The sequence below is a fragment of the Dromiciops gliroides genome, chromosome 1 (assembly GCF_019393635.1).
Source record: "Dromiciops gliroides isolate mDroGli1 chromosome 1, mDroGli1.pri, whole genome shotgun sequence".
Taxonomy (NCBI): Eukaryota; Metazoa; Chordata; class Mammalia; order Microbiotheria; family Microbiotheriidae; genus Dromiciops; species Dromiciops gliroides.
Genome location: NC_057861.1, coordinates 640,106,508 through 640,228,403, shown reverse-complemented (window position 1 = coordinate 640,228,403; position 121,896 = coordinate 640,106,508). Strand labels below are relative to the sequence as shown.

General features: G+C 39.9%; 1 protein-coding gene across 2 annotated transcripts; it reads right to left on the bottom strand.

The window, feature by feature from the left end:
* Positions 1 to 1,694: 1,694 nt before the first annotated feature.
* SLC1A1 (solute carrier family 1 member 1) lies at positions 1,695 to 117,996 on the bottom strand. Of its 2 annotated transcripts, XM_043978063.1 has the most exons (12): positions 117,633 to 117,996; positions 59,225 to 59,365; positions 33,707 to 33,799; positions 31,214 to 31,328; positions 30,349 to 30,391; positions 27,996 to 28,094; positions 27,295 to 27,479; positions 23,258 to 23,365; positions 17,710 to 17,832; positions 17,090 to 17,284; positions 9,699 to 9,833; positions 1,695 to 3,646 (listed from the first exon to the last, which is right to left on the bottom strand). In XM_043978063.1, the coding sequence occupies exons 1-12, from the start codon at positions 117,721 to 117,723 to the stop codon at positions 3,400 to 3,402; spliced, it is 1,575 nt and encodes a 524-aa protein (XP_043833998.1). In that variant the 5' UTR covers positions 117,724 to 117,996; the 3' UTR covers positions 1,695 to 3,399. The 2 variants fall into 2 exon arrangements, with proteins under 2 accessions (XP_043833998.1, XP_043833999.1); XM_043978064.1 differs by lacking the exon at positions 23,258 to 23,365.
* Between the last annotated feature and the right edge of the window lie 3,900 nt (positions 117,997 to 121,896).

Below are 121,896 nucleotides of genomic sequence, written 5' to 3'. Positions count from 1 at the left end.
GGTTAAGTGACTTGCCTAGGGTCACACAGCTAGTAAGTGTCAAGTGTCTGAGGGCGGATTTGAACTCAGGTCCTCCTGACTCCAGGGCCGGTGCTCTATCTACTGCGCCACCTAGCTGCCCCTCTGCTTTATTACTGACAACTTGAAGGGCCATAGAATGACCACTAATGATTTTGTGCCTCAATAGGGAGCTCCTCCCTCATTAGGAATGTATTTTGAATAAAAAGTCAGCAGCCCACCAACACCCAACTGTCATAACAACTGGAGGGCCAAGATGGGCCCTTGGAACATCTGCTTAAGGCCTAGTTGATTCACTAGAAGCAATGGAAAGCCATGTAAGATTCTGGGACACTATGGTAGGCTAGCATCCAGGCATACTTCATGAAGTAGCCATTGTATAGCAGGTTGTCTGAGTTAGGGAACAGAAGCTGTGGGGCATCTAATCTAGCCCCTTAGGAGGGAAAACTGAGGCCTAGAGAAGTTAGTGACTTGCCCAAGTCATGTAGGTTGTGAAAGAGCTGGAATGTGAATGTGGGTCCTCTGTCAACACTCTTGAATAGATGTCTCATAATTGCCTGCACAGACCACAGGATTGAAAGCTAAAATAGACCTTAGAATGACCAACCCAAGAAGCACACTGTGGTTCAGAGGGACGAAATGACTTTTCCAAAGGTCATGTACATAGAGCTAGTAAGTAAAAGGGTTGTCATTCAAACCCAGGTCCTCTTACCCCAAGATATACAAAGCTAGCTGATTAGAAGAGACAGTTTGTTTCAAATTCTTGGCACTCTACATAACTTCCAGAGAATATAAACTTGTGTTCGATTTGGTAGCATGTAGTGGAAGACAGCTTGACTTAGGAGTCAGAAGACTTGGATTCAAATCCCAGCTCCTCTATTTCCTAGCTCTGCCCTATAGATACACCTGCTTTGAGCCCATCATCTCATCTGTAGCAGAGCTATAATAATACCTACATTACTTACTTGACAAGGCCATTGTGAGATTAAGTGAGATATCATAAGTTAAAAAGCTTTGCAAAACAAAGCGCTATGTATTTTGTATTGCTATGTGTTAGCTGCTATGTATATGTCGACACATAGCTAGGTGCTATGTATCAGTCATCAAGTTTTTCATCTACAACTTCGTTCTTGTTAAAATAAATCTTGTTCTGTTTTGAGGGAGGCTGCCAGTCTCCTTCCTTGCCCCAATATTGCAGCGAGCCGCTTAGCTAGCACTCCCCACTTAAAAATTGGTCCCCACACTTTGGAGTAAGAGGTCATGGGTTCAGACCCCAACTTCCTACTTGTGACTTGGGGCAAATTACTTACTCTCCCTAGGCCTCAGTTTCTTCTACTGTAAAATGAGCGTGTTGGACTAGATGATCTCTGAGGTCCCCTCTGGATTGAGATCTATGATCCTATATAAAATAGAAATGATTTACCCTTATCTCTCTCCATAAATAGATGGAGAAGGGAAGGAAGGAGTGCGGGGGGAAAGGTTGAAGGAGATAATTTATTTAGATTGGAATGGTAACATTCTCATTTATGACTTAATAGCAGCAAAGTGCAGCTAGGAAGCAGATTGCAAACTGAGGAAAACAAAGAAGATCCCCAGTTAATAAACAACTTTAGAAACCTTGGTGTTACTAATCAGAGAGTTCATGGACAAGATGGGGAAGTCATTATAAGGTCAACTTTTCTTTGTTTAGAGCGAGAGAGCTTTATTTCATATAAACAACACAGATACTGGGATTCTAAAATTCACAGAGCATCACACTGGACATTTTCTGGGGCTGGGATTACATACAGTGCTGGTTTTTTTTTTGTCATTTTTTTTAATCTCACAAACTTAATTTAAGGTGCAGTCAGTCTATATCCACATTTCTTTTCTTTTCATTGTTTCTTTGGCACATTTCCTGATTTTCTTAAATACAAAAGCATAGGTTGAAATGGGCTAATACTGCAGAAACTTGATTATTTTGGACAACAGAGTTAAGTGCAGTTTTATGCTAAGCATTATTTACAAAATGATGGACAGTCAAAGCATGAGCTTCCTTATAGTTCAGGGGAATGATGATCAGTAGAGCTGGACAGTTCCCCAGGAGAGAATAATGAGGATCAAGGAATGGAAGAGCCTCTCCTGGGGTATTGCATACACACATCAGACACTATGGAGTTTCTTGTCTGTGGAAATCCATCATAGGCACAGTCCTCTTCTGGTCCTGGTGGTCTGGTCAATCCAGGACATTTAGTGCTTGTCTGCTGCAGCCTGGCCCTTTCATTTGGGCCTGGATGGAGGCAATAAGACAAAGATAAGAGGGCCCTGCGATCTAAGAAACAAGTATAAAAACTTAACTAGCCTGTGAGTGGCTCTGTGGTATACCGTCTTATTGTCCTCTACAGAGCAGAGATGAGGGGATTTTCTTCTCTAGCAGCTACATTCTGGAAGTCCTAAAGTATTGGCCAGGCCACCTCTGGTCATCTTCATTCCTTCCATCTCTTGTGGGGCTCGTACATAGAGATGCTACTGTAGGAGCCATATTGACTTCTTCCTTCTGTGCCCCTGATAGAGACTCAGGCTTATTAACAGTGGCTTTGTAGTTGCTTTTGAAGAACAAGGAAAATATTTATTTCACATCGACGGTTCAATATGGCAACTCTATGAAAAAAATAAATATTTGTATATAATAGACCTCTTGATAATGAACGTGGTGGTGGTGGTGGGGTTAATAGTTCCTAGGCTTCCAATACAGTATTTTAAAAACACAAAATGAGACCACCCCACCCCACCCCCATCTTAAAATGTTTATTGCAAGACTCTGCTGGTCTGCTTTCTTTTCCAAAGTAGTTTGCTTCACACAAGTGCAAAATGGAAAGTTTGGCACATTATCCAGTGGACTATTTGGATGCAGAATAATCTGCCAAAAAAAAAAAAAAGGAAAAAAAGGATGTGTTAAGCAAAAGAAAACACATCAAAGGAGAGTTCAAATAAAGTCCTGGGCTCAGAATGGCAGAAGAGTAAAAAAAAGAAAAAGGGAAACATTGAACTATGCCCAGGAAAACTGAACAATCTTTGCTCCATTTTATAGCTGTGATTCCAACAGCCACTGGTTTACACACTTCCAAATTCAATCAGTGATAATTAAAAAAAATACAGATAATTAAACTTCTTTCTTACTCAATCCCTCTATCCTCCTCTCCCCCTCTCCTTCTTCCTCTACTTTCTGGAGCAAGGGCTGAGCATCCAATATAGAAAATAATCTGGAAGTCTGGGTATCAAATCAAAAGTGTTCAGGTTGGCTAATTGCTTTCCCCCCCTTAATTATGTTTTGATTTGCTGAGAGATCCCTCTTGTGGTGATGTCCTGAAATGTTCCCAGCTCTGGGTATGAAAAGGGGCTCTAGAACTGTGATGTCTGAGTAAATGAGATAGTGTCAGATTTGTCTATGGCAAAGCCTCCATTGACATAAGATTTCTTGGTCTCTGCATCTTCATTATCAAGTATTGTGGATTCCAAGGCAAAGGGGTTCACGATGTTGACTTCAGATGTGACGTCCATCTGCTCTAGTTCTTTTTTAGAAAGCTTCTCTACAATTCCCGTTCCGTATGCATCGCCAAGGACATTCACCATGGTCCTGAAACGGTCCCTAGAAGAGAGAGCATTTGGATTAGACAGAATCTGATTTTTTTGTTTATATCAGGTTGAAGAATGTGAAAGGACCTATACTATTCAGTTTCCAGTCAAGCTAGCAAATCAGAGTTTCAGAGTTGGAACAGATACCAGTGGCCATTTTGTTCAACACATACCTGAAAAAGGATTCCCTCTACAACGTACTCAATAAGGAGTAATCCAACCTTTTTTTTTTTTTTTTTGCAGGGCAATGAGGGTTAAGTGATTTGCCCAGGGTCACACAGCTAGTAAGTGTCAAGTGTCTGAGGCTGGATTTAAACTCAGATCCTCCTGAATCCAAGGCCAGTGCTTTATCCACTGCACCACCTAGCTGCCCCCTCCAACCTTTTCTTGAAGCCCATTAATGATAGGGAGCAACTTATCTCCTGAAGCAAGCCAATTCACTTTGGGGTAATCTCTCATTGTCCAACTGAAACTATTCTCTTCAAAGTTACTAATGATCTCTTAATGGCCAAATCTAATGGCCTTTTCTCTGTCTTCATTTGCTTAGATCTCTCTGAAGTATTTGAAACTGCTTATCACCTCATCTCTCCAGGTTCCGTGACACTATTCTTTGGGTTCTCCTACCTTTCTGAGAATTTCTTGGTTTTCTTTGCTGAATCATCATTCATATCATGCTCCCTAACTCTAGTTATACTCCCAAGACACTGTTATGGGACCCTACTTCTCCTCTCTCTATACCCTCACTGGGGGACCTTATTAGGTCCCATGGATTTAATTATCATCTCTAAGCTGACTCCTAGATTTATATATCCAGTTCTAGTCTCCTGAGATCTTAGTCCCACATCACCAAGTGCTTATTGGATTTTTTGAACTTGATGTCCCATAAACATCTCAAACACAGCATGACCCAAAACAGAACTCATTGTCTTTTTCTCTAAACATAATCTTCTTCCAAATTTTTCTATTTTTGTTAACAGCACCACTTATAGGGGGTAGTGGATAGATAGAGTGCTGGACTTGCAGTCCAACATTTACTAGATGTGTGTAATCTTCTTTTTTCTTTTTTTTTTTTAGTGAGGCAATTGGGGTTAAGTGACTTGCCCAGGGTCACACAGCTAGTAAGTGTTAAGTGTCCGAGGCTGGATCTGAACTCCAGGGCCGGTGCTCTATCCACTGCGCCACCCAGCCTCCCCGATGTGTGTGATCTTGGACGAGCCTCTCTGGGCTTCAGACTCCTTATCTAAAAAATGAGGGGATTAGAGGAACCCTCATGTCCCTTCCAGCTCTAACCTCTGGCACTATGATCCTTTCAAAGATCTTTTGCAACCTCTGCAACTTTGACCTCTCCTTATCCCTCATTCCACATATCTAATCAAATGCCAAATCTTGTCAATCTGACATCCCCTTCTCTCCACTTATCTGGCCACCATTTTCATTCGGGTTCTCTCACAAATATCACCTTGATTGTTGCTATAATTGTTTAATTGGTCTCCTTGCCACAAAGCTCTCTTTACTCAGGTCCATACCGCACTTGTTGTTCAGTTGTTCAATTGTGTCTGACTCTTTATGACCCTATTTGGGTTTTGTTTTTGGCAAAGATACTGGAGTGGTTTGCCATTTACTTCTTCAGCTCATTTTATAGATGGGGAAACTGAGGCAAACATGATTAAGTGACTTGCCCAGGGTCACACAGCTAGTAGGTGTCTGAGGCCAGATTTGAACTCAGGAAGATGAACCTTCCTGACTTCAGGCCACTTTGCTGCCTAGCAGACCCTACTTTGCATGTGTCTATACATATATACATGTTGTTCCTCCCTCCTACCCCCAACAAGTTAGATTGTAAGCACCATGAGGTCAGGTCCTGTTTTTTGCTTTCTTTTTTTCCTTTTATCACAAATCTCTGGGACTGTGCACATAATAGATATTTAGCAAATATTTGTTGATTAATTGACTGGTGCTGAAGTATAAGAGTATGTGTAGAAGTTCAGGATGAGACAGCTACTGAAACATTCTGAAGCCATGGTTTCTCAACAAAGTTGTGACTATAGGTAGGTAACTGCTTACTCTACAACATTCAGGAAGGATACTTTTTAATACTTAAAAAAGTAAACACACAATCTTAATGCTGGAAAGCTATACTCTATGATATTCACACTAATACAGGGTTACCGTTTAACAGATGAGAAAACTGAGGCTCCAAGAGATCAATTGCCTTGCCTATGCTCATATTTAATTCACATGTGTTCTAATGTTGGCTTAAAGCACACTTCCCTAACCTTGTCTTGGCCAATACCAACTTGCCCCCACTCAAACACAGGTATCCAAAAATGCTAACTAATTCCAGTGATCTTTCTACTGTATCATAGTGGTGATAAGATAAAATGAAGATTATGTACGAAATGTAGTTAGTTTAGTGTGAGAATTCAAAGGACCAATCAGATTTTAGCTTTGAACACTGACTCCATCTTGTGCTAGGACAGTTATTCTCTTCCACTTTGTTGTTTTTCTGGTGGATTGTATGTTTAGATTATATGTTTCATACATGCAGGTGGATGTAATTAATCAATATCTTTTCATTTTATGAACAGAGCACCACGAAACCTACTCATCCATCTCTCGACTGGACCCAAATTTACTTTCCTCCCTCCCGACTTGGATAGCCTCTAAACATTCCTCTAATTAGAAATTAGATGACCTTATTTTGTATCCTGGTTAATTATTTTTGTTATAATTAATTGGACTTTTGGGGCTTATTTAATTATATTTTTGGTATAAAATCTGCTTCACTCTGTATTTGGGGTTTTGGGACTAACTGGGGAGTCAACTGACGCATTTTTTGGAAGTTTGGTTAATAAATCATCTATGCTTGGATTGTTTCATTAGTTATTATTAATTGCCCATTACAGTGGCCAATATCAAAACAGGCATCCGTAGGCTGGAATGTGATCCATTGATCGATAAACATGTATTATGAGCTTCTTATTATGCGGTAAGATTTGGAGATACAAATGCAAATATGAAATACCTCAAGGAGTTATACATTCTACTAAAGTTACATATAAACATGTATGTAATTACAACATGCAGTCAAAGTAAATACAAGGGGGACAGCTAGGTGGCACAGTGGATAAAGCACTGGCCCTGGATTCAGGAGGACCTGGGTTCAAATCCAGCCTCAGACATGTCTCTTACTAGCTGTGTGACCCTGGGCAAGTCACTTAACCCTCATTGCCCTGCAAAAACCAAAAACAAAGTAAATACAAGGAGTTTTTTCTTGGAGGGGGGCACCAGAAGTTGGAAGGATGAAAGGCTTCTTGTCAGAATGCCTCCTGGGTTGAGCTTTGAAGGAAGCTAGGAATTCTACAAAGTGTGGGTAAGGAAGGAGTGCATTCCAGGAATATAGCTTGTGCAAAGGTGTGAATGTGGGAGATGAAAAAACATGCTTGAGATAATAGCAAATAGGCCAGTTTGGCTGGAGGACAGAGTATATAAAGGGGAGTGATACCTAATAAGTCTAAAAGGGTAGGTTGGAACTGGATTATGAAGGTCTTTAAATGCCAAAAAGAAGTGTTTGTATTTAATTGGAGAGGCTAGAGAAAGCCACTGGAGCTTTTCAAGTAGGAGAGTGACAAGGTCAGAGCTATGCGGTAGGAACATCACTTTGGCAGCTGTGTGTAGAATGGATGAGAGTGTGGAGAGACTTGACAAAGGGAGACCAATTAGGTGCCTATTGGCACAGTCCAAGGAGAGGTGATAAGGGCTGAACCCCATGTGAATGGAGAGAAGGGGATGGATGTGAGAAATGTCATCAAAGTAGAATAGACAAAGTGTGGCATTTGTTTCTTAGAGGAAACAGGAGGTGCTAGGGCTTTCATGGAATAATAGTCTTCAGTAGGAAAGAGCTCAGACGCCATCTGGGACAATCCATACCTGGGCAAGAGTTATCAGGACAACACACCTGACAAGTGGGAAACCTTCGGTGAAGGGAAAGCCATCACCTCATGGGGAAAGCCTTTCTATTTGTACACAATTCTGACTGTTGGGACATTTTTCCTGACATCAAGCCTAGATCCACCTCTTTGCCACTTCCAGCCCTCATTCCTAGCTCTGCTCTTGGAGGGGAGGGGCAGCAGGAGGAGAGAGACATACCAGACCTTTAAATACTTGAAGACAGCTATCACACCCTGTCTAAATTTTCTCTTTTCCAAGTTAATCACACTCAGTTCATTCAAGGAATTTGAATCCTCAGAGAGTGACAAGTCTGGAAGGCTTCAGAGAAAAGTAAATGACTTTGACGGCCAAGAGTTGAACAAAGACCCATTCTTGTGAAAACTGCAGGTAGACCGAATTAGCTTATGCTGGCAAATGATGTATTTATGCCCAGTCTAGGCTGTGCCAACCTTGGACATAGAACATATTGTCAATGACGGATTGACCCTCCTTTGGGTCAATTGGCAGCTTTCTCTTTTTAGCTGTCTCAGAAATGCATTCCATGGGGAATGAGTGGGACAAGCAAGAGAGAGAGATTGAATAGGTTCTGCAATCAGAATATCTGGGTTCAAATCCTGTTTCTGACCTTTACTATTCATATGGCTTTGGCTAAGTCACTGTGACTCACCAGGCTCAAGTTTTCTTATCTGTAAAATGATTCATCTGCAATTAATGACAAGTCAAGTAAAAAAGCATTTATTAAACCCTTGCTATGTGCCAGGCACTGTGATAAAGACTGAGAATGCAAATATGATCAGAAAGAAAACCAGTCCTTACCCTTAGAGAGGTTACATTCTGATGAGAGGAGACAACACATAAAAACTGATGACTTGAGGCATCTCATTCAGTTCTGGATTTCTGATCCGATATTCCTTATGCTGTTATTCAGTTGTTTTTCAGTCCTGTCTGACTCTTTGTGAACCCATTTGGGGGTTTCTTGGCAAAGATGCTGGAGTGGTTTGCTATTTCCTTCTCTAGCTCATTTTACAGATGAGGAAACTGAGGCAAATAGGTTTAAGTGACTTGCCCAGGGTCACAGAGCTAATCAGTATCTGAGGCTGGATTTGAACTCAGGAAGATGACTCCATGCCTAGCATTCTATCCACTGTGCAACCTGGCTGCCTATATTCCTTGTGGAATACTGCAAAGCACATCCCTTCCCTTTGGTGGCCTGGCTCGTTCTAGTTCAATCCCTGAAGTCCCCAAAGAGGTAGAAATAGGACTGGTACAGAGCTTTGTATTGTAGTATTCCTATAAGAGAGTCCAGCCTCTTACTGAATTATTCAGGGTCCTGGGGACTCTTGGAGCAATGTGCTTGTAGAAGAGGCCGTTGCTGGGTCATGGAATGTATCAGATTTAGAGGCAGAAGCTCTCAGTTTGAGTCCTGCCTTTGCTGTATGATATGTGGTCATGTACAAGGCTCTTCCCTTTTCAAGGACTCAGTTTCCTATAAAATGAAGGAATTGAACTAGAATCCAGTATCTTGAAGCAGGTAGAACACTGAGCTTGTAACCAGAAGACCAGGGTTTGGATCCCCTTTCTGCTACATGTCACTTGAGTGACTTCTTGGGAAGTCATTTGTCCTTTCTGCACCTCACTTTCCTCATCAATAAACTGAAGGAGTTAGACTAGATGATCTCTAAGGCCCCTTTTATGCTGTAAATCCAATGACTCTCCAATATTTAACACGTTATGATCAATAGGTTTGTTAAAATATGGGGCTGGGTAGGAGGCACCTTGGGGATACACTTGGTGATAGTCATTAATCTCACTACTATCTGTCTTTTTGTCCCCTGCCCAACATCTAACCTTGAGCATAACCATATAAGATGAGATGATGGTGATACTATTTATTGGTATTTTAAATTCAGCACTCATCTTTATTATGATGAGTTAATTTTTAAGCACCTTATCAAGCACTTTGGTTGGGAAGAAATTATGATAGCAGCACACGGCTCATTGGGCCATCTTGAAAGAGGATGATGATAGGTGTGTTTGGAAAAACTTGTCCTCCCACCCTATTAAGGAGAATGAGATCATTAGAGTTGATTTCAAGTCAGAAAAGTGTAACTCACAAAAGCCAGTCAACAGCGATGATGATGGTGACATCTTCGGCTGGCAGGCCAACAGCACTCAGTACGATGACCATGGTGACTAGCCCTGCCTGGGGCACTCCCGCAGCTCCGATGCTGGCGGCTGTCGCTGTGACACTATGGCCAAAACATATACACAAGAAAAGGAGTTAGAAAAGTAATCTTTTTAAGGCCCCATCTTATACCTGACTGTTATTGCAGCCTCTTTCCCAAATCAAACCTAGTTCATGACTACTATGTGCGTGACTCTGTGGGGGCAAAGGAAGGAGAATAAGACCCTGTCTCTGCTCTCAAGCAGCTTATGGTCTATTAGAAGAAATAAGGCAAGTGGCATGAATGCCTACAGTGCAAGCAGAATATAGGTTATCAAATGGAGAAGACTTTTAGAGGAGAGGGAAATAACATCTTGCTGATGTGGTCAGAGAAAGTTTCATATTGTTGTTCAGTCATTTTTCAGTCATGTCCAAATCTTCAGTGACCCCATTTGGGGTGTTCTTGGCAAAGATATCAGAGCGATTTGCCATTTACTTCTCCATCTCATTGTATACATGAGGAACTGAGGCAAACAGGGTTAGGTGAGTTGCCCAGGGTCACACAGCTAGGAAGTGTGGCCAGATTTGTAATCGGGAAGATGAGTCTTTCTGACTTCAGGCCCAGCAGTCTATCCACTGTACCACCTAGATGCCCTGAAAGCTTCATAGCTTGGCCTTAAAGGAATTTGGCAATTAGTATCTCCCCTCTTGCCCCCTCCTCCCCTGAAAAAAAAGAATTTGTATCCCCAGAGCTTAGCACATAAGAAATGTTTAATAAATACGTTTCCTTTCATTCATTTGTTCATTTGGTAAAATTCACAAAATACTTTCCTAACAGTTCCATTGGATAATAAATGACAAGTATTATCCCTATTTTATAGATAAACAAACTGAGGCTCAGAGATGTGAATTGTTTATCTTGTCATGCAGCTAGTAGACAGGAAGAATTGTATGGGAACATCACAAGAAAGAGCACACAAATTTTTATACTTGAAACCACTGATGTCTTGATTTACTTATAAGGTGACCTTTGGGTGCCTGCATTGCTGTGAATTCTACCCAGTATACAGAAGTGTTTACTTAATGGCAAGTAATAAAAGTGAGTACAAGAGATAGTATAGAGTGAATAAAAGAAGGTCAAAGACAGATCTTTGGGCAACAGTCACATTAGGAGGAAAGGAAAAAAAAATGCAAAACAGAGATAGAGAAAGGATGGCAAGAAAAATAGGAGAGGCACACCTAAATCACAATGTCTCAGAAGTCATGAATGAGAAAGTGTCCAGAGAGAGGGAGGAACTTCATGTAAAATGCTACAAGAGAATGAGGTTGGGAAAAAGTAAATTGGATTTAGTTATGAGAAAGTCATTAGAATCTTGGAGACTGAACCTGGAGAGCAAATTAGAAAATAGAATGCAGTGTTGAAAAGTAGACACAGTTATAATAACAAAAATTAATAAGAACACTATTTATGAAGCACTTAAAAGTTTGCAAAGAGCTTTATGATTATTATCTCATTTACTCCTTATCACAACCCTGGGAGGTAGATTCTATTATTATCTCCATTTTAAAGATAAGGAAACTGAGGCAGATGGGCTAAGTTACTTGCCCAGGATGACACAGCTAGTAACTGTCTGAATCTGGATTTGAACTCAGGTCTTCCTGACTCCAAGTCTAGTGCTCTATCTGTGGAGAATTTCAGAGATCAAAGGCAGGTCTGGAGACTATTTAAATGAACCCTCACTTAATGGAGGATGGAGACTCTTTTTTATGACATATACAAGTAATCACAGCCACACTTTACTTAAAGGCTTCTAGTGAGGGGACCACATTGCCTTTCAAGATATTCCATCCTACTTTTGCCTACTTTTTCTAATGTTTTTTCCCTCTCATCTAGCCAGAATAGGCCTCTGTACAATTTCCTTGCATTTATTTGAGTTCTGCTCTCTGGGACAGGACAGGACAAGGTAGATTCTTCTTCCATCTGACTTGAACACATCTAGCTGATTTCCCCTAACTCCTCTCTTCTATAGGCTCAATATAACCATTTTTTCTCCAATGGATCCTATTACAGCATGTTTCAGAGGCCCCTCGACATTCTTGTCAGTTGGTCAACTAGGATTGATTAAGCACTTAGCATGTGCCAGGCAATGCTATTTAAGCACTGGGGATGATCTCCAGAAAGGCAAAAGTCCCTGCTCACAGTCTTAATTGGGGAATCCTTTGCCTTATCAATTCATTGCCTAAAATGAGGCCCCAGGGACTGCAGATGACACTCCAGATGTGGTTTGATAAGGGCAAAGTGCAGCAGTAATCTTCCATTTGGATACTCAGGGTAACCTTAGGTCTCACTAACTTTTTGGGGCTTCTAACTAGCACTATTGACCTATATTGAGCTACTCTGCGGTCTCCTAACCCACTGCTCTCCACCCCCAAGCTCCCTTCCAGAGGAAAGCCATACCTCTCCCATTTCATGTCTGTAAAGTTGATGTTTTTGAACCCAAGTGTAAGATTTTACATTTCTCCTTAGCAAGGAGGGCAGAAAGATGGGGAAGTGGATAGAGCACTGGAACTGGAGTCACCGAGACCTGAGTTCAAATCTGACCTTAGATATTCACTAGCTGTTTGAACCTGGGTTAAGTCACTTAACCTCTGTCAGCCTCTGCTTCCTCATTTGTAAAATAGAGATACTAATAGCACCTATCTCCTAGTGCTGCTGTGAAGATACTCGTAAAGTACTTTGCAAACCTTAAAACACTACCTACATACTATCAATTATTATTAATATATATGTATATAATTATTACATCTTACTAGATCCAGCTCATTTTTGTAGCCTGAAGAGATCTTTTTGGATTCTTACTCTGTTTTTCTTTTTCTTTTTTTTTTTTTTTTTTTAGTGAGGCAATTGGGGTTAAGTGACTTGCCCAGGGTCACACAGCTAGTAAGTATTAAGTGTCTGAGGCCAGATTTGAACTCAGGTACTCCTGACTCCAGGGCTGGTGCTCTATCCACTGCGCCACCTAGCCGCCCCTTTACTCTGTTTTTCAATGGATAAATTACCTCTCCATTTGTTACCAGCAAATATGATAAGAACACCTTTGATAAAAGGGTTAAATAGCACAAGAATAAAGGTAGATGTCTGGGTGTATCAATCCATTAATGGTTCCCTGCTTTCTTAATTAGTGAGTACCTTATATAGCAAATTGCATTCTAGGTGCATTCATGTTTCACTTCCCTCCTGAGCCATACTCTCCAGCCATCTGGCCAACCTCTCCATGCCCTCCTCTTACCATAATCAAATTAATACTGCCATTACTATGGGAAAGAACATGTCCATCTGTTCCACTATATTTATACTAACCATCCCTGTACCTTTTCAAACCACTCCCCTATATATGCTGCCACTACTGTTAGAATGTAAGCTTCTTGAGGGCAGGAAGCTTTGTATATGTATCCTGTAACGATTGGAATGACGCCACCTGCTGGAGACTTACTGTAGAAGAGTTCCGCCCATGAAGCGAAGGTCTTTGAGGGCAAGACCAGGAGTCTTTTCTTTGGAAAAGGAAGTGATGCGGGCTAGTGGGAGGAAGAAGGAAGAGACTAGCAAACTGTCTGGCTCTTTTTCCTGAGGACGCTGGTGGAGAGCGGGGCTAGAAATGTGCTCTCCCTTTAATAGATAGATGAATGTAGGCCTTTCTCTCTCTTTACCAAATTCTTATTCTCCTTAATAAATGCTTAAAAGTCTAACTCTTGCTTATAATTTATTGGCAACCACTCATTAAATAGTTTAGACAGTTTAGCTAGAATTTTAGCCCTTAACAATCCCTAATGCTTAACTCAAGACTTGATACATAGCAAGTGCTTAATGCCTTTTCATTTGTTCACTAGATCACACCTGTTCAGAATCCACCCATATCTTTCCATTTTGTTCATAAAATGAGAGACTATCAAATGCTTGGCTAAGATCTCAGAAAACTGTATCTAAGGAATTTCCCAACCTACTATATAGATTAATCTGTCTAGATATTTGTCTAGAAAGAGAAGATGAGAGCCTGAGTGGGTAATAAGGTCATGAGGTGGCTTTTTGGGCAGGGCAATGGGGGTTAAATGACTTGCCCAGGGTCACACAGCTAGTAAGTGTCAAGTGTCTGAGGCTGGATTTGAACTCAGGTCCTCCTGAATCTAGGGCTGGTGCTTTATCCACTGTGCCACCTAGCTGCCCCTGAGGTGGCTTTTTTTAAAGCATGAAAAAGACCTGGGCACGTATTTTGTCTAGTAGCAAAGGAGCCAGTCAAATGAGAAAGAATAAATATTAATGTGGGAACTTGTTTTTGGTTGGGTCCAGGGATTCCTAAGTCTGAGTCAGAGAACTGCATCCCCCGAATTGCCTCCCTCTTCGAACCACAGACTTCATATACACCAAATGATCAGGTATTTGACACTTCACTTCTACAAATCCTCAGATGAAATCCTCTCTACTTCTGAGCTTTCAGGAGCATGGTGTGGTAGAAAGAAAACACAGCTAGGAGCCAGGGATTTGAACTTTGGTTCTTTGTGCTAAGCTATGTAACCATGGACTCATCATTTGACCTCTTGACTTCCTCTTCTTTTTTTTTTTTTTAGTGAGGCAATTGGAGTTAAGTGACTTGCCCAGGGTCACACAGCTAGTAAGCGCACTTCATTTCTAAAATGGGTAAGATGAATAATTCTTAAACTACCTACCTCCATATGGCTCTTGTGGGGAAAGTATGAATCTTAAAGAGCTTTATATAGATATATTTTTATTATTGTATCACCAAGGTACTTTCCACACACAAATCTACACCACAAAGTTACACAATTTCAAGAGTCCTGCCAACACTGCTCAACTTGGTTACTTTCTGAGGCATGGCCAAACTCTGGGCTCTGGTTTGCCGCAATTTCAACAGAGCTTCCCTATTCCTGGTAGAGGGAGGTGACTTAGACTGAGCCCATAACAATACTGCTTTGCCAAAGGGGGTGGGTTTTGAGGCCACAACTGCATTTTAGACAGCTTTGGCTTACCAAGAAGGAAGCCGTGGTGTGTCAAGAATTAACCAGAAATTTGCTGTAGACTTAGGTTGAGGAGGGAACAGAGAGAGTACGTGAAGTCAAGGATTCCAATTTTGACCTCAGTCCTTCCCCCACAAAGTCCAGACATGTCACTTCCTTTGTCCTGAAACTCAACACTTTTAAGTGGTTTTTGCAGCTTCAGAGCAATTTACCTTTGACTCAGAGGTGTTATTTTTTAAAAGTTGAAGAAAACTAAACTTTTCAGAAGGCCCTTTTCATATCACCAGGTCCCATTTTAAAGAACAGGGACACTTAGGGATCTGGAATTTAATTCTAATTAATACGCATTTATGGAGAAGGAACCCTTGGACAAATGAAGGGTTCTGTGCATTGGAAGAGATAGAAAGATCATGGATCTTGTCACTAGTTTAGGATCAATCCTATGTAAAATTGTACTTGGGTAGAATTTATAGTTATTTCACAATACTATGGCACACAGAGTGAGTGACTTTCAGGAGGACCAAGTCCTGTGATGTCAAGAATGTTTTTTTGTTTTGTTTAGTTTTTTGTTTGTTTTTTTTTTGTGGGGCAATGAGGGTTAAGTGACTTGCCCAGTGTCTTACAGCTAGTAAGTGTTAAGTGTCAGAATTTGAACTCAGGTCCTCCTGAATCCAGGGCCGGTTCTTTATCCACTGCGCCACCTAGCTGCCCCTCAAGCATGTTTTTATTTGTTCTTCTATGAGGGCCTTAAATGTTTAATGGTTTTATAGTAATCTTAGGATTGTAGAGTTAGAGCTACAAGGGAGGGAGGAAGGAAGTGAGAGAAGGAAAGAAGAGAAGAAAATAAAGAAAGAAAGAAGAAGAGAAGGAAGGAAGGAAATTAGCATTAAATATCTACTATGAGGCTAGGCACTGTGCTAAACACTTTACAAATATTTTCTCATTAGATCCTAATAACTTTGGGAAGTGGGAGCTATTATGGTCCACATTTACAGTTGAAGAAACTGAGGCAGGCAGAGGTTTAGTGACTTGCCTAGGGTTACACTGTAAATAAATCTCTCAGGTCAGATTTGAACTTACCTCTTCCTGACTCTAGGCCCAGTGCATTATCCACTGAATGTCATGACCTTAGAGGTCATCTAGTCAAACCCCTTCACTTTATAGAAGAGAAAACTAAGGCCTAGAGGAATCAAATGACTCCCCCAAAGTGATACAGTTGAACTCAAGGCTTCTTGACTCCAAGTCTAGCATTGTCTCTACCATACTACCTACCTGCCTTAAGGAAGGGATGACAGAATCTAGAAGAGGAGGTGAACAAATTAGATTCGGGAAACAGTAAGCACTTACTACATGCAATATACACAAAATTTAGATTCTGAAGAGAAGTCAAGGAGCTTCCAAGTAGAACCAGCAATGAATTTTTAAACAATTACTATGGATCTCACACATTATTATTGGGCTAGCAACAGTGGCAACAGGGTATATCTTGGCTGTTTTGAATCTAAGCATGAGGCCTACTCTACAGTACTTAGGGTAAAAAATTAGAGGCACCTAGAACCAAAGTAACAGAGTAAGAGTGTCAAATGCTCAGAAGACACCTAGGTTTAAGGCCTGCCACAGAAGTAATATCATGTAAAAGGCCCCAATTTTCTCATCTAGAAAGCCATCTTTGAAGCCAGTTCAAAGAGTGCCAGACCTGAAGTTAGGAAGACTCACCTTCATGAGTTCAAATCTGGCTCAGCCACTTACTAGTTCTGTGACCCTGGGCAAGTCACTTAACTCTTTTTGCCTCAGTTTCCTTATCTGTAAAATGAATTGGAGAGGGGAGTAGAAAACCACTCCAGTATCTTTGCCAAGAAAACCCCAAATGGGGTCACAAAAAGTCTGATACAACTGAAAAACGACTGAACAATAAGAAACCAAGATGTCTGGGAAGGGGAAGGAGATGTTTGACTTAGTTTTAGACCCAGGAATTCAAGTCTATTACAGAAAAGGCTTGAGGGATTGTTTGGTCTAATATGGGTAGAACATGGGATACACCCTAGATTGTAATGAAGATTCTACTCTGAAATTAGTTATATTCTGAACCCATTCTTTCAAGTTTCGAGCAGAGGATGCCTTTGGATCAAACTGCAATGGCAGAGGTCTCAAGTTTAAAGGTTCCATTATATGTAGCTTTGGTTATTCTTGGGTATGAAGCTATGTAGATGGAGTAGAAGCCAAAGGAACTAATGTTTAATTGGAGAATACCCAACACCTTTGAGCTATCTTCACAAGTGCTTTCTGAGGGAAGCCATCTGACACCCTCACCTAATGGTGATTATCTGTCCAATGTCCAGATCCAAGTCATTGAGTTGTGCAATAAACACAGCAGCGACTGCTTCATAGAGGGCAGTTCCATCCATGTTGATTGTTGCACCAACTGGTAGAACAAATCTGGTGATTCTCTTGTCCACTTGGTTCTTTTCTTCTGCACAGCGAAAGGTAACAGGTAGGGTTGCTGAGCTGAACAAGAAAAAGAGAAACCAACTCATAGTTATGGAATGTCGGCCCTGTACTTCTTGAATATTGAGACCTTTTGCTTTTAGAAGTCTAACCTTTAAGAGTATAAAACATTAAACCTACCCTTCAATAATTTTAGGAAACAAAATTCAGAGTGCTAACTATACCTCCTACAAATACAATAAAACCCTTTAAAATTGTTTCATACCAGGAAAAGGGGAAAAAAAAAACATTTGGTAGGAGAGAAAATACATTCTCAGGTAGAGACACTAAGACTACTAATCATTTCTCAACCTAAAGGTTACCTCTAAAACAATAGCGTTTTGGCATCTACCATTACAAAATAGAGGAAGGGACAGATAGACAGAGATAAGATCCAGAGACTTTGGCTGCATTTGTTACCAAGAAAACAAAATATCATCATTTACCTGGAAGAGATCATGAGGGCTGTGAGCAGAGCCTGGGCCATCCCCATGGCAAACCGGAAAGGATTCTTTCGAACGACTAGGAAGTATATGAGTGGGAGGATTATAATGGAATGTATGGCAAGCCTGCAAACAAAGAGAGACAATTTTATAGATAATAACACTGGTGGGAGGATTATCTATTTTTACTGGGATAATAGATCCATCAAAGCATTAAAGTGTTTTGAATATGTGTATGTATGTGTGTATATGTGTATGTATATATCTTTGTGCATATAGAACCAGAACAATGATTTTATTGATGTGGGAAAAGTCTTAGTGTATGAAACTCCTTCCACTAATGCAGCTCAACAATTTATTAACTTATATTCTTAAAGATTTTCCTGGGGACACTTAAAAGTTAATTGATTTTCCCAAGGTTACACACCTAGTATGCATCAGAGACAGAATTTCAACCCAAGTCATCTTGGACCCAAGGCTATTTGTCAGTACAAAGTACAAATACTTCTTTCTATCTATATAGAAACGATGCTTCAGGTAAACATTTTCACATGCCTTATCTCACTTGATCATTACAACGACACTGGAAGTAGAGTAGTCCCCCGCTTCCCGCAATCCCATTTCTTGGATGAGAAAACTTAGGTGTGGAGGTTAGTTAAGCAACTTCCACAAGGTCACATAGCTGGTTAGTGGCAAGAACCAAGACTAAGGGTCCAGGTCTTCCAGACTACTTTTTCTACTCTCCCATATTGTCACCCAGACAGATATAGTCATAATGGCCTGAGGAAGACTTCAGGCTTTTGCTGAAGACAGTCACTGCTTTCAAAGACTCATATTTTGAGACTCTTCTTTGTGTCCCACTATCTAGCCCTTTTTAAAGAAAATGTCCTCATTTCAGCTAGACGAGGCAAGGAAAAGAAATAAGCAGATGACATACACAGAACAAAGTGATCATTTAAAAGCCTATAGCCTTTTAAAGTACATCCTTGCTTGTGCAAGGATGAATCAGCTGGAGAGTTCAGGATATAGTCATTAGATCTGAAGGCAGAGTTCTTAGCTTAGGCCTGAGAGCTTGGGGTTAATAATGATGATGATGATGAATTGCAGTAAGAGCTTCCAGAGAGGACAATAGGGGATAGAGAGCAGGCCATGAAGTAAAGAAGAACTGTGTTAAAATCTGTCTCTGCCCCATATTAGCCATGTGACCTACCATGGACAAATCATTGTACTGCAGGCAATAAATTGTAGATGGGTTGCTGATATGTATTTATTGGCAGATGGATGTTTGCTGCACACTAAGTATTCCCTATGCTGATAAATCACTGGTCCGGACAAAATTTTTAAAAAATAGCTCCTGTGTAATAGTGAGGTGGGACAGTGAGTAGTGTTAAACTTGAGTCAGGAAAATCTGAATTGAAATCCTGCCTCAGACAGTTATTAGCTGTGTGACCCTGATAAGTTACAGCCTTTCTTAGCATGAATTTCCTCATGTGAAAAATGGTGATAACACTCCCATAAAACAGAAGCCAATAGCAGAGTGGATTAAAAGCCAGAATCCTACAATATGTTGTTCACAAGAAACACATTTGAAGCAGAGAGATACACACAGAGTAAAGGTAAAAGATTGGAGTAGAGGGACAGCTAGGTGGTACAGTGGATAAAGCACTGGCCCTGGATTCAGGAGGACCTGAGTTCAAATCTAGCCTCAGACACTTGACACTTACTAGCTGTGTGACCTTGGGCAAGTTACTTAACCCTATTGGAGTAGAATATTATGCTTCAGCTGAAGTAAAAAAATCAGGGAGTAGCAATCTATCTCAGACAAAGCAAAAGCAAAAATGGATCTAATTGAAAGAGATAAGGAAGGAAACTACATCTTGCTAAAAGGTACCATAGATAATGAAGTAATATCAATACTAAAGATATATGCACCAAGTGGTATAGCATCCAAATTCTTAGAGAAGTTACAAGAGGAAATAGCAAAACTATACTAGTGGGGGATCTTAACCTTCCCCTCTCAGAACTATATAAATCTAACCACAAAATAAATAAGAAAGAAGTTGAAGAGGTGAATAGAATTTTAGAAAAGTTAGATATGATAGACCTCTGGATAAAATTGCATGGGGCTATAGAAAGGAATACACCTTTTTCTCAGTGGTACATGGCACATACTCAAAAACTGACCATGTATTATAGCACAAAAACCTCACAGTCAAATGTAGAAAGGCAGAAATAGTAAATGCATCCTTCTCAGATCATGATGCAATAAAAATTACATGTAATAAAGAGCCATGGAAAGATAGCTTGAAAATTAATTGGAAACTAAATAATCTCATCCTAAAGAATGAATGGGTCAAACAATAGCAAAATGATAACAATAGTGTCTGACTATTTGTTGTAAGGGCTGTTGTGAGGATTGAATGAGATCATGCAAAGTGCTTTGCAAAACAAAAATGCTATATAGAAATGCTAGCAATTGTTTTATTTTGTTTTCTTCCTGGAAGTTAAATGGCCCAGTGGACCTGGAATCAGGAAGACTCATCTTCCTGAATTCAAACCTAGCCTCAGACACTAGCTATGTGACCCTGGGCAAATCGCTTAACCCTGTTTGCCTTGATTTCCTGATCTGGAGAAGGAAATGGCAAATCACTCCAGTATCTTTGCCAAGAAAACCCCAAATGGGGTCATGAAGAGTAGGACGTGCCTGAAACAACTTAACAACAACATTGGTTTTTTTATATCACCTTTAAGTTCTTAGCCTTTTTTGGTAACATGGACCTCTTTGGTTATCTGGGGGACCCTATGTATACACACCTTCTCAGAAAAGTGTTTTCGAATGCATAAAATAAAATACATAGAATTACAAAGGAGACCAAATGTATTGCGACAATCATCAAGATGTCTTTAAAACAGCAAAAATTCATGGACTCCAGGCTAATAATTTCTCAAAATAGCTCTGTGAAGCAGTTAGTTATAATCCCCATTTCACAGATGAGGAAACTGAAATTCAAAGAGTTGGAATGACTTGTGGGAGGTTGGGGAGCCATCACTCAGTAAAATATAGCAATACCAACAGAGCAGCAATCATTCGAGCCATATTAAGACCTAGGTTTTCTTACAGTCCCATTAAAACCTAGCTTAAAGTGACAAAAGCACAATTTTACCATTGGTCAAATCACTACAAACTGTACCAGTGTGGTATTACGTGTTAGATCTTTAAGTGACACTAGTCCTGACCCCCTGAAGTCCTGTCTTGCAAAGAGCTGCCAATCTAGCCATATCTCCTCCACTCCCTGTTCCACAAGGTGGGGAGTAAAAGCATCAGTTTTTTTCCTACTATTTTCATTATTTCCCTCTACGAAATGAGGAAACTGGGGCTTAGACAGATAAAGTGATTTGTTTACATAGCTAATAAGGAATAAGTCTAGTTTCTCAAGCCTGGGTCCTAAATGCAAGGTGGCATGATTGCTAAAGTTAGGTTTTTGGGGAGCCGATCTCTGTACATGTTGTCTCCTCCTACACAGAATGTAATGAGGGTAGGGACTCTTTCCTTCTTTCTTTTTACTTTGTATCTCCAGTTCTTAGCTTAGTGCCGGGCACATAGTAGGTGCTTACTAAAATCTTCTTATTGAATTCGTAGAAACGGTTTAACAAAGATATTTGTTGAATTTCTATTGTAGGGCCTGCACTATGCTGGGGCCTAATGGGTGTAAATGAATGAATGAATGAATGAAGCATTTATTAAGTGCTTACTATGTGCAAAGGTTGGGAAACCATTGCTCAGTACGATATAGCAAGACTGAAAGACATTAAGATCTAGCTTGAATGTGTAGAATAGAACAGTAGAACTGGAAGGGATGTCAAAGGCTATTTGGTCTAAGATCCTCCTTTTACAGATGGGGAATCTCTGGGGTATAGTGAGAGGGAAGCGACTCACCTAAAGCCTTACAGCTAAAATAGTGGCATTTGTACTAGCCTAAAATTGTTTTCATTTATCACTGTGCAGAAGGAACTCATAGCAGAGATTGCAAACGGTCTCAAAAAACGACAAGGTAGATGGTACGATTTAACCTTTCACTCACAGTCTCACTTGTCTGAAGCAAAGATTTATAGGGTAGAAATGAACCTCTTTTTGGTTCGTGGAATGGGTGGTACACAACATGTGCTCTAATGAGAGGAACTCAGGCTTAAGAGCCAGGAGAAAGGCTTGGATGGGTCCCTGCTGTGTAGGGAAAGGGACCAGGATTGGATTTGTAATTTTACCGCTAGATCAGAGGCTAGAACCTCTCTCTACCAACATAGGCTGATACCTTCTCTGCAATTTAGAGTCTCAGAAATTGCCCAGAGCACTGAAATGTTTAAGTGACTTGTTCCAGGGTCACAGGCCAGTGTGTGTGAGTGGAGGGATTCAAACTCAGGTCTTGCTAGATCGGGTCTCTTATACCATGCTGGTTCTCTTTCCGTATGACCTCATGTACATAATTTTGTTTTGTTTTGTTTTTTTGTTTTTTTGCAGGCAATGGGGGTTAAGTGACTTGCCCAGGGTCACACAGCTAGTAAGTGTCAAGTGTCTGAGGCTGGATTTGAACTCAGGTACTCCTTAATCCAGGGCCGGTGCTTTAACCACTGCGCCATCTAGCTGCCCCTTCATGTACATAATTTAACCACTAAAAACCTCAGTTACCTCATCTTGAAAATGGAGATATAAACCTCAGTGAATTATTGTGGAGATAATGCTTTTGTCAAAGACTGTAGAACATGAGCATATTGGCATGGCAGGTACAATAGCCCAGAGTGCATTACAGGTCTTAGAAATAGAACTAAGCCCTAGAAGACATTTGGATAGCCAAGAGATGCCAGGAGTGAGATGAATATTTCCTTATAAAGTCCCTAGAACTCCACAGGATGTTCTCAGAGAATGATTTCTGAGCAACTGGGAGGCCACAAGCAAGAAAGTCTGGTACAGCTCATTCTCCCCAAAGCCAGCAATTAGCACAGCATAATCCATTTCCAATTTAGCAATTAAAAAGCAGATCCAGAATCTGCTTATCTTAGAATTCTCTCTTTATAAATAGCCAGTAGGGGTAATTAAAAAAAAATCCTGAGAGTTCATAGGATCTAGAGCTGGACATGCCCTGTGAGATCTTTAGTCTAAGACCCTTATTTGGCAGAGGAGGAAACTGAGGCATAGAGATGTCATCATGTTATCATTGATTTTGAATTGGAAGAGACCTTAGGGAGTGTCTAGTTGGACTCTTTATTTTATAGATAAAGAAGCTGAGGACAAGAGAAATGTGAAGCGACTTCTAAAAGGTCGCCCAAGGTTGTCCCTGAACCCAGGACCTCTGATTCTAAGTTCAGAATGCTTTCTCTTGCTATATACCATCTGGACTTGTCAAAGATCACATAGGCAGTAAACAGCAGCAGCAAGATTCAAGTCAAGCCTTCTGACCTCCAGATGAAGGACTTCTCCCAATGTACAATGGTACATTGTCAGTAGCAATCTTTCCCACCCCCACCTGAGCCCCACCCCGTCCAAAGACTGACATACCCACTGAGCACTGTGGCCATGTACAGCCCCAGTTTGCGAAATATTTCCCAGTCTTCAACTTCGATGATCTTCCCAGCAATCAGAAACAAAATGCCCAGTGGCATATACCTAGAATGTGAGAACCACAGAGAGAGGAAAAGAAATGATCTCTGATGAAACTTTAAAAAAATCACATTCTGCAGTAACACAGTAAAAGTCTAGCTAGGCTATTGGTAGAGAGAGGACAGGATGACTTCTAAAGTCTCTTTCCTGCTCCAGAGAGCAGAGTACTCACCACCACCAGTTCATCCATTTGTATCTGGAAGGGCCCTTAGGGAACACCTGGACCAAACCCTTCACTTTACAAATGAGGAAACAGAGGCAGAGGAGGAGGACTCTAGTAACTTGCTCAAGGTTATACAAATTAAGGAAAAGAGGCATGATTTGAACCCAGGTCCTCTGACACTGTCTCTTACTCCTTCCCTTAATTAGGTTAGGATGACACAGTTGGTTTTCCTTCATGTTCATAGACTATACCTAGCCAGTCACCTCATAAATGCATGCTCTTGATAACAAGGGGGAACTGGATAAGGAAGGCAGGAAGGAAATAAGCATTTTAAAGCACTACTATGTGCCAGACACTTTACAAAATATTATCTCATTTGGTCCTTGCCCCTACCCCCCCACACCCCCATTTTACAGATGAGGGAACTGATGCAGACAAAGGTTAAATGATTTGCCCACGGTCATAGAGCTAGTGTTTGAGGCTGTATTTGAACTCAGCTCTTCCTAACTCTAGGAATAACACCCTATCCACTATGATACCTAGCTGCCTCAAATTCAGGATGATGGTCCCAAAACATTGGATATGCATTTATTAAGTACCTCCTGTGTTCAATATTATATTAAATGCTGGCAAACATAGATGAAAAATGACACGGGCTCTGCCTCTGGAGAACTTCTAGTCTAATGATGTGTGGGGGGCAAGTAGGATAAGTAAGTGCATGGTGGAAAGATATTCATTTATATTGCACATATCTTAAATGCACCCACTGATTTATGTGCTGTATTTCCCCATTAGAATGTAAGGTCCCTGGGGCAGCTAGGTGGCGCAGTGGATAGAGCACCGGCCCTGGATTCAGGAGGACCTGAGTTCAAATCCAACCTCAGACACTTAACACTTAACTAGCTGTGTGACCCTGGGCAAGTCACTTAACCCCAATTGCCTCACACACACACAAAAAGAATGTAAGGTCCCAGTGAGCAGTGACTGTTGTTGCCTTTCTTTGTATTTCTAGTGCTTGATATTGAACCTGGCACATAGTAAACACTTAGTGTACTTGTTAGCCGACCTGCCAACAGAGGTGAGGGAGTGCTGGGCATGTGTTACAGAGAGAAGTATTGCTTTCACCTGGGGCTGGAGTGAGAAGGGAAGGGATCAGATTCTAATGCTCTCAAGTTTATTTTCATTATTAGAGAAAAAAGATGCACTTGGGAAGGCCATCCATGGGTGCTCATTAGCTTTGGGTGGTCCTATCTTAGAAAGAATTTCACTGACATTTTTCCATATCAACAGAAAGAATGGACACTAATAGAATGGAAGACCCAGGTAAGATGTTCCCAGAAGCAGGACTCAGAAGGGAGTTCAGAGGTCATCCAGTCCAGCCTGCCTCATTTGACAGATGAGGAAACTGAGGACTGAAACTAAATTCTGCGTGGTGAGGCAGTGGGTCTTTGGATGGAAGAGAGATAGTGATAATGGTGAGAGTCATCTGGGCAAAGAAAAGGAAGTGGAGGGCAGGGGCAGCCATTTAGCTAAGACAGGAAAACTGTTGTTGCATAACTTGGCTGAAAACTCATCCAAGACAGCTGATGCTCACTGTTGTTAGTAAGGGCTTGTCTCTTTCTAAATAAGGACACAGTTTGCCTCAGCAGAGACTGGATCCTTTCTTAAAAAAATAAAGAAAAACAGGTGACAACTGAAGAAAGACTTAGAGGTTTCTTGCAAATCATATTTGTGTTGCATGTGACATTTACATGCTGAAAGGCTGAAAGCCAAAATTAGTCTCAGTCATCTGATAGATTCTGTGAATGAAAAGTAAGAATGCAATGGGGCCTCTTGCAGTCCTTTGGCAGATGTGGAAACTGAGGCATAGAGATGTCATCATGTTATCATAGATTTTGAATGGGAAGAGATTCTTAGGGGCCATCTAGTTGGACACTTTATTTTATAGAGAAAGAAACTGAGGACAAGCAAAAGGTCACCCAAGGTTGTTCCCGAACCCAGGACCTCTGATTCTAAATCCAGAATGTTCTTTCTTGCTATATACCATCTGGACTCGCCGAAGATCACATAGGCAGTAAACAGCAGTGGCAAGATTCAGGTCAGGCCTTCTGACCTCCAGATGAAGGGCTTTGTCAGTAGCAAAAGTAATTAAAGAGCAGATCCATTATCTTAGAACTCTCTCTTTATAAGTAGCCAGGAAGGCTAATTTTAAAAAAAATTCATGGGAGTTCTTAGATTAGATGATCTCACGGGGCCTGTCCAGCTCTAGAACCTAAGACCGTCATTTGGCACAGAACCTCAGGAAGAAGACAAGTTCTAACCTCTACCTACCGGCAAAGTCAGGGACTAGCTTCCAGGTACTAGAATGGAGTAAAGTTCTACTTCCTATGGATGTGGAGCTCGGGAAGGTAGGTCAGAGATAGTAAACCTTTAGGAATCATTGTGTGCAAACTGTTTGAAATGAAATATTTTTGAATCATTCACCCCTTCCCCTATCACCAGAAGACAGAGCAGGGCTATCACCATATCTAGGTAATAAAACACTTGTCTAACTCTACCAAATCATGCTCGCTCCTCTCTTGCACCCCCATTTTTGCCAATTAAGAAAGAGTTATCCACCATTCCCCCCCTTATAGATAGATATAAGTGGCTTGCTTAGGGGCTTTTCTATATGAATAACCTAGATGGTTGGCCCTGCCACTTCCATGCTTTGTTCATATATTGGTTACAGAAGTGGAACAGGGCTGCCCCTAAGGGTAGAAGGTGCCCCTTAATTGGAGGCCTTCAATCAAAGGCTGGATAACCTCTGGTTGGATATAGGTATAGGTTGGCTGTTGAGATCTACTCCACCTCTGGAAGCCCATGATTCTGTGATTTAACTGTGGGGTGAATGCATGGCAGACACTTACAAGGGAGTAAACCAAGTTGATAACTTGGAGCAGCTTTCTTTCCTGACTGGCCAGGATTACTTCATGCTGTCCCTATCTTCCTCTCAAACTATTTCCTAAAAATTTGCCTCACGTGCAAATTCTGATCACAATTTCGCACTTTGTTTATGAAGGCCATTCTGCAAATGAAATTCTAGGTTTTCATGGCACAACCTTAAAATAACATAGGAGGGTAACCCTTATTCCTGTGACATCGTCATACAATGTTAACAGATGGATTGTCCAGGGTAAAATGCTAGCTTGCCCATGTTCCTCCCTGTGCTCAAGCCCTTCCCCAAAGTTTCATCACAGTGCAGACATGACTCAAATCCAGGATTTTTTTTTTAGTGAGGCAATTGGGGTTAAGTGACTTGCCCAGGGTCACACAGCTAGTAAGTGTTAAGTTTCTGAGGCCAGATTTGAACTCGGGTACTCCTGACTCCAGGGCCGGTGCTCTATCCACTGTGCCACCTAGTTGCCCCCAAATCCAGGTTTTAAAAAACAATCCCAGTGGGGCACAAAGCAGAAAGGATTCAAGTGTGGGTCTAGAAATGGAGAACATGTCTGAAGATTGGCCTCACAGAGTCTCATCACCAGAAGGGTGGCCACTAGGGTAGGAATTTTAAAAATTCAATTCAAATGATGGGACCATGCACTAAGGGAGACATGGAAGGGGTCGGGATAATGACATACTGCTAGGAACACAGCTCCTTGGAGTATAGAAATAGGTATATTACTCAGGCATAAAGAGCTTATCTATTGGAGAGAAAAATAAACCTCTTACTTCAAAGCCTTTTTTGGGAAAAAAATGAAAGCCAGACAAAAATTAAACAGAGCCCTCTTACCACATAATGATCTGAACGATTTGCATGGTAGCATCATTGAGTGCATTGAAGAAGTCCACCAGAACTTGCCCTTTTTCTCCCATTTTCCCAATAACGAGTCCAAACACAAGGCAAAAGACAATCAATCCCAGGACATTTATGCCATCTGTGTATGTGCCCACTATTTTGTAATCTTTCGTTTTGTTCTGTGGAAGAAAGCCAAGGAAATACCAGTGAATGATAGTGAGACAGCTCGCTTGGATGATCTCTGACATGAAACGATATTGCCAGGGGCAGCTAGGTGGTGCAGTGGATAAAGCACCGGCCCTGGATTCAGGAGGACCTGAGTTCAAATCCGACCTCAGACCCTTAACACTTACTAGCTGTGTGACCCTGGGCAAGTCACTTAACCCCAACTGCCTCACACACAAAAAAAAAAGAAAGAAAAAGAAAGGCAATATCATTTTTTTTTGGTGGGGCAATGAGAGTTAAGTTAAGTCTGTGCAGCACGTACAAGGGTTATCTCTGTTTTACAGTAGAGGAAACTGGGGCTCAGGGTCAGCGACCTGCCCAGAGTCATACTTGGAGCCAGTACTGGAATCTCAAAATCCTTAATCCAAGAGTATTAATGAACAAATAACATTTCTATCTCCTACTCCCTCCAATTTCTCAATGGTTCTCTACTGGTAAAGGAGAGCAACTAATTATGAAAATGACAGTACATTTGAAATGGCAGTCGTCATGATGGCTGTCACGGTTTCTCCTGTGCTGTTCATATCTCCTTCACTTGAAGGTTTCAGCTCCTCACGTGTGGTTTTGTACTGCAAATTGGTAAAAAAAAAAGATTTTTAAACTTGGCTAAATGAGAATAAACGAAATTCTGGCCATAAAATTGAATAAAGGTAGCAGCTATCATTGAGCAAACAAGTAATAGACATCCATGAAAATCCTGCCTGAGTCAAATGGTGATTATTTCATGACATTACATATTTTAGTCTTTTAAGGTTTTTAAGGTTTACAAAGCATCTTTTTTCACAATAACCTTATGAGATAGGTAATGCACCATGTCTATTTTATAGAGGAGGAAACTGAAGTTCAGAGAAGCCCACTGTCATACAGCTTGTAAAGTCAGGTTGGAAAGTATGCAACCACAGAAGGGGTGAAACCGAGACACTCTCTGAAATCAATTCTGATTTTTATTTATTTTGAAGATTTCTTCAATGGCTATTTTAATAGTTGTAGAAAAGAGTAGTCCAAAGGGTTAAAAATTTTAACTAAAAAGATCAAACCACCGAGTCCCACAACCTCCATTCAAAAATTGTTCTCCTTTTCAAATTTTCAAAGATAAAACTAGGAACAAATATATAATACAATATTAAAGTAGAGGTTTAAATCCTAGTCCTAACCATTTTGTTGATTATTTTTTTAAATGAAAAAAAAAGTGGTCATTTGATTTATACTTCCATCATGGTCTAGGCTATATTAATTGTGTATATTGTCAATGGAGATAAATGATACAAGTATGTGAGGTTTTTTTATAGGCAATTCAGTATGTCTGTTCTCAGAATCAGACTTCATAGTGTCAAAGAATTGCAGAGTTGAAAATGACATCAGCAGTCATTAAGACCAAATTCTGAAGAAGAAACCTCTCTGCAATATCTCTGATGAGCAGTCATCTAACCTTCATCTGAAGACCTTTGGGACTAGGGAACCCAGTACTCTCTGAGGTAGCTTATTCTACTTCTGAATAATTCTGTTAGAATGCCCCCCTTTTTTTAAAAAAAATATTAACCTACAATGTACCTCTCTAATTTCCCATTATGCTTTTCAGTTTTGCTTTCAGTAGCCAAGTATAATAAGCTATCTCTCTTCCCTGGGACAATCCTTCAAATACTCGACTGAACTTGCTGTGTCTCTTCTCTCCCCTCCCCAATTCTTTTCTTCTTCAAGCTGAGCTAAACATCCTCAATTTCTTTAACTGATCCTCTTAAGGTAGGTATGGTTTCCATTTCCTTTGCTATCATGGTCACCTTTCATTTAAAAAACCCCTGTGTTTCATCAAGTCTGTGGCACATTGTACATAGGGGAAAGAAGAACCCGAGGAGTAGTTACATTAGGCATAAAGCTTTACTGTAACTGAACGAGGCACATGAGGAAATTCACAAATGATCTCTGTGCTGAGTCTGCAAAGACACCTTTGGAAGAGGCATGGTTCCATGCACCAGAGGTCAGCACGCAGCAATGTAATTGGCCATTTTGTTGGTGAACATAGAATGTTCTGTTCACTTAATCTATGCAAATGAATGCAGCAGTATGTGATGGACCCAGCTGTATAAATGCAAAAATAAACAAGAGAACAAGCCTGGAAATATATGGGGTGAATGGACTATTCAAATGATTTCCCAAAGAAAAGCTCAGCTCTGCTAAATGAGCGAACAGAGTTGCTTGCACTGAGTGAGACAGTGTTCAGAAGACTGAATCACTGGGAATGCTAAGTACAAGCTCTGTGGCATAAGATTTCCCAACGGTGGAAGAAAAGGAAGATGGGAGGGAAGAGCTAACTTGTTCATTGCATTTCTGTACTTTACATTATATATTATATATAAAGCTCTTATACATGCTAATGTATTTTTCTATATATTACTACACATGCTATTCTTTATTTGATTGTATTTTTTTTTTCAAAGAAGGAAAGCCTAAAGCTCTTCAGTGTTAAATCACAGTCCTCCAAGACTACTAGCTAGATGCCCAACTTCTTCCTCCTTAGATCTGCTGGGAGAGAAAGAGGAGGGAGGAGAGGGTGTAATACATGCTAGGCACAGTATCCCATTTTCTCAGCAGTGTGACTCACAGGGTAGAAAGGAGTTCCATTCCTGGAATTGTGGACTGGCATCCACAGAAATCCAGAGAAGGGAGCTCCTCTGTAGTTTGAGAACATCCCAAGAGCTCTTGCTCATGGCCACAGTTTGGGCTGGGTTTTTGAAAGGGTTGTTTCCTGGACCACACTGGGACAAAATTAAATTTAATCGAGGGGAGAAGGAAGAAAGCAAAGTTCACAGTAGTCATCAATATTACCTGCTGAAAACAGGCTTGGACGAGATTCTCAGGGAACATATTCCTGTTGGAGACATGTAACACAGAACTAGGTTATGGCAAGAAGAATTTTTGTGTATCTTCAATAAGCTGATAAAGTTTAATTAAATAACCTAAATAGCACTTTTAAATTTTGTAAATTATACATTTGGATCATATGGGGCCCTCTGTCCCCCACCCCAGCTTCTTATCTGAATACTTCAGCTCTCTATTTGATTTTCTTTAGGTCAACAAGCATTAATTAAGTGCCTACCACACATGCCAGGCACTGGAGAAACAAAGACAAAAATGAAACAGGCTCTGTTCCCAAGGAACTTAGGTTCTACTGGGGCTATTACGTGCACACATTATATTATTGACTGCATCACCAGGGACAATGCAAGATCTTTGAGGTCAAGAACCGTTTCTTATGTTTCTTTGTATTCCCAGTTCTTAACACGAGTGCCTGACACATAGTTGGCACTGAATTAATTGATTGATTGGTGCTATTTACAGGTTTATGTAGTGTATTTTTCTTGCCAAATTTAAAATATATTAAGATTTGTTTTCTTAAATATATTTAGAAGCTACAGATAAGCCTTCTTGGACCTGCTGGGAGAGAGATATCTGCAGAAAAGAAAAGATAGACAACTTGAGAGAAGTTTACATATTTTATAGAAGCACCATTGGCATATAATTTAATGTATTGATTATCTTATTATTCTGATCTATAATTCTCAATGGAATAGGTTCGTTCTCTGTATTGTAAACCTTCAACAGGAGGCATGCTTTTGTTGGTTCATCTCCTAAATGAAATCAACATTGTTATCTCTCCACCATTCTTCCTCGAAGCAAAGCAACAACTTACCTGATCAGGTCTAACATGGCATCCACTGTACTGACTTCAGGGGTGCTGCCTGTCCTGTCAAACTGATCAGATTTCTGGGACACACCGGGCTTGATGCTCACTACCAGCACGACACCTATGACCAGTGATAAATTCCATATCATAGTCAGAACCTTTTAGAATATATGGATCTCCAGTGGGTCACTCTGAAACTCAAGAGGTGTCTATATGCCCTACACTAGGTTTCCAGGAAAGATAACCACTGGGGATCTTAAATTACAGTCTAAGCTAAGAGGTGGCTTTTGATTAGAGTGTCTAGAACTTATACTCCTGTCTGCTAAAACAGTATCTGCCTAAACTTTTGGTCCTCTTTAAAGGAGTAAACAGATGGGATTAATTCTATCTTTGAAAAAAGCTGGATTGGCTTGGCTTGTATCTCCTAAATGCTTCTGGAAGCACCTGCTGACAAGACAATTCCTTTTCTTCTCCTTGGCCCATGAAGCTAGATTTAGCAGGTGGGAGCATGAATCATTTTCCTTTCCAGGAAGCTCTTTCAAGAAGGTGGCTTGAATTGTGTGATGTTGGCAGCAGAAAGGGATAAAAAAGCATATCAACTGCTATGTGAAACCTCATTAATTCAGATTGTACTAATTTTGTCTTTGGGGTATTCAGATGCAGAATGGGCTCAAGTTTACCTTTGTCACAACCCTTTGATTCTCATTCCTCTTACAAGCTAAAAAAGATACTGTATTTTTGCTCAGGAAAGTAAAAGCATAAGTATATCTGCAGAAGAGAAAAGATGGACAATGAACCATTGGCAGACGATTTAATGTCAATCTGCAATGATTCTTATCTATTTATCAAAACAGTACTCTCAGAGATTTATCTACATTTAACACCTTGTTCCACTTGGCCCCCTAGTTTCATTCCCTTCATTTTTTTTTCTCACAATGGAAACCCATATAAATGCAATGTGTATTAATCTTTATCAACAGTATTTATGACTAATGGCTTAGACCAGCAAGAATATATAATCATATTTTGATGTTTTTAAAAAGAGCAAAAATATAAATGGTTAGGACTCAGTATATTAATATATACTAAACTAAAGTTCAAATCTTCATTTTAATATATATTGTTCTTCTTAAAGCTACGACGTTCAAAGATGAAGCACTACTATGTGCTAGGCATTCTTGGCACTAAGGACATAAAGAAAAAATTCTGTTACTTCCCTTAAGTTTATATGATATCGGGGAGATATATGCACGTTTAAATATATATTAAATAAGCACATAAATACAAGGTAATTTGTAGGGGGAGGAACTAGTTGCTGGGGTGGGGCAAGGAATAGGAAAGGCCTCATATACAAGGTAATGCTTGAACTAAGGTTTGAAGGAAAGTAGAGGAAAAAAAAGTTGATAAAAAGGGAATGATAAGGAGATAGTGTGAGCTCCAAAGGGTCTGTGGATAGATTTCATGGGGTCTGTGAACTTAGATGGGGAAAAATCCATCTTTATTATCACCAACTTTCTTAACTGAAATTTAGTGTTTCAAAAAACATTCTGAGTAGGGGTTCACAGGTTTCATTTGACTACCAAAGGGGTCCGTGACTCAAAAAGGTAAGAATCAGAGGACCTAACTCTTTGCATCTCTAACAATAATTGCATGAAAAGTTGGCAAGTAACTTCCTGGTTCCTCAGTTTCTTTTTTTGTAAAATGAAGAGATTTGGACTAGCTGGGGAGGTCTGTTTTAGGTCAAGATCTATGACCCTATGAATGAGAGTCTACTTCCTCACTGTGTCATGGATATGGCCTTGGGTTTCTACTTTTATCAAAGTGGAAAGGTTTTGCATATAGGCCAAGTGATGAACTTGGATCTTTGTCCAAGGACAAACCCAGCTAAGTTCAGAGAATCTCATCATTAGGATCAGGCCACATCAACTTAAAGAACTGCCTTTTGAGGTGTGGGGGAGGGGAGGGTCTACACTGATGGAGAAAGTCCTCCCACACAGATGAAATCACAGACCTCTGAAATACTGAATCACAGGAGCTATACTCCTCTTCTGAAACATCCCTCTCATTATAACAGGTCCAGCTGGATGCCTCCTTGGCAACGCTTTATTAATTACCAGCTCTTACTGCTGTATCTACACATTAGGTATTAGAATGCATTTCCCTAAAGTTATTTCATGATTCTCCTCAGCTGTGCATTCAGGAGCAGATTACCTGAGCTCCTGACTTTTCTTCCTCATCCCCAGTTTGGCTAACAGACCATAAAAATGATCACCTCATTTTTGTCCCTGGCCAGGGAGGTCCTATTGAGCAGAGCAATAGCCGAAGGTCAGACAACAATTCAGTTCTTTTGGCCAAACTGTTTCCCATAGAAATGCAGTCACAATTTTTGTGCTTGATAATAAAGATAAGGCCAGCCACTGTCAAGGTATTACAAAACCATAGTTGAATAAAGTAATAAAACCACATGCTATAGTTGGATATACAAGACCAAGAGTTTACCAAGAATAACAGCAATGACTGTAGTGCAGAAATAATATACGACAGCCCGTAAACCGATTTTCCCAGAGACATTGGAATCCAGAGCAGCGACACCTGGAAATATTAAAAAAGTTTTTTTAAAAAAAATATTTTTAGAAGTTCCATTTCCTGTTATTGAGCACTCCCTGGTAGCATAATCTTCAAGGTGTGAAGGGCAAAGGGTGAGAGAAGCTTTGTTCATCTGTCTGGGAGTGGACCTAAACTTGAAGATTTGGGATGTGATGATACCATGGGCAGCAGCAACAGTAACAACAGCAGCAGCCACAGGAAAAAAAAATCACAGAATAGGAGGTCTTTACTGATCCCCAGCCCTGGTTAATGCTTTCTCTCTCAAATGATCTCCAATTCGCCCTGTATTCACAGTGTCTCAAAAGTCTTGATGGAGTCTTAAACTACTAAAGCTGAACAATCCACTAAGACTTTTGGCACACCATATATTGTCTTTTATCTAGAGTTATTTACATGTTGTCTCGCCCATTAGATTGTAAACTCCATGAGGGCAGGGAGAATTCTTTTTGCCTTTCTTTGCATCTCCAGTGCTTAGCATAGATCCCAGCTCACAGGAGATGCTTAAAAAATGCTTGTTGACTTCTTAGGTGATTCAATGGATCCAGTGGCCTTGGAGTCAGGAATACTTGAGTTGAAATCCAGGTTCAGACACCTACTTGCTGCGTGACTCAGGGCAAGTCACTTAACCTCTGTTTGCCTCAGTTTCCTCATGTAATATGGAGATAATAGCACCTACCTCCCAGGGTTGTTGAGATAACAAAAGAAGACTTAGCCTGTTGCCTGGCACATAGTAAGTGCAAAATAAATGTTAGCTAATACTGTCATTCTCATCATCATTCTAATTGTAGAGGGTTCTCTTTGGTGAAGTTTTAACAGTTTGAAGCTGGGGTTTTTGGCTACTGATGACATGATATATTTCTACCCTTCAAAGAATAACCTAAAATGCCAAGTACAGCTGCACTGGGCTGGGGATGGGGTAGACAATACTTTCTTCTTTGGTATGAGAAGATTTCTTTTTGGAGTCAAATGGGTGCTCATCTTCTACAATGATTGGTTTTGCAGGGGCATAGGACAAAATGACTACCAAGTAGATTCCTGACAAGTGGGGAGGTTTTGAATTTAATTCTCTATTTGTTTCCCATGCTCCGAGGGGTTTAAAGAAGACGTTGGGTGCAGCTAGGTGGCACAATGGATAGAACACAGGCCCTGGAGTCAGGAGGACCTGAGTTATAATTTGACCTCAGACACTTAATAGCTGTGTGACCCTGGGAAAGTCAACCCCAATTGCTAACCTCCCCCTTCTCCCTGAAAAAGATAGAATTGGGACACAGCAGCATGGTGTGATGGAAAGAGGTGGCTTTGAATCCTACCTCTGTTTTTGCTTTCTGGATGACCTTGGATAAGTCACTCTACTCTTACCATATCTCAGTTCCTCATCTGTCAAATGATGGGATTAAACTATGTAATCTCCAGAGTTTCCTCTGCAAATGACTTATTAACATTTATGAAGCACTGGGAACTAGGTTCCTTAAAATAAAAATGACCCACATTCATATAGGGGGTTGGGAGATGGGTGTTGTGGATTTTCTCTGCCTAGCCCAGGGCTTGGAACATAGTGGAATGCTTAACAAGTGTTTGTTGCTTGGTTGATTGCTTGAGTACTCTATAGCTATTAATAAATAGAAATCTGGAAAGACCTTTATGAAATAATGCAAAGTGAAAAAAGGGAGAACAAGCATAGAAAGGAGTATGCCAGAACTAGGATCATATGAGGAAATGAGAATGAATGGACAAAGTATCCTAATGGGAATTAGAAGAAGGGACCGAAAAAGAGTTATATTTTAAATAGTGAAAGTAATTGATTTAAACATAAACCGTTACTTAGCAAGTAAAAGTCTTTTTATATTGAAGTTTCATGTTGTTTCTGAAAAAATATTTAGTTTTTTAATTAAAAAAAGAAAACGAGCAAGAATATGATCTGACCTGTTATGATCTATTTATAAACCTTTTCTTAAAGTAACTTAAATATATTTTATCCAATTATTCTACAGTTAGATATTAGAAACCAAAGCAAAACAGAAAGAGTTATGCTTTAATGGGAAAGCTAAGTGGTACAGTGACTAGAGCGCCAGGCTTGGAGTCAGTTCTGTTCAAATCCAGTCTCAGACACCAGCTGTGTGACCCTGGGCAAGACATTTAACCTTGTTTGCCTCAATTTCCTCATCTGTAAAATGAGCTGGAGAAGAAAATGGCAAACTACTTCATTATTTTTGCCAAGAAAATCCCAAATGAGGTCATGAAGAGTCAGATGTGATTGAAAATGACCAAACAACAATATGCTTTAATCATTATCCTTCTCATTGATGATGCAATTGAGCTTTAACTCTACTTCTATGATCCAGCATGCCTGATTTCACCAATGTGAAAAACTAAACAGATTATACCCCCTGTAAGGACTTAGTAGATACTCCTGGAGTATTGTTAGGCTCTCCCTTTGACCCCACCCTCCTTTCCTCAAATCATCATTTTCCAGCCAACCTGATGGCAGGCTCTCTAATCTTAGCTGGCTTCGTGTTTGGACAACAAGCATACAATATGAAATCAGGCCTGGAGTTGAAGCCTTTCTGTCTTGATATAACCAGGCAGAGTTTGCATTCCTCTGTTATATTTCAAAAATTCAAGACCAAACTTTTGCCATGATGAGGTATCCAGGACTTTATGTAGTTTTTTTTTTTTTTTTACCATTTACAAATGGGATAATATTTTAAGGTACTTAGCACAGTCCTGGCCCATAGTAGGTGCCTAATAAATGTATGTTTCCTTTTTACCAAAAGCATTTATAACTTTGTTAACTTGGCTCTTACTTGTTACATGCAGTGATTGGCTATGGACTCACTCTGCTCCAGTAAGACTGGTTGCAGCTTCCCTCAGGATTCTAAGGGTAACCCTGAGGGGGTTGGGGTATCTTTCTCTAAATGCTACTGACTCATGCCCCATCAGCCATAGGAGTTAAATACAGCTGTAGAGGGCTAACTAATACTGATGAGAGACATTACTGGATAGGTCTGTTTCATACCAATCTCATGTTTATTTTATTTGGAAAGAATTACTTTAAAGTTCATGTCCTTGCCAAACTGTGACTGGACAGGAGGTATGGAATCCTTCCCCTGAAAACCCCATGCTAATTTCCAAAGCACATGACTGAATGACATTTATTGAACTCCAGCCCCAAAGAAAATCCACCCTGGCCTGCTGCTCCTAGGAAGTAACTGTTTAAGCCATTTCCACCCTCAAATTCTATTAAGATGCATCAAAGCACTCTATTGCCAGACATGGCCTAGAGCAGAAGTACAGGCACTGGTCTACTGCCAAATCATTAAAACAAATTATGAAATATTAACATATGTTGAAAACAATCATGCACATGGGTTTAATTTAGTTTGATGGGAACATTGGAAATCCTATACTGCTGGAAGAAAATCTGGGGAAAGACTAAAAAAAATACAAGAGGCACAATTCTCTGATTTTCCTATCATCCTTTCCATTGTAAGTACCTTAGATGATGTTGAATTGCTTAATTTGGAAAACTGAACCCGAAGAATTAAAGCACTGGAAATTATAAATATTCAGTTATTGTCTCTGCATGGGCTTTTTGGAATTCTGTTAAATAAACTTTTGCACTTTTTAGGAGAAGGAAGAAGTCTACTATTATTAGTTATTAAAGCAAATTCTTAACTCTTTCAAATAGTCCATATCCATTTCATGACGATATATGATATGGATAGACTTTTTTCAGGACATCTTGCTGTCATGGTGTAGTTTCCTTTGTATGATCCAGCCTGCTTTTCTCCTCCTATTCCCCCTCTGCTATTCCTATCCCAACTGACTACATGTCATAATCTGATGTATGGGTTGTCATCATTGAACAAGTTTCTCCTATATGAAGGCAGCTGGTTGGTATAGTGGTTAGAGTATTGAGCCTAGAGTCAGTAAGACTGTTTTTGTTTGTGAAGTTCTGTGATTTGGAGCCTTACAACAGAACTAGAAGAATATTGGTGTTAGAATCCTCTGGCTCGATTGATATGGTGCCCAATCAGGGCACCTCCAAACTAACCTATTTGAACAAGCTGCTGATGCAAAAAAAATGGAGCAAAAAGTCATCAACATAGGCTATCTCTATTTCTTATGGAAGCTTATTCAGCATAAAGCAATTATCAAAATAAGGAGGCCAGAAGAGCCTAGAGAATAGGGGTATACTGGAACCGACTTGAACTAATTCTAGCCAATTGTTAAATTTTCAGCATAGACATTTATATTTCAAAAATTGGTCAGTGCTACAAATCAGGGCTTGATTAATTCTTTTGTTGATTGTCTAAGATTGTGATTGTTTGCAAAAGTGATGGGGAAAACATTAATAATGCAGATTAAATTTAAAAGTGTGTGGGGCAGCTAGGTGTCGCAGTGGATAGAGTACTGATCCTGGATTCAGGAGGACCTGAGTTCAAATCCGACCTCAGACACTTAACACTTACTAGCTGTGTGACCCTAGGCAAGTCACTTAACCCCAATTGCCCCGCAAAAAAGAGAAAGAAATATATATTTTTTAAAAAGTGTGTCACATATTTCTGGAAATCCAGTTATTAAACATTTATCAGTATGCCTCAGCTAGAATATACCTTTGCCAAAAGGAGAGACATGTTGGTCAAGAGCAACATCACTTTAAACTATATGTATATATGTACATGTATATGCCTATGTGTAAAAAATACACACACACACACACACATATATATGTATACACATACATACACACATATGTTGTTGTTCAGTCATTTCAGTCGTGTCTGAATCTTTGTGACCCCATTTGGGTTTTTCTTGGCAAAGATACTAGAATGGTTTGCCATTTCCTTCTCCAGCTCATTTTACAGATGAGGAAACTGAGGAAGGCAGGGTTAAGTGACTTGCCCTGGGTCACACAGCTAGTAAGTGTCTGAAGCCAGATTTGAATTCAGGAAGAAGAGTCTTTCTGATCCCAGGCCCCTCACTCTATCTACTATGCCACCTAGCTGCCCCATACATGTATGTACATATACATATAAGAGCTAGCTCTTGAGGGTTTGCAAAGTATTTCACATGTTAAATTCTGTACCTGCCTATCTTTGAGCATGCTATATCCCTCTAATATAATGTAAACTTTCTGAGGGTGGAAATTGTCTCATTTATGTCAACTATGTAGCTGAATGCCTGACTTAATAAATTCTTGGTATTTATTATGGTGCTTAAAGCTGCCTGTTTGAGTGTAAACTCCTTGAGGGCAGGAACTCATCTATGTCCTCCAGAGTGTGACAGAGTATTCTATATACATACTTGTCGAATTGAAATCCCATTCCTGTGGTAATGTAATAAATCTTGTGGGCATTCAGAGCAGTTCTGGGTGGGGTGACAGTAATGGTAACTAATAATAATGCTCCTTTTTGCAAAGTGGTTTAGAAAGGACATTTTGCATTTTACAGGGTGGGAACTAGGCTCAGAAATATTAAGTGACTTTTTCAAGACATAGCTAATGAAGATATGAACCCAGGTATCTTAAATGCAAGTGTTGGGTTCTTGGCATAACAGCATACTGCCACTCAGGGATTGCTTCACTAAAGGAGGTGGCATTGGGTGGGGAGAATTGAAGTTGGCCTTGAAGGAGGGGAAGGATTTTGACAGTCAGTAAGCCCAAGTCTTGTTGTTGTTTTCTGTTTTTCCTTCATACTCAAAGAAGACCATAATAGATGTCATGACTTGCAATGAATTGAATTTAAGTGAGGAAGGGCTGTGCAATGTCACCAGCCTCACTATTTCCTCCAGAGCCTTTTGGGTCTCGTGGCAAGATATATCAGGATGACTGGAGATGGCCCCGAATGTTTTGAGGCAATTGGAGTTAAGTGACTTTCTCAGGATCACACAGCTAGTAAATGTCTGAGGTCATATTTGAACTCAGGTCCTCCCATCTTCAGGGCCAGTGCTTTATCCCCTGCACCATTGAGCTGCCCAAGCCTAAGGTTAGTCCTTACAAATAATGGGCAGTGCTGAAAGATGAGATTTGGCCAGTATGAAAACCTGAAGAATCTGTACTTTTGTCAGTGTAGAGAATTCCTATTATAGAAACTACTCACACCAAGTGAGATCACAACCTTATCTTAGCATATTAGGATATAAATCTAAGGGAGCTGCCCGAGGCATATAGAGATTATGTGACTTGTCCTATTTCAGTAAGTGGTGGCATTTGAACCCAACACCCTGACTCTAGGCATCACACTTTACCCACCACACAAAGTAGGACAGTGGAGAAGAACAAGATCTAAGGAGTATGCCTCGGACTATGGGACATCTAGAAACTTTTTCACCTTAGGAACCTGTACACTTGACTGCCGATTTCCTCAGTAGAATGTGACAGAGCCGGATCTGACAGGCTGAAGCTCCGGCTGTTGTCCGGAAGTGTACAACCTGAACTTTGAACAAGACTGCTACAAAGGAAGCAGGTGCTGAGAGCTAAACAATAGCAAGTTTTAAAAATAAATACCTGAAGGCACATGGGTCTTCCTAGAACTCCCTGACTTAAGCTACCACCCACTGATTTTTCCAAAAAGTTATTTTTTCCCCACATCCCCTTCACTCAGAGGAGCGGCACTAAAAGCCTTAACTCCAAAGTGCTGGAATAAATCACTGCAGTAATCGCTTTCGGTTCTTGTATTTGTCTCTGAAGGCCACTGATTTTGGAATTATGAATGGACACACCCTGGTAATAAAGGATTAATTGTTATTATTGCTATTTTAAATGGAGACAATTTCCAGATCTACATTGCTGATCCTCTCTTCTTTCATGAGTTTCATTCAATTCAAGAGATTTTGAAGAAAGCAAGGGATGAGGGAATCAGTTGATTTAGGTTCTAGTCCCAGTTGGGTCACTAAAATTTCTTGAATGAATGAAAAAAAAGCAGCATTTCTTAAATGCTCACTCTGTGCCATGAGCACCATTCTGTGAGCTAGGGATACAAATGCAAAAGTCAGACAGTTCCTGTTCTCATTGAGATAATGGAGACAAGTCATTCCATATGGTGCAATGGGAAAAAATTCTTGGACTTGGAGTCAGAAGACCTGGTTTCGAATGATTGTTAGTAGCAAGGCTGCCTTGGGCCAAGCCCTGTAAGCTTTCTGGCCCTCTGAAAGTGAGAGATTGGACCAAATTATCTCCTAGATCCCTTTCATCTGTTATTGGACCAAATGGCCTCTGGAGTCTCAGGTCTAGACCTATGATCCTTTGTCCTATGCTTCCTTTCTGTCTTCTCCAGCACATAGCCTAGTGCCTAATATCACCATAGGGAGCAATTCCATGGAGCCTTAAGGATTTCACGCATTATCTACTTTGATGCTCAAAACAACCCTGTGAGGGGGATTCTATTTTTATCTCCACTTTAAAGTAGAGAAACTGAGGCTGAGAGGTTTAGAGACTTACCCATGGTGACTTAGATTTTACACACATACACACAAACATACACAGAGGTGTGTAGTTGAGCTAAGGCCTTCCTGACTTGAGGTGCCATTTTCCACACATTTCACCCCCTGTCAATTTCATAGTAGGATCTCAGTTTGCATTTGTAGATTCACTGTTGGTGCATTGTAAGGTCTTTTTTTTTTTGCGGGGCAATGGGGGTTAAGTGACTTGCCCAGGGTCACACAGCTAGTAAGTGTCAAGTGTCTGAGGCCGGATTTGAACTCAGGTCCTCCTGAATCCAGGGCCAGTGCTTTATCCACTGTGCCACCTAGCTGCCCTGATAGTAGGGTCTTAATAAATACTCGTTGATTAATTATCTCATTTGATCTTCACAACTACCTCGTCAGGTAAATACTATTCTTAACTCCATTTATACAGATAAGGAGACTGAAGCTCAGTGAGTTTAAGTGACTTCCCATGATCTAGTAATAATAAAAGATAATATTATCTTATTATTATAATATTATATTATTATACTGCTTCAAGGTTTGCAAAGTGCTTTATCTCTATGTTATCTTATTTGGTCCACACAACAACCCTCTGAGGTAGGTAGTATTATTATCCCTATTTAAAGATGGGGAACCTGAGGAGCAGAAATTTTGTGACTTGCCCAGGGTCACACAGCTAGTCATAATAGCATTCAAATGCTTTGAGGTTTGCAAGATGCTTCACAAATATCTCACTTAATTGTCACAAAAACCCTGGGACATAGGTGCTATTATTGTTGTTGATGCTGTTTAGTTGTGTCTGACTCTTCATGATCCCATGAACCATATTGTCTATTGTGTTTTCTTAGGAAATATATGGGAATGGTCTGTCATTTCCTTCTCCAGTGGATTAAGTCAAACAGCAGTTAAATGACTTGCCCAGAGTCACACAGCTAATAAACATAAGGCCAGAATCTGAACTCAGGTCTTCCTGACTCCAGGCCCAGTTCTCCATCCACTTAGACATCTACCTACCTACCTGCCTCCTAGGTGTTATGATTATTATCCCCATTTTACAGATGGGGAAAATGAGGCTAACAGAAGGCAAGTGACTTGTCCAGGGTCATGCAGCTAGGAAGTATCTGAGGTTGGATTTTAACTCAGGTCTTCCTGACTCAAGGTCCAATGCTGTACCACCTAATTGCCTATATAGTATCTCATTTAGTCCTCATTTGATCCTTACAACAACCTTGCTGTTTTACAGATATGGAAGCATAGGCTGAGGGAGGTTAAGTGACTTACCCAGCTTCAGAGATCTAGTAAATGTCTGAAGCAGGATTTGACTCAAGTCTTCTTGACCCCTTTGGGCAGCTAGATAGTACGCTAGGTAGTACACTGGATAGAGTGCCAGGCTTGAAGTCTGGAAGATTCATCTTGAAGTTAAAATCCAGCCTCAGACACTTCTTAGCTGTGTGACCCTGGGCAAGTCACTTAACCCATTTGCCTCAGTTCCTCATTTGTCAAATGATCTGGCAAACCACTCTGGTATATTCACCAAAACAGTACCAAATGGGGTCATGAAGATTCAAATATGACTGAACAACACCACCACCACCTTCTTGACACCAGGTCTACTCAATCCACTGCACCATGCTCCCCTTCATACTTAGCACTGTGACTTGAACATAGTAGGCACTGAAAAATATGTTTTCCTTAATTAAAAGAATAAAATCAGTCCAGGTATAAAGGAGATCTGGTCAATAATAACCATTTAAAACAATAAAAATGGAAAACAATTTACGGCAGTAGAATTGGAATACCTATCACATGCAGGGAATCCTCAGGTGTAATTTTGCTGTGTTGTGCATTTTCACCTCAAAGGAAAGTTAAACTATGAAATAACTAGGGTAACTCATCATCTTTTTTTCTTTCTCTGAAATCTTCTCAGACTTGGCCTTTTACTAAAATGGGAGACTGAATCAGCTTCCCAGAAATTCTCCAGAAAATGGAAAGGTCACCAAAGCTTCTGTTCTATTAATTCAGGATTAAGACAATTCTCCCACAATCTCAGGACTGGCAGGGCCTTCTGGGTTACCTGCCAGACTCCAACATGGGCAGGAGTCCCCTGTTGATTGGCTACTTACAGGCTCTATGCAAAGATCCTCAGTGATAGGAAACTCACTACCTGATTTAACTCATCTATTTGGCTTCCGTAGCCTTCTAATTGTTAGGACATTTTTCTTTACAGTGAGTGAAAAACAAACTACAACCTCTCCTCTTTTCTTTTCTTCTTTTTCCTCTTTTTTCCTTTCCTTTCCTTTCTTCTCCTTCCTCCCTTCCTTCCTTTGTTCCTTCGTTCCTTCGTTCCTTCATTCCTTCGTTCCTTCTTTCCTCCCTCCTTCCCCTTCTTGCTGAAGAATGCACTTTACTTCATATTCTACCCTTTGGAGCCAAGTCTAATCCCTCTTTCATGTGACCGTCCTCCAAATATTTAAAAATTATGATCACATTCCCACTAATAACAAATCTTTTCTTCTCCAGACTAAACATTTCCAATTCAAACAATCTTCCTATGAAAAACCTGGAGTCCTCATCCTAGTTGCCATTGTCTGGTTGCTCTCAAATGTATCTAGGCTTTTCAGATTATTATCATTTTATTAATAATAATAGTTAGCATTTATATAGGACTTTAAGGTTTGCAAAAGAGCTTTACAAACATTATCTCATTTGATGCTCACAACAACCCTTCGAGGTAGGGTATTATTATTCCATTTCACAGATGAAGAAATGGAGGCAGAGAGGAGTGATGTGACTTTCAGAAGAAAAGGAGTGATAGGAAGTGGGTCCTGCCCAAAACACTTTCATGTTGTATTTCTTTATAAGAATTTTTTATTGGTGTCTTAGGTTTTTCTGTTGTTCTTTTTGCCTTTCTATTTTATCATCCCTAATTTCCTTTTTGAAGTTCAGTTTAGGAATAACCTTCTACATAAAAGTTTTGCTGATCCTTCCAGTTGTTAATGCCTCCCCTTAAATTATCTTTCTTTTATATACATGTCTACATGCACATGTGCCCATGTAAATGTGTGTATATATACATGTCTCTATATTAATATATGCATATATACATATACATACACATGTTTCCTTTGATAAAATGTAAGCTCCTGGAGGACTAGAACTATTTCTTATCAGTAAGTCAATCAACTAGCATTCAGGTGCCTGCTCTGTGCCAGGCACTGTGCTAAGCACGTGTCTTTATATCCCTAGCACCTAATGTAATGCCTGACGCATAGTAGGCATTTAACAAATATTTGCTGATCGTTGCTTGATTGTCCTCATGGTTATGATTTTGGACTGGACCATCTACTAAGTTGTAAAGGGACTGCCAAGCTGCATCAGTGGAGGAAGCCCCCACATTGACAAATAACAGATCTTTGAAGTCAGTCCATCAATCAACACATACTTATTAAGCAACTACTCAGTGCAGGCAGTGAGCTAGGCACTGGGGATAAAAAGATGAAAAAATGAAACAATGTCTGCCTTCATGTAGCTTATCTTCTATCACGGGAGTCAAATATAAACCAAAATAAGTCTTGGAAGTTTGCTTCCTCATTTGAGGCTCTCCTAGCTGGCTTTCAAGAGTTGAGCATTTCTGGACTGTGCCTGGAGGCAACCTTGGTGTTCTTGGCCCAACTATATGTGAATCCTAGAGATAATTTTCTGTTTTGCTTTTCAACTTTAGAGAAATGTTTAAGCAACTTACTACTTAACTGAAACATGTGGAAACCACCCGAAGCACCACTGAGGTTTTGAGAAGCCTGTCTTTTTTTTTTTTTTTTTGGTGAGGCAATTGGGGTTAAGTGACTTGCCCAGGGTCACACAGCTAGTAAGTGTTAAGTGTCTGAGGCCGGATTTGAACTCAGGTCCTCCTGACTTCAGGGCTGGTGCTCTATCCACTGCGCCACCTAGCTGCCCAAAGCCTGTCATTTTTATCTCTAAAGTCCATATAATGCTTGACACCAACAGTCAAGTCTCAGACACAGCGAATCTTAGCCTGTGCCTACTGATTATATGCCCCACAACCCAGTGATTACCCTAGCATCCATCTCCATAGCCCTCTCTAATAACCAATAATGGGGATAATAATACCTTCCCTTCACGCGGATCTTCGGGGTTAGCCTAGTGCAGTCACATATATTATCTCATCAGGTTCTCACAACAACCTGGTGAGGCAGGATGGGAGGTCTGACTAATCTTGTTTTAATAACGATGATAACAACCCATCTTGCCAACACCAGCATTCTCTTGGTGGTGCTAGAGGGATGATGTGACTCACAGAACACTGTGATCCTGGGAGAATCAAGATGGGTGAAGCAGAGGTTAAGGGGACAAGGCCCAGTGGGCATTGAGAGGTTATGGCGTGTAGTTAATGATGGCTTATACACAAGAAGGAGAATGGAAGAAATCGGCCATGACATGTGGGGCAGGAAAAAATGAGGCAGGCCCAAGATCATGGAGATAATTGGATATTGCTGCCGCAGCTGCTGATATAAAGAGAAGGAACAAGAGGAGTATTCCAGAGGGGATGGAGAGCTGACTGGATTTAGGCCTTGCCTTTGCCACATTCTGGCTGTGTGGCTCTGGGCAAGTCACTTAATCTCTTAGTATGTATGTACATATATGTGTACATATGTATTATTGGGTTGTTTCAGTTGTGTCTGACTCTTCATGACCCCATTGGGGTTTTCTTGGCAGAAATACTGGAGTAGGGCAGCTGGGTGGCACAGTGGATAGAGCACCAGCCCTGAAGTCAGGAGTACCTGAGTTCAAATCCGGCCTCAGACACTTAACACTTGCTAGCTGTGTGACCCTGGGCAAGTCACTTAACCCCAATTGCCTCACTAAAAAAAAAAAAAAAAAAAAAAAAAAAGAAATACTGGAGTGGTTTGCCATTTCTCCAGCTCATTTTACAGATGAGGGAACTGAGGCAAACAGGATTAAGTGACTGGCCCAGGGTCACAAAGTAGTAACTATCTGAGACCAGATTTGAACTCAGGGAGAGGAGGCTTTCTGATTCTCAGCCCAGTGCTCCGTCCATTGCACCATCTAGTTGCCCACATACAGGTGTGTATACACACATGTACGCACACATAGTCTGATAGGTGCATAAAACCTGTATGTACATTTCTCAATAAGTATATACATGTATACATATATTAAAGAGTCTATTCCCTCTGTTTTACAAATGAGGAAACTGATGCAGAGAAAAGACAAGTGGCTTTCCCAAAGCCAAAGAGGCAGCACCAAGATTTAAATCCAGCTCTTCTAATTTAAGCTCTAGGGCTTATATTACATATACACCGTGCTGCCTTTCAAGAAAGTGGGGATGAGACTTGGACCAGCAAATCGACTTTGTGGAATGACCATCCTCTGCCTCACTTTTCTGTTTCCTCTATTGTCCCCATCCATTGGACTATCTTTTTCATGGTATTACTGTGATGGAAGAGCATGTTCCCTGTTGAAAGATTGAAGCTCTTTATATAATCCCTTTGCTGGTTCTTTGGAGGAAAGGCAAATTAATATCATAACTCCTCTTGATTCAATAGTTGTGTTGGCACTAACCACTTATTTTTTGATGAAGTCAGGGAAAGGCTTAAATCATTGGTGTGAAATTGCTTAGGCTGCCTCACTTTCCATACTCAGAAACAATTTACAGCAAGCTATTTTAGTTCTAGGCTAGAGAGGACAAAGTGGGGGAATGCTCGGCAGCTAATTTTATTCTTTGGAACTGGAAGGGACATTAGAGATCATCTATTCCACCTCCCTCATTTCACAGCTGAAGAAACTGAGGCAAAGAGAGGGAAAATGACTTGCTAAATGTCACATGAGCAGTAACTGTCAGAGCCATCATTCAAACCCAAAGAGATGGAGCAACTGATGCAGGAGATGATGCCAACTTAGGCTATGACTCCAAATCCAAAGTTCTGTCCACTATATCATACTGAATCTTATATAGACAGAGACCATTGACTGTAGATGGCAGAAAGTGGATAGGGAGATTCATTTGGTACCAGGTATGTTGCAAGAAGCATGACCAACATTCCCTTAACTTGCTTGGCTGTTTATTATCATAGTCTTACAACAGAATGAGATCATAGGAGTTAGGGCTAGAAGGGACCTTAGAGATAAAATTGAGTCCAATTCCCTGATTTTAGAGATAAGGAAATTGAGGCTTAGAGGGGGGAAACAAATTGCTTGAGGTCACAAAAAGGTAAATTTAAAAACTGGAATTACAATTCAAGTCTTCTGGGACCACCTGGTGCAATGGCCCCATTTTCCACAAGTTTTCACACAATATTAGGTATGTAGCACAACACCAGCATTTGTAGAGCAAAAATTTAATGTTCTTATCATTGAAAATTAATTACAAATGCCATTTAGATCTTATATAAGTTAATAATCAGTATAACAAATATAATGAGAAGGCACATTTAAATATGTAGTTAGACATGTATATATTAACTCTTGGTTATCCATACTAATGGAGGCACTCTTTGGCATGGATAATAGGAAATCATGGATAATTTGATTATATAAATTCCTAGGCACAGGGGATGGGACTGTAGCTTTCCACTTTCGGTAGGATGGAACAGTTCCCAGATTACATAACTGTGGGGGGAGGGCACCTAAATGTGGATAGAGGAACCCCATAGACCATGCTTCCTAAATTAAATATCCTTCCTTTCCCTAAAAATTTATATCCCTCAACTCTATCTGAACCTGACTTTCAGGAAGGTAGGTGGCACAGTGGATAGAGCACTGGGCCTGGAATCAGGAAGACCTGAATTCAAATTTGGCCTCAGACACTTACTAGCTGGGTATGTCGCTTTACCCTGTTTGCCTCAGTTCCTCATCTCTAAAATGAGCTGGAGAAGGAAATGGCAAACCACTCCAGTATCTTTGCCAAGAAAACCCCAAATGGGGCCATGCTGGATATAACCATACAACAACCTGCTCTGGTAAATAACAATGATAGAGACATGGCCTATACTTTCATCGATCTTCAGAATTCCCAAAATGAAGAAACTACTTCTGTCAAAGAAAGCCAGCATCTTTACAACATTAGTCTTAGAAAGTTGTCTAGTTCAACTGAGAGTCGCTTGTCCAGGGTCATATAGCCAACCTATGGTGGAATTCGAACTCAAGTCTGGTACTCTATTCACTTTAGCACGGCCTTTCCTGGCAATGGAATAAATGAATGAATTAATTAATTAATTAATAAAAAATAAAATAAATAATAGCAACATGTATATATTCAGAGGAAGAGAAAGAGGTGCTTTATAAGGCACCTTATAAAGATGGTACATCTACTTTTATTCCCCTTTTTTAGTTGAGGGTAAATGTGCATAGAGGTTAAGTGACCATTTGGAGACCCCATAGCAGCATGCAGTCAACGATGTGATATAGTGGTCAAAAAAGCTTAATGTGTCCTTTGTCTGTGGTAAGAGGAATAATGTCCCCTAAAGAGGAGGTATAGTACCTCTGTACCATTCCCTGATCAAACCATCCATGTTCAGTTCTGGATGTCCTATTTATATATTTATTTATTTATTTTGGTGAGGCAATTGGGGCTAAGTGACTTGCCCAGGTTCACACAGCTAGTAAGTGTCAATGTTCTGAGGCTGGATTTGAACTTAGGTACTCCTGACTCCAGGGCCGGTGCTCTATCCACTGCGCCACCTAGCTGCCCCTGGATGTCCTATTTAAAGAAAGATATCATTGAGCTGGAAAGCATGCTGAGAATGGCAAGGAGCCTTGAGTTATATCATTTTCTGGATGTTTGGCCTCAAGAAGAGAAGAGTTAGGGGAGGCATGAAGTTATCTTTAACATTTGAAGACTGCCATATGGAAGAGGGATTAGGTTTGTTTTGCTTGGCCCTGGAGAAAAGAGCTAGACACACCATGTGGAAATTTCAGAGGCAGCTTTAGGCTCAATATAAGGAAGATTTTTCTAACAATTAGAAGCATTCCATTTTTTTAATATCTTTAGAGGTATGGGTTAGATTAGATGGCCTTTCCAACTCCAACATTGTGATTATGTGACTTAATCAATCATGCAGAGAAGAATCAGAGGTGTATTTCAAATCCATGTTACTTCAAACTCTAAACCATCATTCTCTCCACTACATTTTATTACCCCTTTAATTCTATACAATTTTGGTCATTTCTCTACTCTGCATTCTTTCATTTTCTTTATAATGACAGGTCATTGTTCAATGTATTCCATCTTCCCTACTAGATAGTAGGCATCTTGAGAGAAGAGACCCAATCTTCTTTCTTAGCACAGTGCCTGGAATACAGTAAGCACTTAATAAATGCTTATTTCCCCTTATTTTTTCCTTCCTTCCTTCCTTCCTTCCTTCCTTCCTTCCTTCCTTCCTTCCTTCCTTCCTTCCTTCCTTCCTTCCTTCCTTCCTTCCTTCCTTCCTTCCTCCCTCCCTCTTTTTCTTCCTCCTCCCTCCATTCCTTTCCATCTATATAGCATTTCATAGTGAGCTCTGCACACAGTGGGTGCTCAAAGAACACTTACTAGCATTTACAAAGAAGCTGTCAAGAATTTTCCTGAAATTCCTTTCTAGAAATGATTAGCTCTGAGAAAGAAGAGTGAGGCATTTGGCAAAGAACTCCCCAACAAAATATGGCTTGGGCATAGGAAGAAGAAACAGATGAAAACCTTCTCACCCCTGGGCTTTTCAAGAACCATTCTGCTCAAGAATTTTCCAGGGCTATTTTTTCCAATTACTTCCTAGAACTGAAAGTCAATCAGTGACTTATGGAAATGCAAGGAATCTTGCTGGAGCCAGTGTGCAAAGGTTTGAAAGAGCTAATGGTTAAATTTCAGTGTGAACATTTACACCTTGGAAATCAGCAAAGTTATAAATTAGGGCTTGATTTGTTTTATTGTTTAGCTTAAGAAAGTAATGTAGAAATGTTAATCATTCGAATTAAACTGGAAATGTATTGTACATACATTCCCCACCCCACCATAGAACTGCTTGTTAAACATTTACCAGCACACCCTCGTATACCAGTGACTATCTGGAACTAATTAACAGCATTATATTTTGAACAGATAAATGATTTTATGGTATACATATGTTATAAGATATTGGAAGTTGTAGGCCTGATTCAGTATATTATAGAGGGTCCTTTTGTCTCTAACATTCCATGCTTTTATACTAATAATGCTGTCTTAGTCTGTATATTCCTAGAAATTAGAGCCTACATTTAATGTGGTGGCATAGAAGATTAGAGTTGAAAGAAATGTTAGAGATACTCACATGATTTGGACACCCAATGAAGTACTACAGGAAAGGCTATTCTTGAGCCATGAAATTTCCATATGGAAGGGACCTTTGTGTGCATATGGTCCAGCTGCCTGGTTTTACAGTTGAGGAAAGTGGGGCCAAGAGAATTGCACAAAGCCACATTTAATAGCACTTAATGGTTTACAAAACAACTCCATGAGCCAGATAGTACATTGATTATCACCCCCATTTTACAAAGGAAAAAACTGAGGCCCAGAGAGATTGGGTAACTTGCTCTAGGCCACAGAAGTATGAAGTAGCAGTGCCAAGATAGAAACCTAAGTTTCTGTCTTCACACCCAGTGTTCTTTTCATTGCTTCCTGTTAAATTGAATTGTGTTCAGCTGGGAAAAAACTTAGATAAAGGCAGGTCTGGAATGTCTACTGGTATCAATGATTTCCGTAGATTGCTTGCAAAGTTGAGTTAAACTATAAAATCTACTTCAGAAGTTTTACCATGTAAATGTACCAGACTATGAATATTGATCGTTTTTCAAATAACCCCTGAACAGTATAACTACACTAAAGTATGTATGTATCATTACTAAAGTGGTTTCATTAAAACCTGATTTTCTATTATTTTTTTTTCCTCTGGTTGCTTAATTTGCCATCCTTCCATGCCATTTCTGTAGACAGATAAATTTAATACTGTAATTCATGAATAACCATATAAAGAAACCTTTGAGGATTAGAAAGGACCAGCCATTAAAAATAATCATAACAACAACAACAACAACAACAACATTCAGTCTTCTAACAAGGTATCGTGCCTGCTTATAAATGCCATATAGATGATGAAAAAATGAATAGAAAATCAGATACCTTGAAAACACATTTTACATAAGCATGATTTATAAGCAATTTTCAGGAAAGAGTCCATTGTGTGAAGTGAGTTATCTTTATAATAAAGTAGTCCTGTAGCATCAAATATAAACAGGCATGGTGCCCTATAAAACCCAAGGGAACATCTATTGATTTATTTTAAATGGTTTGTCCATTGTAATCATTAAACCTTTATATGGTTTACTCATGGTGATAGTATTAACTTTATCTGAAACTATTCATTTAACTTCTTGGAAGAACAGTCTCTATTAAGCAACTTGATGAATTTACATCTATATCTATATAAAATTTATATCTATACATACATACATACATACACACATATGTATATGGGGAGTCTGACTTGAGGTCTAGTCTAGGCAAGTAAAATCCCTAAATACCACCCATCAACATCCTACCTCATCCATAGCATTGTGCTCCACCCTGATTCGCCTCTATTTTTTGGGGGTGGGGTGGGAAGTAAGCAGGGAAGCCTGGGAATGGACAGTGGCAGCTAATACGTTCTGAAAGAGAACATTTCTAGCTTTCTAGTGGCCTTTTATTTGAGAGTGAAACTAATTTTCACATTAACATAAGGGTCTCATTACAGTGTATTTATTGTATTGCCCAAATGCCGGCAAGGGTAAAGATTCCTCTATTGGATGCTCCCATATCTGTCTTCTGACTTTTAGTCTGAAGAAGAAAAGGCTGAAGATGGAGGTGGGGTTGGTGTGATAGCTGTCCCTCGAAGTATTTGAAGGATGGTACCATGGGAGAGGAATTAGGTCCATTCTGTCCAATACAAGTGAAGAGAACTCAGAACCAACAAGTAGATTGTAGAGCTAGAGATTTATGCTTAAGGTATGGAATACCTTTCTTAACAATTAGAGCTCTCCCAAGCTGAATGGGCTGCTTTGAGAGGTAGTAGATTTCCCTTCCCTGGAGGTCTCCAAATAAAAGTTAATTGGTTGGATGACCATTTGTTGGGGTTGTTGTAGATACTATTCCTAACTGGGTAGAGGCTGGGCAGATGTTTTCTAAAGCTTTACAGAAATCACATCTCATAGGATTATTGTAAGTATTCCTCAATTCATTTAATGGATATCTCCCTAAAAAGTTGCCTATAAATAATACATAAATAAAACTGATGAGTTTTTGAGGTACCATACCATTTTTTTTGGTGAGGCAATTGGGGTTAAGTGACTTGCCCAGGGTCACACGACTAGTAAGTGTTAAGTGTCTGAGGCCAGATTTGAACTCAGGTCCTTCTGAATCCAGAGCCGGTGCTCTATCCACTGCACCACCTAGCTGCCCCTGTACTATACCATTTTCAACCACATTCCCGCAGAACGTAAACTCCTAGTGGATAGGAATTATTTTATTTTTGAGTTTGTATCCCTTCTTGGCACATAGTAGGTGCCTAATATGTTTATTGATTGATTTCCATGGTAGCTTTTTTATTTAAAGGAATTCTGCAATGAATTAATTTGTAAAGCAAGTATTCCCTAATGTAGTTGGGTTAGACATTCATATTTTTATGTATTAAATCATCTTAAAGCTACAATTGAACCCTGCTGATGGGCCTGCATGGTACAATAAAAAGGATGCTGGATTAGGATTCAGAGGACCTTGGGTCAACTTTTGGTCATAGTTCAAATCCAGCTCTGTTGCTGCTACAATAGGCAAGTCACTTAATGACTTGAAGCTTCAGTTCCTTCATCTGTAAAATGAAGGGATTGGATTTGATGGTCTCAGAGGTCCTTTTGAGCTCTGAATGTATAATCCCATGGTCCTAACATAAGCCTGGAGAAGGGAAGACCTGATGTTAAATCTGACCTCAGATTTACATGTTTTTTTGTTTTTGTTTTTTGTTTGTTTTTTAGTGAGGCAATTGGGGTTAAGTGACTTGCCCAGGGTCACACAGCTAGTAAGTGTTAAGTGTCTGAGGCTGGATTTGAATTCAGGTACTCCTGACTCCAGGGCCGGTGCTCTATCCACTGTGCCATCTAGCTGCCCCCCAGATTTACACGTTTTACACAGATTTATAATTACTAGCTGTGTGACCCTGGGCAAGTCACTTAAATCCCATTTACCTCATTTTCCTCATCTGTAAAATGAGCTGAAGAAGGAAATGGCAAACTACTCCAGTAACTTTGCCAAGAACACCCCAAATGGGGTCATGGAGAGTCATATACAACTGAAATGACTGAACAATACCCTATCTGACTCCCTCAAGACCTACTTTCTATATTCTTTTTAATATCCTCTCTTTCTGAAATATAGGAAAATAATGCAGAGGAACAGAATATTAATATCCTTCTAAGTTTTTAACCAAAGACTTTTTTGATTTCCCTCCTGCCAAATACTAGGTGCCCTTTCTCTCTAAACTACCATTTTAGTTAAGCACCTACTTTGCGTAAGGCTCTGTGGAAGGCATTGGGGATATGAGGCCAAAAGGAACCAGGCCCTGTTTTCAGGAACTAGGCCCAGGTTCTGTTTTCAGACTCTTTTTTGTTATGGTTTTATCACACAAAATCTTAGGCACAGTAGGTACCCAGTTAAAATGTTAATATATAATTGATAGACTGATTTGATTTCTGGCTGCTGATAGTAGATAGTAGCAAGTAAATAATAAGCATCTGTATTCATATTATCAGTATGCTGCTGGGACGAAAGGAACTAATAGAAGAAATTCATTTAGTTCCATATTATGGTATGGTATAAATGGAAAGAACACTGAAGTAGCAGTCAATAAACCCGAGTTGCCACTAATGACCTGTGTGTCCTACAGAGTCATTTAACTTCTCTCGTTTCAATTCTCTATTTGTAAATTGAGGATAATCTGGAAAGTTCCTTGCAGTCTTTAGGGTCTATCATTTCTAAGATTCATTAAAAATTCTTTCTTTGGACTTAAAAACACCTGAAGTCAAAGGAATGGGTAGGAATTCTAGTAAAACTTTCATACATATTCAAATAAAGAGAACTTTCTTAGAGTTTGACTACTTAGGTGATCAAGGATTTGAATAGTATTTCGGTTATTTGATAAATGTGTGCTCAACATGAGGAGAGGAGAATAGGAAGAATGATGGGGATACAAAAATGCATATGACAAGGCCCTTGACCTCAAGAAGCTTGTAGTTTTAGTTGCTGACACAAAAAGTCATGCATAAAAAACTTACAATCGGCAGGTGTCCAAATGGACAATATGGAAATAAATGCTCTAGGATGTCTGGAAAGAGAAAGATCAACTTATCCTAGGATAGACACTTTTAAAAAAGGTGGTATGGGACAGGTGGGACTTGAGTTGGACCTTAAAGGATTGGCTGAATGATTTAAACAAGTAGGTACTCTGGGATATTACCTCCCCTCTTCTCCCATCCCCAAGTTCTGACTGCATGAAGTCACCAATACCAAGAATGTAGCAAACAGTAGCTACCTTTATTCAGAGATCACAGATGACAGAGCAATATGTTGTGGTGTGTGGAGAGTCTCTGTTCACTGATAGTACATCATATGCTCATAATACACTGTAGTTTTCAAAGCATGGTCATCCATATTACTGCATAACCTTCTTTTTGAAATACAATTAATTTTATTTGATTTTCAGCTCTGAATTCTCGCCATCCCACCCTTTCTTCCCCACCCACTGACACAGCAAGAAAAACAAAACCACATATGATCGAGCAAAACAAAATCCCATATTAACCATGTCCAAAAAAGCCTCAATCTGCACTCTGAATCCATCAGCTCTCTATCTGGAGATGGGTAGCCTATTTCATCATGAGTCTTCTGGAATTGTGGTTGGTTATTGTGGTGATCAGAGTTCCTAGGTCAAAGTTGTTTGTTTTTACAATATTGTTGTTATTGCATTACTGCATATCCTGCTGAGGTAAAGTCATATCCCCATTTTACTGATAAGGAAACTGAGGCTCAGAGAAGCAATATATCCCTTTTTCATGTCAACAACTCCCAACCATAGTATTAATAACTGCCTACTGGATTTCTTTACATGGATACCCTAAAGACATCGGCAACTCAACATGTTCCCAAAAGAACTCATTAGATTCCCTCCAAACTTCCCCAGTTCTCTTTAGGACACCACAATCCTCACTCAGGTATGAGCCTTAGTATCATCCTTGACTCTTCCCTCTTCCTCACCCTTCATATCCATGTACCCTGGTTTGTTTATTCCCTCTCCATAATATCTTTCTCATCCATCCCTTTCTTTTCACTCACATAGCAGCTACCCTGGTTTAGGTCCTTATCACTTCTCACCTGGACTATTACAAATGCCTCAACTGGTCTCCCTTTTTCCAATCTCTTCCTTTCTTCTCCAATCAGTTTTCCTAGGTTCCTTTTAAACTATTTCTCCAGTTGATAAGATGTTCTCCCTTTCCCCCAAGAATCATAGTCAAACCAAATTTTAGCAGTGAGGCCTGAAAGTGGCTCAATTTTCAATATAAACAAATGCTTTCAGGCTTTCACAGTACTATTGTGTATTGAAAAGAGAACTAAATTTGTAGTCAGGACCTCTCTTAAAGTGGCTCAATTTTCAATATAAACAAATACTTTCAGGCCTTTGCAGAACTAGATTTGGAGCCAGGACTTCTCACATCTACTACTTCCTACCTAGGTGAATTTGGGTGAGTCACTCACTGTCTTGGAGTCTCTGTATCTTCATGCATAAATTGAGGGAGGTAGATTAGATGATTTCTAAGGTCCCTTCTAACTCTAAAGCCTATATACCATTTCTCCATTGCCAGATGCCTTAAGGAAGGTGGTATGGGAACAAAGTAGATGCCATCAATTGTAGAATAGCTGAATAAATTGTGGTACTTGAATATGATGGAATATTTTACTACATTATAAGACAAGATGAAGAGAACTCACATGAATATGGTAAAGCTTACATGAATAGATGCAGAGTGTAGTTAGTAGAACAAGGAAAACACTATATAATTATTACGATGTAAATGGAAAATAGAATAAAATTGGATGCTCATGTAATTATAGTGACTAAGTTTATTGTTGTTCAGTCATTTTTCAGTGATGTGGTCCCATTTAGGGTTTTCTTGGCAAAGATACTGGAGTTTGTCATTTCCTCTTCACCTCATTTTACAGATAAAGAAACTGAGGCAAACTGGGTTAAGTGACTTGCCCAGGTTGAACTCAGGAAGACAGGTCTTCCTGACTCTGGGCCTGGCACTCTATCCACTATGCCACCTAGCTGCCCCTCCCCCAGTTTGTACCAGAAGAATTAAAAAATTTTATCTTCCTTCCTTCATAGGGGGACTAAGTAGGGGACTATGATTGAGAGTTTACTGGAAAGGAGAGAGGATAATGGAGGGATATATTCAGAAATGAATATGCTTTACAAACAAAAAATATTGGTTTTATTCTTTTCTGTTTTTTTGGTGAGGCAATTGGGGTTAAGTGACTTGCCCAGGGTCACACAGCTAGTAAGTGTCAAGTGTCTGAGGCTAGATTTGAACTCAGGTCCTCCTGAATCTAGGGCCGGTGCTATATCCACTGTGCCACCTAGCTGCCCCAAACAAAAAATATTTAAAAAAGAAAGATGGTACAATTTAGTGGTGAGAGTCTTATATTAGGAGATAAGAAGCTGCCATTTCTATAGTTTTTTAATCATACAAAACATTTTTTCTCACAATTAAGCTGTAGGGTAGTCATTTGAAGTATTATTATCCTGATTTTTACAGATGAAGGTAACACAACTTGGCCCCTGAGTGACTTGCTTCGGGTCATACAGCTCATAATTTGCTACAGGTAGGCTATAAACCCAGATCTCTTTGCTATTCAGCAGTTGCTCTACTGTGAATAGCACTAGGAAGCTCTGTGTATCTTTGCTGAGGACAGTATGGCCTATTACAGTGGAGAGAATGAAGCTTTTCTAGTCATTGGTCCTAAACTTCAATCTTAGCTCTGCCACTTAACTGTGTAGCCTTGGGCAAATCCCTTAACTTTTCTACTATGATGTACAAAAGTTCAAGAGACATAGTTTCTGCATAATCATTTTATTAATCATGCTAGCAATAATTGATAAAAGGGGTCAGTGACACTCTCAAATGCCAGAGACCCCTCATGGAACCACTCTTGGAAAAGCAGTGTTCCTGAGGGTGGCAATTGAATTCGATCGGTTAACAATTAATAAGAAGAATGAATATTATAATGAGAGGTGAACCTATTCTAATGAGGGGCTTATCAATGAGACTCTGATCATTCAATCTCGGTCAAAGCGACTTATCTATATCCATATTACCCTGTCTAGGGTAATCTACACCTTAGCTTCTTAAACTGTGGGTCACAGCCCCATATGGGATTGTGTAACTGAATGTGGGGATTGTGAAAAATTTGGGAACAGTAAAAGGTTATGTATACTGATTTTATATACCCTTGGTTGCATATAAATTTTGGGGGGCAAAAAGTTTAAGAAGCTCAGATCTAGACAAAAGGATCTATCACCTCTTCCCAAACCTGCCAGGGTGGAACACAATGGAACAGAATTCACCTTAGGTTAAATTCTTTGTAAGGTTCTCTAGTTGGGTGGGGTGTCCCACCCAGGATCAAAAGGCATGTAACCCAGGTATTTGGGTAATCTCATGCATCAACAATGCCCTTCAGAGAATGAACAACCTATAGGCTTCTGAAAAAACATCCCGATCCTAATTCAGAAATTATTTGGTTTTTTTTTGTTTGTTTGTTTGTTTTTTTGCAAGACAATGAGTTAAGTGACTTGCCCAGGGTCACACAGTTAGTGTCAAATGTCTGAGGCCAGATTTGAACTCAGGTCCTCCTGAATCCAGGGTCAGTGCTTTATCCACTGCGCCATCTAGCTGCCCCAGAAATTGATTATTAATATAAGAGAGATTCATTTCTCTCACTAGGTCTCAGCTTTCTCTTTTACAGACTGAAGGATTTGGACTTAGATGTTCTCTTAGGTTCCTTCTAGCTCCTGTCTCTAACCCCAGCCCTAACCCAAATTCTAGATCAATGATTTCTAGTCTAATGTTCTTTCTGCTATACTACAGAGGAAAGACAACATGTAATACAACAGCACGCCTTCTCCTCTGATGCTTACTGTGTGATCTTGGGTAAGTCCCAGTTTCCTCATATAAAAAAATGAGGGTTGGGTTATATGGTCTCTGAGATCTCTTCCAGCCTTAGGTCTGTGGTCCTATCTATAGTTAAATAGATATAGATCCTATCTTGTGAAATCTTTTCTGTGTATATCCTTCATGCTACAAAAGCCTAGAAGGGGAGTAATCTGAAATGCTATTAAAACCGACATCCTCGTTTTGCCAAAGGACACTGACTGATGCTTAGATAACCAAATGTTCTTTCTCTTGCCTCCTGTCATTGAGTGTGAGTGTATTTATAGCAACTCTGAATAACTGCGTCTTCCTAAGAAGACCTATCATCTGACTTGACCAATGAAGATCTAAGAGGGAGAGATAGAGAGATAGAGACACAGACAGACAGAGTCAGAAAGGCAGACAGAGAAACAGAGAGAGACAGACACAAGGAGAGAGAGAGAGAGAGAGAGAGAGAGAGAGAGAGAGAGAGAGAGAGAGAGAGAGAGAGAGAGAAAGAGAGAGGTGAAAGGCAAGAGGTGAGAGCTCTATATACCTAATGTACTACAGCACGACCCCAAGTTCATTTGTAAGTGTGTCATGAACACTTCCCCCAGAGGACAAGACCGTTCTCCAAATGCAAGAACTCCTGGTATGGCAGAACACATCTCTAAATAGTGAAAACCAACAAAGATCTAACAGATCTTTGAGTTTTTCTGAGAGTACCTGTAATCATGCTGGATATAATTAGGGGCAAAATGATGAGCTTCAGCATTCGCATCAAAATCTCTCCAGGAAAGGCAAAGTAGAACTTGTCCAGGTTTGATAGCTTGCTGTATTCCCGGACCAGGACTCCCACTCCAATTCCTAAAGAAGAAAGAAAATCAAGTTGAACACGATGTTGTTCAAACCTCCTTGTTCAAACCTCCTGGTACTTGACCCACAAATTAAAGACAAAGATGGATGAATAGAACCATTCAAAAAGGGTCCATAAAAACAGGATCATAGACTTAGAGCTGGAAGGCTCCTAGGAGAACACCTCTTATCTTATAGATGAACTCACTAAGGTCCACAAAGGTTAAATGAATTCTTCAAAGAGCATGCAGTGACCAAACTTGGGTTTCAATGCATGTGCTCTGACTCCAAAAAAAAGCTCTCTTTCCCCTTATGTCCTGCTGCATTTCTTTTTGACGTTCTCAGAAGCACTTATGAAGAGAGGTCATGAATTTACAAACAATCTCATTTTCCAAGATTATTCTACCCTGCCCTACCCTAAGGAAAAACAAGATCCTCTTAGGAAACAGACACCATTGATTAATAACTAGTAGTAATCAGTCATCAAAATATTACTGAAAAAAATTAATGTCACTTCTAGTCTAATGAACCAGATAAACCTGTGAATGAATGTTCTTTAGGCCGCATGCCTCTTTTAATTTTTTTTTTTGTTTGTTTGCGGGGCAAAGGGGGTTAAGTGACTTGCCCAGGGTCACACAGCTAGTAAGTGTCAAGTGTCTGAGGCCGGATTTGAACTCAGGTCCTCCTGAATCCAGGGCTGTTGCTTTATCCACTGTGCCACCTAACTGCCCCCTTCCTCTTTTAATTTTTAAATAAGAAATAGGAGTTGTACCTTTTTTGTCAATGAGGAAACTCATCCCAGTTTAAAATAGTTGCCTAGAAACATGAAGAAGTTAAGTAACTTGTCCAGGGTCACAATGTCAGTGTGTCAGAAGCTAGGTCTTCCTGACTCTAAAGCTAATTCTTTATCCTCTATGCCGTACTGCTTCTCTCTGCTTAAAAATACTTCAAAAAGCTTTTATTTTTCTTATAAAACTAATATTTTATTTTCATTATAAAATTAATATTTTATAATTTTCACAGGTAATAAATAAATAATACATATTTATTTCATAATAAAGCAAAAATCTATTTTGTAATGAAATAATATTTATGCTACAATAAAATAATGAATATTGATCGAGACATCAGTTTTATTTGTTATAACTATCTGATGAAGAAGCATTTCATCTGAAACATCTTTTTGGGGGGGGCGGGGCAATGAGGGTTAAGCGATTTGCCCAAGGTCACACAGCTAGTAAGTGTCAAGTGTTTGAGGCCAGATTTGAATTCAGGTCCTCCTGAATCCAGGGCCAGTGCTTTATCCACTGAGCCACCTAGGTGCCCCCTGAAACATCTTTTTGAGCAACTTAATTGTAGTATCAACTTAGGTAGTATCTTCAGTTAGGAAATTATTTAACATAGCTGAAAGAATTTGCTCTTAAAGATGTATGTTTGAATTCTGTTATGTGGAGAACACCTGAAATTCAAATCCTACTTGTGGGGTTAGGGTGGACATGAAGAGCTAAAAACCATAGATAAAATCTAAATAATGTTACTTTTCCTATTCAAGGGTCAGAAAACTAGGCCCTACCTATACAACCTATGAGCTAAGAATGGTTTTTACATTTTAAAATAAAGATAATATTTGAAAACGTAAAAACTGTTCTTAGATCACAGAAGATAGAAAAGCAGGCAGAGGGCAGAATTGGGTTGTTACACTATAGTTTTCCTACCTCTGATAGACCCAACCTTTAATTCCCATCACCAAACCTTTCATGAAGAAGCAAAACCTACTTGTTTGAGCTTCTTTATTTTGTTCTCCTGCTCATCCTTTTATGATGAGGCTAAAGAAAAGTGTACTGGGAAGAAAGGCAGAGGAGAAGAAAAGGGGTGGGACAGGGTACAAATGGGAATACCCAATGTGAATTACTCAAGATTGGCTGTGCACAGTAAAGAACTCTGGGTCACTCTAAATGGTTGTACATTTGAATGGGATTTGACTGTGTCCAAAAGAGCATTTGAATAGGGTTAAAATCTTAGCTCAGCTATTTGTTATATGTATGAACTTGGGAAAATCATTTCAGCTTTCTGGGCTTCAGTTTTTCATCTTTAAAATCAAAGTATGGGGGCAGCGAGGTGGTGCAGTGGATAGAGCACTGGCCCTGGATTCAGGAGGACCTGAGTTCAAATCTGGCCTCAGACACTCAACACTTAACTAGCTGTGTGACCCTGGGCATGTCACTTAACCCTCATTGCCTTGCAAAAAACCCCCCAAAAAGGAAAAGAAAAACAAAATCAAAGCATCATGATGGAGTGGATAGGACACTGGCCTTAACAGCAGGAAAACCTGAATTTGAATCCTGCTTCAGGATCCTGCTGGGGGATACCAGGCAACTCACAACCACTCTGTTGCCTCAGTTTCCTCATCTATAAAATGAGGGGGTTGGACTGAATGCCTTCTCAGGTCCCTTTCAGCTCTAATTCCATGAATTTAGGAAGGGGTTGGGCCTGGTCATTCTAAAGGTTCTCTCTGGCTATAAATCTAATGGTCTTGCACTGAAATGCAGGTATCTCCAAAGAGAAAGAACAGACATATTACCTAAAGGATGTTATTAGCACAAAATGTTGGATGTCCATTCTGTTTCCACTGATTTGTATTTTGTTAAACTACGATATGCCCACTTCTCCTGAGGCTTTTGGGTCAGGTGCTAGCATAATGAAAAATTCCGTAAGTATAAATTTATATCAAGTCAACCGGCATTTATCAAGCACCCTCTATGTGCCAGGCACTGTGCTAGATGATGTGAATTCAAGAAAGACAAAAGTAGGTCCTGCCCTCAAGGTGTTCAACATCTAATTTAAAGGCATGTCCAATTCATTCTGTATTTTGTACATTCCCAAGGAGTGAAATTCCACTGAATGCATTGTTTGTCCTTCACTCTTATGTCAGGGAGGAGCCCTTAGTCTCTGAAAGGCTGTGGTATAGGAATAAAAGTTCCTAGAAAATCTGTGATTACAGGCCCTATGGCAGACTAGTCTCCGGGACCCTGTCTAATAAAGTTTAGAGATACTCACCCTCAGAAACTTGGTTGCTATGTCATGACTTTTTTTTTGGCCATAGTACCTCAAGAAATCATCAGCTAAAGTGGAAAGGGGGTTGTGATCAGCCCTGTTGGAGGAAGTACCCACAACAAGGAAATCAGGAAACTTCCAATGTACCAAAGTACCAACTTCAGGAAGATGAAACGTCCATAAAAAAGAATTACATTGATGATAGGATGTTTGATGTGGAAGGTGCCTAAGATTAAAGCTTCTTAAACTGTGGGTCTCCATTCCACACGGGAATCACATAACTAAATGTGGGGATCATGAAAAATTTGGCAGCAGTAAAGGTTATATATTCCTATTTTATATACTTATATACCCAGGGTTGCAAAAAATTTCTCTGGTGAAAAGGGGTCACAAGTGGAAAAAATTTAAGAAGCCCCGCCTTAGATAACATTTAGTCTACCTTTCTCACTTAATAGAAGAGGAAACTGAGGTACAAATGAGTAAAGGGACTTTCTCAAGGCAGAGTAGATAGAATGCTGAACTTGGAGTAAGGAAGAGCTGGATTAAAATCCCACTTCAGCTGTTCCTATACTAGCTACAGGACCCTGGATGAGACTCATACCTTCTTTTGATGTCAGATCATCTAGAAATGAGGTTACTGGACCTCATGGTCTTAAAGTCCCTTCCAATTCTAAATCTATGATCATATGAAGTTTCAGAGCTGGGTCTATTGTCTCTAGACTTCCCCCTCCCTCCCAAATAATTTACACGGTTAGAAATAGTGGGGGTACTGGAAAGAACCCTGGAGTTGGAATCAAAGGACTTGGGCTTAAATCCTAGCTCTGATAACTTAAAACCAGTGTGTTCTTGAGCAAATCATAAGTGCCCTGGTTCTAGGTTCCCTCCTTTGTGAAATAAAGGGATTGGAAAAGATAACCTCTAAGATGACCTTTCAGCTCTATATCTGCATTGTTGTGATTAGACAGATTCCTCTGGAGGCATTTTGGGGAGGCTGACAGCAGAGGGCTCTACAAGAGGAAGCGGGAGAAGCCTGTGTGAAGAGATCAATCTTACAAGTGCCCAGCTCAGCAGACAGGGAGCCTGACCACCTCATTGGCCTCCAGGTTTACTACTTGTGCTTTTTGGTAATTGACTATATGCTTGAAAAAGCACACGAAAGCAGGGTAGTTAGAGGGGGGATGTCATTTGAATTCGGGGACCTTAACAATGGGGCAGATAAAAGAGCTAAGAGATCCAGGAGGTTGGATGTAATCATGATAGTCAGGGTGTCTGGCCTGGCTGATTAGATTGTTTATCAAGGGAAGATTTTTATTAACCTTGTTCTTGATATATCTCGTCGATTGTTTTCTTTAATATAGCTTTTTCTACCCCTGAGAATAATAGACAGTAACTGAAAAAAAAGGGTATGATAGGGAAGTCAAAGATGTAATTTTTGGACACTTGAGGAACATAACTGCATTGCAGCAGAATGAAGAATAAAAGCATTGGAAAGTTATAGCTGAAAGGGACCTTACACATGTAGTCCAATGTCTTCTTTTCACAGATGAGGAAATAGAAACTGAGAATGGTGACTGGAATAAGGTCACAAAGGCAGTAAGGGGAATAGGTAGGATTTGAAGCCAGCTATCTGAGCTTTAGTAATTGAGTTTAAGAAACTACATACAGAACAAGAAGTAGCTGAAAAATTCCCAAGTCAAGAGTTTGGGGCAGAATATTTGTGGGTGTGTGTATATATGAGACAGGATAGCTACCTGTGGTTTGAAGGGCTATCATGTGAAGAATGATAATAATATGTAATATTTATATAGTGCTTTAAGTCAAGTTTGCCAAGGTTAAATAATGTGATCTATGCCACAATCCTGTGAGGTAAGTGCTAATAATGGGCACTCAGAATGCCCATTTTACAGATGTGGAAAGTAAAGCAAAGGTTAAGTGACTTGCCCAGGGTCTCATAGCTAGTAAGTGTCTGAGGCAGGATTCAGTCTCAGGTCTTCCTGAGTACATACAAGTCTCCCTGTTCTGTCCACTATATTCCCAACCTACCATTTGCACTTGTCCTTTTTGGCTTTAAGAGACCAGAATTTGGAGCAATGGGTTGAAAGTATAAAAAGACAAATTGAGGTCTGATTTCAAGAAAAAAAGACCCAACAGACTCTAACAATTAGTGCTATCCATAAGTGGAATGAGAAGCCTTGTGAGGTGGTGAATCCTCTTTCTTTCAAGGTCTTCAAGCAAAGGGTGGATGACCACTCAGATAAATGATAGAGAATTCTATGCAGCAGATGTTCTTAACTGGGGGATCTGGACTATTTTAAAAAAAATACTGATAACATTATGTCAATATAATTGGTTTCCTTTGTAATTCTGTATATTTTATTTTATGCATTTAAAAACATTCTGAGAAGGGATGCATAGGTCTCAACAGGCTGACAAAGGGGTCCATGACCGCCCCCCCCCCCAAAGTTAACTCCTGCTACATAGGATTATTTTGTCAGTTATATAAGATTCTTTTGGGAGATATAGGTTAGATTAAATGGCCTCTGAGGTTCCTTGTGACTGTGAAATTCTATGATTCTCTATGATTCATTGATAGGCTATGTTCCTCCTTTATTATATCTATTTCTTAAGGCAAATACAAGCTTCCAAAGAACTGTCTAAGGGCAGGATTATGGTAGAGACAAGGTAATTGAGACCAAGGTCATATCTATGGGCAATTTCAAGCTCAAGGACTCTCTCTTTGGGGCAAGCAAACCAACAGAGCCCTCCCAGAGCTACCCCCAGTCACAGAACACTGACCCTGGAGTCAGGAGGACCTGAGTTCAAATCTCACCTCAGACACTTACTAGCTGTGTGACCCTGGGCAAGTTACTTAACCCCAATTGCCTTAAAAAACCCACATCCGGGGCCAACTCCAGTCATCCTGATATCTGTCTTGTCACTGGACGCAGATGACTCTGGAGGACAGAGTGAGGTTGGTGACTTTGCACAGCCCTCCCTCACTTAAATAAAATTCAGCTCAAGTCACGACATCACCCCAATGTCATGGTTCTCTTTGAGAATGAAGAACAAACAACAACAACAACGACAAGGTGCCCAGTCACAGGGAATGTAAAAAGTTAAAGAATTCCCATAATGCTGTTTTTGCCTTTCTTTGTATTCCCAGTGTCTTGCATAGTGTCTAGCACTCAGAAAGAGCTTAATAAATTCGTGTTAACTTTCTGCTGGGCTGTTCAGCATATATAGAATAGTAAAGGCCACAGCAGTCTCCTAAGACTACTACAGTTTCCGTGGTGACTGGTATCTGATTCCCTGGCCTTTTCACCCCAAAAGGAACAAGGAAACAGAAGCAACAAACCTGGAAAATATGTGATTAGAATGCTCAGCTCTCTCCACTCAGGCTACAAATCACAACTTGGGGATTTGGGGGCTTAGAAGGCAAAGGCAGGAGCAGAGGATGGGGAAGGTACTCAGAAGACACACATAGTTCCTGGGCCAATGAGTTGAAACTAAGTAGCCATCAACCGATACATAAACTCATCTAATATATGGAGTTTTTGTTTGTTTGTTTGTTTTTTACAAAATGACTATTTTGGGGCAGCTAAGTGGCACAGTGGATAAAACACCGGCCCTGGAGTCAGGAGGACCTGAGTTCAAATATGACCTCAGATACTTGACACTTACTAACTGTGTGACCCTGGGCAAGTAAGTCACTTAACCCCAATTGCCTCACCAACATCAAACCAAACCAAAACAAAAACCACCAAAATGACTATTTCCTATATATTTTTCCTGGTCAATATTGGTTGTCTTGGATCTTAACTGCTTGGCAGGCTGAACATGATCTCTCTTACTTAGATTTTTCTAAAGCATTTGGTCAAAATGTCCCATTTGCCCCTATTATATTCAACTTTATACCATATTTAGCTATGTATATGTTGTATCCCCTTAATGAAACTGTAAACTCCTGGAAGGGAAGAGTTGTATCAGTTTTTCATCTCTGAGGGTAGAGGGAAGGATGAAGGAAAGAAGCATTTATATAGTACCTACTATGTGCCAGGCATGCATTAAGTGCTTTTTATAAGAATTATCTCAGCTGATACAACAACCCCACAAGGTAAGTGTTAATTATTATCCTCATTTTACAGTTGTGGACCTGCCTGGGGTCACATAGCTAGTTTCTGAAGCCAGATTTTAACTCAGGTCTTCCTGACTCCAAGCCAAGCACTGTGTCCACCATCTTCCTTCAATTCCCAGTGCCTGGCACAGAGTATTCACTTAATAAATGCTTGTTGAATCAGATGGTACAGTAGAAAGGTAATTGGATTTAGTGTCAAAAGACCTGGGTTTAGTCTTTGGCTCGGCTTTTTTTTTCCTCTTGAGATATTGGCCAAGTCACTTCCCCTGGCTGGGCCATAGTACCATCAACAGTAAAATGAGAGTGTTAGACTAGATTACTGGTTCTCAAACCTTTTGGTTTCAGGAGCCCTTAATGTTCTTAAAAATTATTGAGGATCCTTCATAAACTTTTGCTTATGTAGATTATATCTATTAGTATTCATAGGATTAGACATTAAAATAGCTTAGCATTATTAGGAAAATCGTTTTGATCTCACAGACCTCCTGAAATGGTCTCATGGACCCCCAGGGATTTTCAGATCGCACTCTGAGAGCTGCTGAACTAGAGGATCTCTAAGGCTCCTTTCCTTAAGGCACCAGTGATCCTAAGAATGTTTGTAGAAGGGGAATTATTCAAACAGTAGCTGGAAAAAATTCCCTGAGTAGATAATGTTTTCAAAGGTACTTAAAATATTTTCCTTCAGCCTATTATTCTTATTCAATCAAAATTACCATAAAATTTGATGATGACATTAGGCATGATTTAGTCCCATTTTTAACAGATAAGACCAGGGGTATAAAGGTTGTTGTTCCATTATTTCAGTCCCCATTTGGGCTTTTCTTGGCAAAGATACCAAAATGATTTGCCATTTCTTTCTCTAGCTCATTTTATAATTGAGGAAACTGAGGCAAAAGGAGATAAGTGACTTGCCCAGGGTCACACAGCTAGTAAGTGTCTGAGTGGAAAAGTGATATACCCTCAATCATATAGGTAGCGAGTGGCAAAACTGGCATCTGAACTTGGGTCCTTTGACTCCAAATACAGAGTTTTTTTGCTATACATATTTCCTACATTTTAAAATTTCTTCTGTGAACTGTTGCTTTGGCCATTGGATTCAAAAAGCACACACATTTCTCCACTCTTCGCAAACAGAAGCAGATGCTTCTCTGGCTCTGGAAATCCATGTCAAGTGAGACTCAGCCACCTTTTCTGGGGTGAGCAGCTCATAGGATTCCAGGACAGCCAAAGTACAGTCTTTTGCCACGGGGTTGTTACTATGGTAATTTATAATCCACAAGTGCTCAGTCAAAACAGAGGCAAGAAACAACCAGGAGGATGGGAACCAAGTCGTCATTCAGTACAGCACTTTATTTTTTTTTTCCTTTGGCGGGGCAATGAGGGTTAAGTGACTTGCCTAGGGTCACACAGCTAGTAAGTGCCAAGTGTCTGAGGCCAGATTTGAACTCAGGTCCTCCTGAATCCAGGGCTGATGCTTTATCCACTGCACCACCTAGCTGCCCCCCACTTTATTATTTGGGAATGAAAATAGGCACTACTAATTTAAAAGGAGATGCTGGAGTTCCACATGCCCACTTTAGTTCAGAAAATAGATACTAGTTGGAAAAGGAAGCTAAAAGCTGCCTACATAGCATTCAATCACTATCCTCTAAGATGAACAATTTTATTAAAATTGGGTAAACATTAGCAAATATCCTGAAGAATATTTTGTTGTTGTTCAGTTGCTTTAGTCACATCTGACTCTTTGTGACCCCATTTGGAGTTTTCTTGGCGAAGGAATCAGAGGGGTATGCCATTTCTTTCTCCAGCTCATTTTACAAATGAAGACACTGAGGCAAACAGGGTTAAATGACTTGGCCAGCTTCATACAGCTATTGAATCTGAGTCTGGATTTGAACTCAGGTCTTCTTGACTCCAGGCTTGGCACTCTATCCACTGCACCACTTAGTTGCCTATTTCTCCAAGTACTTAATATTATTACTTTTTGCAAAGAAGATATTCATACTCTACACAGAAGACTCAGTACTTGGATAGCTAAATGTATAGGTATTTGTTCTCTTGGTACAGGCTATGTAATATAGTAAAGAGATCCATGGATTTAGATGCAAGAGACCTGTGAGTTCTGGCTCCAACATTTCCTAGATGTATGACTATTATTAAGTCATGTTAGCTCCCTGAATCTTAATTTCCTCATCTGTAACCTTGGGATGATATGTGCCCTATTTGTCTCAGGTTGGTTGTGAGAAAAATACTTTGAAAACCTTATAATACTTTGTAAACCTATATAAATCTGAGCTATTATTATCATTCTTACAGACTCTTACCCCTCCATATGTTCCTGTTTTATGTGTGTCTTGTGAATTTTTATGAATGCTTCATTGATAATCTGCATAACTTGTATGGTTCCTTTAATATTGTGAAGGTGTTAATGTATCATCCACGGTCTTTTTGTTATTGTTGTTGTTGTTGTTTGTTTTTTTTAGTGAGGCAGTTGGGGTCAAGTGACCTGCCCAGGGTCACACAGCTAGTAAGTGTTAAGTGTCTGAGGCCAGATCTGAACTCAGGTAGGTACTCCTGACTCCAGGGCCGGTGCTCTATCCACTGCGCCATCTAGCTGCCCCTCATCTATGGTCTTGATTTATTTTACTACAGATCTAGGTCACTTCCTTTTATGGTCATACTATTTTTATTAACTATACAGCTATTTTTTTAATGTTGCCATATTTTCTGGATAATTGAATACAACAATTGCAGAGATGAGCTAATTTGCCGTTTCTGGTTTCAAGGTCAGGATGAACTGTAGTCTTCACAGGGCCCACATTACTACAAAGTAGCAGCTAGAATATGCTAATGATAAAAGGGATTGACTTCCATGTATGAAGATGTTTTATCAACAATGGTGGTAAATAGTTGATAGAAGGCCAGGCTTAAATTCAGGAGGGGCTCTGGACTCTGATGCTTAAGTAAGTCTCTTAAACACTCAGTGCTTCCAGAAAACTTTATAAGAATATAAAACTGCAGATCAGTTGCAGACCAGCTGGGGTTCTGTATTGTGTAGAGGGAGTTTTCACACTGGAACTGCCCCACAATGATTAAATTATTAAATCCTGACTAACAGTGATGATGGGCTATTCTGAGCCAATAACCTTCTTGACCAGTACCCTGGATTAGTTCAGTTTGTTATCCTAGAACAAAACTTCTTAAACCATGGGTTGTGACCCCATATGGGGTCTTGTAACTGAACATGGGAGTTGCAAAAAATTTGGCAATGGTAAAAGATTTCTGAACATGGAATGACCAAAAATTATACCTGAGGTCACATAAAAATTTCTCAGTGAAAAGGGATTGAGAGTGGAAAAGTTTAAGAAGACCTATCCTAGAATAAAGGCCTTTTCTGAGCTAAACTAACAAGTTTTAATAGGTCAAAGGGTTCTTCTTATAATCCCTGATATATATATATATATATATATATATATATATATATATATATATATATATATATATATATATAGAGAGAGAGAGAGAGAGAGAGAGAGAGAGAGAGAGAGAGAGAGAGAGAGAGAGAGAGAGAGGACTTTACAGAGATCTTTAAAATTTTCTTTTTTTTTTTAGTGAGGCAATTGGGGTTAAGTGACTTGCCCAGGGTCACACAGCTAGTAAGTGTTAAGTGTCTGAGGCTGGATTTGAACTCAGGCACTCCTGACTCCAGGGCCAGTGCTCTATCCACTGCGCCATCTAGCTGTCCCATCTTTTAAGTTTTTCAACAGCCCTGGGTGAGGTAGGTAGTATAAATCTTATTCAAAGATTAGGCAATTGGGGCAGCTAGGTGGTGCAGTGGATAAGGCACTGGCCCTGGATTCAGGAGGACCTGAATTCAAATGCAGCCTCAGACACTTGACATGTTCTAGCTGTGTGACCCTGGGCAAGTCACTTAACCCTTATTGCCCCATGGGGGGAAACAAACAAACAAACAAAATCAAAGATTAGGCAATTGAGGAGTATGGAGTTGAAATGACTTTTTTTTTTAAAGATCACATAGGTAGTATGTAGCAGAAGTGGGAGTGAACCCAGGCCTGAAGATGTATCTAGATTTCTGAGCTCTTCCACATGGCCTCCTTACAGTTAGGCCTTTGTAGGGGAGATGAAAGGGTCAGCTACACTAAATGATACCCCAAGGGAGACTGTCCCTCCCTCCCTAAGCACATGTCTTATTGAGATAAGAACTGGCCTCTCTAGCGCTCTCTCAACCAGAATGTTATTTCCATTTGATAACTGACATTCATAATTATGGTTGAGGTACTCCAAGAACATTCTGAATCAAAGATGGAACTTTGTATCAAGTACATTTTTTTGTTTTTGTTTTGTTTTTAGTGAGGCAATTGGGGTTAAGTGACTTGCCCAGGGTCACACAGCTAGTAAGTGTTAAGTGTCTGAGGCTGGATTTGAACTCAGGTACTCCTGATTCCAGGGCCGTTGCTCTATCCACTGTGCCACCTAGCTGCCCCGTATCAAGTACATTTTAATGGATTTCTGCTCTTTGAAAATTACTACTTGTAATGATTGGAATGACGCCACCTGCTGGAGACTTACTGTAGAAAAGCTGCGCCATGAGGCGAACGTCTCTGAGGGCAAGACCATGGGTCTTTTCTTTGGTGTCAGGAAGTGACGTTTGCTGGTGGGAGGAGGAAGGAGGAGCCGGGTGCTCTGTCTCTCTCTCTTTTCCTGAGGACTCTGGTGGAGAAGGGAGCTAGAAATGTGCTCTCCTTTTAATAGATAGGAATCTAGGCCTTTTCTTCTCTCTTTACCAAATTCTTATTCTCCTTAATAAATGCTAAAAAGCCTAACTCTTGCTAAAGCTTATAATTTATTGGCGACCACTCATTAGATATTTTAGACAGAATAGCTAGAATTTTAGCCTTAACATACTCTATCTTGAATAGGTAATGGTAGCTGTCAACCAGCATGCTTGATTAACCAGAACATGTGCTTCTTGACCAAGCCACATTAACAACGGCTATACCACAAAGGCATTGGGATGGATTGTAAAACTAAACCTGGGGGGCGGCTAGGTGGCACAGTGGATAGAGCACCGGCCCTGGATTCAGGAGTACCTGAGTTCAAATCCAGCCTCAGACACTTGATACTTACTAGCTGTGTGACCCTGGGCAAGGCACTTAACCCCCATTGCCCCGCAAAACAAAACAAAACAAAACAAAACTCAACCTGGCGGAGTCAGAAGACCTGGCTTTGGGTACTGACTTTGCCACTTAGTAGCTGTGTGATGATGGGTAAATCAAACCATTTTTCTGAGTGTCAATGTATTCTCCTTAAATTAGAAGTAATACTATTTGTGCTATCTCACTGTGTTGTTTGTTATAGGAATAAAATGACATTATATTAATAAGAGAAAGGGACTGGGCCTATGAATTCATTGGTACAGAGAATTTGTGGGCAAGGAAACTACCAGTGCAGTTTAGTACCTACGTGGCAATTTATAGTTAGTCTTAGAGAATTATCCAGAGCAGTAGTAGCTGACCACATTAAAATGTAATTGGGAAATATTTAACAAAAGAACACATAATATTAATATGTGGTTTTAAGTAAATATGTGGCCAGCAGGCATCTTTATGTCCTGTTTAGTGTCCCCGCCCCCCCCCCCCGGCCATTTTTTTTAGTTTGACACCACTGGGCTACAGTACTTAAAGCTAAGATACACATAGCAGTTCATGTCAGGCAGGACTTGTACCCAGGTCTTTTAGGTGGCTTGGATGAAAGTTCTCTATCCACCAATTTACACTGCCTCTCAGTGCATTAATAAAGGTTACAAAGTGATTATATATACATATATAGTTACTACATTATATAAATGTATAATATAATGGCACCATATAAATCTACTATATAAATGTCCAATAGTGCCTATTATCATAGTACACACATAAGAGAATCTCCTTTTTCTAATTCATTTTAAATACAAACAGTAACAAACCAAGACCTATCATTCACTTGCTGCTATTTTTAAAATTGTGTGCCCAGGAGAAGTTACATCCAAGTTAACCTTTCAGTCCAAGAGGGCTTAATACATAACTAGGAATGTGTTTTTTGATGCACAACCTTGTCTTTTCTGTGTGAGCCCAAGTCAACTTAACCCTAAAAATACTTCGATTTTCAAATCTAATTGAAACCTCAGGCTGTTCAGAAGACAGTTGGATGGCTTAGTAGATACAGTGCTAGGTCTGGAGTCAGGAAGACCTGAGTTCAAATCTGGACTCAGGTACTTACTACTTATGTGACCCTGGGCAGGTCACGGAACCTCTGTTTGCTTTAAATTCACTGGGAAAAGAAATGGCAAACGACTCTAGTATCTTTGCTAAGATAACCCCATGGACAGTATTTGTGTGCTATGGTCTGTGGGGTCATAAAGAGTCAGACATGACTAAACAAGCCTGGGCAAGTCACTTAAACCTATTTGCTTCAGTTTACTCATCTGTAAAATGAGCTAGAGAAGGAAGCGGCAAAAACTCCAATATCTTTGCCAGGAAAACCCCCAAAAGGGATCAGAGAATTAGACGCTACTGAAAACTCAACAACAACAAAAGTTTTAAGGGTATCGCATTTATAGGACCACAAGCAAAACAACTTCATCATACCCATGTAACATAAGACAATGTACATTAAGGCATCAAAAGTTGCATTCTGGGGGCAGCTAGGTGGTGCAATGGATAAGGCACTAGCCTTGGATTCAGGAGGACCTGAGTTCAAACCCAGCCTCAGACACTTACTAGCTGTGTGACCCTGGGCAAGTCACTTAAACCCCATTGCCCTGAAAAAAAAAGTTGCATTCTACTTTGGGACAGAATTCTGGGCACAGTCAACTGTTGGTGAAAGGCCTATCTGTATTTAGTTTGCTGACTTAAATCTTGCAACGAGTGACAATTCAAATCCAAGATCTTTGGGAGAATGCCAAGTTCGGTGGGGGCCGTAGGGATAGGGAAATTAGGTTAGGGTTAGGCGAGGGTCAAATGAATAACAGCATCTCGTATTTGCTGGGTGCTTTAAAGTGGTTTCACAGCCAATGATTCTGAAAGGTTGATGTAACTGTCCCTATTTTGCAGATGAGGAAACAGGTCTCCAGAGAGATGAAATAACACGTTTCTAGTCACACAAGTAGTAAGGGCTGGATCTTGAACTCATCTTCTGACTCTAAATCCATTGCTCTTTTCACTACAGGCTTAATCCTATCTGGCTGGATCAGGACGACATGTTCTCCTTATACGAATATCCAGGTGAAAAGAGCCTTCCAACCACAGAGTCTTGCTTCCTTTTGTTATTTTGTGCCATGGCGGACCATCCCAGGCTTAAACAGGGTTCCCCGTAGGCTTCTGACATGGTTTAGAACTCAGCTTTTTTCAGTTAATAGTGATCCCGAAAGGGTCATAGAGACTTCTGTTCTTCGAGGAATAATTTTATATTAATCCCCCTCACATGTTTTACAGCTACACTGGCCAACCTGCTGCTCCCATAATGATATTCTGCCTCCTACCTTTGGGCCCCTGCCTGGAATGTTCTCCCAAAAGCCTTTCCTGCTTCCCCAGCTGTTAATGTTCTTCTTGTCAAAATTACCTTGAATTTATTTTGCATATATTTTCTATTGATTTATGTTCAAAGGATCACAGACTTAGAGCAAGAAGAGACCTTAAAGGCTATTTAGTCTAACCCCTTCATTTTACAGACGAAGAAACTAAGACCAAGAGAGATTAAGTGATTCGCTCCAGGTCACACAAGTCGTATGGGAGTTTAGATTTGAACCCAAGTCTTGTGACTCCAGAACCAGCTTTTCTAAAAAGCTGTGTTATCTTATGCAAAGTCAATTAATTTCTTTGGTTTTCAGGTGTCCACCTGAAAATTAAGGGGACTTTACTAATGATCTTGAAGTTCCTTTCATCTCTGTAACTCAATAAGTTGATGAGAATATAGGGAGAAGAATACCTATTGTCTAGCCCAGGGGCTCTTCACTTTTTTCGAATTATGGTGCAGCTACCACAGGTGGTCTGGTAAAGTTTATGGATCCGTTCTCAGAAAAATGTCTATTAATGCATAGAATAAAATACATAGGATTGCAAAGGAAATGAATTATGAAAGAAATGAAGTAATGACACGATTTCCCTCCTGCCCCTTCACATTCATAGTCACTGCTCTCTCACCCCTGCCCTGAAATTTATCCAGTATCTTGAAAAAAATCCCTGGTCTAGGCTTCAACATGGAGTTAGAAAGACTGCTCATTGAGCTAATCCATCAATACATATGTCTTGGCCAGACTGGGTTCAGAATTGAATAATAGTTTTTGTTCTTCAGCCATTCCAGTCACATCTTATTCTTTTGGTTCTTAGGGTTTTCTTAGCAAAGATACTGGAGTGGTTTGCCATTTCTTATTTCATTTTGTTTTACGGAGGAAGAAACTGAGGCAAAGAGTGATTGCCCAGGGTCACACAGCTAGTAAAATGTCTGAGGTCAGATTTGAACTCAGAAAGATGAGCATTCCTGACTCCAGGCCCAGCCCTCTATCTGCTGTGCCACCTCTTCCCATCTCTTTATCTTCCTCTTGCTCTTCCTCTCTCACACTTTTCTTCTCTCTCTCTTTCTCCATCCCTCTCTCTTTGCTCTTCCCCCTCTCCCCTCCCCTCTTCTTTCTTTCTCTCTTTTCCTCTCCCTTTCTCTCCCCATCCCCTCCTCTTTCTCTCTCTTACCTCTATCCCTCTTCCTCTCCCATATCCACAGGGACAGGGGCCTATCTGCTACCTCACCCCTGATGCTTCTATAGAAGCTCCTTGAGGGAAGATTTGTTTCATTGTCTTTGTATCTATAGCATCTAACCTAGTGTCTTGCATGTAATAAAAATTTGTTAAACTCAATTGCAATGTTGATTGTATTAGTTTGTGTTATATCAGGCTCTTACAATATACAGTTATGTCCCAGGGATTGTGAATTGATTCATAGTCCCGTGTATTTCAACTGATCCATAATCTCATTGATAAGAGTACTTCCTCCAGTGATGTAAAATGTTAATCCTAGCATCTTTTCTTCCTATGCAGTTTTTTTTTTGGTGGGGCAATTGGGTTAAGTGACTTGCCCAGGGTCACACAGCTAGTAAGTGTCAAGTGTCTGAGGCTGGATTTGAACTCAGGTCCTCCTGAATCCAGGGCTAGTGCTCTATCCTCTGTGCCACTTAGCTGCCCCTCCTATGCAGTTTTGATCTATATCTACCAATAAATTTTGCAGAGAGGATCTCTTCTTCTACTTCCTAACTCTGTGACTTTGGGCAAATCACTTCATCTCTTTGAGCCTCACCTGATAATAATAATCATAATAGCTAACATTTATATAGCACTTACTATGTGCCAGGCACTGTGCCAAGCACTTTACAACTACAATCTCATTTGAACTTCACAACCATAGAGTGGGGCGGGGGGAGAGCAAGAGAGAGACAGAGACAATAGAGAGAAGGATATCTCTTCCTTTTTTGAAAATAGAGAAAATTAGTTGCTTCACAGTTTCTTACATAGTTATGTTTTCCTTTGTGTTTTGAGATGTTTGTGATTGTTGATGACAATCTTTAAAAAAATTCAATTAAAAATTACTGCAGTAAAGAAAGTTAAAGAAGTATCTAGGTTTTGAGGTGCAGATGAATAGAAATGAGAGAGCTTTCCATAGATGTCCTCAATCTTTCATGTAAAGTAAGATCAGAGAGTGCGAGGAGTATGACAAGGAGGTCGAGGAAGAAGAAAAAATGGATTTTCATGCAGTGGTGAGGAAGTAGATGAGAGAAGACAAGATGAATTTGTATTGACTCAGTCTCCATGGTATTATAACATCTTCTAGTAGCATCTAACAACGTAGGAGTAGGAGCTGAAAATAAGCATGGTTAGGGGTGACCCAAGGATGAAGAATAAAAGGGCATGAATACTGGAAGCAAACAGGGGCAGAGGATTAGAGGATGAAGAATAGTGTCTTTGTTGAATTGGTAAATGGAGTCAAGACTACAAAGGAAAGGAAAGAAGGCCAGAATACTAATGGTGCATTGGGGAGGGCAGAGAGAGAGGGAGCCAGAGAAAAAAAGGATTGAGATCTGAGGTGATGCTAAGGATGAAGATCAGGTTTTGGAGAAATACAGTAGCATAGGTAGAGGGACAGTAGACCATGATGAAAGAAGAGAATTTCAGGTTCCAAGACAATGGAGGTGGAATAGTCTTGGGAACTGGTGAGGGCTAAGTCTTACTCACCTCTTTGTCTTTCTGGAGTGGATTGGAGAAAGAAAGAGGTCATGGAAGTTCAGGAGATTGAGGAATTGGAAAACTAGAGTGTTGAGGGTGATCAGCTTAAATTTTGGTCACCAAGGATGTGGTTAAAGGGTATGGAGATTAAGAATATGGGAGAGATACAAGAGTCTCTGAGATAGTAGTGCTTCCCCTCTTTCCTATCCTTTAAATCCCATTTCACAGTCTACCTTTTCCATATAGACTTTCCTGACATATCCCCAATTTGGACCTCAAGTATTTTGCTTTACAATTCTAATGCATGTATTATGTAATGGTATATATTTTAGTATGTATATATCATATGCCCTTCTTCAACTGTAAGCTCTTTTGGGGTAGGGACTGTGTTTTATTTAATTTTGTATCTCCTCTAACACCTAGTATGGTACAATACACACAGAAGGTATGAAATACATGGTTGTTTGGTGAATGGTTTTTTTTTTGTCCCACATATTGGTTATTTGACAATTTGATGATGTGGTGGGGGTAGAGAAAAACATCATCATGCTAGTAGCATGGCAATCTGCCAAAGGAATGGTATTATATCCTTATTTCCAATTGGTTGGATAAGTTTGGACCTATTCATTTTTAATTTCTCACCATCTGGAGGTGAAGATTTGACAACTCAAGGAAAGCTAGAATTGTTTATTAACAGCTCAAAGGAGATGATCAATTTTTAAAGAAGCTGCAATTCTAGATTTATAGTCCTTAGTATATCAAGGATAACATCAAAAACCTCACATTTAAATTGCATACCCCAAAGAAGGAATACAAAAGGGACAATCAATATAGAGACAAAGCATTTTTATAATAGAGAAACTGAACTGATGACCTAGGCAGGAATTTATTGAGTCCTTACTATGTGTAGGGTATTGTGAGTGTAAAAAGGCAGTTTATGATCCAGTCTCTGCCTTTAAGAAACCATGAAGGGGGCTCAGCTAGGTGGCACAGTGGATGGAGCACCAGCCCTGGAGTCAGGAGTACCTGAGTTCAAATCTGGCCTCAGACACTTAACACTTACTAGCTGTGTGACCCTGGGCAAGTCACTTAACCCTAATTGCCTCGCTAAAAAAACAAAGCAAAAACCCCCCAAACAACCAAACAAAAAAAGAAACTATGAAGGGGATTAACAGTTAATATTTATTAAGTGCCTACTATGTTCCAGGTAAGTAGCTCCCAGCCTTACCGGGAAGGTACAACAGACAGAATTCCAAAAGATAAGAGCCCAGGTTTTCAAAATATCCTGGGGTGAGAAGCATTCCTCTATCATTTCATAATAATATGGAATCCCTTCCTCTGGAAGCAATCCCAAGATCATCTGGTCTAACCTTTTCATTTGGCAGATAAGTAAGCCAAGGCTCAGGATTTATATTTTATCAACACATCAACAAACATTTATTTAATACTTACTCTGTTCTAGGTTCTAAATAATAAATAGTTATATATAATAAATAATAAATAGACAATAATAAAATAGTTCCTGCCCTCAAAGAGTTTACATTCTGATTGAGCAGGCAATGAACACATATATAAGTATACAAAGAATAAACAAAACTAGTTTGATACAGGGCAGTAGGAGGAAGCCATATGAGTGAAAAGAAAGGCATAGATTTAAGATGTTATGGATGTAGGCTCAACAATGACTTCGAAAATGATTGGATGGGGTATGTGGGAGAGGAAAGAGTAAGGATAATTCTAAAGTTATGAACCTGGGAGCATGGTAGTGCCTTGAATATATTTTTTTGCAGGGCAATGGGGGTTAAGTGACTTGTCCAGGGTCACACAGCTAGTAAGTGTCAAGTGTTTGAGGCCGGATTTGAACTCAGGTACTCCTGAATCCAGGCCCAGTGCCACCTACCTGCCCCAATGCCTTGAATATTAATAAGAAAATTTGATAAAGTAGGATGAGTTTAAGAGGGAAAATGATTTGTTTTGGACATGTTGAATTTGAGATTTTGATGGACTATCCAATAGGTAGTTGGCAATTATAGATTGTAGTTCAGGAAAGATATTAAGTCTGGTTATATAGACTTGAATTATCTGCATAGAGATGATAATTGAATCTAAGAAGGCTAGTTACATCCTCAAGGGAAAGAATTTGTCGTATTGAAGAAGGACCAGGGCAGAGTCTTGAGGGACATCAGTGATTAAAGGGCCAGAGATGAATGAGGAACAAGCAAAACAGCAGTCCAACAACAATCAACAGCAGTACATAGGAGAACCAAGAAGGCAGTGCCACAGAAGCTGAAGGAGGAAAGACTTTTCAGGAGGAGGGAATGGCTATCAGTGTCAGAACTGGAAGAGATATCAAGGAAGATGAGAACCAAGAAAAGGTCATTGGATATAGCAGTAGAGATATGGTTAGTAACCAGAGAGAGAGAGAGAGAGCAGTTTTGGTAGAGTGTCAGAGGTGGTAGCCTGTTTACAAGGGGATGAGAGATGAGCAGGTAGTCCCAAGTGGAGTCACAAGAAAAGTAGACAACTCTTTATAGGAAAAGGGGATGAAAGATACAAGATGCTTATTTACATGGATGGCAGTGGTGTGATGCCTTTTTCTTAATAGGGAAGACCTGCACCTGTAGGCCCTCAGGGACTGATACCATTTCTTGAGGCAGTCATCCTGCTTTTGTATGGTCCTAATTATTAGGACTTTTCCCTTCCACTCAACTTTTCTTATTGCTCCTAGTTCTATCTTTTGGACCAAAGAAAGTAAGTTTAATAACTGCTGTTACTGTTTTTAGAATTACAGGATTAAGATCTAGAAGAGATCTTTTCTTCTTTTCTAAGTCCCTTATTTGTTTAAATAAAGTCTGAATTTGTCTTGAATCAAGATACTTACAATTGCAGATATGATCCTCTAAACCACTATAGGATAACACCGTTAGCTGGTGTTTATGATGAGTTAAATACTCAAATTAGTTACAACATGGGTAAGAAAGAAATTAAAAATCATGGTGTCAGGTATAAAGTTTAAGTAATGTAAATATATTTTAAATTGTCACTAAAAATGGGATTAAGGTAAAAAGATGTTAATAAAAATTTTAAACAGTGAATGTCAAGGACAGTCCATGAGATAATCCATTACGTTAGTTCCTCCAAGTTGACATTAAACAAGCAAGCAGGGACAGCTAGGTGGCGCAGTGGATAAAGCACTGGCCCTGGATTCAGAAGGACCTGAGTTCAAATCTGACCTCAGACACTTGACACTTACTAGCTGTGTGACCCTGGACAAGTCACTTAACCCTCATTGTTCTGCAAAACCAAACCAAACCAAACCAAACAAACAAACAAAATCAAGGCACCAACAAGTATTTATTAAGTGCTCATTGTGTGCTAGGTGCTGGGGATACAAAGAAAAGCAAAGATAGTCCCTTCCCCCAAGGAAACCACATTCTAATGGGGAGACAATATACAAAGCATTAGGTACATAAGATGTACACAGGGTAGATTGGAGATAATCTCAGAGAAAAATCACTAGCATTGAGTTATTGGGAAAGGTTTCTTTGACAAGGTAGGATTGTTGTGGTACAGTTGCTCAACCAGCTCCAAATCTACCTAATGGTACTGTCATGTATCCCAAATCTCCCTATTCTGTTCATGAGAACAGCTTTAGAGATTTTTGTCAAAGGTTTTATTCAAAATTATCAAATGAGGCAATATTTGTGAGCAAAACTCAAACACATAGTACAGTGCTTGGCATATGTTAAGTGGTATTTAAATGATTAATTCCTCTCCCCTCCCCACCCCCCTTACTGAAAACCAGTAGATAGAGAATAGGAGGTTAAATTGCCCAGGGCCACCAGATGATTATAGATACCCCCTCCTCTCTGTTACAAGTGCCACCACTTTAATATAGACCTTCATTACTATATGCCTGTATAGGTCTTCCTAATGTGGTTCTAGCCCCTCTCATTCAAACACCATCCTCCTTCCAGAATAATCTTCATTGTACATATATTTGGTCATTTCTCTGCTTGAAAACTTTCATTGGCTCAATTTTTTCCTCCTGAGTCAAGTTCAAACCCTTTGCCTGGCACTCAAGGGCTGCCCACAATCTGTTGACACTGAACTTTTCTATGCTTTATTTCATATGACTCCCTTCCACACACTTTAGGCACCAGCCAACTGGATTACCTTCTGTCCCTTGAATACATGCTGTGCTTTTTGGCCCCGGGCCTTTGTTCCCATTCTGTGCCTTATTCCTGGAATATCCTCCATCTCCCTCTTCATGTTTTGAATTTGTCCTCATCATCCTTTAGAGCCCAACTCAAATACAACTTTAAAAAAAATTTTATTTATTTATTTAGAATTTTATTTTCCCAAATTACATATAAAAACAAATTTTAACATCAATTTTTAAAATTTTGTGTTCCAAATTATCTTCCTCCCTCCCTCTCCACTCCCTTAAGAACTCAAGCAATTCAATATAAGTTATACATGTGTAGTCATGCAAAACATTTCCACATTTGTCAGGTTATGAAAGAAAACAGACAAAAAACTTTAGAAAAAGGAACTAACAAAAAATTATGCTTCAATCTGTATTCAGATACCATCAGTTCTTTCTCTGTAGACGGATTACATTTTTCTTAAGTCCTTCAGAGTTGTCTTGAATCATTGCATTGCTGAAAATAACTAAGTCATTCACAGCAGATCATCTTACAATATTACTGTTATTTTGTATACAGTACATTTCACTTTGCATCAGCTCATGTAAGTCTTTCCAGGTTTTCATTCAGATACAACTTTATGAAGTCTTCTCTAATCCAATCTAAACTTTCTTCTTTGTACCTTATATGACACTTTTTATAAATTGGTAGTGAACTCACTAGTAATGTTTTTTATTACAGTTATATTTTTATATTCTACTAGATTTTGAGATTCATGAGGGCAAGAAAAATAACAAACATTATGTTTCATATATGCATATATCCATATCACTTTAAGGTTTGCAAAATGCTTTACATACATCTCATTTGATCCTTACAAGAAATCTATGAGGTAGGTAATATTATTACCCTTACTATACAGATGAAGAAACTGAGGCTAGTGGAGATGACAGAATTCTAGCTGAGCTATTTAAAAGCCTAAGAGATGATTCTGTTAAAGTGCTGCACTCAGTATGCCAGCAAATTTGGAAAACTTAACACTGGCCACTGGATTGGAAAAGATAATTTTATGTTCTAATCCTGAAGAAGGGCATTACAAAAGAATGCTTAAGTTACCAAACAAGTGCACTTATTTTGCACACTAGCAAAGTTATGCTTAAGATTCTCTAAGCTAGGCTTTTATCGATATGTGAAATGAGAAATACCAGAAGTACAGGCTGGTTTTTGAAGAAGCAGAGGAACTAGAGAACAAATTGCCAACACTTACTTGATTATGGCGAGGCAAAGGAGTTTCAGAAAAAACAACACATACAGATTCAATGACTACAGTAAATCCTTTGACTATGTGGATCACCACATAATGTGGCAAGTCCTTAAAGAGATCAAAGTACAATCTTTCTTGTCTCCTGAGGAATGTGTGTGTAGGTCAAGAAGCAACAGTTAGATCCAAACATAGAACAACTGATTGGTTTAAGATTGTGAAAAGTAGTATGCCAAGGTTGCATATTGTCACCTTATTTATTTGACTTGCAGAATATATCATGTGAAATGTCAGGCTGTATGAATCAAAAGCCAGAATTAAGGTTGCCAGGAGAAATCTCAACAATCTCAGATATGCATACAATACCACTCTGATGGCAGAAAGTAAAGAAGAATTAAGAAGCCTCTTAATGAGGGTGAATGAGGAGAGTGTAAAAGCTGTCTTGAAGCTTAACATTAAAAAAAAAATCAAGATCACAGCACCTGGTCCCATCACTTCCTGGCAAATAAATAAAGGGAAAAGAGATGGAAGCAGTGTCAGATTTTATATTCTTAGGCTCAAAGAAGACTGCAGATGGTGACTCCAGCCATGAAACTAAAGGGTGCTTGCTCTTGGAAGAAAAGCTATGGCAAATCTAAGCAGCATACTGAAAAGCAGAAACATCACTTTGCAAACAAAGGTCAGTCTAGTCAAAGCTATGGTTTTTCCAGTATTAATGTATGGAGAGTTGGACTATAAGGAAAGCTGAGCATATTGTGGTGTTGGAGAAATCTTTTGAGAGTCCCATGGACAGCAAGGAGGTCAAATTAGTCTATACTTAAAGAAATTAGTTCAGACAATTCATTGAAAGGACAACTACTGGAGCTGAAGGTTAAATGCTTTGGCCACATAATGATAAGATGGGACTCATTGGCAAATACTCTAATGTTGGGAAAGATTGAAGAAAAAAGGATGAGATGCATAGACAGTATCATGGAAACAATGAACATGAGAGTGGACAGACTCTGGGAGATAGTGGAGGATAGAAGGGCCTGGTGTGGTACAGTCCATGGGGTCACTAAGAGTCAGACATGACTAAACAACTGACCACCAACCAAAAACATTTTTTTTTACCCAAGAGAATCTTTAGTTTCCTTCAAGGATCAACTTAATTCCCATCCCTTATGGAAAACCTTTCTGGATGCTAGCAGTTGTTAGTATTTACTTATTTGTCTAAATGTTGTACTTCTCCAGTAGATTGTAACTTCTTTGTTTGCTTTGCCTTTTTAATAATGATAATAATAGTAAAATAGCATTTATATGATGCCTGAAAGTTTACAAAGTACTTTAATATATTATTTCATTTTATCCTTAATACAGCTTTGGGAAGCTGATACTATTATATCTCCATTTTACAGATGAGGAACTCAGGCAGACATATGTTAAGTGTCTTGCCCAGGGTCACAAAGCTACTAAATGCCTGTCATTCGATTTGAATTTAGGACTTCCTGACCTTAGGTCCATCTCTTTATCTACTTCAAGATCTAGCTGCCACCTTGTGCATATTCAGTGCTTAATACATGCTTGTTGAATTGAATCCTCATACCTCAAATCTCCCTCTTCCCTCAAAGTAGAACACTGCAGTACACCTATAATTAAAAAAAAATTTTTTTTGCTACCACATATTTATCATTGTCATCTCTTCCTCACTGCCTTGGCTCTACTAAGAGCCCCTTTCATCCTTCAAAGGCTACCTTAGAGACATAATTTGAGTTACATTTCCTTTAATCCATGTGACGTCACATGGGGTGACAGCCCCGCTCTCAAGCAAGCTTTCAGTGTTTGTAGAAGGCTGTGGAATTCCCGGCTTTGGATGCCACACCTCTTCCTTAAGTTCAATACAGAGCTGTTCCTTACTAATAACTAGTTTCACAAGTCTCTCAAACACCTTCTGGGCTCATTACACAATTTCAATAAAGCAGTTTCCCTTCAGAGCAAATCTCCAGTCCAAGGAAATCCAACCAACTCCCCCACATGTGGTTTTAGCCATATGCAATTACTGACTCCTAAGGGGTAGGCCTCTATCATCTTTGTCTTTGCTTGCCTGATTGTGGACTTGGGTTGTCTTAGTATTGGGAAAAAAAACTTAGCTGGGAGGGAAGTTGTCTCCTTAGTTTCTCTCAACCCATTCATGACTTGCTTGGTTAGTCAGATTTGTGTCACATTCTTTTCTCTCTATTAATCATTACTAATTTACAAGTCTACCTGCCTACTAGTAATCCATCTCTTACATGCTGTTTTCTTCAACTTCTTGGGAGTTGTGGCATTGTCTCCTCCCTCCAAATCTAGAATTGCTCTATGCTATAAATGAGAAAGTGTGTGTGTGTATACACTCATGGGCTTTCACAGTCAAGTAAAATATAAGATGTAGTGGAAAGAGTATTGCATTTGGAGTCTAGAGACCTGAAATTAAGTTCCATTTCTAATACTGACTAGCTATGTAACTACGGACAAGTAATTTCGTTTTTTTTTTTGTTTTTTTTTTAGTGAGGCAATTGGGGTTAAGTGACTTGCCCAGGGTCACACAGCTAGTAAGTATTAAGTGTCTGAGGCTGGATATGAACTCAGGTACTCCTGACTCCAGGGCCGGTGCTCTATCCACTGCGCCATCTAGCTGCCCCCACGGACAAGTAATTTCATTTCTTTGAACCTCAATTGCCTAATCTGTATAATGTGCATTCTATCTTTACACTATTATTGTAGAGCTTTAAGGAAGACTTTCACTATTTCTTAGATTTTTGTTCTCTGTTCTTGGCATAATGGTCTCCCACTTCTCAGAATCTTATTTGCTAGGGAGAGATCAGAAGAGTGCTAGCTACTGCAATTGAAATAGAAGCTATAAACTATCATAATTTAAGTTAATTTTAAAAAAGAATCTTACTGAGTTTCCTTGAGAAAACTGGAGACACTGGAGTGTTTCAAGGCTAGGTGGGAGAATCACTGCTTTATGTGTTTCACAGATGTTGCTGCCAACATTCACTCAGAGGAGCAAAGGTAAAATAAGGCTGACTAGGTTTGGGCAGAGTTAGTGGGGGGGAAACTTGTCTGTGGAGCAGGGAACATTCCACACCTCCAGGTAAGAACAGGGAGTGGAATGCTTAGTGCAGAGTGGTAGGTGAGATGAGACACTTCCAAATTTTGGTTCAGAATCCTTTCTACATTTCCTATTTTTTAATGTATCATTTGGGGGAAATGCTGGCCAGCCCTTTTAGAGAAGTTTTAAAGAGAAGTTCTGAAAGGAAGGTAAATTTGGGTGAGTTGTAAAAGGTAGGCCAAGGAGGTTGCTAAGGGAACCGCTGTGCTTAAATTATTCACAACATGAGTTCCCACCTCAGAAGGCAAAATGAAAGTGCCAGGGGTATTTTACTTCCCTTGGGATTATAGGGGGATAAGAAAAAGGGAATATTTGTTGACTAGGCCTTTCCCTTAAACCTTACTACCCTCCTGCCTGTCTAACCAAGTTCCTTTAAATCTGAAGCCAGGATAGCTTCAGGTAGAATGGATAGAGCACTGGGCCTCGAGTCAGGAAGATCTGAGTTCAAATCTGGCTTCAGACACTTATTAGCTCTGTGATCCTGGGTAAATCATTTAACTTTGGTCTGCCTCAGTTTTGTCGATTCTAAAATGATTCTAGGGGGCGGCTAGGTGGCATAGTGGATAAAAGCACCGGCCCTGGATTCAGGAGTACCTGAGTTCAAATCCGGCCTCAGACACTTGACACTTACTAGCTGTGTGACCCTGGGCAAGTCACTTAACCCCCATTGCCCCACAAAAAAAAAAAAATGATTCTAAAACCTATGCCCAGGGTTGGTAGTGAGGATCAAGTGAAATGATATTTGCAAGGTGCTTGGCTCATAGTAATAATTTAGTAAATTCTTGTTCCCTTCCTCCCTTTTATATTCCTTTCTCAGAAGTTAGTAAACCCACCAGAGCTGCAGAAAGGGTAGCAGGTTGTGGAAGATGACAAGCCTTTCCCCAGTAATAAAAAGTCCTTAGGACTTTAAGGCCTTTCCTGTAGAAGCTTGTATTTGGAGCTGTGCCAGTTATTGTTAACTCATAATAATTGTAAGTTTGTTGGGCCTGTAATGAATAATTATCATTAACAAAAAATAGTAATAATATGTTAATGCAGCACTTGAAGGTTTTCAAAGCACTTTCTTTGGAGCGACACTGGAAGGATGCCATAGCTAGCATTATTTCTATTTTATGGATGAATGAAAAAGCATTTACTAAGTGCATTCTGTGTGCCTAGCACTCGGCTAAGTACAAGGGATATAGGTACAAAATCCCCACATTTGCGTCTAATGGTTGCCATCTCTAGGGTAGGGTGGGGGAGAGAGGGAAGGGAAAAAAAAGAAATGTACACGATGATAATTTTTTTATATATTTAAAAGGAATAGCAACTTGTACATGATAGATTTGCAGTTTCATATGCAATCATATTTTTATTATGTTATATTATGGAAATGCTTGTTTTCTTTCATAAAATAAAATTTTTTTAAATGGGAAAAAATTCCCCACACAAATGGGGGAGGCAATGCATTGGGGAGGGTTCAGCTTAGGTTCAAATAAGTTGTCCATGGTCACAGAACTAATGGGGGCTGGAGCTGGAATTCCAGGGCAGGTTTCCTGTTCACAGACCCAGCACTTTTGTTACTATAACACACTGTATCTCAATAAACATTCTTTACTGCTATTTACCAAAGGCAAACTACTAGGTATACAACCAAACCATGAATTCGAAACACCCTTTCTTGAAATACCTTAGTAGGTAGACAAAGATTTTGTCCTTCCTAAGAAGCGATGCGGCGTCAGCACAGCTTTACACAGATACCTAAAGTATGGTTCAAAATCACATATCTGCATTCATGATTGCCTCAGATTGGGGAAAACTCCCGGTATGGAAATTCCCTCTGCATATGCAGATTGACAATTTATCTTGAGACCTATTTGATTTAGTATTTTGCACAGGGACACACAACCAGCATGCATCCGTGATGAAACATGAACACACATCTTCCTGCCTCTAAGAATCGACCTCTATTGACTATGCAATATTGATTGCTCTCTCTACATATGTATAGGGAATGCCAAAGAGCCTGAAACTGCACTAAGACTTTTGCGACATCCGCTGTGTGTATTTAAATATATATATATATTTATACACATATACATATACATCATACACATATTTGCATGTGTGTATAGAAATGAGGAGTATATGTATGTTTTTTGTATGTATGCATTGGCTTATGCAGATCTATATGTGCGCACACACATATGTGCACATATACAGTCAACTTGCTTTTTGGAAGAAGATGATCTGTGATCAAAGAGCATTAGCATCAGTATCTGAGACATAATCAACTGTGGGGATTCCAAACTTTTCATAAGCATGCTTGAAAAATGTCTTTCTATGCAAAAAAAAAAAAAAAAGAAAGAAAAATTTCTTTCTGTCCTCTTAAAAGACAAAAGTAAATGGGTCTCCAGGTTTGGAGAAGCTGCAATTTTCAGTTGCCAGACTAAAATCCTTACCATTCACTTCATTGATAGCAAAAGTTCCCACAGAGGTGAGCAAAAGGGAGAAAGTCTAAATTAAAATGGATTAGGGCACAGATGTTACTTCCTCCCAAACTGATCTGCTTTGTCCATCTATTTTTTTACATGTTCAAAGAATTAAAATAAAAATAAGCCAAACTTGTTTTTTAATTTAATTTTTTGTTTTTATATCATCTCCATTTATTATTATAGCCTTCCATCTCCATTACCTATCAAATCAATCCTTATGATAAAGAATAAAGAGGGGAAAAAAAAGGCAATTTGGTAAAACTAACCAATATATCAACCAAGTCTCACATATGTAGGAAATCCCATATCCATAGTCCCCCACTTCTGAACTCCCAGCTCAAGTCACTGGGTAGATTATTTTATCTCCCCACCTGCTGCCTTGACCACCTCTCGATGGCTGCCCTGAGGCCTGCTCATTGGTGTGTTCCTGACTGGGGTCAACATTTCTTGAGGAGCACCAGCCACACAGCCCTCTTCATTATCAGTTCAGCTGACTCTCTGAACTTCTCTTCCATGGTCTTCCTCCCCATTTACTTTCAAACTCTCCTTAACGTTTTATATTCCCTTATTAGAATGAGGACAGACTGTTTTCTTTTCTGGTATTTATAATATCCCCAGCATTTAGCATAACTTCTGGCATATAATAAGAGCTTAACAAATACTCTATCTGTCTGTTCATCTGTCTATATATCTATCTGCAAAGAAGAGAAGAAGGTGCATTTTTTCAAGACAGCTCAATTTTTGAGCCCTGGGTCAACCAACTTTAGTCATGTATCTAGAAACAATGTACTTAGCTCTCTATGGATACCAATTTGAGGGCAAAATGAAAGCAAACTACTACCTGATTATTTAATCAATCCCATTTAAATGAAAGTGGATGAGCACACATATTTTCTGGATAAACAGTCTAGTTAGAAATTTCAGCTTGATCAAAAAATACCAACAAAGGCAAACCCAGGTATTGTGGGCAGTTTGCAGAGTAGGCAAACAGAGTCAGACATGTTTTACTTAAAGGAGTACATGGTAACTTTGTTATATGCAACATTGACCCAATTTCCATGCTTTTTACAGAGCTTCAGTTAAGCAAGTCTCTTGGGAAAGTCAACAGGAAATTCTATGCATGAAGGGAATAGAGAGAAGAGAAAGAAATGGAAATCAGGTTAGAGCAGTATAATTCTTTACCTGGTGCAACATATGAAAACATTAGGTTGATTGTTAATGTTCAGCAAAATTATCCTTATCCTTTTACTAATTTTTTTCCAAGCAAGACTCCAGGACCCCTGGGGTCTACCATAGCTGACAGCAGAAACCAAGACTAGAACTCATGACACCCAACTTCTCCTAGCTTTCTTCTCTTTTTCATTCCATCATACTCGGCTGCCAAAAAAACTGAAATGAAGGCAAAACGTTGAAGAGAAAAGAAAATCATTCTTATGCCTTCTGTGGAGATGGGGGACTTGGCAGCTTAGGAAAGAGGTCAGAGCTTAGGAGAAAGGTCAGAACTAAAGGTAAAGATTTGTGGTTCATTTGTGCCTGAGAAATATTGGTTGAAGAACATTGTGCAATGATCATCTATGGTTTAGCTTTTCTTAGCAATACAATGATCCAAGACAATTCCAAAGGGCTCATCTCCAGAGAAAAAGTGATGGAGTCTGAATGTAGATCAAATCATAATATTTTCACTTTCTTTATTTAAAAAAATTTTTTTAATTTCTTTCTCTGGATGCAGATACTATCTTCCTTCATATTTCCTTTCTTCATATGTCTAGTTCTTCTTTCATAACATTATTTATATGGAAATATGGTTTACATGATTGCACATATAAGCTATATCAAATCGGTTACTATTTTAGGAAGGGGGAGGAGAGAGAGAGGAAGAACAATTTGAATTCAAAATTTTTAAAAAATGAATTTTTAAAATTGTCTTTACATGTAATTAGAAAAAAGTATAATTTTTTAAAAAGTGAGGCAATTGGGATTAAGTGACTTGCCCAGGGTCACACAGCTAGTAAGTGTTAAGTGTCTGAGGCTGGATTTGAACTCAGGTACTCCTGACTCCAGGGCTGGTGCTCTATCCACTGCGCCACCTAGCTGCCCCTCAAAAAGTATAATTTATTAAAAAAAAAAAACCAACCAAAAGAAATATTGGTTGAATCAATAGAAATGGAAGAGATTCTCAAGGCAGAGTACAAAAATTAGCAAAGAGCATAAAGTCAAGGTATGAACCTTGGAGAACAATATACTATATATTAAGTGCCTACTGTATGCAAGAGCACATAGGTGGCACAGTGGATAGAACACAGGCCCTGAAGTTGGGAGGACCTGAATTCAAATCTCACTTCAGATACAGTATATTGTGTAATTTAAGATTCTAAATGTGGATTCTAATCTGTTCCCCCAGTTTTGGGGGAAACTGACTAAAATCACTGATAAAACAAGTTTAGGTTTTTAAGGGTTTATTGGAAAATAGAAAGAAAAAGATTGAGAACAGAATTCCAACAGCCTGGCATTCCTATCTTTCCTCAAATTTCCTGTGAAGTCCTCTGCCGTCACCACCACCATCAAGTCAGGAACCCAAAAGCATGAGAGCTCTCCGCACAGGCTCCCTTTCCTCCTTCCTGTCTCCTCCCACAAAATAGGAGGCTCCTCAAGTTGATTGGCTGGTAGCCTTGATAGACAGCACCCACGAGTAAATGTCATTTCCTGACGCCAAGGAAAAGCCACAATGCCTCTGAGGCATTTTCCTCATGGCGGAGCTTTCCCACAGCAAGTCTCCAGTAGGTGGCATCATTCCAATCATTCCAATATATACCATATCACTGGGGGCTTGAGGAGAAGACTATACCAACTATATCTCCAGAGGACCTATGAAGAAGTCTATAACTTACCTCCTGCCAGAGAGGAGTATTGAAAATATTATTTATGTAAACATAGTATCTAGAGAAAGCAACTATGGGCTCCGCTAGACTGTCAAAGGTCAAAGAACTACTCTAGAGAGAAAGCCTTCTTTGTCATCTGGTAATGAAAGTCCTCTGTAAAAGCAAGCGAGAAAGCAGGTACTTGATTTGTACTTTATTGTACTTTTTCAAAAAAATGAATTATCTCATAGAGGAGAGAGTCCTAGGAACTGTTTCTTCCTATAAAGTGGTATTTCTGGTAATGACACATTTTTTATTGATTTTGGTCTTTATTGTGGTAATAGTAACTAGATAATTCTACTTAAGCAATAGGACCAAGGTAGTAAAATGGAGGAATTCAATTACATAGTTCTGTCTCTTAGACTCTCTCTCCTAAGGATTTCCTTGCCAATACTATGATTCAACATGGCGATTTTAATTGCTGACACTATGGCAGTGGCAAGGTTGACTCAATATGCTCTTAGGAAACCTGCACAAAGAATGCTTAAGGCCAATTTCTGAACTAACTCCCAGAGTCAAGAGGCACCAGACTGTTACCACAGAGGAAGACTAAGAGGAAATCCTGCTTCCTGGGTTCCTTAACCATTTTTTAAAGGCTCAAGGCTTTGGACACAATGTTGATGGTTTCATAGATTAGTGCAATATAGGAATACCCAGAATGGCTCATTAACTCTGCCTAGTTATTGGGAGTGTATTCTTAAGGATATATTGCTATTACTGTAGGTTCTTGCATTTTTAATTTGTAATTATAGTTTTTAAAAAGTAACCTTTGGGATCCACTCCCAGAAAGGAAAGAATCAAGCATATATTGATAGCCCAGAGATGAGGAAATTACTGGCTCAAGGAAGGGAATAAGAGAAGGTGCCTAGTAATCATTAGCCCTAGGGAATGTGTCTATAACCTCTGTTTGACTAGTGAATGGAAAATAAGGATAGGACACTAAAGGGATACAGGATCAGAGTCATAATACCAGTTAACATTTTATAGAAATGTACTTTAAGGCTTGTAAAGTGCTTTACACATATTATCCCACTACATCCTTACTATAACACTGTGAGGTTGGTGTTATTAATATCCCTATTTTTATAGTGGGCAGTTAGGTGGCTCAATGGATGGAGCACCAGGCCTGGAGTCAGGAAGACCTGAGTTAAAATCCATCCTCAAACTAGCTGTGTGACCCTGGGCAAGTCGCTTAATCCTGTTTGCCTCGGTTTCTTAAACTGTAAAATGAGATGGTGAAGGAAATGGTCAACCACTCCAGTATTTTTGCCAAAAAAACCCAACCCCTAAACCCAAATGGGGCCAGAAATGACTGAACAACAAAATTTTTTATAGTTAAGGAAACTGATGCTAAGAGGTGTTAAATGACTCATCTTGGGTCATACAACTAGCAAGTTGTAGGGTTTGAAGTCTTTCCAATTCCAAATATTCCAAATATGACAATCTAGATACTGCACAGACTAGTTCCCTCACAGAGAATGAGAGAAGTGGGTAGAAAATGGTACCCAGGTCTGGGTTGGTGGAGCCCAAGGTTCATCTGGTATCTAGGTAAAAGTCATTCAGGACCAAGTTGCCTTGGAAGATCCAGCTAGTAGAATTGGATTCCAGCTTATAGGGAGAAGCCAGGGCAAGGTGTGAGAGGGAACTTCCAGCAAAGCCTGAACACTGAACTGTTAGATAAAGGTAATTCTCAGGAAAGAGCCTTTATCACATGGAGTTGGGGTAGGCATAAGCAGAACTTTCTCTCAAGCCAGAACCAGTGGGGTTGAGGGTTAAGTATTTTGCCTTAATGGATGACAGAGCCAGGAAGTCATAGAAAATACCTGCTTGAGCTCCAGAGTCTTATTTTATAATTAAAGGTTGAAACCTGAGAGACTGAAGCCTAGATGACAGAACTATCAAGTCGCTTTACCTTCATGGGCCTCAGTTTCTTTGTCTATAAAATTTGGGGCTTGCTCTAGATGGCCTCCGAGGTCCCTTCCAGATCCGTGCCTAGGAAGTCACAAGGGGTCATTCTTAAGGTACAACATAACAGACAAGAGGAGGTCAAGTGGGAGGAGACAGTAGGCTTTGTACTTAGGACAAAGCTGAAACCACAGGAACCCTTACAAAATATAAAACCTTCTCCTTTCCAACTTTTATATTTTGTTACATTCTGTGTCACTGGGCAACGGATTGACCTAAGAGAGACATGAGCCACTTCTCCACCCTTCCAGGAAGAAAGCTGTCAAGACGCTACATCCTGCCTTGTGTAGAGGTGAGGAAGAGAAAAAAATAATAACAGGAATCCAGGCCCAGGAATACAAATACCAAAATTATGACAAACCTTTGCTCCATGCCTTCAGGATGCAGAATAAGAGAATTTGGGTCAGACGCCATGTCTTAGAATCTAATAGATGAATAAGATATTGACATGGAGGGGTATGGTACATAATATTACATGGTAAGTGTATTGGAGACTTTCAAAGCAAAGGGCTCTATGAGTTCTGGACTATATTAATCTGCTAAGTATCTCTGAGAAGAGGAGTGACAAGATTAGATTTAGACATGAGAACAATTATTTCTATGGTGGTGTGAAGGATGGATTGGAGCGGAGCAGAGCAGAGTGGAGTGGGATGACCTGTTAAAAGACTATTGTGGGGCAGCTTGGTGGCACTGGCCCTGAGAATCAGGATGACCTGAGTTCAAATCTGGCCTCAGCCACTTGGCACTGAGCAGCTGTGTGACCCTGGGCAAGTCACTTAACCCCTATTGTTTTGCAAAAAAAAAAGTTTTTTTTTTTTAAAGAGACTATTGTGATGATGATGATGCGATGATGATAACAGCTAGCATTTATATAGTGCTTTATGGTTTGCAAAGTATTTTATAAACATTATCTCATTTTATTTTTGTAGGTACCCTGGCAGGTAGGTATTGTCATTATCCCCATATTACAGATGAGAAAACTCATGTAAATAGAAGGAAAGTGACTTGCTCAGAGTCCCACAGCTGCTAAGTATCTAAGGACAGATTTGAACTCAGGTCTTCCTGACTCCAGGCCTGGTGCTCTATTTATCCAGCAATAAGGGACTAGGATGGTAGCAATGGGAAGGAAGCTGGAATGGAAGAGTTAACTGATTGGATTTGGGGAGGTTGGAGAAACATGATCAATTTTATAGGAAGAACTAGCAGCAAGGAAGAGATTCCAGATATATCCTTCTGTGTGTCATTTTGTTTCTACCTCTTTTTTAAAAAGTTTCTGATAGGGGCAGCTAGATGGCACAGTGGATAAGGCACCAGCCCTGGATTCAGGAGTACCTGAGTTCAAATCTGGCCTCAGACACTTAACACTTACTAGCTGTGTGACCCTGGGCAAGTCACTTAACCCCAACTGCCTCACCAAAAAAAAAAAAAAAGTTTCTGATAATGAAGTAGATCACCAGGATGTATTTCTTTAATAAAACTGCATACAGCACCATCAGTAACATCCCAGATCACACTGAAATAGAAATATTTCCTTTTAAAAGTTGCATATCTTTCTAAACATAATGTTATATTCAATATTTTTCCTTTATGAGTATACCTCAATTTCCTTGTTCCTTTAAGGGTTACTTTTGCATATCCATGTGTCAATACATATTTCCAGCAACTGTTAAATGTGCAAACATCAATAAGAATCAAGCATCTACTATATCCCAGCAATTATACCAGGCCCTTGGGGATAGAAAAGCAAACTAGAACACTCTTTGACTTCAAGGATATTATATTCTATTGGGGTGAGACAAGATATACATAAATATGTATCTACAGAATAAGTCTGAAATGAATACAAGGTAGTCAGGGGAACAAGGACACTAACAGAGTGCAGGAGCAGGGCAGGAAAGACTTCATATAGAGAGTTAAATTGAACTGTTTCTAAGGATGCACCCCATCCTATCTGCCCTTTCTGTAACTCTTCCATTGTCCTATAATGGCCACAGGCAAATCACTTGGTTTCTCACTGATTGGCCAGAAATGAACCCCAACCCAAGCCTCTGTTTGTCATTGTTTGGGTTTTGTTGGCTCAGAGTGAGTGTAAATAGCAGTAGTTTTTGTTCTAGCCAGAAACCCTGAAGGTCTTCTCCTCCAAGATTGATTTTCTTTTCCTGGGTAGGTAAGAGAGGACACTTTTTTGCCTCAATTCTTACCTAGCCTTAATCACTGAATGGGTGTTGCCTCAGACAAACTGACATCTGGGAAAGACATTAGCCAAGGTTTCTCACAGCATCTGGGGCCATCTCCAGTCATCCTGATCTGTCTTGCCACTGGATTTAGATGGCTCCAGAGGAAAGAGTGAAGCTGGTGTCTGCACAGCCCTGCCTCACAAATGCAATTCACTTGCAAGTCAAGACATTACCTTCCTGATGTGCTTTGTCCTTTGGCCACAGGAAGAGCTGCTCAACCTGCCCTGGGGGCCTTCCTCATGTTCTTTTTTTGCGGGGGGGGGGGTGTCAATGGGGGTTAAGTGACTTGCCCAGGGTCACACAGTTAGTAAGTGTCAAGTGTCTGAGGCTGGATTTGAACTCAGGTGTTCCTGAATCCAGGGCCAGTGCTCTATCCACTGCACCACCTAGCTGCCCCCTCTCATGTTCTTTTAACATTATAAGGCTACCAATGGTCCATTCATTGTCCTTGTTTTTGCCATAGGATTGGCCTATCTTTTTTTTTCTCATACATTTTTCTGATTCCTTCTCTTACACTGCTTAATATAGTACATGTTTTTGAGCTTAAATTCATAGTGGTAACTTCCAATTCCCTGCTACATTCTGGAAACTTGTCCTCTTAGTGAGACGGAGGCAGCTAACACTCCAATACAGTGGCTGCTGCCCAGGACTGGAAATTTCAATGTGTAAACTTAGCTGGGGAAAGACAGAAGTGGTAGTGGTTGGGGCACTGGAGGGTGGGGGAAAAGGGAAAGACTCACTACCTTCTAGAATTCCAATCTTCCCTTCTGCCGGTTGGGAATAGCACCATTTTTTATTCCTCTCTCTCCTCCAGGGGTATTCTCTGATGATTAATGAGATAACTTATATGAAAATCCCTGAGGTCTCCAGCTGAACAGTTTATAAATATAATGCAAAGATCTCTATAAGTGTTGATAAACACTGTTCCTTTTTCATGACATGGCCACTCTGGAAAATTGTATTTTTCTTTCTCTTTTTTTCTTCTCTTTTCTTTTCTTTTATTTTGCGGGGCAATGAGGGTTAAATGACTTGCCCAGGGTCATACAGCTAGTAAATATCAAGTCTCTGAGACTGGATTTGAACTCAGGTTCTCCTGAATCCAGGGTCGGTGCTTTGTCCACTGTGCCACCTAGCTGCTCCCTCTGGAAAAATTTCTTACAGGAAACAAGAGTATGGAGTGTCATTGACAGATTTCAAGATCTAACCTTGTTTAATATGTGAGAAATGATTATTAATAACCAATAATTTAGGAGGAGATTCAGAGTTCTTCCCTGCTTCCAAAGTCCTGAGTTAGTCCAATTTTTCTTGAATCTCGAATCACTGATAATGAGATTGCATAGACTCTCTTCAATCTTTGTCAAGATCCCACCTGATCTAGCAAGGAATTTAGTCTAGGGTGGTGAAACTCATTGTGTTCTACTCAAGCTTGGGCGAAGACAGATCCTTTGGTCTAGATAGCCAAAAGCTTATCTGTCCAAGGTGGAGAAATTTGCCCTCCCTCCCATTGAAGATGGGATACATTCTTTGACTTGATAGGTCAAAACTGGGGGTGATCTGAGTGGAAGTAATCCTTCTGTGCAGGGGTCAACTCTCTGCTCCATTAATCACCTACTGTTTCAAGGATACAAAAACTGTGAGTCTTGCTGCTATGATTGTCTTTAGTCTGAGAGACATTCCATACTCTTGTTTCCTGTAAGAAATTTTTCCAGAGGGGGCATCATATATGTATAATTAATCTCATTTGATCCTCAGGACAATCCTTTGAGGTAAGTGCTATTATTATTCCCATTTTATAGATAAGGAAACTGAGTCTATGCAAGGTTAAATGACTTATCCAGGCTCACATAGCTAATAAGTTTCCGGGGGAGGACTTGAACTTAGATATTTCTGACTCCAAGTCCAGAACTCTATATTAAAAAAAAGTTCATGGACCCCAGGTTAAGAATTCCTAAATAGAGGATATATTAATAAAAATACTAGAAAAATAAAAATTATAAACAAAAAAGAAAACCATTTTTGTAGAGGTGATAGAGTATAAGTTTTAGGAGATGTGGCCTATTATCAAGTTCTTGGTTCAGGTCTTGCCTTGATACATCTTGGCTGTGTGACTCTGAGTTTATGGCTTAACCTCTTAAGGCCCCTAGGCAACTCTCTAAGGATATCAGTTGTGGAGTAGGGTTTCTGAGTTGGTAGAAGGAAGTCCTCACTCTGAACTCCCTACCCAGATGAAAGGACAGATCCAATTACAAAACAGTTGGTGGGATTGGTAAGCCTAGTGGATGGAGTATTTGGAATCAGCTGGAAGTGACTGACCATCAAGTTCAACCCCATCATTTTACAGATGAAGAAACTGAGGTTCAGAGAGGCCAAGTGACTTGTTTCAAATCCCAACCTTAACACTTAATAACTGGGGGCAGCTAGGTGGCGCAGTGGATAGAGCACCGGCCCTGGATTCAGGAGTACCTGAGTTCAAATCTGGCCTCAGACACTTAACACTTACTAGCTGTGTGACCCTGGGCAAGTCACTTGACCCCAACTGCCTCACTAAAAAACAAAACAAAACAAAACAAAACAAAGAAACACTTAATAACTGTAACCCTGGGCAAGCCCCTTAATCTATCTTCAAGCATCAATTTAGTACTTATCTAAGTCATAGGGGTGATCTGTGTGAGTAAGAAGAGTTCACCTACATTGACAAAATCACAGATCCTTCATGTATTCATCTTATTATTTAGATATTTGTCATAGAGATCAATGAGGAGCACTCTTGAACTCTATGCACAGAACCAGATGGGGGCCTGAATTACTGGCCCAATGCAGCTGGGTTGTGAGTTCTCTCACACTGTTAAGAGATTAATCTTTAATATTAAAAAGTAGGAAAGTCCATTTTAAACAGTTTGGGTAGAAATCTATTCTGTAGGGCCAGTGTGTTCTAAATGGGTTGTCTGCTACCATTTGTAACCCACTAATTTCCTTTTAGGGACCTTGAAGTCCTAGCTATTTGTGTGACAGCAGCAGACCTGGGACTACCATAGACTTTCAGTTCCTTAGGCTACCAGTGTTTCCTTGGCACAAGGCCAATGAGCTTTGCCTCCTTAGGACAATTATTTTCAGTCCCAGCTTCTATTAAATGTAATCACATTTCCCAACAAGTAATTAATGTGGAAATGAGACTGGCACACATAGACACACACATATGCAGAGATATTTCTATAGCTAATCCTGAACCACGATTGGCTATTCCTCACCAGTCTCCATGGTTTATTATCCAATATGAGGATCCAAAACCCAGTGCCACCAGGCCTCAGCAATTAGGGCTTACTTAACCAGAATTAACACATCATTTTAGGATCAAAGGAAGTCCCTTTCAGCCTGAGATCTCTGATCCAACACTCTCATTTTACAGATAAGGAAATTGAAGTCCAGGGAAAGTAGATGGACTTGCTCAGAGTCAAGCAGGCAGTGAATACTGAGGGCAAGATTTAAACCTAGTTCTTCTGTGATTCAAGGCTCTTTCCACCATAGCATGTTGTTTAAAGCAGCCCTCTTAATTGAAGTACCACCACATTCAATAAGAGCCTACTATGTGCAATGCAAAAAAGGGAGGTTCCTTCTCAGACATCTTCATTTTTTAGAGTTCCCAATTGTTCAGTACCTCTGGTTTCACAGTAGCAAATAAAACTAGTGTACATGAAACCAGACATCCTCTAACAAGTGGTGAGATGTTTTGTGCAAAACAAGGTCACTTTAGCTGTTAGGATAGACATACTTATCCATCCAGTGTCCTCCAAAGATTCTGATCCTTCTAAGGCAGCACAAAGTATCACATTCATTAAACATCACATAACTAACATTCTAGTGACACAACTAATATTCGAGTTACTTTTTAAACTCACTTCTGATTTCTACTTTGGGTTTGAGTTTAGTAGACTAAGTCAGAGCTGTCTGTCACTAGCATTTTTTGAGATAATGGCTCAAAGTCAACTTTTAAAAATAAATCCAGTTGCAGAGTAAGCTGGAGCTCGGGGGGGGGGAAGAGGCTCCCCCAAGATATGACCTTTTGGGTGGGAGGAAGGAAGTTAATGGGCCATCTGGTACCTTTCAAGTTTAACCAATTATTCTTCCTAACCAGATTCTAATTTATTTCTAGCAACTTCTGGATTGCAAATGCTGTCAAGTCTGGCCTTAGGATAAAGTAGAAACCAAGGTAAAAAACCTTAGTGGTCTGTGGTGCATGGTACTGGATTTGAAGGAAGATCTGAATTAGAGACCTGCCTCAATAATTTACTAGCCATAGGATCCTGGGAGGACCCTCAGTTTCCTCACTTGTAAAACAAGGCTAATAAAGTACCTGCCTCATAGGGTTTTTTGTGTGAATCAAATGAGATAATGTATCGAGAGAATTTTACAAAACTTAAATCATTATATTTATATTGTTTATTAATACTACTACCATTATTACTTTCCTCCTCTTCCTCCCACCACCACCACCAATTATGCAGATAACTTTGTTGATATTAAAGATTAATGGCAACACAGTCCCTGTTCTCATAGGCTTTACAAGCTAACAGGAGGGGATAAAACATAGATAACTTCAACACACAGTATTAGATTATATGTATATTAAGAGAGTCAAGAAATAGGGCTGTGAGAAGTCTGACTAGAAGTTTGACTAATGTTTGGCAGTAAGAAGCCAATCAAACAAGGTCTACTTGTGAAAGTGTCACCTGAGTGGGGTTTTAAAGGATGGGTAGAAATTCAGGATGGGAAGACTGGGGAGGGAGGAAATTATAGGATTAGGGAATATCATGAGCAAAAATAGGCACAGGGAAGTACTCAGTATAGTTGTAGGGTGGGTAATAAACTATTCTGGCTCCAATATAGAGTGTGCAGAAAGGAGTAGTGAGATGAGGATAGAGTCATATTGTAGAGGACCTTGAGTACTAAGCAAAAGTGTTTGAACTTGATTCAGTAGACATTTAGGAGCTACTGAAGATTTCTGGGCATGGAATTCCCCATTTGCTTGTGGACTCCTTGAAATGACTTGATCGTCTTTATAGCTTTTCTAGTGTAGAACACCATGTTTCATATATAGTAATTAACAGGGGGAAAAAAGTAGTTCCTGGGGCAGCTAGGTGGTGCAGTGGATAGACCACCGGCCCTGGAGTCAGGAGGACCTGAGTTCAAATCCAGACTCAGACACTTAACACTTACTGGCTGTGTGACCCTGGGCAAATCACTTAACACTAATTGCCTCACCAAAACAAAACAAAACAAAACAAAAAAAGTACTTCCTTCCTTCCCTCCTTTGTTCCTTCCCTCTCCCCTCCCCTCTTCCTTCCCCTCTCCCCTCTCTTCTCCCTTCTCTTCTCCCCTCTCCTCTCCCTTCTCTCCCTTCTCTCCCATCTTCTTTCCCCTCTCCTCTCCCCTCTCCTCTCCTGTCTTGCTTCTTTGCCCTCTCCTCTCTCCTCCCTCCCCTCACCTCTTCTCTCCTTTCCTCTCCTCCCCCTCAAAGGGCTTATATTCTGTTTCATTTTTGTCTTTGTATTCCCAGCACCTAGAAACGTATCTCACACAAAGTAGGAGCTTAATAAACACCTATTGTTTAACTTGTATCTCTCCAGTCCCTAGCACAGTGTTTGGCACAGAGTTGATGCTTAATGAATTCTTGTTGATTGCTGGGTATACTTTCTTCACTAGTACAGATCATAACTCTCAATGCCTTGAGCTGTCACTTAATGAGCTGCTGTGGCTGAGTTGTTTGGATGGCTTTCCATGTCATGATGAGTCATTGGAGGATTTAGTGACAGAAGATACAAATGGCTTGCAAAAAGCCCAACAATGCCAACAACGTCTGAAATTTCTGGCTAGCATCATAGGAAACTCCAAAAGTCTACAACCCTATTTACATGGTCATGATTGTTTTTTTTCACAATAACACCATGGTTTACAGTATGCTATAGAAAAAAAGCTTTGTAGATCAAATAAATACAAGCATCCACTTGAGTATTTCAACAGCTGTCCAGAAAGACATTTTTACACAAAGAGCCACTTTTGCTCTAAGCACAAAAGGCTCACAATTATGCCATTTTGTGTTTCTGCTGTGATAAGTTAAGTATCGGATGTGGTACAAGAGGGTCTGTTTTGTCTTTCATTCTATTAATATGGGAACTAGGTCATTCCTGTTGTTTTCAATGAAATTTTTTCAAAGCAACAATATTTCTGGCCTTTGAAAGCCTCTTTAATCTGAGATGCTTAAAGCTAAAAACATAAATTAATTAGGCTTCTTCAGATCACTGCAGTGATGAAACAATACATTCATAATTCCACGTTGTGTTAACCTGATAACAGCCCCAGCCAAAACTTATTGATCCCCCTCTCCCAGTCCCTGAGAGACAATGGGGAGTCAGAAACTATCACTTCAGGAGCACTTTGATGAAAGTACCAATAAGTCTTGGTGTAGGTAGGTCAAGGATCCTGGGGGGATCTGTGGGCCATCCTCTCAGATACTGGGTTTTCATGTGCTCCTTGAATGTGCCTTAAGTTCCTACCATGACCAAGGCATTTTTACTCCAGTAGATTTCTTCCTTCCTTCCTTCCTTCCTTCCTTCCTTCCTTCCTTCCTTCCTTCCTTCCTTCCTTCCTTCCTTCCTTCCTTCCTTCCTTCCTTCCTTCCTTCCTTCCTTCCTTCTTTCTTTCTTTCTTTCTTTCTTTCTTTCTTTCTTTCTTTCTTTCTTTCTTTCTTTCTTTCTTTCTTTCTTTCTTTCTTTCTTTCTTGGTGAGGCAATTGGGGTTAAGTGACTTGCCCAAAGTCACACAGCTAGTAAGTATCAAGTGTTTGAGGCTGGATTTGAATTCAGGCCCTCCTGACTCCAGGACTGGTGCTCTATCCACTACACCACCTCCAGTAGATTTCAAGATGGGTAGGTAGGTGGCACAGTGGATTGAGTACTGAGCCTGCAGTTAGGAAGATGAATCTTCCTGATTTCAAATCTAGCCTCAGACACTTACGAGTTGTGTGACCCTGAGTAAGTCACTTAACCCTGTTTATCTCAGTTTCCTCCTCTGTTAAAGGAGCTGGAGAAAGAAATGGCAAACCATTCCAGTATTCCTGCCAAGAAAACCCCAAATGGGGTCACTCAGAACCAGACACTACTGAAAACTCCTCCTCCTCCTCCTCCTCAACAACAACAAAGATTTCTGGATAGTTGTAAGCCATCTGAGTGACTTCCTTCTCACTTACAATAAATGACAAAAATGGGAGGGAGTGCTCTAAGGATCCAGTATTTGAAATTTCTAGACCAACTGATTAGATTTTAGAGATGCATATACTGTGTTGTACAGAGGAAAAAGCACCATAGATACCTGGAACTGAACCTGGGTTCAAATTCCCACACATATTTACTGTCTGTGTAAACATGGCCAAGTCATTTTAATTCTCTGAATCTCTGCTTTCAATCTAAATGAGGATAATAATAATTGTACTTATCACCTCACAGGGCTGTTGTGAGGGAAGTACTTTCTAAAATTGAAGAGGTTAAGGAGGAATGTAAGCTAGTTTTATTATAATCAATAAGCATTTAGTGAATGCTTGTTATGAGTAATATCCTTGGTATACAAAGAAAGGCAAAGATTCCCTGCCCTCAAGGAACTTTTGTTCTAATGGTGGAGACAACATGTAAATAACATGTATGTGTGTGTGTGTATATATATGAAGCAAGGTAGTTTCTGAAGGAAGGATGGCACAGTGCCTAGAGTAGAATAAATGATTAATAAATGTTTGCTGATTGACTGATTGGCAGGCTAGTAGAATGAAAACTCCTTTAGGGAAGGGATCATTTCATTTTTGGTCTTTCTTTTCCAAGTCAAGTGAAAACAACAAGCCTACTTACTATGTGTGAGGTACTGTGTGGAGACACAAAGAAAGACCTAAAACATAAGAAACAAATGAACAGAAAACCCAGTTCCTGTTTTCAAAGAGCTCGTACTCTATTAAGGAAGACAACAAGCAGACCTATTTCCATTCTTTCCAACACCACCACCAAGAATTAGCATTTGTTAAGGAAGCAAGAAAGGGAGAGAGAGATTTTTGGTATTCTCAGACTGAATCACATGCTAACTTAAAGTAAGCATGTGATTACCAGCTGTGGATACCCAGAAGATAAGAATACCAGTAGAAGCAAAATATTTACTGAGCACCTATTGGGAAAACAGCCTCACCTAGTTACACAGGATACCTATGCATATAAGACAAGGGCCCTGACCTCATGGGGATTATGATCTAATTGAGGAGGCAGAATATAACACTTAAAAAGAGAATTAAGAATATCAGAAAATAGTACTAAATGGGTAGGTCAGGAGCTCTGAGGAAGGAGAGAGAGCCCTATGGACTGGGTAGAATGCATTACTGAAAACTTTAAGGGCTAGAAACATGGACTAAACCTGTGATCTCATGGGTATAAGAAGACCCTCCTGGGTGAGAAAACTCTCTCCACCAATGCAGATCAGAATCTTCTCTACAACTTGTTGTCTGAGAGACACCCCGGATGACTGAGAGGTAAAGATGTGACTTGTCACATAGCCAGTATGGGTTAGAGCTGGGATTTGAACTCATCCATGAGACTTTTACAAAAACTAGCTAAAGTGAACTGTACATCTAGTCCTATGGAGCAGAAGACAACAATTATGTATTAAGCCCTATAGAAGCCAACTTAGTTCCTTCTATTTTAATGTTGTCTTTTTCTATTATATGTTTGCCTCACACATCTTAGAACCCTCATTCTTTCTCTTTCCTCCACAAATTTGCAGTCTTGCCCAAGAAGATGTTGTTTAGCTGTTAAAAGCAGGCTAATCTCAGCGACTCTTAGGTAAATCCTGGAGTTTATATCTTTCCTCAGCATATGTTTACAACAGGATGTTTAAAGTCAAATGCCATGGAAAAATCTGGATCCAAGAGATAGCCTGACTCCTACCAGACTTAATGCTTCTCCCCTATCTGTTAAGATGTATATGTAACCCCTTTTTCTTTTCTTTTTTTTATTATTTTTGTTTGTTTGTTTGTTTTTGCAGGCAATGGGGGTTAAGTGACTTGCCCAGGGTCACACAGCTAGTAAGTGTCAAGTGTCTGAGGCCGGATTTGAACTCAGGTACTCCTGAATTCAGGGCCGGTGCTTTAACCACTGTGCCATCTAGCTGCCCCCTCCCCTTTTTCAAATGTACCTCTTACACAGAGACTATAGATATTGTTACTGTAACTTTAGTAACCAAAAGAGAAGGCAAATGGAATGCTGAGAAAAGCATCTTAGGTATTGAGAAATGACGCCTTTTGGAATCAGGGTGAAGGTGTTTTATCTTTGATCCAGGAAGATTTATGAGAAATCCATGCAAACAATAAAGAAGGGAGAAGGTGACATGAAACTTCTTACTTGTCAGAACTGTCATAAGTGATATGATATAAAGGAACCTTATCAAGAGGATTCTGTGAAAAGTTCGTGAGGAGCTGACAATTACAGTGTGTTTTGAAATGACTGTTTCTTGTGACTACTGAAAAAAGGCCTAATCTAGATTATTTGTTAAGAGACTAAATTTAACTACTATCTTGAGAAGGAATGTGAAGCATGCTAAGAGCCTTTAATAAGTGTTTGGGGTAAATTTGTATGAGCCTGTGTTTTCACGCAAGAGAAGAATATAAGAATATAATAGATAATATTGAGGATTGGAGGTGACTCTGGCAGTAACATTTGTACTGGTCAGAATACTGTAAATATATCTTCGTTACATTATTGCTTTGATTTGTAACAAATTGAATACATTTAGTCATTTTCATATTTAATTATAGAAAAATAAGAAGTTACCAAAGGAAAATGAGATTTCTCCAGTTTATTAAATGATTAATAATTAATTCACTGGGATTGGGACTTGAGCTAATTATAAAGAAGAAAGATAGCAAGTTTATTAATAATTGATAAGTTATTACAACGTACCTCTGGATTTCTTTAGAGCTCGGGAAGATAACTGTAAAATTAGGGAATGAGTTACATGGTAAGATGAGAGATGACCTATAGGCAAATGCGGCCAGATACTAGAACCTATGACCTTGCTATACATGGAGGTCACATCCTTTTCAACCTGTAACATAGAGATTCATGTGTGTTATATATGTGTGTGTGTGTGTATTTAACACTTCAACCCTTCAAGGCTTAGGAATCATTTCCTAAAGACTTCAAGAGGATGTCTCACAGTTTGTCCAATTGTCTTTTTTTAAAGTATCATCTAGGAGATTTTAAAAATTTGTATATATTTATTTAATATTTTATTTTCCCCAATTACTGTAAAACTAACTGACTGTATTTTTAATAAAAACTCTGAACTTTAAATAATAAAAACATTTCAATTAAAAAAAATCTTGCCTGAAGAAAAAAAGTGGCTTAATTCCACAACAGTCCCCGCTATGTGCTAGGAATTATGTCAGGTACTGGGGACACAAAGACAAAAAACATCAAGGCCTCTGTACTCAAGGAGTTTATGGTCTGCCAAGAGATGATGATGATGATGTCATAAATTGAGTGCTGGGGAGAAGAGAAGAGGGCTCAAGGCAGAACCTTGGAGGTTAACAAGAGCATGATAAGGATGAAGAATCAGCGAAAGAGAATGAGAAGAAGTTAGGGAGAAGGAAGACCAGGAAGAAGTGGAGTCATGACAAGCTGGAGAGAAAGAGGGTTTTGGGGTTTTTTTGGTGGGGCAATGAGGGTTAAGTGACTTGCCCAGGGTCAAACAACTAGTAAGTGTCAAGTGTCTGAAGCGGGATTTGAACTCAGGTCCTCCTGAATCCAGGGCTGGTGCTTTATCTACCGTGCCACCTAGCTGCCCCCAAGGAAAGAGTATTTGGGAGAAAAGGAAAGACAAATTTCAACGAGCTTGGCAATAAATGAATCAATCTGTAAGCATGTGTTAAAACACTAAATATGGCAAAAACAATAATAATGATAAGAATAGCTAGCAATAGCTAATAATAATGATAACAATAGATAACAAGCATTTATATGGAACTTTAAGGTTTGTAAAGCTTACATGTTTACATATGTTACATTTGATACAAAGAAAAAAATTAAATAGTTCCTGCCCTCAAGGAGGAAGAACACTGTGGTAAAAAGTTTTAACAGTCGGTTAGATAATGGAGAGATGCCAGTTTTTTTTTAGGACCTCCCTTTTGGGGAGGAGACCAACAGCATGAGCTACGCACACCAGTCCACCTGCGACGCACGCCAGATTGCCTGCTGAGCACTCGACTTCCGGGGTGCGAGCTTAAAAGGCAAGGAGAGAACGGAAGTGGGCCCTTTTTTCCTTTTTTCCTGCTCCACAGACTGGAGTTTGACTCGGCCCGGCTCTCGGTTAACAGCACGCGCTTGACTCGGTCTCTCTCCCCAAAGGTGGCCTTGGGTTTTGGTGAGTTTTATACAGAATATAGACTAAGCCTAGACTTAAGACGATTTGTATTGTATTTCTACTTTCCTATCCTTCTAATCAACATCACCTTGTGACTACCATACAATAAAAGGTCTATCTAGAAAACCAGAAGCTTCTTCCATTTACTAGTCTGGGAGATAAATTAAGGGAAAGGTTAAGTAGGGTAGATTTATGATCTAATATCCAATTTTAATCTCACAACACATACATTGAGAAACAACACATACTTGTGTAAGTATTAACAAAATACGTATAAAAGAAATAGAAGACAATTGGGGAGAGTGAATAAAGACATTAGCAACTTAGAGATCAGGAAGCACTTCAAATATATGATGCCATTTGAGCAGAATTCTAAAGGATTCTAAGAGGCAGAGCTTAGAAGGGAGTATATTCCAGGCCCAGAGGATAGTCTGGGCAAAGTTTATGGAAAAAGATGAGGTATTGCTTATGAAGAACAGAAAAATGGTCAGCTTGACTGGATCTCAAGTGCTTGAAGGGGAGTCATATAGAAAATTGCTAGGAAGGTAGGTTGGATAAATCTTTATTAATTGATGGATTGATATAGGAAAAGTTTAAAATTCCCCAAAGTTAAATGCTAAGAGGAGAATGGAAAGGACCTACACGTAATCTAACAAGATAGAGTTAAACTATTTCTGTTAGGCACTTTGTAGAGTCCTCTCATTTTAACCTGATAAGAGCAAGAAGTATTCATGCCACCACCAACTTCAGTGTGTAAAACCTATCTATAGCACCTGATAGAGAGATTTTATCATCTTAGGAGAATTTGATAGGCTGAATTCTTCTGGGGCTGCTTTTGAGAAACATTCAATCCTTGTTACCATCTTGGTACTAACTAACATTTCTCTTGTTCTGGCTCTAAAGAATTAATTCTGGCCCTGGATTCAGAAGGACCTGAGTTCAAATTTGGCCTCAGACACTTAACACTTACTGGCTGTGTGACCCTAGCCAAGTCACTTAACCCCAATTGCCTCACCAAAAAAAAAAAAAAAGAATTAATTCTTTCAGCTAGTAAAAAAGTATCTGTGTATGCCCTCTCGCAGTTTAGGTCATGTCTTTAAAAGAACAAAGGCTGATCATAAAAGATTTGCACAAGGCAAGAAGATGAAATCACAGATTTCCAAACTGTACTCAATAATAATGTGTTTTCAAATGCTAGGTTTACTGAAGTAAATGATACAGATAATCACCTCAATTATAAATGGGAGATGACATTTTGTCCAATTAATAAATTATTTGCCTCAGTTTCCTCATCTGTAAAATGGGGGTAGTAACAGCACCTACCTCACAGGATAGTTGTGAGGATCAATTGAGATAATATCTATTAAACTGTTTAAACAGTGCCTGGCACATAGTAGGTACTACAGAAATACTTATTCCTTTCCCTTTTAACACTAAGAGATTGCCAAAAGAAGTAACAACACATCTAGCTGTAATCTTGGTTCAAAAAGTTGTTCAATGGGAGAATGCTGTACTTGGAGTCAGGAAAGACATAGGTTCAAATCTGACTACTTATAATAACTGTGTGACCCTCAGGGAATCACTTCAACTATCTGATTTTCTGTTTCTTCTTCTGCAAAATGGTAACAATATCTTCAATAACACTTCATAGGATTGATGCACCTAGGTGGCATAGGAGAGACCCCAGAACAAGGAAGACCTGAGTTCAAATCCAGATTCGGACACTTATTAGTTCTGTGACCCTGGGCAAGTCAATTTAACTTTTGCCTGCCTCAGTTTCCTCACCTGTAAAACAGGGATAATAATAGCACCTTCTTTCCAGGGTTGTTGTGAGTATAAAATATTTGTAAATTGCCTTGTAAACATTAAATTTAAAGATACACAAACACTAACTGTTATTATTTTTGTTGTTCTGAGGATTCACCAAATACATAACAGGTAAAATGCTTTATAAGTTTTAAAGTGCTATAGAAATATTAGCTCTTGTTGAATCAACATTATAACTATGGTAATAACAGAAATTCATATTATATAGCTATTTAAAAGAAATTATCTAAATATGTCCTTAAAATAATAATAGTTCACATTTCTATAACACTTTTAAGAGTTACAAAACATTTTCTTTAAGACAAGGGGGTGTTAAGTCTTATTTGCCCATTTTTGCAGATGAAAAGGCTGAAGTTAGGAGAGGTTAATATGGTTCATTAAAGGAATATGGATAGGATACTGTAAGATCATATCTCCATAAGCAACATAAACAGTCTAATATAAGATTACACATGCACACCATCAGATTGTTGTTGTTCATCCTTCATTTTGAAGAGGACCAGTGAAATCATGGAGTGATATTTGGACTCATGTATGAATTGGATTTCAGTGAGGCAGAGCTACACAAAGTCATCAGCTTCACACTTTCTTCTGGAGTCATCGAAGTCCCGTGGCAAGACAAAAGTTAGAATGACTGTCAATGACCCAGGATATAGTGGTTGACCTTGGTGTCTCTGATGTCTGACCAAGCTCTAAGTGTTCCACAGCACCTGCTTCAGCCATCTTTATGGCCATTGGAACAAACTGTTCTCATCTGCTCATTCCTCTGAGGAAAGCTTTCACATGCTTGGGGTAGACACCCCCCACCCCAACTCATTCAAGGGTATGAGGCCTGTTGGTTACTCTCAACCATTTGCGGAGATGGTTTTAGCAGGGTGTAGCTCCAGCTTCTTGGAGCCATGGGTGAGAGGTGGGTGACATGTGGACACCAAAGGTAGATGAAAAGTTCTGAAAAGGGCTCAGCAACTACTCACACTAGAGGTGCTAGTCCTTGTGAACACCCCATACACCATAAGATAGGCAATTTCTAGTTAGATACTGCATGCTAGGAAAAAGGATGTTCCCTGGAAAGTGTTCATTGAGGCTAAACCAATCTCCCCTGGATGAGTTAAAAGGTAATGTATTGTAGTAGAAAGAATACTGTACTAAGCTGAAATCCCATCTCTGATTTTTACTAGTTTAGAGACCCTGAGGCAAATCACTTCACTTTCATGTCCTCATCTGTATAATAGGCACCATATTATTTGGTCAGTCGGCCTCACATGGTTCTTGTGGGGAAAAGTACTTTGTAAAACCTAACATGCATTGTAAAGGTGAGTTCTTGTCTTTATATAGTATCGAAATAATAGAGTTAGCTATCTTGGTATTCAGGCAGGGGAGTGGGGGAGAGCATGTATAGGTGTGCAGCAAAAAGGAAATGGCTTCACAAGATTAATGATTATAATAGTTCACATTTATATAGTGCCCTCTATGTGTCAGGCGCTGTGTTAACTGCTTGATGAATATTATCTCATTTCATCCTTATTCACAACCCTGCAATGTAGGTTCTATTATCATCACCCCTATTTTACTGATGAGGAAAGTGAGGCAAAACAGAGGTTAAGTGACTTGCTTAGGTTAACATAGCTAGCAGGTGTCCGAGACCAGATTTGAACTAAGTTCTTCCTGACTCCAGGCTCAGCATTCTACCCATTGTACCAGCTATCTGGGCTAGGAGAAGCTAGGGATAGTAATTATCTCTAAGGTCCCTCCCATCTCTCCACCTGAGGATGAAATAATGTAGTTGATTTTCTCTAGAGAAGCTAAAAGCATCGATGGACTTTATGAGCCCCCTCAGAAAAAGAAAAAAGAAACCCAGTTGAGCTCACAAAACTCATCTCTACTAAAACAAAAACCACACAAAAAGTAACCCACTGTGTTATACACGCCCTGGATGCCTAGAAGCGCATTGCCCCTGTGGTTACCAGAAGATTTATTCATAAAAGCAGAGTATGACATCTACTAAATGATTATTTAAAATCCTTCCCAAACTAATTCATCAGATAGCTGAATCGTGGGTCTGAATAGCTGAATTGACAAATTAACATCCAAACCACCCTCCAAAAGCCTCTGGAAGCTTAAAAGAAAACAATTCACATGGAATAGTAAGAAATACAATCAGGACAAATTCCCTTGCCCATTGAACCATGAACAGCATTTTATTTTACACTTATAGTCATATGTATGTGTATCTTAGCCTCCTAAGGCAACCTCCATGAGGACAAAAGCCAGATTTTAGAATCATTTCCTCTTCCCATTGTCCACCATAGTGCTCTGTACATAGTAGATGTTAAATAAACATTTGTTGACTTAATGAAGGAGCAACAACAATAACGATAATGCTAAATAAAATTGTGTGACAGTTTAAAAATACTTCATATTCACCTTTCTTTTTACTTGTCACAACAACCCTGTGAAGGAGGTAATTCAAGTTATGATTTTACCCATCTTATGGATGAAATCACCAAGCCTCAGGGAAAGTTACATGACTTCTCTGTGGTCACCAGGCTAGTAAGAAGCCGAGTTGGAAGTAGCAGCTGCAATGCATGATGAAAAGAACCCTGCATTTGGCTTTGGATCCCAGCCCTGATATTGACCTGAGTAACCTCTCTTGGCATAGTAGGATCTCAGGGTTAGAAGGGACCTCAGAGGTGATCTAGCTGAGGCTGTACCTATAACTAAGCAAGAATGCTCTTCAACATCTCTAGACATCTTGAAGCAAAGGTCATCCAGCCTCTGTTTCAAGACTACTTGGGCAGGGCAGGATGAGGGTATAGGGATCTGGCTCCCAGATGGCAGCCGGTACAGCCAAGTGCCAATGAGGCAGCCTACAATTGGGGGATTCAAGAGAACCCCAAAGGAAAAGCTACCTATTTATCATCCCTTTGTGCCCCAAGTAATGAGTAGGATGCCAGCCAGGAATGATGGTGGGGCCTAGCTAGAGGCTCCAGGCTGAAGGACTCTCCATCAGTTACATATAGCCAGGGCTGGATAGCCTCCCAACATGCTCGTTGGGACCTGCTCTCCCCTGTCCTGAAGTGCCCACCCTTGCTGCAGGTGGCATAAGGCTCTTTTGCATTTTACATACATCCTTGAGGGAGCATGGCTACAGTGCTATATCTAGGAGAATAGGTGGGCAACAACATTATATAGAAAGGGATTTTTTATGTAAAAAAATGAGAAAGAGGGAGGGGGAAGGAATATGCCTGTGGTAACCATATCCTAAATGAATGCAGGGGGAATCTGTTTCTTTCCATCTTCCTTTCTGGATATAATTGGAGATTCAATTTCCTCATATGTAAAAGGTAAGGATTGGATTAGGTCAGGGGTCCTTAACTCCATAGATCAGGTGTCCATGAACTTAAAAAAATCTTGATAACTACACATTAATTTTTTTTTTTTTGCGGGGCAATGTGGGTTCAGTGATTTGCCCAGGGTCACATTGCTAGTAAGTGTCAAGTGTCTGAGGCTGAATTTGAACTCAGGTCCTCCTGGATCCAAGGCTGGTGCTTTATCTACTGCTCCACCCAGTTGCCCCTATGTTAAATTATACACATATACTCATTATCAGTCAATAAATATTTATTAAGAACCTATTATGTGCTAGACATTGTGCTAAGCACTGGGGATATAATAAGAGGCAAGAGACAGTCCCTGCCCTCAAGAAGCTTACAGTCCGATGGGGAAGATAATAAGCAAATTTATACAAAGCAAGCTATACACAGGATAAATAGGAAAAGAGGGGTTGGGGAAGGCTTCCTGTAGAAAGTAGGATTTTAGTTGGGACTTATATAAGTTGCTTCCTACATAATTCTATATATTTTCATAACATTATTTTACTACTATTTTTAGTATTGAATGTTATTATTCTTTATTCTTTTAATAGTATTGTACTAAAAGGAGGTCTGTAGGCTTCACTAGAGTTCCAAAGGGGTCCATGGTACAAAAATAATTAAGAACCTCATGGACTGGATGATTTCTAAGGTCTCTTCTAGGTCTAAATGGTGTCTATGAGAATTCTCATCATTTCTAAGAAGAGAATTGACATCACCCTGAAGGTTCTTTCCTGTTTGGAATAAGAACAAAGTGATGTAGTATATTGTAAAAAATATCTTGAAATACCTTCTGAAGTCAGAAGACCTAGATTCAAACCCTGACTCTCTTTAACGCCTATAGGATCATGGGCAAGTAATTTTACTTCTCCAGACCTCAGTTTTCTGTAAAGTCTGATCATTAAAATGAAGAGATTGGACTAAATGACATCTAACTGTCCTACCAAGTGGAAATCCTCTAGCCATAGGATTTTAGCTTCTAGATAAATGCTATTTAGTCCAATCCTCACATTTTACACATGGAGAAACTGAGACTAAGATTGAAGAAGTACCCTGCCCAAGGTCACATGGCTAGTGGGCAGCCAAGCTGCTGTGAGAAGCCAGTCTCCTGACTCCTAAGTTGGTACTCTTTCTACCATACTTTGATCTGGCTGTTTAATTTGCAAGGAGGTTAAAGCTTCCTTTTCTTATGTTGGTTAATGAACAATGAGGGAATGAGAGGGATCAGCCTTACCTAAAAAAGCTAAAATTGACTTAAAATCCCTTATTAGGAAAGGATCATTTGTCAAGTTTCTTCCCTTCTCTCTTCTTCCCATCCAGTCTGCTGAAAAAACACTTTTTCAAACTAAAGATCATATTTACCCCCACATTTTGAACATGAAGATAGCATGGAGGGATGGAAAGAATTCTGGATTTAGAATCAGGCAACCAGGGTTCACATCCTGTCTCTTATTACCTGCATGGACTTGGGCCATTAAGCCATTTCTGGGTTTTAGCTCCTTATTTGGAAAATGAGAAGGTTGGACTAGATAGTTTCTAAAATTCTTTACAGCTTTAAATGTATCTATAGCTTTTCTAAACTCTGTATGTCTTCCATCAGAACAGTGTTTTGCTTAATAAATTTAGGTGCTTGTTGGTGGATTGTGAAATGGTCCAACCAATGTGAAGAATAATTTGGAACTTTACCCAAAGGACTATCCAACAATGCAAATACTAGGTTTATATCCCAAAGAGATTTAAAAAAGGTAAAAGGAGGACCCATTTGTACAAAAATATTCATAGCAGCTATCTTTGTGATAGCAACGAATTGGAAACTTAGGGGATGCTCATCAGAATGGATGAACAAGTTGTGGTATATGATTGTGATGGAATACTATTGTGCTATAAGGAATGACAGGCAGAATGGTTTCAGAAAAACCTAGGAAGACCTCTATGAACTGGTGCAGAGTAAAGTGAGCAGAACCAGATCATTGTACACAGTTACAACAATATCGTAACTACGATCAACTGTAAAAGAGTTAGCTGCTATGATCAAGACAATGATCCCAAGCTATTGCAAAAGACCCATGATGGAAAATGCTATCCATCTTCAAAGAGAGAACTGATGAATTTTGAGTGCTGATTGAAGCATACTTTTTCACTTTATTTTTCTTGCTTTGTTTGCAACATAATTAATATGAAAATATCTTTTGTATGACTTCACATGTATAACTGATATCACATTGCTTGCCTTCCCAATCAGTAGGGGAGAGAGAGAATTTGTAATTCAAAATTTTAAAATAAATGAATATTATAAATAAATTTAAAGTTAAAATAAACAAATTTGGGTGCTTAATAAATGTATAATGAAATCGACTAGTTTCTTGGTGGGGCTGATGCTGGAATTTTGTATTGATGGGGCAGCATAAATAGTTAAAATGCATGTACAATTTTAAGGATCTGGGATGTGGAGGGTTGGGAGGAGAATGCCACAAGAATCCCTGTGTTCTTAGATAGTACAATATCCGGTGTTGCTTAAATCCTGAGATCATCTGAAGGCTTCGATCAAGTTGCATGTCTACTTGGCAGTACAGTTGAGTGGAAAGAACACTGGACTTGGAGCTTGGACAGAAGAACTGGGTTTGAACACTTTGCTGCTTAATTAGTTGAAGGATCTGGAAGAAATAATTTAAAACTCCCAAAGCCCCAGCTTTCTTATCTGTAAAATGGAAATAATAATACTATTGTGGCAGCCTAGGATATTAGCTAACCTGCTGAATCTGGCATCAGAAGCTCTGGTTTCAAGTTTCACTTCAAATAGTTATGAGCTGTGTGACCTTGAAGACACTTATTTCCCTAAGCCTTGGTTTCCTCATTTGTAAAATGGGGCCAACTACCTCACAGGGTTGTTGTGAAAATCACATGAGATAATGTATATAAAACACTCTAAAGTGCTATGTATATCGCTTTTACCATTATTTGCACCTTCTAAACTACCACACAGATTTGTTGTGAGGAAAGTTTCAAGCTCAGTATGAATACAAGTTAATAGTTGCAGTCATATTAGAAAGAACACTAAATCTGTGGTTAAAAAAGAACCGAATTCATGCCTTGGCGCTGCCATTTACTAGCTACAGGACCCTGGGCATTGGGTGAGACAGTAGAACAATCAGTGACTTTGGAGTCAGTGAACCTGGGTTCAAGTCCTACTTCCTCTACTTATTCTCCATGCGAGCAAGTTGCTTACCCTCTATGGACCTCAGTTTCCTCACTTGTAAGATGAGGGGATTGGACTAGAGCTGGCTTTTGAGGTCTCTTACAGCTTTAATCCTATCATCATCCTCCACGACTTGACCTCTCTTGACCTCCAGTTCAATGGGTATCTAATTCTGGCACTAGTGTGGTAAAGGACTCCAGAAGGACCCCTGGACATGGAGGAGTCAAAAGACCTGAGTTATAGTCCCATTTCTGCAATACGCTGTCTGATCTTCTGGCCTGTACAACCTCTCTGAACCTCACTTTCCTCATCTCTGAAAACAGAATAATAACACTTGCACTATCGACCTAACAGGATTGTTCTGGGGAAAGCATTTGATTCCCTATATCAACACAAGCTATTATTACTGCCGCCTACTTTCCTGGGTTGTTCTTGGGATCCACTGAGAAAATGTATGCAAAGGCCTTTAGAATTGCAAAGCTTTAGGTAAATTCGAGTTGCTGCTATTATCAATGATAAAGGGGTGCAACTCCTGCCTTAGATCTTCCCAAGGGGACCAGCAGAGATGCTAAAATAGCCAGTCTTAGAAGTAATGGCATGAGACAAATGAAGTGAGAGACCTACATTTTCCCCTGCTACTTTTACAAGCCTAACTCCCATTGCTAGCTCCAAAAGTGGACAGGGATCAGTGTGACCATTCAAATCCTGGCCCTTCTTGGAAGGCTTGTGGGCTGCAGCTGTATTAATATATAGAATATTGGGATTCGGTGGGGGCAGTTTGTCAAAGGGGAAAAACACAGAAGGAGAAATTTTGTTAAGAGGAGAAAAAATAACCCCAAGTTCATCTTTCATAGAATGTGGCTAGACCACAGAGTTTGAAGTAAAGAATACCTGGATTCTCATACCTCTGACAATTAGACCATGGGCAGCTAGGTGGCACAGTGAATAGAGGTCAAGGCCTGGAGTCAGGAGGACTCATTTTCCTGAGTTCAAATGTGACCTCAGACATTTCCTAGTTGTTTGCCTCAGTTTCCTCACCTGTAAAATGAACTGGAGAAGGAAATGGCCAACCTCTCCAGTATCTCTGCCAAGAAAATCCTAAAGGGGCTCATGAAGAGTCAGACATGACTGAACAATAAGTCACTTTATCTTTCTTGAGCTCCTGAGCTTCCTCACTGTAAAATGGGGATAATAATGACTATAATATGTACCTCTCAGGGTTACTACAAGGCTCACATGAGTTGTTGTACATAAAGCACTTTGCAAGCCTTAAAACACTTTGCAAAAGTCAATCATTATTGACTCTAAGTTCTATAAGTTATAAACCTTTATATAGAGTAACGTACAATAGATATGTTTTATTATTAAGGCTCTAAAACTACAAGTTATAGACAGGTTGTGATCTGTATAGGTAAAGGGAACACAGAAGAAATCACATGTCCTTAATATATTAACATATTGTTAAATCAATTTATTATTGATTTTGGGGAGGAGGGTCAGGATCTGTTTACATTAATAGAAATCAAGCAGCTAAAGGAGATTAATTTACATCTCTGCTCAGTTACTGGAACCTCACCTAGCCAAGGAAGTTGCCCAAAGTATGTTATTTAAATGCAGCCTAATGGAAAAACAAACACGGAGAAGAAATGTGGAGTGAAAGGAAGCTTGGATTAGGAGGGAGGAGTGTCCTCTGAGCAAATGACAATGAATAATAACGCTCAGCTGGCTATGAGGAGGAGGGATCTGGTTTTCCTGCTACCTCTTTTCTCCATAAGACCCCCGACAAGTCTCCCTCCCTCTCTCTTTCTCTCTCTCTCACACACAGAAATCCAACTGGCAGATTTTCAGACATGGTGAAAATGAATGCACTAGCTGTCATCTCTCTGGCAGCCACCCCCTCCCTTTAGTGTCAGCAACACACACACGCACACACATACACACACACTCCCATAAACCAGTTACACATACATATATACACACACCCATAAACCAGTTACACACACACACCACACTCCCATAAGTCAGTTACACACACGCCTACATAAACCAGTTGCACACACACAGACACACACAGACACAAACACCCACACACCCATAAATCAGTTTCCATCAGGAACCTGTGACATTAAGCACCTAAATAAGCTTCTTAATCGAACAGTCCATTCATTCACCTTCAAGCCCCTTTCAGGAAATTTTCTTTTAGAGGATGCAGAAAGATTATTTTTAAAGCATAATTATTTTGACTGTCAGACGGAAGGACTAGACTGCATTTCCTTTCCCCTTTCCATTCCTCTTCTCTCTGTACTACCCCCTCCTCTTCCCGCCCCCCCCCCAACCCACTGTCAGTTCTTGGTAAAAACAGAAAAAGAAAACCGGCAGCGAACATTAAATACGGAGCTACAGAAAAAGCACTTTTTCCTTCTGCATGAAAAGATAAGCGTGGCCAGGAGGTGGGCTCGGAGAAGCATCTCCTTGTCTGGAAAACGAGGAGGTTATCCTAGCTGATGGCTGGGGGTTGCTTCCACCTTTAAGTCCTAGGCTCTTGTGCATGGGTTAGAAATTCCCCCCGCCCCCCAACCGGGGACACATGCTCCAAAGCTGCCCGTGGGCAGGCACAGCTGTGCCACCCACACGTACAGCCATACACACGCTACACATGCTTCACACAACCTCGAGTCCTGGAGTGCACACTCTATGTTCGTGTGTGTGCAGTCACATTGGCAAGAAACTAGCCCCTCACGTCCCGCTCCCTAGAGGCTCCCTCATCTGCCCTGTCTCCAGCCCTTTCCTCATCCCCATCCCTATCCCATTTTCCATCTCCATCCTTACAGCCGCCTCTCTCACCTAGGACCACAGCGACCACTGTGGATAGCAGAAGCCAGTTGTTCTTGAGGAATCGCTTGCAGTCCCATCCCCTCCTCGCTGGTTTCCCCATGGTGGGTACTGAAGCTGCCGGCGCCAGCAGCCTCTGATCCTTTGCCGAGGGGTTCTTGATGTTGGCGGTAGGGGTCCCCAGGGGTCGGAAGCCTCCGGCCACCCGGGACAGAGCAGGCGGCGAGGAGCCGGGGCAACGGAAGGCGAGCGCACTGGGTGTGCTGGAGCCGCAAGGCCGGCTGTGGCTCTGGAGGCTGCCGGGGCTCCTGCGCTTGCCTCTCTGTGGCCGGAAGCCCGCAGCCTTGCGCGCTGCTTCTGCCACCCGAGTGCCAGCTTCAGGGGTGGGGGGTGGGGGAGCCGTGCGGAGTTGGGCGGGTTCGGCTCCTCCTGCTGCCGCTACGCTAGGCAGCGCCGGGGCCAACCAGGGCCTGGAGAGGGAGGAGCGGCGGCTGGCCCGGAGTCGAGCTGGAGTCAGCGGGGTTGGGGGGCTGAGTCCCCTGAGAGCTTGTGGCTTGCGGAGAGAGAGCTCCGCACCTGCCGCACTACCCGCCCCGGCCAAGTGGCGGCGGCAGAAGCTCGGACCGCTTCTCCTCAGGGGCTCCCCAGCCTCCAGAGTTCTTTAGTCGCCTCAGTTCCTCTTGCTTTCGTAAAGAGGTGAGAACGCTTATTTGAAATCAAGACACACGGTTCGAATCCAGGTTTTGCTATTTCTTGCCTGTGTAACCTAAGAGGCAAGACACTTCCTCTTTCTTGTCCGCAGTCTCTTTAGCAGCTAAATGAGGAGGGGGGTTAGACTAAATTTGCTTTAAGGTCTCTTCTAAGCTCCTATGATCTGGGGATCTGTGCCAGCCAACTCAACTCATTCACCTCCCCCAATCTTGCTTTTTCCCATCTCACACACAAAGTCTCCAAAAATGCCTTTCTTTGGATCCCAACCTGAGTATCCCGCTAGTCCTTAGTACTATTCGGTCTTGCATAATGGTCACCCACAGAACTCAGATATAGATATAGAAATAGTTTTAGTGTGTGTGTGTGTGTGTGTGTGTGTGTGTGATACACACACACACACACACACACACACACATATATATACACACACATACTATATATGTATATCTCTTTCCATCTCTCTCATCTCTCTGTCTCTCTCTCTTTGCTTACCTAGCCTTTGCTTATCCAAAGCATAGCCTCACTGTTGTTATAACTCGTTCATTCATCATGATCATTTATAGGGGTGCTTTAGGATTTATACAGAGCTTTTCTTAGGACAATCCTTTAAAGTAGTATAAATATCATTAGTCCCCTTTACTGTACAGATGTGGAGCTAAGGCTCACAGAGATAAAGTGATTTGCCCAAGGTCACACAGAAGATGTCAAACTTCAGCCCAAGTCACAGAGACCACAGCAAGGTCGGATCATCTCAGAGACTAATTGGGCATGTGCATTGTAAACTCTGATTAATGTCTGGTGCAACCACAGCAAGGTATTTAGCTTTCCCATGAGAGGTTGTCCTTAGCTGAGCTCCTGGAACTATGCCTCGAGACTAGATGCATTTAAATGATCATAAGAGGATCTACGTAGTCCAAATTAGTGGTCCTCTTCCTTTTTCAGTTCTCAGAGTCCTGGCCTCTGAATAGATTTTCTAGATTTACTCCCTTTTAATAACTATGTAAATTTCTCGTTTTTAGTTTCATGACAACCCGTCTTCACTTTTACTCTTTTTTTCTACTTCAAATGACCCTGACAGCCCTTTTCCCTGATCACCCATCCTAAAATTGGCCAATACTTGCAGTTTTCATCAACTTTTGAATTTTTCTATGCACAGGTAACTGTTTCAGTGAAGGCTCCATTGCTTGGGGGTGGTGGGTGGTGGTGGTGGTGGCAAACTTTCCTATTTTGGCTTGCTTTTTACCTGAGGTGGGTTTTTTGTTTGTTTTACCAACCCAAAGTTCTGGCTTGGTTTGTCTTTCTTAAAATGTAAATACACCCTCTGGAGAGCCTTAGCAAGAACTTGTTTCTTTTAAAAAATCTTTCCTATATGGATTTAGATGTTAATGCAATTGGAGAAGATAAGTTTAATACTCATATTAGTTTCTTGTCTATAGTTTCAACACAATGTAATTTTAATCTGTTTTTATATTGTGAATTTTTGCTTTTGCTTTGTTAGCAGGATTGAATTGCCTACTTTTTGGAATTTGCCTGATACTTAGACTTTTTATTTTACAGCAATTTCATCCAGCAATTAATTCATAGCAAATTTTTATTCCATTATTTGGTGGTATGTCTTTGCTTTTTACATGTTTTTTTTAAAAATCAACAGATTGTGGGGTTTTATTTTTTTATTCAATCTTTCACTCTTTCATTTTATTAGATTGCTTAATCCATTCACATCTGAAAGCATGAGAAGGTCCATGTTTTCCTTCATGTCTCCACTATTCTTTTTTCTGAAATCAGGATTTTTTTGTTCCTCTTCCTCTGTAAAGAGAATACTTTTTCTCTTCATATATATATATATTTGTGGGGCAATGGGGGTTAAGTGACTTGCCCAGGGTCATACAACTAGTAAGTGTCAAGTGTCTGAGGTCCGGATTTGAACTCAGGTCCTCCTGAATCCAGGGCCGGTGCTTTATCCATTGTGCCACCTAGCTGCCCCATCTTCATTTATATTTTACTTAATCTACTTTGAAGCAACTCTATTCTTACCACCTCTTTTCCTCTCTCCCTCAAGCCTTCCCCATTTTTGTATCTTGGCCCTTTCTAGTTTTTCTTAACTAAACAATTTGTTTTTCTTTCTTCATTTTATCTAATGTTCTAATTCTTTACCCCACATTTTCCCCTTCTTGGTTAAGTAGTCAAGTAATATCCTCTTCCCTCTCCTCTCCTTCAACTTCTTTGGTTTGTTATTTTTTTCATTTTCTGCACCTTTTTTCTAAAAAAAGATTATATATACACATACATACATACATATACACATATATACATAGACATATAAATACACACACAGCTTTAGTCTGGTGGATATATAAGACAGCAAAGGACAATGTAAGTTTAGAATACAAACTCATTTTTAAATTTTATTGAGGATAGTGAAAGATGATGGACAGCATCACATAAATCAATAAGGAGCAGTGGAGGGGAAAACAAGTTTTTAGAAAGCTTAGTTAGATAACCAATTAAGCAAAATCTTCCCAAGGGCATTTAAGGATGAATGTGGAAAAAAACAATGAATAGATGAAAAATTAAAATTTTAAAAAGATTTTTGTAATAAACCCTTTTCTTGGGGGTGGAGCCAAGATGGTGGAGAGAAGCCAGGAAGTTGCCTGAGTTCTCCCAAATTTCCCTCAGAAACATTAAATGAAATTCTTTTTTTTTCTTTTTTTGTGAGGCAATTGGGGTTAGGTGACTTGCCTAGGGTCACACAGCTAGTAAGTGTCAAGTGTCTGAGGTCAGATTTGAACTCAGGTCCTCCTGAATCCAGGGCTAGTGCTCTATCAACTGCAAAACCTAGCTGCCCCTAAATGAAATTTCTAAACAGATTCTGGATAGCCTATAAAGAGATGGAGTGAAACAATTTTCTGACTTAACATAACCTAGAAGGACTTCAGGGAAGGTCTGTCTCACCTGGGTAAAAGGGGAGTGAAGTTCAGCACGAAGGGTGTCTGGGAAAGCCAGCTGAAGGCTCTTAGCCACAGCACAGATCAGTAGCTGAGGATCCTTGGTCCTAGCTCAGCAAGTTAGTGGCACAGCAGACCAATTGTGAGGTCCCCAGCTTCAGTGCAGTAGGCAATCTGGCAGCTGCTGCTACACAACAGGCACAACTAAGCTGGGCCACCCTAGTACAGTGAGAAAGCTGCAAATTGCTGAGGCCTCAGAGAAGAAAGCCAGTAATCAGGCCTCTGCCCCCCCCCCCCAGCAAAAGAATCTTGGGAGAGTGCACTCTGTACCTCAGGAGCAGAGCTCAACTTTAAAAGGTATGAAATAGGCTAAAATATGAATAAAAAACAGAAAAGAACCCTCACCATAGAAAAATATTATGGGGACAGGAAAAACCAAAACACAAATTCAGAAGAGGACAATAATGTCAAAATGTCTACATTAGAAGCCTAAATTTTCTTCTTCCCTTCCTCCTCATCCCTCCCTATGAAACCTAGCAATTCAATATAAGTCATACATGTGCAGTTATGCAAAACATCTTCTCATTAGTCAGGTTGTGAAAGAAAATAGACAAAATATC

Bases quoted from the DNA above. Each gene is read 5' to 3' on its own strand.
- SLC1A1 (XM_043978063.1), bottom strand. From the start codon at position 117,723: ATGGGGAAACCAGCGAGGAGGGGATGGGACTGCAAGCGATTCCTCAAG. The intron at 59,366-117,632 runs GTGAGAGAGGCG...TTTCTTCTTTAG, and splicing joins AGTGGTCGCTGTGGTCCTAG to GAATTGGAGTGGGAGTCCTG. The intron at 3,647-9,698 runs GTGAGTTACACT...TCTCTCTTCTAG, and splicing joins ATCGCTGTTGACTGGCTTTT to GGACCGTTTCAGGACCATGG.